This window comes from Marmota monax, unplaced genomic scaffold (assembly GCF_021218885.2).
Source record: "Marmota monax isolate L192 unplaced genomic scaffold, Marmota_monax_Labrador192_F-V1.1 WCK01_AAM20220418_F8-fsc00064, whole genome shotgun sequence".
Classification (NCBI taxonomy): domain Eukaryota; kingdom Metazoa; phylum Chordata; class Mammalia; order Rodentia; family Sciuridae; genus Marmota; species Marmota monax.
This window is the reverse complement of record NW_026694542.1, coordinates 6,324,034-6,434,479: the sequence shown is the minus strand read 5'-3', so window position 1 is coordinate 6,434,479 and position 110,446 is coordinate 6,324,034. Positions and strand designations below refer to the sequence as shown.

General features: G+C 37.2%; 3 protein-coding genes across 27 annotated transcripts; 2 read left to right on the top strand and 1 right to left on the bottom strand.

Moving 5' to 3' along the window:
- Positions 1-1,347: 1,347 nt before the first annotated feature.
- On the top strand, positions 1,348-6,445 carry Nme2 (NME/NM23 nucleoside diphosphate kinase 2). Its single transcript, XM_046420449.2, has 5 exons — positions 1,348-1,502; positions 1,831-1,960; positions 3,475-3,576; positions 4,354-4,466; positions 6,192-6,445. The coding sequence occupies exons 2-5, from the start codon at positions 1,835-1,837 to the stop codon at positions 6,307-6,309; spliced, it is 459 nt and encodes a 152-aa protein (XP_046276405.1). The 5' UTR covers positions 1,348-1,502; positions 1,831-1,834; the 3' UTR covers positions 6,310-6,445.
- A 1,748-nt stretch (positions 6,446-8,193) lies between these two features.
- On the bottom strand, positions 8,194-72,850 carry Mbtd1 (mbt domain containing 1). Of its 25 annotated transcripts, none has more exons than XM_058571501.1 (21): positions 72,259-72,493; positions 71,585-71,646; positions 67,074-67,169; positions 63,872-66,925; positions 62,920-63,209; positions 49,996-50,197; positions 46,487-46,626; positions 45,021-45,135; positions 43,475-43,557; positions 33,538-33,655; positions 30,293-30,427; positions 29,967-30,055; positions 29,534-29,768; positions 28,812-28,867; positions 28,402-28,506; positions 24,794-24,941; positions 23,885-23,967; positions 23,039-23,273; positions 22,492-22,569; positions 17,446-17,637; positions 8,194-11,412 (listed from the first exon to the last, which is right to left on the bottom strand). In XM_058571501.1, exons 5-21 carry the CDS (start codon positions 62,920-62,922, stop codon positions 11,294-11,296), a joined length of 2,136 nt encoding a protein of 711 aa, XP_058427484.1. In that variant the 5' UTR covers positions 62,923-63,209; positions 63,872-66,925; positions 67,074-67,169; positions 71,585-71,646; positions 72,259-72,493; the 3' UTR covers positions 8,194-11,293. The 25 variants fall into 25 exon arrangements, 24 of the variants coding, with proteins under 24 accessions (XP_058427484.1, XP_058427485.1, XP_058427482.1 ...); XM_058571502.1 differs by having other exon boundaries at positions 63,872-63,970; XM_058571499.1 differs by lacking the exon at positions 72,259-72,493 and adding an exon at positions 72,544-72,850 and having other exon boundaries at positions 62,920-66,925.
- Positions 72,851-72,897: 47 nt separating this feature from the next.
- Utp18 (UTP18 small subunit processome component) lies at positions 72,898-109,079 on the top strand. The gene is made up of 14 exons (XM_046420677.2): positions 72,898-73,342; positions 74,861-74,973; positions 79,653-79,751; positions 84,490-84,557; positions 88,176-88,264; positions 90,129-90,254; positions 90,355-90,529; positions 93,375-93,475; positions 93,731-93,821; positions 94,893-95,016; positions 103,014-103,188; positions 106,729-106,868; positions 108,104-108,142; positions 108,925-109,079. Exons 1-13 carry the CDS (start codon positions 73,001-73,003, stop codon positions 108,126-108,128), a joined length of 1,668 nt encoding a protein of 555 aa, XP_046276633.1. The 5' UTR covers positions 72,898-73,000; the 3' UTR covers positions 108,129-108,142; positions 108,925-109,079.
- The last annotated feature ends 1,367 nt before the right edge of the window (positions 109,080-110,446 follow it).

Below are 110,446 nucleotides of genomic sequence, written 5' to 3'. Positions count from 1 at the left end.
CTGGTAAGGTGTAATTACACGCTTGGATTGTCACCCATTTGGTCAGTCACAGGTAATAAGTGCTGTGCTAGTGAGGTCAGCTTAGAGTACTGGGTGGGGGGCATAGAGAGTCACATCATCTCAGGGCAGGGAGTGCTGGTATACAGATGTCAGTGTAAGGGACACTGAGGGTAGGGCTTGCTGACTCCCCTAGAGAAGCAGGGGACCATCAAAAAGGGATGCTTTCTCCTGATTAAATGGGCAGGGTAGTTCCCACAAGGAACTCCAAGGGTGAAAACCATCCCTAGATGAGCCTGTTGGGATTCCAGAAGAAGCACTAACTGCCAGGGTGAACAGCCCAAAGCTTATTAGGGAAACTTCAGAGTGCTGCAGCTCCTCCTTGAGACAGACATGGAGAGGAAAGGGGTGTCCTCAGCAAGGGGCCACAGTATGGAGCTTACATGTGGGTTTAGGGAATTTTGGCTCAGGCTCCTAGCCAGCTTGTGTTTTGGACAACAATCTATATGTCTTAATCAGTGCCTGAGAAGGTTCCAGGCCCCAACTTGGGCTCAAGCCAACCTGAGACAAACCTGCAGCTGGCTGGGTCACCAGAGTTGTACAGAAATTCTGTGATTTTTGTGGTTAGGACCCAGCAAAGAAGGGTGGGTGGTACCTGCAGGGAGCTAATGGTTTGCCTGATAGACAGGAATGGGGGCTGTTTACAAGTCAACAGGCCTGATTTCTGTGAGAATCTAGACTTGCTATGGTGTGTCTCCGGTTGAACTTAACCGTGTGGTTAAGTAGTGCTGTGTGGGAACAGGGTAGCTAATTAAGGTTGGAAGGGTAGTGGGGAGACAGGCAAGACCAGGGACATATAGCGAAAGGCATGCAATATCTTCTCAAGGAGTTGAACGCCTTCCTGAGGTAGGGTACAGAATCTAGAGCAGATGACACCCAGAGGAGGGTGCTGAAAGAGGCTCCGTGCGAGCGGCTTGAGGCTTGAGGCGAGGTCGTGGATGAACAGGCTGAGGGCTTAACCAGGGCTTAAGCAAAGGGGTGGGGAAAGGAAGGCTGACTTTCAGAGGTGTTAAGGATAAGGACTTGGGGGCGCCTGAGGGCAGGGGAATCCAGCTGGACCCGGGGCACTCTGGCGGAGGGTGAAAGCAGATGGAATAGACTGGGGAAAGAACTCCAGGCCAGCAGTAGGTTCTCGCCAAGTAGAAGTGAAGCAGGAGGCACAAGGGCAGTCTTAATTGGGGAGGCCCGGAAGTTAGGGGACAAATCACCTCCCGCCTAGAAACCCCGGTAGTCGCTCGCAAGGCGAGGGCGTCCACTTGCAGGGCGGGGACAAGGCGGCCTGCCGCGTTCGGCGGGCCGGGCATCCCCGGGTTGGGCAGCGGGCCCTCCGGGGTGTGGCCGTCCGGCGCCCCGCCCCCGCTCCTCCTCCTCTGCTGTCTCCCGGGTCCGGTGGTCGCTCAGATTTCGGTTTTGCAGCACAGCCACCGCCGGTCCACAGTTTCCGGGTAAGACTGGGTGCACTCTCCGCCGCCACCCCGTACCGCTTCGCCGCGGATCCGAGCTCCGGTCTCCACGCGCCCGCGGCCCCTCGCAGCACCGCGATGGTCGGATCCGGGTCCCCAGCACCTTCCCTCCGCGGGCCTTGAGACACTGCATACGGGCGGCGGCGCCTGCAGGGGCAGGGCGGAAGCGCCCGGGAAGCCACGTGTCCCTGAACCGGGGGAGGAGGGTGGCCGGACGGGTGTCCACGTGGCCTCCCCTACTCGGGCCGCGGCCCCGGCGGGGCTGTGTCCTGGCAGACGCCGGGCCCTGACTGCGCCTCGGGTTCCGCAGGACCATGGCAAACCTCGAACGCACGTTCATCGCCATCAAGCCGGATGGCGTGCAGCGCGGCCTGGTGGGCGAGATCATCAAGCGCTTCGAGCAGAAGGGGTTCCGGCTGGTGGCCATGAAGTTCCTTCGGGTAACGCTCCCTTAGCTCCCTGCCCACTCAGCGCCCGGGCTCGGGTGTTCGTCCCCCTGGCAGCGGTTAGTCTGCGTCTCCTTTCCGGGATGGAGTCCCCTTGGCTGACTACGCTCGCGGGAAAATCCCCTTGCCCTCTGCCCCTACCCAGGGCTGCGGTGGTCCTCTGGCCCTTTCATGATGCTGGGGAGGACAGACGCCCTTGGGAAGGTTAAGCGGAGGTAACGTGACTCCTGCCCAGGGCTGGCTTCCTTCCCTCGACGCGTCCAGCCTGTGTCGAATCGCGGCTCTGCCCGACGGTCACCGGGGGGCGGCAGCGAGAGGAGGAAGTCTGAACTCCCTTCCCGGCCCTCGCGGGTCTACGTACGCACAGAATGGAGGATTGAAGTCCAGTGCTTTGCCTGACATTTGAGGATGGCGGGTTTTGGGTGCAGTGTCCATCCTGGAAATACATAGGGTTGTGACCGTATTTGCCACATCAGATTTGCACAGATCCGAACCCTGATAGTGATGGGTTAAATAAGTACTGAAAACCAAGTTCATCAGAGAAGAGAATGTTCTGTTATCATCTGAAATGTTTAAAAGGGTTTGCTGGGCGCCGTGTCCCAGCTGTTCCGGAGGCGAGGCAGGAGGATCGCGAGTTCAAAGCCAGCCTCAGCAGTTTAGCTAGGCGCTAAGCAACTCAGTGAGACACTGTCTTTAATAAAATACAAAACAGGGCTGGGGATGTGGCTCAGTGGTCGAGTGCCCCTGAGTTCCATCCCTGGTACCCCATCCCCGGACCAAAAAAAAAAAAGGGCCTCCTCGGTAGGCAACAGGATTTTAATTTGATCTCCATGTGACTTATCCTTCAGTTGCAGCCAACATTTAACTTCCTAAGTCTGGATCCTCAGATCACATCTGGTTAAGTAGTATAAAATCCATAACATCACTGACATTACAAGGATGTTTTTATGATCAGAAGTCTTTCTGCTAAAATGGCATCAGGTGCATGGTTTGGATAGGATTCTTTTTTTCTTTTTCCTTTTTCTTTTCCCTCCCCAGTACTGGGGATTGAAGCTGGGACATTCTACTACTGAGCTACACCCCCAACCCCCTTTAAAAGCTGTTTTTTGCTTTTCTCCTTTTAAATTTTTTTAATCTTTTGTGGTACCAGGGATTGGATCCAGGGCCTCATGCATGTTAGGCAAATATTTTACCATGGAGCTACATTCCCAGTCTTTAAAATATTTTAAGACTGTATTTTGGTAAGTTACTCAGGAGGGATTTGCAATAGTTTTTTTTTTTTTTTTAATACATACCTTGTGAAAAAAGGGACTTTTCCCCCTCCTTTCCTTTATGGAATTCAAGGCCTTGCACATTTAGGCAGTTGCTCTACCACTGAGCTACATCTTTAGCCCCACAAAGGACTCTTGGAGAACATACCACATTGATGAGGGACTCAGAGAATGGGGTGGAGCCATACTTGAGCCTTTCTAGCTTGTTTCCTAACTGGATCCTCTTCTGAATATCAGGCCTCTGAGGACCATCTGAAGCAGCACTACATTGACCTGAAAGATCGACCCTTCTTCCCAGGGCTGGTGAAGTACATGAACTCAGGGCCAGTGGTAGCTATGGTGAGTGCTTGTTGGGGATGAGGGGAGACCAGGGAAATTGCTGTGCCTACTTGCTCTTTTTTTAGATATCCCACCCTAAATTCTTCCTTTTATACATGGGTCCTGCTGGAAATATTAACTAGGAGTTTGGGAGGAGAAGGGAAAGGGAATCAGATTTTAGGAAAAAAGTGATGCTTTATGGTAAATCCCCCTAGGGGTAGCCTCACTGCCAGCAAAAGGAGTGCTAGATTTCTTAGGTTCATCAAGCGTTTGTCACCATAATGTTTCCTAGACTTAAAAAAATACTTTCTAAAAATTTCTCATGAAAAATTTGAACTTATGTAATACATGAAGCAAAAGGTCTCTAATCCTATGCTACAGATGAAGCATTTTCTAGATGGCATTAATGTTCAATTGGGAATGAAGAGAAGTAGAGCGTGTAATAGGCACCAAAATTGAGAAAGAGCCTTTCTGGTTTCCCTAGCATGACCTTTGCCTCCTGCTCTTCCCTGGAATATTTTCCCTTTTATATCAACCTTTGCCATCTCTTGCTGTCTTCTGGGATGTTCACTGATCGTATTGTAGTTATCACTTTACCCCTTCTTCAACTATTTTTTTTCTGTATCTCTTTAAAGTTTAGACTCTATCTGGATCCTATATTTGGAATAAAATTTGTCATATAGGCCCCTGCTCTCTACTAGGGTTACCACTGATTGGTCTCATTGATGTGTGCTGTTAGGTAGGGGTGTTTGTCTGGAATGATCCTAAGTGCAACAATTCCTTTTCCCCCTGGTCAAGGTCTGGGAGGGGCTGAATGTGGTGAAGACAGGCCGGGTGATGCTTGGGGAGACGAATCCAGCAGATTCTAAACCAGGTACCATTCGAGGGGACTTCTGCATTCAAGTTGGCAGGTGAGTCCTGGAACTGTGTTGATAACTTTTACTTAACTCCTGGGATGGTATTGATGACTTTACTCACTTAAATGAAGTATAAAGCAAATGTTTTGGACATATTCTGTTTTTCAAAAAATCTGAACTTTAGCCGGGCGTGGTGGTGCACGCCTATAATCCCAGTGCCTCGGAGGCTGAGGCCAGGAAGATTGTGAGTTCAAAGCCAGCCTCAGCAATGAGGCACTAAGCAACTCTGTGAGACCCTGTCTCTAAATAAAAAATACAAAAATAGGGCTGGGGATTGGCTTGGTGGTTGAGTGCCCAAGTTCAATCCATGGTACCTCCTCCCCCTAAAAAAAGAAAAATGAATTTTAAATTAGGTGGTGATTTTTATTGGATAAAAACTTTCATGAATAGCTACTTCCCCATGTCACTTGAAATTTTAACCAAGACACTGCACAGGGGAGTTGCATATGGTAATTCCTTACATGGTTCTAGCCTCACCAAGTTCTGCATTCTGGGCATCCCATCCATGGGCATATCCCTTAACTCTGGTTCCCTTACCAATACAAAGTTTATACAAAAACCAAAGAGTTTTGAGATTCAAATGGAATGAAGGGATTGTTATTATTATTAAGAAGTATGCATTTCGTGATTGGGCTTTACAAATCAGTGATCCAAAAAAGTACAACAGCAATGGCCCTTGATAATAATTACATGTAGCTGGGCGTAGTGTTGCATGCCTGTAATTCCTGGGATTCCGGGAGGCTGAGGCAGGAGGATCACAAGTTCAAGGCCAGCCTTAAAAACTTAGGTCCTAAGCAACTTTCTGAGACCCTGTTTCAAGATAATAAAAAGGGTAAGGGCCAAGTACAGTGGTGCTTGCTTGTAATCCCAGCAATTCAGGAGGCTGAGGCAGGAGGATTACAAGTTTAAGGCCAGCCTCAGCAATTTAATAAGACTCTGTCACCTACCCCCCCCTCCAAAAAAAAAAAAAGCACATCTAGTTAAGGTTTGTTGTTGTGGTGTATGTTTGATTTTTTTTTTTTTTCTATATGCTTCAAAATTTGAGGAGGAATTGGAATAATTTTGTAGCATCAGCAAAAAAAAAAAAAAAGAAAAAGATTTTTTCATTTTTTCAGTGATGGGTATCAGATTCATGGCTTCATGCATGCTAGGCAGGCACTCTACCACTGTCTATATCCCCAGTCCTAGAAGTACTTTTCAAGGGGATGGGAATTTAGAAGCATAATATAGTTGAAACAATGAATCTTTTAAATTAAGCACCTTTACAGTCACTTTGTTGAGATGGGGTATTGGTGTTACCCAGGCTAGTCTTAAGACTCCTGGGCTTAAGCAGTCCTCTTGCCTCAGCTCCCAGAGTAGCACTTCCATAGTTTTTTTATACCAGAGTTTGAACCCAGGGGTGCTTAATCATTGAGCCACATCCTCAGCTCTTTGATAGGGTCTTACCAAGTTGCCTAGGGCCTTGCTAAGTTGTTGAGGCTGGCCTCCAACTTGAAATCCTCCTGCCTAACATCCTGAGTCTCTGAGATTACAGGCATGTGCTACCATGCCTGACCATCTTCATAGTTTTGTAGTTGGTTTCAGAAATATTTTGGGGTGTGTAACTTGCTGCTTCAAGTAGCAATTTGGCTGAAAAGTTCTGCAGTGGCTGTCATTGTACCCATTAAGTAGACTTTTGCACTTTAAAACATGGTAACTAGTAATTGTTTTCTTTTTTAGGAACATCATTCATGGCAGTGATTCTGTAAAAAGTGCTGAAAAAGAGATCAGCCTATGGTTTAAGCCTGAAGAACTGGTTGACTACAAGTCTTGTGCTCATGACTGGGTCTATGAATAGAAGTGGTCAAAGAAGGGGTCCCCTTCAGCAGTCTGAGGAGTCCCTGGACACAGCTGTTCATTCCACTGACTTGGAAGGGGTAGGGTAGATCATTCTTTTCTAAAGTGTATTTACCAATAAAGCCTTTGGAATTGGGTGCAGTGGACTGTGCTTATTTGATACTAAGCTGAAAGAAATGGCTTTGTTCTCCGGTTACTGTGGCAGTAGCCATTTATTACGGAAGAAATATCTAATCCTTCTCAGAACCTGGGAATACTCAACATATTCTAGGGCTGCAGAGGAAAAGTGTAGCATTGGTTGTTCAAGGAAACTAATAAAGAAATGAACATCCCTGATAGCATTAACAATAGAGAAATGTTTCTGTAAGAATTATTTGTGGAAATGATAAAACACGCAGACTAGTCAAGTGGTCTAGATTTACATGTTTGTTGTCTACAAATTAGGCAAGTTACTTCCGAAGTCTAAAGATTTTTAAAAAGGAATACCTATTACCAGTGCAATGCTGGATTAAATGAAATAGTGTATACAAATACAGTTAACTTCCATGTGTCTGGCCCATACCTGGTATACCTGCAACTCTATCAACTTCCTTTTTATTCTGGATGAAATACTTAAGATTGCTTCTTTCCTGGGCTAGAAGCAGGAATCCTACTTTTCAGATTAATTTGGCTGGATAGGCAGTTATAAAATGCATTTGTAGCACTCTCTTGATTTTTAAAGAGGTGGATTTATAGTTTTAAGAAAATGATAAAAATGAAATCACTTCTATGTAGGATTCTACACTGTGTTTTATGAAAATTACTACACTAAATAAAATGAATGACATTGTGAGGGAAGCAATACATTTTGGGGCTGAAGGTATCCCTGAGGTGGAGTGCTTGCTGGGGATTTAATCCCCAGCACCACACACAAAAAAAAGTTTGGTTTCTGCACATTCTTGGTACACAACTCCTAAGACCCTTGGATTTTCTTTTGCAATAAGGATCTTTTTGTATGCTGAGATGACTGTGGGGAGGGGTTAGTTTCCTGACCTCAAGGTGGGGATATACTGGTTCTTAGAACCAATTTGTGCCTATAGGGGTTGGAACTGTCATCCCACAACCTCTAGGAAGGGCAGGGGGGGACTAAAGGTTGAGTTGATAACCAATGGACCATGATGTAATCAACTATGCCTATATAATGAAACTCCCATAGCAAGCCAAAAGTACAGGTTTTGGGGAGTTTCCACATTCCTGAGTTGCCTGGAGGGTGGTGTGCCCATAGAAGACACATTCACCTTCCACATGAGTTGCCTTGTGCATCTTAACTGTATTCTTTATTAAAAAAAGGGTGATTAAGAAAAGTGCTTCCCTGAGTTCTGTGAGGCAGTTATGGAACTCTTGATTTATAAGCCAGCTGGTTAGAAGCACAAGTCACAACTCTAAAATGGGGGCGGGGAGCAGTCTTGTAGGATCTGACTCTCCAAGTAGACTGTCAGAGTTGATTTGAAATTTGAATTAGAAAGGATACTCAGCTCATGTCTTATGGAGAACTACTTAGTGTGGGCAAAGAAATGTATACCATCTGCTGTCAGAAGTGTTGACATGGGGCTTGGGGTGTGGCTTACTGGTACAGCACCTGCATAGTCTAGCATGTGCGAAACTCTTCAGTAAAAGCAACACACATAACACACCCCTCCTGTTAAGCATGGTAGTAACCCTGAAACAGTTTGGGTCCTGGGTCTAGCTATGGGTCCATGCTGGCCTCTGTTTCTCCTTGCCAGCTGGTAGGAAATTCCTCCTCCAGAAAGGAACAGGGGCCTCTTTAAGAGCTGCTTATAGAAGGCATTCAATATTTTGAATAAAGCATCCCCCTCAAACCACAACACAGTAAAGAGTGCTCAAATACAGCTTAACTTTAACATTTTATTTTGTGTAAAAAAGGGCAAATTTAGTGAATTATTTTAATCTTGTACACAAAGTTATAATTTTAATGCTTTTCACATCCATGCTGAAAATTTGCAATTTGGTAAAAATGAAAGGAACATAAATTTCTCTGAAGGAATTTTTCACGCCATTATATACACTTCATGAGAAAGTTTCAAACACTTTCTCAATGATCACAAGTTACCAGAAAATAAAAGATTAAATTTGTACAGATATTGATCTATATATCAAATACATACAGAAATGATGTAAAAACCTTATGCAGTTTACTTTGATCTCTGTCCTCAAAAGATTTGCCTAGGAACAGAGAGATGCTTTTCTTTTGTATAAATGACTGTGGCTTTATTTAAAATATGAAAATCAAAGGAAGAAACCCAGTTTAATCACAGTATTTTTAAAATCCCTTCCCAATATTAAAGGATCATTACCAAATATATAGCACCATAATACAAATATTGATGGGAGAGGGTATTCACATCACACAAAATTAATAATAATAAAAACAAACAAACACTGAAAACCCGTGTTAGTATCCGTAGAATAAGAAGTTGATAACAGCTTTAGCTTTCCTCATACACAGCAAGGAAAAGGTTAAAGAGTTTAAACTACCAAAAGTCCCCAAGTAATCCTAACAGGAAAACAAAAACAAAAACAAACCCAAGGTCAGCAGTACACTGTGAACCGTAAGAGAATGGGTCTACTGAGTTGTACAATCAAGAGTTATGGCTGAGACATATATCTCCTCTGCATTGACTTATTTTCTGTTCTCAGCAGCAGGAGTTAGAGTATGAGTAATGAGGAGGGCTTCAGGTTGTGTTTAGACCGTAGGAAGTCCTTACCAACCCTTAACTGTTGGTCACTGGATCAAGACAAAAAACACTTCATGAGTATGTAGGAAATCCTAAAACACTCAGAGCCTGGTTTTTGCTACAGAACTGGAAGCTTATAAAACCTGGCTACAGATGAGCATTCACAGAACAAATTACCAGGACTGGTTGGCTCCAAATCACACCCCTCTTGGTTTATTCAGTTCCCCAGAGGATCCCTACACCCAAGGTACACCACAGGCTTCTTGAGCCTACATCATGGAGCCACAGTCCTGTATTTAATCCACTGAGCCTGAGAATAAAGACTGCTGTACCCTTTGCCTTGGAACTCTTCTAGGCTTTAAGTTTACGGGAAGATTCTTCAAAGTTCAAGATTTGGGAAGTGTGAGGATGTCACATTTATGGTAGGTCCCTCTCAGCAATGTTGTTTAAGATATCCAGTAATTTACAGCTGAATTCACATATATTTGACACGAGAATCAACTTGCGTTGATGTGATCTGCATTTATGCCCCCAAAGAGTCAGTATTAAGAAATGGTGACATGCGATTCCATACATTCTTACATTATAAAGTAACACATTTTACTTCCAGTAGCTACTACAAAATCTTATGATATTAACCCCTCTTGCATAGAATGAGGTAAACCTGTGCGTATTACCAATGCTATTATTCCCAAAAGTAGAGCAATATTTTAGAAAATAAATTGCTGGTTTTAAACGTTCTATGCATTTTAAAATTCAAACAAAAATCTTACCTAAAATGGTCTCCTGGGACTTTCTAACATTTTTTAAAGCATTTCATAGGCTGAAGGACTGTAGAGGTTAATCATTTTGATTAATTTCTAATTAGCCCTGCCTATATTCCAGAGGAGATGGTCAGTATTATCACTCTGAAGAGGCCAGGCTAAGACCCAGAAGCACTTCTACAACAGATGCAATGAATTCCTGAGAGTTTAGTTTATGAACCTCACTGGTAAACGCTAGAGCTCTCTCATTCAGTCACAACTCGGTAGAAGGTAAGAAAACAGCAAACCTTTCACCAATTTACCCTTGTACCCTAATTTTAAAGGAAGCCATGTGAATTTTAAAATAGGGAATGTTCAAAATGGTCCAAATCACTTACTGTTATTACTGTTAAAATAAATTCTGACTACAAATAAAGATAATTCATACTAGATATAGGAATTGCATGAAAATTAAAATTCTCTTTCAAATTAGTTTTCTAACAAATCCAAGCTAGTTAAATGTGGAGCTGGAATGATTTTGAAATCTAAACCTATTTCGGCTTTGAACAACTTTTGATTGTTTTGGTAATATAGAACATCTGTTTTGGGGTGTGGTCATGCCAAGTTGCTATCTCACAGATGGAGGGAAATGGCAGAGAACTAATCAGAATCCCTTTTTGTGAGGTTTATTTTAGCAAGGAAAAGAAAATAAACTTAGGATAATATTGCATTTTCCCTAACCCCACAATATGTATTCCCTAACCCCGCAATATCGAGATCCTGTATATCTTGTCAACCATTCCAGTTTAAACACTTTAGTGTTAGGATAATTTGAATCATTTTTTACTTAAAAGAACACATAAATGTATCCAGAGTTCTTCCAGTTTCATATAGAACTCCAAATAAATTTTCACAGAATGAAAAACATTTCTGTACAAACATTAAAATGGGCTGCAATAAAATGCCATCAAGCAGAATTAATTACCCCTTCCGTGATCTACATGGTGATGAGCCCTCCATGAGGGGTTCAGTTGCATATTTCTGCAGCAAAGGAAGCTGGAGATGTGACTGGCTTAACTTCTAAAATCCAAAAATCTCCCAACAGGTACCAAAAAGGTTCATTTGTAATGACAGTTCATTTGCATTTACAACTATATCCTTCTTAAATCATTTCCTTCAATCCTGCTACCTAAACTTTAATCTTACCAAAAAAGTTAAGATTTTCAGTTCTTGTTAACAATGCACATAAATCCAAACTTGGAAAATATTACAAAATTCTTTCAAAAGCTTCAAATACAACACAAAAATTGTCCATCTTTTTATAAATTGAAAAATTTCCCCCCCCACCCAGCTAAAATAGTTTCCCTACCCACCTGAAAAATCTGGAACTGAAATTTTCTGTGTTTAGCAAAATGTCCCAGTAGAATAGCCCGCTGTACAGCTGGATTGATTATAAATCAGTTCTGTGTAAAATTTTTCCCCTCCCACCCTCAGTTTCTGAGCCACCTCATGGCTCTTGTTTGATGTAGAAGTTGGCAGAGCCATTGCTTTCCTGATCAGATGCTCCTTGGAGGAAGTTGTAATCCTCTCCATCTAGCAACTCCTCCTTCAGCTGCAACGTAGTCACTGCATATGAGAGAGAGAGAGAGAGAGAGAGAGAGAGAGAAGGAAAAATAGAGAAATGTACAGGATGTTATCAAGCTTCTGGAATATCCAGATTGCCTTTACTCTTCATGTTCCTTCAGCTTTATAGTTAATAAGACTTCTTCATCAATAAATCTAAGAAGTAAACACCAGAGGGCTGGGGATGTAGCTCAGTGGTAGAGGGCTTGCCTAGCATGGGTTTTGATTCCTGGCACTGGAAAAAATACAACATAACACAACAAAGCACAACAACCCTGAAAGTTTAAACATTTGATTAAAAAAATTATTATTTTAAAGTGCTGGGTACTAACCCAGGGCTTTGTATGTGCTAGGAAAGTGCTCTACCACTGAGATATACCTCTGGTCTGAATTTTAATTTTCACTGTATACTGGCAATTTAGGAATGTTCTAGAAAGGAATAATACTGCATAGTGGACACCTTTGATGGAATGCTCAAGGTAATAGTGCTCAGTAATCTAAAATAATTGTTTTTATGATAAAGTATTCACTTTTATGTCAATGTCTACAGAAACAATGGCATATTCCTTGCATACTTCTAAGGTAAAATACACAATGACTTTAATATGATCCTACTGCCCCTAAGGAGCACCTTTGATTTATTTTGTAGTGCTAGAAATTAAGTTCAGGGACTTTTGCACAGAAGGGAAGTGCTTTATACTATTGAGCTACACTCCTAGCCTAGGAGTACCTTATTAAAAAGACCCCCCTAAAGTAAAAACAGCATGAATCTCATAATAAACATGCAAATATTATGAATAATATGAAACAATATTTGTCATATAAATTACATTTATATAAATTTTAAAAATAAATCTTGTATTAAACTCCTGAATTTAAAGTAAAGGCATAGAAAACTTGGGTAATTCTTTTAGTTTAATGTCTACTGGGCTAGAGGCATAGCTCAAGGGTAGAGCACTTGCCTCACATACACAAAGGCCCTGAGTTCCAATCCCAATGCCACACACAAAAAAACTACTGACACTCGTAATGTGAAAATCACTGATGCAAAACTACTAACTTGTCCAATGGGATCATTTAATAGTAGTACTCATTGCCTGGCCAAGTTCTTATCTGATGACTCGATTTTTAATGAAAACAAATTCACAGTACAGGCAATACTCTATTTATGGATAGGTCGTTTGACAGGTCTTAATTTCTGGGGACTGTTTTCAGTTTCCAATATTTTATGACAGGAAAGAGGAATTTCATCTTTGCTGGTCCAAAGTTGATCTTAGGCCAAAATTTTAGGTCAGGTTTAACTCTTGAGACTTTCCTAACTCCTTTAATAAACTACTCTTAACTTGTTACTACCCCTCAACCTAACTACCCAGCACCATTAGACTGCCCACAGAACTCCCTTTCAAAAAGTTACTTTACTTTTCTAATGCAAATGATCCTAGCTAGATGTCAGACTAGTTTCATGAACTACCCAACCTCTCAGAGATGTGTTTAGTTTTCCTAAAAAGTTATTGTCCAGGAGCTGGGGATGTAGCTCAGTGGCAGAGCACTTGCCTAGCATGTAAAAAGTCCTGGGTTCAATTCACCGCGATACGTCTAACCCAAATTGAGCTGGTAAAGTTTCAAAAAAACACAAAATAAAGCGTTGTTTTTTTTTTTTTTTGGGCGGGCCCGGGGGGGGGCAGTATTGAGCATTGAACCCAGGGGCATTCTACCACAGAGCTACACCCCCAACTCTTTTTATTCTTTTTTTTTTTTTTTAATATTTTATTTACATTTTAGTTTTCAGCAGACACAACATCTTTGTATGTGGTGCTGAGGATCGAACCCAGGCCGCACCCATGCCAGAAGAGCACGCTACCGCTTGAGCCACATCCCCAGCCCCTCTTTTTATTCTTTCTGTGGAAACAGGGTCTTGTTAAGTTGCCTAGGCTGGACTTGAACTTGCAATCCTCCTGCTTCTGCGCCTTGAATCACTGGGATTACGAATGTGTACCACCATGCCCAGTGAAGTTACAAATAATTTGAAATACAGGTGAGGTGGTCTCTTAAATAATACAATCACTGGAATCTAGTCCCATGGTGAGTAATGCTAACCTTGCTCAACTTCTTCAGGGTACACAGATCTACTAAATTGGCAGCCACAAACTATCCCTATCCCCTTCCCCCTCTCACCTGAGCCTGGGGTCAAGCTAGACAAGTGTTCTATAAACACTTTAAAATCTGAGGATTTTGAAACCAGAGATTTCACATAAAGAATTGGCAACATTTAACATCCTTAAAGAGCTATATGACCAGTGCGGAGTGATGGGCTGCCACACCCTGTATCTGGGCAGCCTGAGAACCCCATCTATCACTAGGTTCCCAGGCTCATGCTGTTCACTTTACTCACTGAAGTAACTTTGAACCTCTGCAGGTGAGGTTATCTAGCTCCAAATCAAAGGAAAGACTTTTTTTTGGTTTGTGTCTATTAGGTATCTTTTCATTAACAATCTGGAATGAGAGGATGCAAATACAGTAGTCCCCCTTTATCTTTGGTTTCACTTTTTCCAGTTTCAATTTTCTGTGCTTAACTATAGTTTGAAAATACTGAATGGGAAATTCCTGTAATAAATAATTCTTGGGCTGGGGATGTGGCTCAAGCGGTAGCGTGCTCGCCTGGCATGCGTGAGGTCCGGGTTCGATCCTCAGCACCACATACAAAGAAAGATGTTGTGTCCGCCGAAAACTAAAAAATAAATATTAAAAAATTCTCTCTCTCTCTCTTTATAAAAAATAAATAAATAAATAAATAAATAAATAATTCTAAGTTCTACATTGTACCTTATTCTGAGTAGAGTGATGAAACCTTGTGCTGGTTGGGATGTGAATCTTCCCATCATCAGGTCTATCTGTGCCCTATATACTACCTGCCTGTTAGTCACTTAGGAGCTTTCCTATCTCCTTTAATAAAGCTATCTTCGTTACTGGATGGACTGTCATAGTATTGTAGTACATGTGTTCAAGTAACTGCTTACTTAACTCAAACAAGAGCAACAATGCTGGCAATTTTATTGTGGCACTTTGTTATGGTTTTTCTATTTTATTAGTAGTATTGTTGTTAATTTCTTATGTGCCTAATTTATACATTAAGCTTTATCACAGATATGTATATTAAGAAGAAACATAACATATATGTATAGAGTTTGGTACTACATGTGGTTTTAGGCATCCACTGGGGCGGGGGTGGTCTTAGAAAATACTCCACTTGAATAAAGGGGACTACTGAATATGGAATGTAAACTGAGAACTGCTCATACTGAAAATAAAAATGTAAATTTAAGAGAAGAATTAGGACTCAAGAGCATTAAGAGGGAGTAAGCATTTACATTTTTCATGTGACAGTAATGCTGTCACTAATGTCACTATGTAGAACAGTATTAAAATGTCTACAACTTTTTTTGTGTGTGTGTGTGGTGCTAAGGATGGAAACCAGGACCTTGGGCAGGTGCATATTAGGCATATCCTCTAACAGTGAGCTATACTTCCAACCGCCATATCCTGATTTTACTTACACAGAAGATTATTTAAAAAAATTAATGACCTCTGACATCTTATTTACTAATTTACAGGATAATCTTCTGAGCAACGACAACTTATTTTCTCATCTTACTTTAGTACCTGTGTTGGTACTGGTGGTTAAAAATTCAATAGGCCAAAGACAGAAAAGCGAATACACTGTGTATAATAACAGCAAAATTAACACCAATCGGACTATGGAAGGGTAAGCAAACAAAACTGTGCAGTTCTTTCCTTTCTTTAAAAAAAAAAACAAAACTACTTTTAATAAAATGCTATTATAGAGAACTGTATTAAATGTATAATACCTATCCTTCATCTCACATGCACTAAAGTGTTAGGGACATTTTAACAATACCACAAAGATAAACACATAGATAACAAAACCCAAGTTCATTAAAGGTGCAGTACCCACAATAAAAGGTTGATTAAAACGATATCTTGTTGTAGGATGATCAGATGGCTAAATGAATGGGAACTACCGTGCCTTAAGATCAAACATGTTCCATTCAAACAGATGTTTTATTTTTTTAATGTTAAGAAAGGTAAGCTGAGATTCTAAAGCACACCTGAAGCTACGTGCATTTGCTGCTAATAACAAATTTCTGGATTAGGCTTCTAGTCATGTTAAAATATGAAAATGATGTACTTAAAAAATCACTCAAGATACAGGTGAAACATTCACTCAGATGTGGAATGTTTTAATGAAAAGTTTCACGTAATCAAAAACAAAGCCTGTCTGGTATGCTCACACTAATCATTTTTCCTTCAGGCCTTATTCTCAATGAATGATGGATGAAATAGATCCTGTGGCCAGATGTCATCTTCTATACAAATGCTTTTTCTTAGCTCTCTTTTTAAAAGGAAGTCACTTTGTTGACACTAATCACTAACATTTCAGGAAATAAACCAAAAATGACATTTTCCCACTTACAAAGCCCATAAATAATAAATTCTCTCAACAGCTAACTAAATTGCAGTTTTCAGATAGTGAAGGTAACAAAGCTGTCCCTACAGTTTCACCAGAGTAAAATCACACCATGTCCCACAAGATGCACCCCCAAGTCAGAAGACACAACAGACACTAATGGAAGAAGGAAGTCACATAAGAAGCCACGTGCTGCTTTCTGTTTGGCAAGCCTACTCTAAATTCTTGGGTTTTGCCAATCTAAAAAATCAAATTCTGTTTTACATGAGTTGGGACCTCTCAACAAAATGACACATGCCTCTAAAATTAGTTTTGTCTCAAGAAAATACACCCCAAATCCCATAAAAATTCAAACATATTCAGAACTCAAAATGTCTACACTTAATTAGGTAAAAGAAGACTATTTCATAATTAGCAAGTATAAAATGAAAAAGTTAAACAAACAAGAAAAAAAACTATGACAGACTATGAAGGTTTTTCCATTAAAGAGCAAGTAACTTTGTAATTCTAATCTGTTTTTCATATAAAAGTATTGTAATTTTCTCTGGACATTGGGGTATCAGGGTGATCATCAGAAAAATACTCTAGGAAAGGGGAAAATCGACCTAACAGACCATGAGAGATGCAAAAGATAAACAAACAATATATTCTAAAATGGAAAAAAAAAAAAAAAAGGCTGATACCTTCAGGGGCAAAAATGTTAGTAAATAGAAGAAAGAGGAAAACAGGTAGGCACTAAGTCTTATCTAGGTTTCCAACACATAAAAGACATTTTAAAGAATACCGAGAACTTTGGCTTTGAAGCGGTATCATCTGGATTCATGCCTAAAGTTCATCATACGAAAGTGAAGCTCTCTGGCATCCTCTGAAACCACCTTTGTTCTTAGCAATTACAAATGACCAAAATAACCCCTTCTGCAGTCTACTAACTTATTACTCTGGCCTCACCAACTAAACTCAAGACAAATGCCACTTTCTTAATAAATCACTCATTATACATACATAAACATGAAATTATGGCAATAAATCTCAAATCCAATACCAAAATTACATAGATATCATATTTCCAAGTTTATGTTATCCAGTAATGTTTATGGTAAATGTTACTACCAAAAAGCACACTTACTCTAGAAGTCAAAACACAACCTTTCTATGAATGAGACCCTATGGAATGCACAAACAAAGCCTCACATTTGGATCTGATTGTTCCTTCATGACACATTTCTCCCCTAGGTCAAGTCACAAAGAAATCTGCCATTTTAATGAAACCATAAAGTATTACAATTGCCTCATAGCTCCATAAAGCTGAAATAACTTTACCATAATTTGAAGCTTACCAAGTATTTTATAACAACAACGAAAAAAACCTTTCCTGATGATTCATCTTTGTGATGTGACTACCAAGGATCAGTGAGAATGAATATTTTAGGTAAAAGAAAAAGAAAACTTTAATGAGGCAGCATCTGACACGTCAGACCATGCTTTGTCTCCCGCCACCCAGCCCAGCACTTTACCCTCTGCAGTACCTGTAGTGCTGAGTGACTCGTTACCTGTTTTGAGGCTGGGCCTGAACTCTCGGCTAGTGCTGGGAGGTGGGAAGGCCTCTGGGGCTGTCTGTGCTGGCAGGGCTCGGTATGGAGGAGGAGTCAACTCTTCGTCACCAGAGAAGCTCCTCCGCACCCCGCCTGTCATGGGCAGGCTCGACAAACTGACAGGCTTCTTCCCAACTGGCATCTTCCTCTCTAAACATCAAGTCAGACTGAAGTAAGCTTTGACTTACGTGCGTGGTACGAAAAGTGCAATGCATAACTAGGAAGGCTGGGTTGCACAGGACACTGCAAAGAGAACCTACTATGCTAGGGTTGTATTTCCTGCAACAATGGAGTGTCTGAGTTTGTGTGAGTGTTGGGAGTGGTGGTGGGAGATACCGTTTCTGCTCTGAGTGCTCTCTGACTGCCTCCTAACTCTCCAGTATATTTAAAAAATTACAAAGCAAAATGAACTATAGAGACCATTTAGTGTGGAGAACAGCTGGCTCATTTCTTTCAAGAAAATCTCAGCTTGAGGTAGGGTAAAAAAAACAATGGAAAAGAGTCTTTTTTTCCCCTTTCTCTGGCCATGCTGGGGACTGGGAGGACCTCAAAAACACTAGGCAGGTACTTTACACCAAGCTACACTCCCAGACTGAGAGAAGATTTTAAAAGCGATACTTTCAGGGTAGTATTTCACTGGCCAAATAAGCTCAAATGTTGGTTTTCAGGGAGAAAGCAAAGTAAAGTAGTTTTAACTGCATTATCCAGGAGGCAGGATTTTACTGATATAAAATGTGCTCCCCTAACAATAAATTCTTTTTTTTTTTTTTTTTTTTAATACTAGGGGTTAAGCCCAAGAGTGCTTTACTACTGAGCTTCAATCCCCAGTCCTTTTTGTTTTGTATTTTGAAATAGGGTCTTGCTAGTTGCTGAGGCTGGCCTTAACTTGGAAACCTCTTGTCTCAGCCTCTGAAGTTGCTGAGACTACTGGCATGTGCCAACATGCCTGGATAACAAGACATTCTTTTAGAAAACATTTCTAATTCTTATTTTGAAAAGCACTTCTAAAATTTAAAAGCTCATTGCCTGAAAGTTCTTAAGCTGCTTTCTTTTGAAACAAAATTTATCGCACCCTTTGGCTATAGTTTCATTAGCCTTGTAGTACTTACAATAGTGCTTTTACTAATCAAAAATATACTCTCAACTTTGCTAATACCAAATCACCAAGTATAATGCATTACTGAGGTTGACAGCTGAAGGATACTTACACAGCTTTGTGACTCTAAGTTATTTCTGTTCTTGTCCAAAGTCTACAATGACCCAGGTAAGAGCAATCAGAATTATGCTTCCCAAAATCAGAACTAAAAGATAAATCTAAGACAACATTCCTATGTAAAATGATATGGAAGCTAAAGTTCCAGTAAGTACACATTCAACTCTCAACCGCCAAACCAAAATCATGTACAACAACTACTTAGACTTTTTTCTAATAAATTATATAACTTATAGAGGTAAAATGGCAAGGAACAATCTCCAAATCCTACTACTCCCAGTAGCCCTGAAAATAGTGAAATTTAGTAGAAATTAGTGTTGCTTTTCCTGCTCCAGAATTACTACACCTTGAGAAAGAGGCTTTTGAGATTGAACAGTCTATAGATCCTCTTTGCAGAACTTATTTTCAAAAGAGCTAGTTAACAACTACACCTTTACAGCATGAATTCAGCTCATTATCCCCACAAGCTAGAATGATGAAGCCAATCAACCATGTCTCTGTAAAATGTAAACAGTACCAAAGAACATCCTAATAAAAGATTTTAAGTACCAAAAAGACCAAAGAGTTATAAGATGAAACAACAAAGCCAGAACATAATAACCAACCAGCAAACACAAGGTTTTATAGCCCACATAAAAGCCCATGTACTACTGACATAAAAGCCTGTTTTGCAAAGAATGACTTAGGTTTCTAAGCCCCAAGTTTGTTCTTATTTAGGTAAATGGTGTTGTGGGAAAATTTTCTAATAAATCGTTCTGTGTGTGTATAAAAAAGCAGCAGATAAAAACTGCTCCTTCTTAATACTACACTCTTTATCTTCAATTCCAACATTCAGAAATTTTATAATATTTTGACAACAAAACCATACTCATTTTGTGACCCACTTATAATTTTTACTTGATCCATTTAATGTAAATATTTATTTTTTGGTTCAGAAAATGTTCCAGAGTGTGCAATGGGTATTACAAAATTTATGCCACACACACCGTATTTCTAAAATCCAAAAAATTCTGAATGCCAAACCACATCAGTCCTAAGGATTTCTAATGAGGGTGCATGTGTGTTTGTGTTTTCTTTCTCTCTTTTTTTTTTTTTTTTGTGGTGCTGGGGATCCACCGCAGGGCATTACATTTGCTAGGCAAGAGCTCTATCTCTGAGCTACATCCCCAGCTCAGGTTTGTACTTCTTTTCCTTTCTATATCCAAAGAACAATTTAAAGGCATCAAAATGATGTCATAATATTGAGAGCTATAAAAAGTCACAGTTTATGAATATATTCCATCTATATAGCTAAATTCAATATTCCAGCTAATCCAGAAATCTAGTAAGGATAAATATCACCAGTACTGATATTATTACCTCATTAATTACATTCTTTCTTCTATGCCCCTAGCTCATTAATTTAAATAATCTAAATCCCACAGCCAGAACCAAACCCTGAAAGAATCATATTGAGGGAAGCGTTTGAAATGTGTACACAATAAGTCATAAATTAATAAATAGTATTCTTCATAAATCTTGGAGTAATAAAATTCATCTTCTTCATTTTTTTTTTTTTTTTTTGCAATATGGGAATGAACCCAGGGCCTTATGCACCTAGGCTAGCTCTACCAGTGAGTTATAGCCCAAGCCCTCTGCCTTTTTAAAATTCTTTTAAAAAATTTTATTCTGAAATAGGGTGTCACTAAGTTGCCCAGGTTGGCGCTGGGTTGCTGAGAATACAGGTATGCGCCATCATATGTAGCATAAAACCATTTTTAATTTGATATCTGGGAAAGAAAATACTGAAATCTCACAATTTTCTGACGTGTTTTCCAACAGAAAGTTATAAGACCTGTTAAACTGTCCTGTAAATTCCTCTTACAGAAAGCTAAGGGATTATATCTGCTAAAGTTAATCCACAGTTAAAAAAATTCTCATTGAATTCTTCCTAATTATATCCAGATGAATAGGAACTCCTTCTGATCTGCCTGGTTTGACAATATTCTCTGAAGTGCTTTTAGGGGAATATCAGACTTTCTAGGCAGCTGTTGGTAAAATAATTCTGAGTTTGTGGGTCCTGTAAAGGGGCAAGAGACAATCTTCTCTATGTGTAGGGTGAGACCGACTAGGGTTTTGTGTTGGGAAAAAAACATTTTTTTTTTTTTTTTTTTGGGAGATACTGGAGATTGAACCCAGGCATGCTCTACATCCCCAGCCCTTTTATTTTTTTGGTACTGGGGATTGAATTCAGGGGCAATCAACCACTGAGCCATATCCCCAGTCCTCTTTTATATTTTGTTTACAGACAGGGTTTCACTGAGTTGCTTGGGACCTCACCGTTGTTGAGGATAGCTTTGAACTTGCGATCCTCCTGTCTTAGCCTCTCAAGCCACTGGGATTACAGGTGTGCGCCACTGTGCCTCACTGGTTTAAATTTTTTTTTTTTTTTAAGTTGTAGATTGGGCACAGTACCTTTGTTTTATTTTTATTTGGTGCCAGGGATCAAACCTAGTGCCTCAAGCACTCTACTAACTGAGCTTCAACTTCAGCCCTTATTAAATTTTTTGAGACAGGGTCTTGCAAAGTTGCCAAGTTTGGCCTTGAATTTGTGATCTTCCTGCTTTAGTCTCCTTAGCTTCTAGGATTACAGGTGTCATTATTCCCAGCCTGAAATTTATTTTTCAAAGCACCATTACAGTGGCCAGTAGAAGTTTTTAAGTTCCTCCCTTAAAAATTATAAACAAATAAGTAATCAGAAAGATAAGAATAAAAATATATTTGAGTCTTTATGGTGCTATCAGCACTTATTTCAACATATGGCAAGTCAGTTGGAGACATTTTTTTTTAAGCCTTTTAAGTTTTAATCCTCCAGAACTTTTTGCTTAAAAAAATCTTTCATTAAGATACATAACCTTATCTTAGAATAAAATATTCTATGACATGCTTCATGAAGTTATAAAACCTATGGCTTTCTATGCTGGTGGTGAGGGTAATATATTTTTGGTACTAGTGATTAACCCAAAAGTGCTCTACCACTGAGCTACATCACCAGCCCTTTTCTAATTTTTAAATTTTTAGACAGGGTTTCAGTAAGTTCCCAGGATGACCTCAAACTTGCAATCCTCCTGCCTCAGCCTCCTGAGTAGCTGGGATTACAGGCCAAAAAAATATTTAAATTTAAAAGAATCGAATATCAGCATATTTTTATATTTCTGTGGCTATTAATGTCAATGATCATTCACTGTAAGGCAAAATATAGCACAAAAAGCACACTGAGAAAAACTGGTTTGGTAGCCATCAGCCTGGATTGATTGTTCTAAAAAGACAGCTATACTTTGTAAGAAGAACTTTTTTTCTGGAACCAGGGATCAAACCTAGGGTTTTGCAGATGCGAAGCAAGAGCTTTGCCACTGAGCTACATCCCAGCCCAGAAGGATGGGTTTATTAAGCTCTGAGTCTACTGTAAGCATCAAGTACCTGCTTTTTATTTATTTATTTTTTTAGCTTTTAAAATGAAAAGTTAAAAAAAATAAAAAAGTATTGACTTTTGGTAGGTTTTTAAATGATTTCAAGAAACATTTGTAGGTTTCTTTCTTTACCATGTAAATACTATGGCAGTAATTTCTCCTCTCAATTAAGTGTTTTTCATGATTGAAAAGGTTTGCCTTTTATGGTATACTGCACCTTTAAGCATAATACATAATGCAGATCATCAGTTCTCACAAGGATAGAATTTTCTGTGCAAGAATACTGTGACCCCAATTGGTTAACAATGAGAAAATGTATGTAAACACCACATGGTGACCCACTTTTCTTATGTCCTTTGTATTGCTGGGACTTAGCCTTTTTCTTCTGTTTTGATGAAGCTGATTGGCTTTCTCTTGATGCTGAAAAATAAAAAGGAAAATTGGTACCAGATAATTGCTTACCAATTTAGATAAACTGTCTTCATGAAGACCATTATGCTTATAAAAATACATGATGCTCTGAAATAAGGGTATACTTTTTCCTACAAAAGCAGGAGCCTCAATACCAAACAGATTCCACTATTTACTCAATAGTACTTATTATACACCAATACATTTTTTTTGCCTGTAATTTTAAACTTGTCAAAACTGCAAGACCAGTTTAATCTGGTGACTACTGTGTTTCTATAGTCACTATGTAGTTCATACTGCCATGGTACACATGGTCTGATTCTGTGATAGTGTTGTTGAGTCTTAATATCTTACCTGGCAACCAATCAGACATAGGTATATTCTTGTCCTGTGAGCTCACAAGATGATTTATGTGAGACAGTCCTCTGGAGAATTGCTGATTTTTACAAAAGGACACCTTTTCTGTATACCAACTTACACTGTGATGCTGGAGGCTGTAGTTGATATCCAGTTAACTGACACCACCCTACAGGATAGAGGTCAGGAGACTCACAGTCTACCCACTGATCATACTCTTCTTCCCATCCATCAAAATGTATCCTCAAGAGACGATGAATAATTCGAGTTACTGTGGCTACACATATTAAACGTGGCTCCATGAGATCTACTGCTTCTAATTTCATTCCTACACGAAATCCATGATTTGGAACATCCTGACACAGAGAAGCAAAATATTAACACTGTTTTATAGAAAGACACAAAAGTCTACTATGATTTAGAAAGCAAAAAAGAGAAGACATATAGCCAAACAACATAATTTAAAACAAAAATTCCCATTCTTTAATTATGCAAACATATTATGAAATTAAAGCATTCAAGAACTAGGTATGATATGTTCTCATTTGTATTTCATTCAGATTAAAAACTTTAGAAACAATCTTTTCTCTTAAGAAAATATTTGTATTACTTTATCATAAAATATTCATTCATTCATTCATTTTTGGGTTGGTCAGTCTGTCTGTCTATCCATTCATCCATCCATCTATCTATTGCTACCACAGATTGAACTCAGGGGCACTTGACCAATGAGCCACATCCCCAGCCCTATTTTGTATTTTATTTAGAGGCAGGGTCTCACTGAGTTGCTTAGTGCCTTGCTGTTGCTGAGGTTGGCTTTGAACTCATGATCTTACTGTCTCAGCCTTCTGAGCCACAGAGCATGGCCTAAATGCTTGTATTTATATTAGTCTTCATTAAGGTTATTCTAACACAGGCAAAGAAACATATGTGAGGTCATCATTATTATGCTTTCATTTAAACTTACCTTATTAAATAGTTTTACTGGTGCTGCAATGGAGCCAGTTTCCCTGAGGTAGTCAAACCATTTAAAAGGAAGTTTTGTGTAACCTAAAAGAAACAACTAGTTTTAAGTAGAAGTTCATTTAAAATTAGCATAAATATTATAATGCAGATAAAATAATTCAGCACATGCAATTTCAGATTTAGGCAATGTGAGAAGCTCCTAACTTGTGCTCTTATACTACAGAGTGCAATGGTTCCTTCATGTTACACCATCCTTCCTTTCCAGACACACAGGTGTGTCTGCCTACCCTAATGCAAAAGTGACTCTTCTCTGTTCTGTCTCAGACTTTTGAGGGTGTTTTTGGTTACACTGAAGACTGAACCTGGGGTTCAGCATGCTAGGCAAAAACTGTACAATTAAGCTATAGTCTATCCTCAGACTTTAGCTTTTTCAACCCCAGGCTTTTTTTAAAAAAAAAAAAACCTTTGTTTATTTATTTATTTTACCCAGTGCCTCACACATGCACTCTACCACTGAGCCACAACCCCAGCCCAGTCAATCCCAGGCTTTTGAACAGTCTAGCACTTAAAACTCTGGAGCGGTATTTTTCTCTTTTGAAAGAAAACTTGTTGAGCCAGCAGTAGTATTGTAAACCTTTGTTTTCACTTTCCCCCCATCGTAGTGAAAATCTCAAGGTCCAGATGTTGAAATTAATAGTGTGATTTATTAAAGCTAGCTAGAATATAATGCTTTTAAAGCATCTCAGAACTCTCGTGTGTGTGTGTTTGTGTGCGTTTATTTATTTATACACATACACACATACTGTATATATACCCACATACCAAGAAAATCTAGGGCTGTGTTAAATGTAAGCAGGTACCATGTAAGAAGAAATCAGGATTAAACTCCAGTTAACACTATATCAAGTACCTCTGGGTGGAGTAAGTTCAATCATGTTAATTTCACAGAAACCGACAGGGAAAATAGAAGGAGAGGTTGCATGGTAACAGAACCAATCAGATCCATCTGCTGCTTCTGAGCCATCGATCCCAATCATCAGGAATCCATCAGCCAGCACCTTTTAAATTAAGAGAATCCCAAGTACTTAAAATTAGACATCACTATTTTAAAAAATATAACCTTAAATTAAATGACATTCTAAAAGGAAAATCTACTGTATAAAGGTCTCTGAAGTAAAAAAAAATGCTTCTTTATTGAATTATATTAAATAATATGTTATAATGAAAAACCTATGTAAGCTGTAGGGTGCACTAGAAACAAAAGCACAACGATATAGAAGTGATATCAGAGGTCTGGGAAACAGTATCTTTACCAACCACAAGAGTTGCTGCTCTTTACAATTTAATCAGGTAGGACTGTCAGCCACTCTAGGTAGTATTGCCTTTACTTCTTTCCTGCTGATTTATCACACAAAGGAGTTTCTCCAAACCTTCTTCAGCTTTAAGTTCTAACTTGACCTCTTTCATCATGCTTCTCCACAACTCCAAGGGTGGCCCATGAAGGGGCTCTTCTTTATGCCTCATATTAACAAGAAGTCCAGTCTCCTCCCATTTTTTAACAAGACAAACTTTTTCTTTCTTTCTTTTTTTTTTTTAGAGAGGGAGAGAGAGAATTTTTTTTTTTTTAATATTTATTTTTTAGTTTTCGGCGGACACAACATCTTTGTATGTGGTGCTGAGGATCAAACCCGGGCCGCACGCATGCCAGGCAAGCGCGCTACCACTTGAGCCACATCCCCAGCCCGAAAACTTTTTCATCTTGCCCTGTTACCACTAGGACCTTGGTCCCAAAACATCATTTCTTATACTCTAATGTTTCCCAATTTCTATTACATTTAAAAAATATTTTATCTCTAGCAATAATTATAGGTTCAAACTTACAGAAAAGGCACAACAGCATAGACCATGAACTCAGAGGCCTAATTTGAGGTACAAGTCATGCAATTCCTTGCTGAATCATTTCTGTTGTTATTGGTTATTTACTCAATCCAGTGACCTTTTCCCCCAGCATGTATGCTCTTCCAATTGCAGCTTCATGGAAGTACCTGATAACTACTCTTAACTTCTTGAAACATTTTCTCATAGATTTTCATCACAATACGGTCTACTGGTCAATATTTCCATCTCTATAGCCCCTTTTTCATTTCTTTTGGTAGTTGCCCTTTCACTTCTAGCCCTTAAAATTAAGTTTCTGACTGAGGCTGTTTTCTTTGTTTTGAAAACTTAATATATACCCTGAATGATTTAATGGTCAGTTTCTTTCTATTCCAATGATTCATAGAGGTATTTGAGTTTGCCTCCCTTCCAGAGTCTTAGTCCTGCATTTTACCTGTATTCTAAAACTAAGGCATCAAGCCAACAGCTCCTTCTTTATTCCTTCAGAGGTAACTGGTCATCAGGTCCCACAATACCAACTCAAACATTTAGTCCTCCTTCTTCTTTTTTTTTTTTTGTATTGGGGATTGAATACAGGGGTGCTTAACCACTGAGGCACATCCCTAGCCCTTTTTATATTTTATTTATAGTCTCACTAAGTTGCTTAAGGCCTAAGTTCCTCAGACTGGCTGTGAGCTTGCAATTTTCCTGCCTCAGACTCCTGCTGGGATTACAGGTGTGCGCCACCATGCCTGGCTCGGTCTCTTCTTTATCCTTGCCCTTAACGGCTCTCTTCATCCACTATGAACATTTCCGCTGTTAAACAGAATGACCTGTGTTCAATCCAGAAAGCTTTACTAACTTTTTGTATCTACTAAGATGCCCAGATGGCCTGGCCAACCATTAAAGGCTACACTATTTTTAGTCTCTGTCCCCAGGTTCCTTTCTTCTAGATATTTCTATTAAAATTGGACACATACAACAATAACTTTCTCTTCAAGTTAATGGTTTCGCCTTCTGTCTCTGAAGAAAAGTATCCCACTCATCAGGATTCTCTTCTCCATCTTTCTAACCATAGCTGGCTAGATCAGGGGCTAGTAATGTATCACACAGGCAGTCAAGCCAATAGCTGGGTTCAGCCCTTCAGATTCTTTCAGTCATTAGAATTAACAGACACAGAGACTGTTGTCAAATCATGGTGGGAAGGAACTGAAAGGCTATTATATAAAATAGAGCTAGGGACTGCCAGTGCACATGGAGTGAGCAGGGAAACAGTAGAAACAGAGTGAAAGAAAAGTGGCATCAACTCAGAGTGGAGGAGAGATGGGACAGAAAGGCCCTGGAAGGAGGGGAGAATAATACTGGATCTGTGCTTTCCCAGTTCTCATACACTGTCCTTGTGTCTGTGTTTCTCTACTGTGACCTTAGAGTAACTTTCTCAGAGCTAACTTGAGTGGGTTTCTGTACCTCATCAACAAAAACCTTGACCTAAATATCCAATGCAACTTCCCTGATATTGCTGCATGTGAACACTTGCCATTTCCTACACATGGCCTATACTTTTACCTTAGGCTATTTTGTATTAAGCTTATTTTTGTACATCTTATTTTTGTTCCATATGACTGTAAACTTTCCAAGAGTTCAAATCACATCTAGCACGGAAGTATTAATTATTCTCCAAATGAAGCTTGATATTCTCTTCCCTGGTCATTTCACTTCCCTGGAATAGAGCATGATACAATGGCACTGCTTCCCAAACTTGCCGATTGTGAGACCACTTACAGAACTTCTTTTTTAAACAAATATAGATTTCGAGGCAATATTTCTTGCTATTCTGATTACACAGGTTTGCAGGAGATCATGGGAATCTGATCTCCCTTATCTGGCAGTTTTACCACTAGTCAGGTAGAACCAGTTTTAGAAGATGGGGCATCGAGCCAGTCTTGTGCAGCTTTGTGATGGTAATAAGAGGCACATGGGATATGGCAGACATCATAAGTGTTTGCCCAACTGTATTAAGATGTAAATCACAATTTACTACATTTTTACATAAGCAGATTCTGCATTAGTGTTTCTTAGAGCTGTATATGAGAATCACATGGGGTCTTTAAAAAATGACAACACAGAGGTCCCAATACAGACTAATTAATTTGGAATGGAGGGAAGGGGTTTGGCCAATTTATTTTTTTTTAAAGTTCTCCAGGAAATCTTGATGCTTACTGAAAATTGAGAACCCTTCTAGATATTTTCATAAGAACAGTCACATATGAAATGGAAAAGAGAAAAAAAGAAAAAGTATATCAAGAGGAAGAAAAATCATAAAAAGAAACACAGGAAAATTGAAGATAAATTTGCCCTTGTTATAATACTGTTTTGGATTAACTTTGACCAGGAAGTAACTTTGAAATACTCTTTCTCTAACTCAGGATATGCTTCTGCAAATAAAAACAGCAGACTCAAAATGACTATCATAATAAGCCACAAAGATCTGACAATAGAATTCAAATTCACTTTGGAATTCCTAATAAACCTTTCCAGTGAAGATCCAGACATGCACAATTTATGAAAATGCCAGGGTTTCCTTCTACTAGCATAAGCCCAGTTCCTTTATAATTGTATTTGTTTCAAAACCTATTCTCTTACCTTTCTAATGGTTGCGACACATATTGTAGAAAGATTTAATGGGTCTATAGCTTCCAATTTCATTCCTTCCTTGAACCATTCCCCACTCTGGTCTACTTCTTTTACCTAAAGAATTATATGAAAGCACATGCAATGTTATAGATGTTACTACCGATTTGAAAAGGTTTACCAGATTCTTTCTCCTTCCTACCTAATATTACAACTTAAATTTCCATTAGGGAATACAGAGTTCAGGCAAAAACAATTTAAGAATAAGTATAATAAAGATTTGTGATACTTATGGATTATAAAATCTTAATCCATTTAAATGAACATATGTAACTGTGATTTCCATAATTTTAGGAAAAAAACCCCACAACCCTCTTTTCAAATCTAATTTACAAATGAGGGTTCTTATAAAAACTTCTTACCTTAGCAAATAAATGTGGTGGTGTATCAAAATGTCCATCCTGTTTCTTTGTAATATCTACAAGGAAAAGTTACATACTAATCTGTCAGCATTTGTGAGAAGACCAAAAATCATGTTTCTTTGAAGGCTTCAAACTCACAAGGTATGTAATACTCTAAAACATGGCAGAAAGACATGCCTTCTACATTTATGGTGAATAATATTAAGTCTTTTCTCTCTTTAGGATATATGTCCATATGTTATTAAATACATTTCAGCTGATTAGAATGTTGGTAATCCCATAATTTGGGAATTACAACTTTAGAAACATGTTTTAATGTGTCTAGTATCACCAAGCCTAGGCACATTTAATCTTGACATTTTAATTAAAATTGAATGGGAAGGGAAAGACTATATGTCTATCAAATGGGCATGGCTAAGAGTGCATAATTAATATTATTATTTATGTTATCTTTTTATAGTGTTGGGGATTGCCCCAGAGCCTCACCCCAAGGCCTAATGCATGAAAAGTGCATTATTTTTTTAATTGAGAGTGAGAGGAAGGCATATAAAGGAATTAGTTAGGAGACTAATTTGAACCTTCACTAACTGAGGTAGAATAAGCAGCCCAAACAACTAGAATGGTATTTTTTAATCTATGCTATTCTTCAGAGAAAAATAACCAAGTAGCATAATTCAGCCTCAATGACACTCTCAATAAGAGTACTTGTTTCCGGTACTCACCTGATCTTTTGAAACGATGGCCTATGCTTCGAGACCAACCAATGTGATGGATTAAGGGGCTGTGCATATGGCACCAGAAGTCATCTGTTCTATCTTCACTCTCTTCATACACTAGTCTCAATCTTCCACCAATTACACTTTCCACTACCGCCACTCGTGTCCGACACAAATGCCTCTTGTCAACCACTTCTACTCTCATGCAAGGCTTAAAAGGATACTGCATACTCTCAGAAACCTTAAAATAACAGACAGAACTGTTCAGAATTCATGAAGAAGGTATATAAGTAATTTTAATAAGTAATATAAAAAATATTGAATATACTCGATATTTGACCCAGGTCACCCAGTTCATGAAATTAAAACAACTCTTCAAAAAATCTCAAAGTTATTCTCTCTTAAGAGCTCTTCAGTCTTTTTAAGATCCTGTTCTTACCTTTTGTGAGAAATCAGGAGGAAGTGTTTTGGCACCAGTAAGTCTTTTCACTAGAAAGGCTTTCCAGTTTGTATACTTATGTTGAATAGCTGAAACAAAACAAATAACCAGTTATACTTCAGCAGGAAGTACAACTGCTTCCTAAATTATTTGTTAAAAAAAGTAACATATTTCTCTGTCAGAGTATTAAGGTTCTCAAAGTAACAAAAATAGAGAAAACATGTTTTGTTAGTACAAAAGTTACTTTCATTGAAAAGTATTATCTTAATGTCTATATTACTTTAAGATTACTATGTGTGAGACAGCACCAAGGTAGATGTACTTACTTCTTGGAGGAACAAGAGGTTTTCCACTGGCTGCACACCAACCAACTGGATGGATATCAGAACCGCATATATTGCACCAGAAGTCCAGACCAGAGTCATTTTCAAATCCTTCATATCTTAAAAGGGCATTATAACCTGAGACCAAGAAATCAATCACTATATGAGGCAAATAAATAAGAAAACCTTGAAGTAAATGGCTGTCAAGCTTTAGTGTGCATCTGCAACAGAACCACATGCAAGATCTGTTAAGAGACAGAGGCTGGGTGGTTTGAGAATTTACATTTCTAATAAGTCCCTGCGTGATGTTGTTGCTACTTTGAGACCATTTGTTCAATGTGATTAATTCAGCTGTTTTTAGAGCATAGCTTCCTGCCTGGAATGCATTTCAATTTACTGATAATTTCTCAAAATTTAGGAAAAAATGTTGTGAGAATAAAAGAGAAAGTTTTGATAAATTAGTAAAACCTTGTCGAGTCACAGAAATCTAGCTGAAGTATATTTTAAAAAAATCACTTTATTAGCTGATCAGGTGGCCAACTGCTCTAAGATAATTCTCAATGTGGCTACTTCAAGAATCTTAAAATTCTGTCTTATTGGGAAATAAAATTTTAAAATGCTAGGTACAAAATTCAGTAAACATAAAAGTATGTAAAATCACTTAAAAATTATGTCCTAGGCAAATGATAAGCTTTATTTTCTGGAAAAAAATGTATATCGTGTTTATAATTTAGCAAACTTTAAGTTAACAGGTTAAGGCTTAATTTGAGGCCTCTACTGAAATAATGGTCAATGTATTTGTATTTCAGGATAGAAGCCAACTTCAGCTTGCATTTTCTTTTTATTTATTTATTTATTTATTTATTTATTTATTTATTTATTTAAGTTCTCGGCAGACACAACATCTTTGTTTGTATGTGGTGCTGAGGATCGAACCCGGGCCGCATGCATGCCAGGCGAGCGTGCTACCGCTTGAGCCACATCCCCAGCCCCAGCTTGCATTTTCTTATACTAATATATATGATAAAAATTTAAAGCATTATATTTTTAGTTCTAAAACTCACAGAACAATTCATGAACTTGCTAAATATTACTGAATTCTATGATTAATACAAGGCTTAATTCTACAAGATCAAAATGATTTAAAAGGAGACATGAAGCAATTAGATAAAACAGAAATGTAAAGTGAAAGATGGAAGCTAGAAATAATTCTTAGATATTAAATGCATTGTTTTTTTTTTTTTTTGGTACTAGGGATTAAACCCAGGGATGCTTAACCACTGAGCCATATCCCCACTTCTTTTTAATATTTAATATTTATAGACACAGGGTCTCAGTAAGTTGCTAGGGTCTTGCTAAGTTGCTGAGGCTGGCCTTGAATTCGCAATCCTCTTACCTTAGCCTCCCAAGCAACTGGGATTGCATGCATGTGTCACTGCACCTGTATAAATGCACTCATCTATTTAAAATGCAATGGACTTAAACATCTGGGACATAAACAATATGTTATTTTAAATTTTAATGCTTATAATATAAGCACTTAGAGGATGCTTATATAGTTATGTAAATACTTCAAGAAAAGGTAGGGATTGAACTGGGTGGTGATACAGCAAAGTACAGAGCTTTGGACAGTCACTTGCAATGGTGATCCAGGGCATATGACAAAAAACAATGATGCATTAAGGAGAGAGACTAGATTCATCAGAACAGATGGTTTATGATGGGAGCTATAAGTTTGATGAGTGGTGTATGATAAAACTCATCAATATTTGTAAATGGTGGGTGACCATTTCCATCCTTTAAGGATGAGGAAGCTATTAAAGATTCTCAAGCAGAAAAGTAGAATTAAAATTATATTTAGGGGCCCTGGGATGCAGCTCAGTAGTAGAGTGCTTGCCCAGCATGTGAAAGGCCCTGAGTTCAACCCCTACTACTGTAAAAAAAAATTTGTTTCTGGATACTATTACGCCTGCCTGAAATCCAGGTGGCTCAGGAAACTGAGGCAGGAGGGTTGCAAGTTGAAAGCCAGCCTCAGCAAAAGTGAGGCGCTGAGCAACTCAGTGAAACCCTGTCTCTAAATAAAATACAAAAAGGGGCTGGAGATGTGGCTCAGTGGTCAAGTCCCCTGAGTTCAATCCCCGGTACCCACCCCACACCCCGAATTTTTTTTTTGTTTTTTGTTTAAGGTAAATTAAAGTCTTACAGCAATATAATGTGGGGTAGTATGCAGAGTGTTCTGAGAAGAATGACTAGAAATGAGATTCAAAGAGGAGGATTACCCCCTCTCACAGTAAGTAAGGATAATTCTCCTTATCTGAGTGGTTGCCCTTCTCTAAAGTACTATAGTACACTACTTACTTTACCACAGTACCACTGATTGAGTACCTTGTTGCACAATGCCTGTATTTAACATTTGGCAGATATGAGCTTACTGAAAAAACAAACCTTATATTTTCACACATCAATTGTCCATACTGTCTAATGTACCAAGATCCCTAATATGAGCCATAAGGTACCAAGGGCCAGGCACAGTAGAGGCCATAGGATTGAAAAGTAAGGAAGAAGTGAAGTTGTACAACATTATCAATAGTGTTTACTTTTATCATTATGTACTGTATAACTTTTTTTTTTTTTTTTAGTTATCTCAACTTTTGTTAATTTTCAAAGTATTTCCCTACATAAGGGTTGGCAAACTATATTTTGGCCCATTTTCTGATGAACCCAGGGAACTCAACCTCTGAGCTATATCCCCACAGTCCTTTTTATTTTGAGACAGAGTCTCCCTAAGTTGTCTTGAACTTGTAATCTTTCTGCCTCAGCCTCTCAGTAACTGTGATTACAGGCATATGCCAACATGCCTGGATGATTTTTTTTTTTTTTTTAAATGGCCTGGTATCTAAGAGTAATTTCATAATTTTAAATGGTTGAAAAGAAAAGTAAAAGGAAAAGCAATATTTTAGTAAGATGTGATAATTCTATGAAATTCAAATTTCAGTGCCTATAATAACCAGAACACAGTCCATCTGTTCACGTACTGCTATGGGTGCTTGAATGTTATAATGGTAAAGAGGATTATATGGCCTACAAAACAGAAAATATTATTTGGCTTTTTATAGAAAAAAACTTGTCAATTCCTATTCTATGTCATATCATTTACCTGGCAATATTTGCAAAATTTATAAAAATACTTTAAAAAAAATTATGAGTGTCATTGGCATTTTCTAGTAAATGATCATGCATGCTTTCACCTGCTAATTTTATAATTCCAGCAATCCAGAAGACTTTGGTAGGTAGGCTGCAGTCTGTATTGGGAACTTCTACTCTCACATTTTCTGAGATATCACCCCAGCAGGTCCCCATAGGTGCCTGTCATATAAAAATTATTAAATTATCATCTTATTAACATAAGGCCTAAAACATATTATTCAAAAGAAAAGAAATTAAGCATTACCATCAATAATAGAAATATTAAACTAAAAATGTCTTTTTAATTCATTCAATTCCCTCTAAAAGGTAACTGTCATTCCCCCTTAACTGAAATTCTAATCAGAAGAGGTCAGGGTCAAGATTAAACTCAAGATAAAGACAGAATCTCTATATATTAGACAGATTCATGTTGACTTCAAAATTCAACAGTTTTAACACAAGACTTAAACAACAATTTTCCTAAAAGCTGAATACAACCTTGGTAGACTTCATGAGATAAAGATGATTTGAAAAACTTATTTTTAATGAATACACTTATCCTAATCCTTAATTTTAAAAGATATAGTCAAAGAGCAGAAATAAAAATAATTCAAATCAGCAATGAGGTTTCCAACAACATGAATAGGAGAAACAAAATTTAGCTGTCTGTATTTTCAACTTAAGTTTAAGTCATAGAACATAAATACATTCTTTTAAGACAGACAAGAGGGAAAAAGCATTGGAAAGTTATTTAAAAAGGTGGATGGAGTTGGAAGAGTTTTGGGAGATGAGTACTATTGAAAATCATTAATTATTTCAAACCTTGTCATGAAGGAATTACTATAAAGAGAAAACTTCCAATGTTAAAAATGATAATCACTAGCCTTCACGCCAAATGGTTAAGATGGGCACACAAAATGGACTGTGCATCACAAAGAGATTTTCCAAAATATAACACATTCCCATATTACCATTTCTATTACATTTTAATCCTTAAACCATAATGCAATTCATAATTATTTGGAGTTTATGCAATGGTAAATTAAATCAAGTAAGTAAACTTACACAAATATATATAAATGCAGATAATTCTGAATTGTTTCTGAGGCCCTAGATAATCAAGTCTTCATTAAATATAATTTAGAACTTTGGACATAAGTAAAAGGATTAGGTGAGGTTATAAAAGATAACATGAATAAACACGGAAAAAACAAAGTAACCTCAAAGTTCAAAGATAAAGAAACTAAGACATCCAAGAGTTTCAAGAACTAGCCAATTTGTACACTGGGAAAATGTCTTCCATAGAAGGTCCCTCATACTTTGGTGGTGGATGCTAACCCAACAAGAGGTTAGCCTAAAACAATATTTAACTCCTATCCTCTCAATTGTTTTATGAAATTTCTAAAGGACAGGAAGAGAATGTCAAATAACACTGAAGTAGGACAAGCCTAGAAACCAAAGACAGAATCAACTAATGGCTACCTCTTTGAGTTGCAAGCAATGAACATACCTCAGTAACTTGGAGACATACCCAATCTTGGCTATTTCTGATTCTGGGAGGGAAAACATACCTATCTCCCCATGTTGTGCCAAAAATATATTCATTATGACTACTACTTTCCTTTTTAAATTTAAAGATTGGGCCCTTAAGGTTCTGCCACCTCCCCCTACATCATTCTAGACTGTAGGGCTATCCCTATTGCCAGCAGTTATGATCAGAAAAGGAAAGGATGGAAGGAAGACAGGTAACAAAGACTAAGCTAATGTATATTAATACAAAGACCATGCAATTATTTCTATAAGGATGACTAATTAGAGCAGACAGATGCAGTAAAATGCAAGCATAAAATTGTATTCAATTGAACTAGATAGAGTATCTATTCCTCTTTGCTTGACTGCCAAATCTGTGAATTTGGTATATTTTCCATTGAGAAGAAAGAGGTATAGTTATACTGACAAGCTGGAGTTTTTAGGTGGGCATGTGGTGATAAATGAATTTGGTATAAAGGACTCCCTTTGGAGCTAGATATGATAATCTGTCATACTGACTTTTTTTTTTTTAAGTTTTAGCATTTGTTTCGAGAAAATAATTTTTAGTCACATTTTATTGAAGAAACCAAGTGTCAATAATGCTCATTTAAAAAACAAAAGATAACGTTCACTTTAGTGGGAGATCTTATTTTTTGGTTCCTACAGTCTGGATTGGTATAGGAGAAAGTAGCAGAAAGTGACATTTGTTCTTGCCTGTAATGTTGTGGTTCTGCTAGGCCCTCTTAAACCAATCCATATGGTTTACTCTAAGAAAAAAATGAAGAAACAAAAACATCAACAAGAAAGAGCACCACAGTCATAGTATAGTATGTGCTCAATGTGTTGAATAATGTGATTTCACAGATATATCTGCCCTTTTGTTTAAAATGAATATTCTCAAGTATGGAAGACTAAATGACCCAGGGCTTAACAGCCATCTTCATCCAAGTCATCTGTCTTCTCTTGCTGGCAGGAGGGATACCTCTGAAAGTCTGGATTGGCATAGCATGAACTAGCAGAACCATCATTTACAGGTAACAACAAATTTACCTTCCAGACTCAGGACGCGAGGTCCACCTCAGGCTCCTCCCAAACAAGGAAGATCTGCTCCACCACTTCCTGCTCCAGGGCCACTCGTGAGAGCTATCTGGGAGCGACTCTCCTTCCCTGCAAGGTAAGCTGTCATCAGGTCCTGTAGGACATGGCCAAATCCAAATGCTGAGGGATCCCCAATACAAATGTATGATAACCTCTGTCTGTTTGTAAGAAAATAATGGGGCTGGAAGTCTTACTTTCAGAACGTTAAGAACATTCTCAGATAGTCCAGATGGCCAGTATTCAGATTCTCAAAGGGCACACATGATGCTTAGGACAGAAATACAGATTTCCCTCCACAGAGCTGCCAACCTATAATGTTATTTTGATAACCACAATCTTTAATACATTAGCAGATACATAAGTGGGTAGAGGTTAGATCTGAAGTTGTTACACATAAGTAACCAAGAAAGACTCTATCCCCATGGTATGGCAAATGTACAAAAAGCCACCATTTACATACCTTAAGACTAACAAGCATAAAATTACTAAAGTCCATCTAGCAGAGAAGGATGATATATTATTTGGCCCCAAAAGAGGAGCAAACATTAAAGAAAGAAATAAGAATTCTACATACTACTTACTGAATTGGCAAGAAGTAGAAATAAGAAAAAAAATGATTGTTCCCACCTTCTCCAGAGAGTCCACTCACCTTTAGATACCATATCTATTTTTTGAAGTGGTGGTGGCAGAGAAATGGGGAGTTCAAGGAGACTACAAAAGGAAAATAAAACGCCTGGGGTAGAAGACGAAGGATGAGAAAATGCTATGCATGTATAAAGATATAGGAAGTGAAGATCACGAATTTGAAAGGCTTTAAACAGTCCATAATTAAAGAACAACAACAAACTATGTTAAAGCTAAATTGGTTAAGTACTAGGAGACTCCAAATGAGAATTAAAAACCACTTTAGGGAATAGACAACAATTAAAACAATACAAGCTTTACTTAGGCTTTTCTTTTTTGCCAATTTTTTTTTTTTTAATTAAGCTTTAAAATATAAGGCAGGCAATTTTCATTTTATGAGGGTTCATTAATTTCTGAGAATCTGTTTCATAATATGTAACTCAGATGGAACCTGAGTAGTGCCAGAAACTAATTTACTTCTATTAGAAAGTCTGCAGTCTAGAATGAGCACTGGAGATTCTTCTTTAGTTATAATGGAGATCAAGTCCTATTATTTTCAGTAAGAATTTTGTGATGTAGATCAAGGATAGGGTGGAAAATACTCCACAAAAAAACAAAAGATAACTTAACTTGAAAAAGATTACTCATATAAACATATAGCTGAGAAAAAGATCCTGCGTTTTAATACAAACTATTGCTACTATACATATATACAAACAAAAGGATGTTCATTTTTCTGTCCTTAAAATTTAAAAATTTAGATATGTATTACCAAGAAATACAGATAACTTTATTCCTTCAAAAAATGCTATTGTGCCAGGCGTAGTGGTGCATGCCTGTAATCCCAGCGGCTTGGGAGGCTAAGGTAGGAGGATCGTGAATTGAAAGCAAGTGAGGCACCTAGCAATAGGGCTGAGGATGTGGCTCAGAGGTCGAGTGCCCCTAAGTTCAATCCCCCCAATACTATTAGAAAGAAAAAATAGCTAACATTCTGGTTGGGTACAAAAAGAGAATTAGAATATGTCATGTAAGTAATACCAAGTATATCTGAGGAGGCAGAAAGAAAAGTATGAGAAAAGCTTTAAAAAGTTGTAGCATACATGTATACTGTTGATTGAACCCAGGGCCTTGCACAAGTTGGGCAAGCACTCTACCAATGAGCTATACCCTTAGCCTTTTATTTTGAAACACAGTGTTAAGTTGCCCAGCTGGCCTCTAACTTGATCCTCCTGCCTATGTCTCCTAAATAACTGGGATAACAGGAATGTGTCACAATGTTCACCTTACAAAGGACTTCTTTTTGGTATAAAACTATAACTATTTTCAAGGGAGAAATGTTTTAGCAATGACAGTATCAACAAGCCATGAGAGTACGTAGTTTGGGTACCAAATAGAAGGTACCTTAAGTCTGTAAATATATAACTGAAGAAATATGATTTCAGCTTTTGTATAGTTTCATGTACATTTGGTATTAGCACATCCTGGCCTGTGTTGTAATACCTAGGAAAGAAATCTTTTACTTGATTTTACAAGGTAAACAATGAGAAGAAATGCTATAGCTTTTATTTTTTAAATTTTTTTTGGGGGGGCAGATTTGAGTTCTTTTTTTTTTTTAAATTTTTATTTCATACATTTGATTCAAGTGGGTTATGAACTCCCATTTTTACCCTGTATATAGATTGCAGAATCACATCGGTTACACATCCATGTTTTTACATACTGCCATACTATTGTCTGTTGTATTCTGCTGCCTTTCCTATCCTCTACTATCCCCCTCCCCTCCCTTCCCCTCCCATCTTCTCTCTCTACCTCATCTACTGTAATTCATCTCTCCCCCTTGTTTTTTTTTCTCTTTCCCCTCACATATAATTTTGTATAACAATGAGGGTCTCCTTCCATTTCCATGCAATTTCCCTTCTCTCTCCTTTTCCCTCCCACCTCTCATCCCTGTTTAATGTTAATCTTCTACTCATGCTCTTCCTCCTTGTTCTGTTCTTAGTTGTTCTCCTTGTATCAAAGAAGACATTTGGCATTTGTTTTTTAGGGATTGGCTAGCTTCACTTAGCATAATCTGCTCTAATGCCATCCATTTCCCTGCAAATTCCATTATTTTGTCATTTTTTAGTGCAGAGTAATACTCCATTGTGTATAAATGCCACATTTTTTAATCCATTCATCTATTGAAGGGCATCTAGGTTGGTTCCACAGTCTAGCTATTGTGAATTGTGCTGCTATGAACATCGATGTAGCAGTATCTCTATAGTGTGCTCTTTTAAGGTCTTTAGGGAATAGTAGCTTTTAAAAAGTTAAAAAAAATTAAGTGATTTAAAGCAAAGTGTTCTGAATAAACATAAATCAACTAACTGATACCGGAGTTATCCAAATAACTTTGGATATCCAAATATCCAAAACAGTATCCAAATCTATAATAATTTTCCACAATTTATAGATATGGATACTGCTTTTGGGGACTTAACAAAAACCAACAACAACAAACAAGAAACCCCAGAGTTTAAATTATGAAAAGCTGGTCAAAGTCCAAAGTTGAAAATTACTATTCCGCTACTTAAAAAAGTAATAAGAATTTCTTCATTGAAAAAAGATGGAAGTTGGGGACAGTGGTGCATGCCTGCAATTGCAGTGACTTGGAAAGCTGAGTCAGGAGGATTGCATGTCAAGGTCAGACTCAGCAACTTAGCAAGGCCCTGTCTCAAACAAAACAAAACAACAAAAAAGCAAAAATTAAAATGGATTAGGTGAATCAGACGATTTTAAAGATGTCTCTCAATTTGTGATCACAAAATTTAGGATTATTTTAAAGTGGCTTAGTGGTTTCTAACCTCAGGGACTGCCAAGGAAGGGGTGGACCAAGGGGCTTTGGCAGTATTAGTCCTGCCAAACCAATCAGTGCAGTTTCCTTTTACCCTGGCTGTGTTCTGAGGTTTGAGTCAGATTTATTAGGTTCTGTGCTTTAAGAGTTAATGTTCTGATAGTTAAATATCTGAAAAACTACCACTTTGTTAAAATGATATATCAGAAATATGGAAACATAATATACAGATTTTGATGAAGTAGATATATTGAAAAATAATGGGTATCCAATTCCATTATAGATTATTTTAAAAGTCACTATTGTACTTTCATCAAGAGGCTATAGTTTTAGACATAGTTTGCCAAAACTTTGTTCCCAGAAGTTTAAGAGATATGTGATGGAAAGAATTCTATTCTTGAAGTACTAATTACAATAATATCTAAGTACAGAAAGAGAGGAAATATTTATGTGAGATCCTTATTCCAGAAGAGTCTGGGTTAAGTTAAAGAAGCCAGACACTTAAATGCCAATTCCTGTCTCTCCCCAACACACACACTTTTTTTTTTTTTTAAATTGTTGCATTATAGTTGTACACACTGATAGGATCTGTTGTTACATATTTGTACATGCATTCAATATACAATATAACAATATAATTTGACCAATATCACTCTCCAGCACTTCCCAATTCCTGTTTCAATTAGAACAGCTCTGTCTTCCACATTACACATTGGGTGCTTTTTTAAAAGTAAGTTTGAAAAGAATCCCCTAGGAGCAGGGAAAGACTCCTAACCTATACTAATATAGGTGAGATGGCAGACAGAGTCCACAAGAAGACGCCCTACTGATGAACCTACGTCAGTTAGAGCAAGTATCAAGAAGACTCTGATGGTACAAGGCAGGGTCTTCAGCTCCTGATAATAAGTTTCCTAAAGTCAAAGCCACCAACTCCCCTTAGAGACAAAACGATCTTGGGGGAGGACCATGAAAACTTAATTCTAAAAGACAAAAAAATTGAGTTTAACATGAGCTCTAACCTCTTAAAACAAATGGCTTCAAATGAAGATCCTTATTAAGATAATAAAGAAAACTCATACTACTAAGATATACTGAGGAATTATCAATATAAAGTTTTTCCTAACTGATAAAGGTAAGATTAAAGTTTACCCTCGATTACCATCTTCAATCCCACTCCCTTTACTCCTCTCAGCAGGAAACCACAATTCTCAGATTAGTATTTATCCTTGCAAAACTTTTTCAATGGACTCTATTTTCTAACCTGTAAAAATAGAATAGTAGTATATATCTGACAGGAAAAGAACAGAGGTGAGTTGTAAGGCAGATGATGCTTTTTTCTTTTTAGTTCATCAATGTCTTGGGCAGGGGGAGCTAAGACCTATTATAAACCATAGTTTTACATTAAATTCAACTGAAGAAGAAGATATCCGCCTATTTCCAGGGTTGTAATTACGTGCTCTATGATAAAACATTTTAATCTTAAAAAAAGCAAAGCAGAAAACAAAATTAATCAATTTCAAATAGAAGTTTTCTCACAAGAACTTTATATTTTTGGTGGTACTGGGGAATGAACCTAGGGTCTCATGCATGCTAGGCAGTGTTCTACCACTGAGCTACACTCCCAGCCCTTGTGAAATTATACTTTCAGAGAGGGTCTTGCTAAGCTGCTTAGACTGGCTTTGAACTTTGTGATCATCCTGCCTCAGCTTCCCAAGTAAATGGGATTAAAAGTATGTACCACCTAACCAGGCTCAGAAAAAAACCTTTAATATAGTATAACTGTTCAAAGATATGTACAGGAACTAAAGTGTGCTTTTGGGACGTTGAAATGCTATTTTTAAAAAATTCTGACTACTTATATAAAACCGGCTGACCTAGTTAATGCTATTAAAACATAAAAAGCAGATCTGAAGAGATGGAAGGCCTTTTAGAAGGAGAAAACAGACAAATGTTGCAGGAATCTGGGATGAACAGTTAATTCTGAGCTTCTCAGGACTAGAAAGCAATATTCCAAGACAAGAGAATTATGGATTTGCTACTTAGTTTTCTAAAGCTGTTGGTGCCTTGCATGTAATATACTTTACAATTGTGACACTATCATCAACATTACAGCAAAATAAATCACTTACTTGATGAGATATGTATATAAGAATCCACTTCAGGGGCTAGGACTATAGCTCAGTGGCAGAGCGCTTGCCTAGCATGTAGGAGGCACTGGGTTCAATCCTCAGCACCACATAAAAAGAAACATAAAATAAAGGCCTGCTGCCCATAGACAACTACCAAAAAATTAAAAAAAAAAAGGAAAAGAAAAAAGAAAGAAAGAAAGAAAAAAAAAGAATCCACTTCAGGTTGTTTTTAGAAAGGCAGCATGTCACTAATGGTTTAACATTTATACTTTCAACAATAGTAACAACCCCCAACCCTGGGGTAAATTAATGAACTGGGCTTTAATTTGTATTTCTACCTTTGAATTAATATGCTAAATTGTGATCAAAATTCTTTACTGGCCATGAAACAGTGGAAAATTCATTTGGATTATGATAACAGGAAACCAAACTCACTTTTGTTCACATGATGTTATTTAAAATTGGGCTATTTTTAAAATAAAGTCCTAAATCCACAAAATTTCATTATTTTGTAAATTCCCTTTCCTTTTTATACGTGTACAGAGAATCTTTGAATATTAATTAAACTTCTAGACAAGTTAAAATATTGGAGAGAATTCATCACAGATAAATCAAAAGTAAAAAAAGCTTGTCATTAGACATTTTTGACACTAATTTTGAAGTACTTCAGATGCTCTGAAAAGAACACCTTTAAAAAAAAAATAGTTTCAGTTGTAGATGGATGCAATACCTTTATTTTGTTTATTTAGGGTTTTTTTTAGTTTTTTTTTTTTCATGTGGTGCTAGGGATTGAACCCAGGGCCTCACATATGCTAGGTAAGTGCTCTACCACTGAGCCCCCAGCTCCAGCCCCTGAAAAGAACAACTTAAAAATTTTTTTTTTGTGTGTGTGTGTGTGGGTGCTGGGGATTGAACCCTGTGCATGTGATGCAAGCACTCTACCAACTGAGCTGTATCCCCAGCCCTTAAAGAGTTTTTGATGGTACATATCATTTATTTCAGCTCACAATGCCACATTACTAATATTGATTTTACATTTGGAAAACACTGGAAAAAAATATCCTTGAATTATTTAGTCAAATCACAAAGATGCAGGTAACATACATGATGGATGTTAGGTTGAGCCATGACATTATCAATATGCAACTATTTTTGATATACAAAGCCTGGTAAAATATATACATATATATGTTTCACTCAATAAGAAAATTGGATGAGACTAGTACTTTTCCCTATTTAAAAAGCATTTAAATTGCAAGTTTTTTTTGGCAGTGCTGAGGACTGAATCCAGGGCCTTGTACATGCTTGGTTGCACCCTACCACTGAGCCACACCTCTGGAGTGTGAATCCAGAGGCTCACATATTTTAGGAAAGCATTCTACCACTAGCTACACTCCCATCCCTCATACTGCAATTTCATTTCTTTTCTTTCTTTTTTTAAAAATTTCTTTCTTCTTGTAGATGGACACAATATCTTTATTTATTTATTTTTATGTGGTGCTGAGGATTGAACCCAGGGCCTCACACATGCTAGGCAAACACTCTACCACTGAGCTACAGCCCCTGCCCATACTGCAATTTCTTTATACAAGACTTTATTTATAAAAGTTACAGAAGTTATTTTTTAGCTGCTAGTAAGTATAATAGTTAATAAAAGAGAAGCATTTTAATTTTAAGGTATAAAACAAGCATCTTTTAAGGATAAGGCTTAGACACTACTGTAAGAAAGAATAAGCATTTAAAGAAAGAATAAGCATTTCAAAATAAGGTGAGAAATGTCATACTCACATGCTTAAAACAGGTAACTGGTGCTGCTATAAAGCTATTGCTATTGATGTAGTTACCCCAGCTGAAACCTTCCATGGAGACTGCTGAAATAAAATAAATGTAGATATATTATAATTCTCAAACCTTTTTTTAATAAAAAGCTGATACTGTTAAGGTGCAAATGAAAATAAAAAAAAAACTTTTTTTAGTTGTAAATGGACACAATACCTTTGTTTACTTATTTTTATGTGGTGCAAGGCAAGGGCTCTACCTCTGAGCTACAACCCCAGCTTGAAAATAAAATTTATTTATTGCCACTAAAGAAAGTTATTCTTTTTTCTGTTAAAGATTGAAGAATTTTGCTAAATTATGTGAGCTTTTAACTTGTACCATACAGGTCAAGTATCCCTTATCTGAAATACTTGGGATCAGAAGCATTTCAGATTTCAGTTTTCTGGATTTTGAAATATTTGCATAGATGTTACTGGTGCTCAAAATGTTTCGAATTTTATTTTGAATTTCAGATTTTCTGATCAGCTTCATATTCTGATCAGTTCATTTTCAAATGAACTATAGCTTCTTTTTTTTCTACATGCACTCTCCTATATTCATATGTGAATACATAACCAATGTAACTCCACATCATGTACAACCATAAAAATAGGGAGGTATACTTCATGTATGTATAATATGTCAAAATACATTCTACTGTCATGTACAACTGAAAACAACAAGATCAGAAAGTTTTCTATATGCAACACCTGCTCTGTGGAAAGTGAAGTACAAGCTTTCCAATTAGGAAAACAAGAACAGTTGAGAGAAAGTGTTCAGGTTAACAAACGCTGCTAGGGTTGCTTTTGTGTTTTCTTTTCTTTTCTTTTTTTTTTTTTTTGTGGTGGCAGGGATTGAACCCAGGGCTTTGTGCATGCAAGGCAAGCACTCTACCAACTGAGCTATATCCCCAGCTCTGCTTTTGGGTTTTTATGTGTGTTTCAGTATAATATTTACCCCGTATCTGCCACCTAATGCCTTTATTAGTTTTGTTGTTGTTGTTTGTTTGTTTGCTTCTTGAACCAAGTTCTCATTGCATTGATCTCTGTTTAGCTGCGATTTCGAGTGCTCATCACCACACTTGGCTTTAGCCAGGTTTTAAATTGTCTTGCATCTTATCTCCTTGCCTTTGTACCACCCTTAACAATCTTCTATTAGAAACAGTCCCTATTTACCTTCCTCTCCCTAATCCCTTTGAAGTCTGTATGTTTTATTTCTTTGCCCATTATTCTCCACGATGCTCCTTATAACCCACAGTAGAGACAATCAGATCATAAAAGATAAATAATTAATTAAATATAAAACTGAGATTGCCATAAGCACTAAGAACTTTTCTATGGAACAACTCCTTTTAGAATAATTTACTCAAATTAAATTCACCATCAGGAAGTCAAGAGTCATAATGTGCTAGCAGGGAAGAGAAACAGCTTAAATGGAATCCAAAATTAAAATATCATTACTAAAAGCTAGATGAATCTATATTAAATATTTCCCCTATTACATTCACCAATATTACCTGCTTTCGTCTTTGCTTGATTTTGCAAGGTAGCTTGATACTGAGCATAAGCAGCTAGTTTAGCAACTAAAGGTTGTTTCTGAAGAACTTTTGCTTTTTTTGTTGGAGGCTTACCCTGAAACAAGAAGAGTTAAGTAAATAGGATTCTTTTTCATCACCCCACCACCAAAATTTAACATGATTGCGTTCTATTCATTTTGCTTAAGTAAACATTGAGGGTTTAGAAAATTATTAAAGCAGAGGAAAGATACAAGGAATTTTAACATGAGGAATTTTTTCTGGAGTTCTGCTACAATGTAAATATCTAACATGGGTAGCAGACCTGGCATAGACTAAAACAGCAATATGCAAATTAATATGTTAATAAAAAATTATATCCCATAAAATGTTAAAGTATAGGCTGTGGATACTTGATTTCTTCTTACAGTAGAAAGAACCAGTGGTTATTCACTCATGCAGGCTGCCAAGCATTGCTATTTATATGGTAAGAGAAGATAATTTAATGTTCAAAGAGCAAGTGACTGAGGTTTATACCTTTAGTGCTAACGCAAAAGATCAATGACAAAATGATCATGGCCAAATTCACAGTGTGACAAACTGCCATCCATTTGGGTACAGACCACTGTTCAGGATCTTTAGGTACTGTCTATCTGAAATATAGAAATACATCTAAGTGATGTATTTCCTTAATTTGGGGGACTTAAATAACCCTTTCAGTGCTATGTAATGATCACAATAAGTAAAACAAACAAACAAAAATGTGACCATCCAATGAAAGATATTAAAAAATCATTTACAAAATGCTATATATGATACAATAGTAATAACTAAGTCAAATAGTCAAGATTCCCTCCGTTCAAAGAATAATTATCCTCCTTCCGTTCTATAAATGTTTTCAAAAACAAGCAAATGCTTGATCAAGGTAGCAATTGCATCATAATGCAAAGTACAATGCTGTGCTTGGCTAGCATGTGTGAGGCCCTAGGTTTGATGCCCAGCACCATACACACACACACACACACATATACACAAGCATTAAAAAAAAAAAAAAGGATGAAGGAAAATTAAAACCAGAGAGTAAAAATTGTACCCAGAAAGTAAATTGTTTCCCCTAACCTGTTAAAAGATTCTACTTTGGTATTAACTCAAAAGGAAACAAGAAGGGGAAAGAAAATGGCTCCATTTTTTATATGTACAAAGGTATTTCTTTTCACTTAGTGAAAAGGGTAAGTACTGTCAATTCACTTACACAAGCAATTTATAATTTGTTTTGGATAGCATGCCTTGTCCATTTAAAATAGATAATGTTATAAAACTATGGAGTTCACAAATTTCCTAAAATATGTGGGACACAAAATAACTGGCCACTTGGATAGAGGTAGAATGCAATGAAACACAATCAAATGACAGATAAATGGTGAAAGTCATAGAAATAACAGATATAAAGAATAAGAAGGTTTCTGTACCGTTACCTGAAGTCTGGCCAAAATGCTTGCCTTCTTGGAGTTTGACGAATAACTTCTTGAACAGGAAACACTGCAGAAACGTTTTGTTTTAGAGTAAAAGGCATCTCGCACACCAACCATCCCACACATCTCGCAGGTGGCTAATTAACAAAATGAAGATATTGGTTTTGATTTAATCGTACAATAAAAAATCAAATCTTATCTAACATTTTAATAATTACTCAACTATCTATTTTCATTTAAAAAAATTATCTTGAAAATTTCTTATATTTATACAAATTACAGAGACAAACAAAAAAAAAAAATGAGAAAAAAAAGTAGGGCTAGCCTTGGCAACTTAGTGAGATTCTATCTCAAAATATAAAAAGGCTGCATATGTGGCTCAGTGGTAGAGGACTAGGTATTTCACATATAACACATATTCCAAGTTTTTGAAAGAATATAAACAAAATATAAAAGAGGCACAAGACAACTGAGAATTACCATGAATTGCAGCTTAAGTTTTTAAAATAATACAAAGGTAACACTTGGAAAAATCCTAATGGCAAGTTGAGGATTATTTTCAAGTTATGTTCAGGGGACATGAAGGAAGTGATATTCAAGTTTTGAGATAGCTGCTCTATTATTAACCAGTAATGGTGGTAAATATTGTGACTTTTAAGAGCCGTTTCATTAACAGATAATAAATACGCTGAAAAGTAGAATTTAATCAACAAGTTCATAAGAACTGAAGTTTTAAACAGCTAAATAGGAAATAACATAGCAAATAACTGGGTTAATGTTTCCACCACCCAAACATGAAGGAACTTATAAGGTACTGATTATTTTGTAAACGGGAAATCTGTAAGTTACTCTACAAAGCTACTGAAATCATGAAAAAAAGATTAAGTGCCAGAAGATTAGAGATGAATATAGGGCGTCAAATGGTAGAAAAATCTAAATGATTTCTAATCATAAAAATTTTAGAATAGATTGTTATAAAGGCTCATGACCACCTAGATTAAAAAAAAAAAAAAAGTTATGATCCCCCAAGGACAACGAATCCTTGCCAAGAATGATATGTGTCAAACTAGAACTCCCTTGATTAGGACCCAAGCTTCATCATGACAGGAATCTTATTCTGTGCTGTTCATTTCTGCCTCCAGTAATTAAAGCAGATGCTAGCATATATGAAGTATTAATAATAACCTTTTCTTCTGCAATACGGTTACCAGACTGGCATGCTATAACCAAAGCATGGCAAGACTAGGTATCAATAGGCATTAATATATTTGATAAAATCTCTCACACAGCTCTGTCAACCATGATTGAGAAATAGCAGTTGGAGTAGAAAACACCTAGGCTTGCCTTTTTTTTTTTTAAATGTGGTGCTGGGGATTTAAGCCTGAGCCTTGCCTATGCTAGGTAAGTGCTCTACTGCTAAGCTACAATCCCAGCTCTCCCTAGGTAGGTTTCAACTGGTAGGATGACCACATCTAGTGAGTCTTGATAAAAGATGGGAATTTTTTGTCATGGTCTGGCAAGACCCTGTATCAGACCCTGAGATGTACAACTTTTTAATCAAAAGGCCAGAACAGGATTAACAGGGTAGAGTTATCAAATCTGGAAGATTGGATAACACAGTATTCAACATTAGATAACAATTTAATTCTGCTAAGACTTAAAAGTTATTAAGAAAAAGATTTCAAAGAGATTCAAAGTCCTATTCCTTTGGGTTAAGGTAATTAAAGCACAAGATCAACGCAAACTGATTTATGTGGTAAAGAATACAAACCAAACCAAAACCCAGTTATTTGTAATTCAGTATTATATTCATAAAAGGCAAAACAATGTTGGTTGTTTACATGGAAACAGTGCGCTGAAAATGGCAGTAAAAGGGGGATGGGGTTATAGTTCAGCGTCAGAGCGCTTGCCTCACACATGTGAGGCAGTGGTTCAATCCTCAGCACCACATAAAAATAAAGATATTGTGATCTTATTAAAAAAAAAAAAAAAGGCAGTAAAGGCTGAATTATCTTCTGCTCTAATCATAAAGGGGGACCAAACATTTGCTTGAGGTGTTTTCCAGGATGGGAGACTTTCAATAGTTAAAAACAGGACAGTCCCAGGCAAATCAGGAGGAGTAGCCACCCTTTTGCCACACAATCTGAAAATTCCCAGAGGAAAGTGACCCATATATTGAATTAAATCACTGTGATGCTACAAGAAATGGCTGAAACAACTGTGGCTACTTGATGTGTTCAGAGACAACCTAGATTAGAATTATTCTTTTTTTTTTTTTAATATTTATTTTTTAGTTTTTGGCAGACACAACATCTTTGTTTGTATGTGGTGCTGAGGATCGAACCCGGGCCGCACGCATGCCAGGCGAGCGCGCTACCGCTTGAGCCACATCCCCAGCCCCTAGATTAGAATTATTCTGTGTACTTTTTTTTAAAAATTTCATCATCTGGAGGATGGGAAAGGCAGCGGAGCACAACACACACTAGTATGGCAATATGTAAATCAATGGATGTGTAACTGATGTGATTCTGCAATCTGTGTATGGGGCGAAGGTGGGAGTTCATAACCCACTTGAATCAAAGTGTGGAATATGATATGTCAAGAAATTTGTAATGTTTTGAACAACCCACAATAAAAAATTAAAAATATAAAAAAAAATAAAATAAAATTTCATCATCTTCATAATACCAATCCTGAGCACACTACTATTTACTAATTTATTTATTTATTTTGGTGGCACTGTTGATTACATGCTCCTATTATATACCCAGTCCCTTGTGTAATTTATTTATTTTTTGGTACTGGGGATTGAACCCAGGACACTTTACCACTGAGTTACATCCTTGGCTCTTGTTACTTTGTGAAAGGGTCGCACCAAGTTGCTTAGCAACTTTCTACGGTGCCCAGGATGGTCTTGAATTTGTGATCCTTCTGCCTCAGCCTCAGAGTATCTGGGATTACAGGCGTGTACCACCATACTTGCCTTTTATGTAGCTTTATAAGCAACTTTAAAACCAAAAGACAAAAGTTAGAGCAGAATATTTTTAGTACAATATGAAGACTATTCTAGTAATTAGAGCTATTAAGAGAATGAAATTGCTTTCTGAGTCAGAGAGTACCTTATAATTGGAAATGTCAAAACAGAAGACTTAGGAGGAATTGTGAGAAAAAAGCTCTACCATGAACATCTCTTTCAAATCTGTACCTCTACGATCCTTCATATTTTCAGTTATGTAAGGATTTATTATCTACTGAATTTATGTCCACATTAAGTTTCTCAATAACCTTTTGCTTTTTATTTCATTCTACTTGCTTTCCACTAGGAGGAGGTAGGCAAAAACAGAGCTTGAACATATACTCAGTGTCCTATCTGGAACTATGATTCAGGTTCTGCCTCTTCATATAGTGCTTCAAAATTCTAAGGAAGGGAAATGATGGAAAAAATCAAATGAAAACACACCCTTGAACACAAAGTTGTACAACAGGTGAAAGCTATAAATACTCACCCATGCCAGATTTACCATCTGGGTATGTGTACACTTGTCCATTGTTTTTGATAATTGGAAGATTGGAAGGTAAAGGAGCAACTTCTTCTTCACTCTCCTCGGAGCTGGAGCTGCTACTTGTGTCCTCACTGCAGCTATCATAACCGTCGAACATCCCGAATGAGTCTCTTCTTTTTCTTTTGGATTGTGAAGAATGTTCTGTCTTAAAGTACAAGAAACCAGTAACACATGATAGAGTACTCAAACATATCCTCTGAAAGACCTCAGCACACATTTTGGTAAATGATATTTGATGAAATCTGGCACTGAAAAACGATAATTTTATTTTATAATGAAAAGCTTAATATTTGTGTCAAAAAGGAGTCCTCCACTTATGAGACATAAATCTATCATTATTACATTACTAATAATATTAATAATTACAATGATGAACAGTGAATGTGAATCAGAAGACTATCATGTAACTCAAGTTTTATCTTAAACTAGGCATGTTACTTTTCTATATAAAGATTGGATGATTTCTTAAAAAAAAAAAAAAAAACTGTAGTGAACCACATAAATAGATTTCTTAATTTGCCTTTCATCTCTAAAATTGTAAATTTCTTTACCAATTTACAGCATCCAGAAAATAGATATTTAAAAAAAATCACTGCTAATAATTATAAAAGGACTAATGGAAAATTTTAAATTTCAGAGATAATTTTAAGGTATTAACTATTTCAAACATTATTGAAGATAACATTTCTACCTATATAAAACTCTATTTAATTTTTTAAAACATAAAACAATAGCAAAAGCCCAACCCAATGATCTCAAACTAAACATTATTTTTTCTTCAAATAGCACAAAGACACTTTATCATCTTCAATGAACGCAGCCATGTCTTTCCCAAAAGATGTTCCCTCACTCAAGCCATGAAAAAGAAAAACCCAAATACTGCTATTCCAACACCCTGATACAAATTCCACAACTTCAAGTCTGGTAAGAAGAAAGTCAAAATAAAATAGAAAACAACGAAGAGGAAAAAAAGGATGCAGAGAGCTATTAATTCGACAGGGAAAACTACTAACTGAAGAATCTTTAGGAATTGGCATCTAATTTTATTCTTTTGCTTCAGTTAATGTGTGTTTGTGTGTATCTCATCTTAAACTTTCTTTACAATTTCTTTTCTGGGTAGTCTAACTTCCTTCTGGTATTCCATGGCCAATAACAAAGCTAAAATCTATTGTTCACATGTATTGGGATGGGAAGCTGATTCATTCATATTAGGTGTTAACCATGAAAGCACAAACACAGTGGAAATATTATATCCCCAAAGAATACTGACATTTAAGAACTACCTCTGGGAAGGCTCTTTACATGTCCCCATAATGTTCCACAACCACCAACCCATAGTACTCTTCTTTTAGACTGAATTTTAAACAGAAAAATATTTAAAATTACTCTTTTCCTAATTTTTCTTAGCATGATCATCCATGTTATTCAGCAGATTTGGTTCTGAACAACTTGTAGGTATTTTTATGAATTAAATGCATTATCAAAAAAAATCAGTTTTGCTACCATTAGAGTTTAAAAGAATAAATCAGGCTGTAAAGGATGGGAAAATCCTCATTTAGATGTAGTGTGGTACAAAGAACACAGAATTCTGACACACCTGCTATTTATTGCGTGAGAACTTGAGCAAGTTGTGAGTTTTTTCTCATATTCTCTAAAGATTCATCAACTATTTATCAAACGTGTGTCTCACAGTAACTGAAGGTTAAGAGAATGGTGTACAGAGAAGATCCAGGGTTCTTATAAAGGTTGTAGTATTTGCGGGATATACTAAACAAGCAAGAAGGGGGGTCATAGGGACTGTCAGCTGAGATTCAGTGGCAACAAACAGTCTCAGTGAGGTAAGACTCCAAGAACAACAAAACAAAACAGCAACCTTTTGAATATATGCTGCTCCATATACTAGGCAAATAAAAGATCTTTCAGTCTGGCATACTAAAAAGGCTAACATCGGTTGAGGCTGGGGCTCGGGTTCAGTGGCAGAGCACTTGCCTTGCACATCTAAGGCACTGGGTTTGGTCCTCAGCACCACTCAAAAATAAACACATAAAATAAAGGCATGCTGTTCATTCAAAACCACACACACACACACAAAAGACCAATATGGCTAATGCCTAATGAACAGTGTAGGAGATGAGATCAAAGGTGGGATGTACTGCCCAGGTCATGTGATCATTGTAGGCCAGTTTAGGTAAGCAATATTTTTCTTTGGGCAATGGGAAGACATTATGAACTATTTGCTACAGTGTCTGGTATGCACACTTCATATACATGTGTTAGACTCTTCTAATAAATTCATACAAGCCCACCTCCATGAGGAGGTGACCTTTTACACTCCCAAGTGGCCTTTTAAACTCACTAGTTTTCATAGAAGCTTGTCTACTATACAGCCAAATCAGCAGCTACTGCATGTTTATTGCAATGTCAATCCAGAATATCTTCTAATTCTTGAGTTGAAATTTTAGGAGATCAATGATTACAAACATTTTGAGCTTCAATAATTATAGGCTGTGGGCTGGGGATGTGGCTCAAGCGGTAGCGCGCTTGCCTGGCATGCGTGCGGCCCGGGTTCGATCCTCAGCACCACATACAAACAAAGATGTTGTGTCTGCCGATAACTAAAAAAATAAATATTAAAATTCTCTCTCTCTCTCTTTAAAAAAAAAATAATTATAGGCTGTTATCATTTTTTAAAAGTACCACAGTTGAAGGTGAGATGTGATGTTGCATCCTGTAATCCCAGCAGCTTGGGAGGCCGAGGCAGGAGGATACTGAGTTTATAACCAGCGCCAGCAACTTAGTTGAGGCCTTAAGCAATTTAGCAAGACCATGTCTCAAAATAAAAAATAAAAAGGGTTGGGATGTGGCTCAGTGGTTAAGTGCTCCCAGGTTCAATCCTGTACATCCCCCTCTCCAAAATACTACAGTCAAATATATTTAGAAAATTTTCCTTACTTCAAAGTCTTCTGGAGTCTTGAATGCTTATGAACATTATGATTATCAAAGAGGGATAGGTAGTATGTAGTCTTTTCCAAATTATCTTGAAGGACTAATATTCTAGTTCTCTGACCTTTTCAGCACACATGGAGAAGATCATCTATATAATGCATGGGGATATACCCAGACTGAAACTTTTGGTTGCCCTAAGTATTGTAGGGAGGAGTATCTTCTTGTTTTGCATTACTGGGGATTGAGCCCTGGGCCTTGTGCAGGCTGGGCAAGTGCTCTACCACCGAGCTACATCCTCTAACCCAGGGATGAACATCTTGAAATACTCACAATCCATGCCAAACTCTTTGGGAAGCTGTTTTCTATTTAGGGAGTGCTGTTCTCTAAATGTTTTTCTTACATTAAGATAGACATATAATGGGGCTGGGGACGTGGCTCAAGCGGTAGCGCGCACGCCTGGCATGCGTGCAGCCCGGGTTCGATCCTCGGCACCACATACAAACAAAGATGTTGTGTCCGCCGAACACTAAAATAAATAAATAAATAAAAAAAAAAAAAAAAAAAAAAAGATAGACATATAAACTATAATTGGTTTTCCCTGTGCAAAACTTATCATTATTTACTATGGAGGAACTTAAATGTCTAAAACCCCTGACGGAGGTTACAACTTCAGTGAAAGAGTAGGTGGGGAAAAAACAAGACTACATGGAAAGAGGACTTACAAAAGAGTCTTTTCTGTGCATGCTCTTGATGGAAAGCTTCTCTGGGATTTTGTAATCACAGGTCTGCCCTCATGAGTAAGTCCAAAGTTGTAATTTACTCTCCCCACTATGGTGAAGAAATCCTCAGGGGAAGAAATTAAAGTGGGTGCAGGCTACTACTGTGCTTTGACATCAAGCAGAAGAATCCTAAATCATATCAGGTAACAGTGACCTACAGTTCAGACCTTTCAGCATTCCCACCATACATGAATGCACAAATATAAACACAATAATCCACCATGAGGAAGCATCAGCAAAAATAGATTAAGAATAACAAATACTTCAAGCATTTAAACTGCCAGAAATGGAATAAAAATAATCATACATATTCTGTTTAAGAAATAAAAATAATTGAAAAATGAGCAAAGTAATTTAAAAAATTCAATAGATTAGGCATAGCTAAATAGAGAAATGAAGGATAAATGTTAAGAAAACAATAAAACACAGGAAAATGGAAAATAAGAGGTTAGAATATAAATATCTAATAAATGTCTAATAATAATTCCTTATGCTCTTAAAATTTTTTAATTTGTTTTAATCAATACATGTATAACACAAAATTGTACATATTAATCAGGTACTATATGGTATTTCAATACATGTACACACTGCTATCAGATTAAACATACCTCCTCGAACATTGATCATTTCTTTAAGGCAAAAACATTCAAAATCCTTTTTTCTAGGCGAATGTGTGGCACATACCTGTAATCCCAGCCACCCAGGAGGAAGATCACAAGTTCAAGGTTAGCTTTGGCAATTTAGCCAGATCTTCTTTCAAAACAAAAAAACATAAAGGGCTGGGATACAGCTTGGGGATAGAGTCCTCCTGGGGTTTATTCCTAGTACTTAAAAACAAAAAACAAACAAACAAAAAACAACTTTCCTGGGTTTTTGAAATACACAGAACATAATCACTAGATACAGTTTACATTTGACTGTACTGTAATACCACTGATTAACCCTCCCCACTTTAAGAGTAAGAATTCTTACAGCACAGAGAAAGATAATGTTGAATGAGATACTGGCTGAGAATTCTGCAGAAATTAGAACAGGAATTCATGGATAGATCTATAAAGCATATTAAACATAACAAAAAGATACCTATAACAAAACCAAGCATAGCAAAACTAAACACCACCAGAGAGAAGACTTAAAAATCAACCAGTCAGAGGTAGGGATATATACCTCAGTTGGTAGAGTGCTTGCCTTTCATGCACAAAGCCCTGGGTTCAATCCGTAGCACGGGGGAGGGGGGGTGGAAACTTGGTAGTCAACTAGCACAACTCAGGCACACCCAGTCTAATCAGCTACTTTCTACTAAGCACTCAGAGTGATCAACCAGGTAAGGACCACTGATCATTTAACAAAGGCCTCTCTAAGAGTGTGAATTAAGGACCAAAACAAATCAATAGAAAACAGAAGTAATGTATGGACCAAAAGAAAACTTAAAAAAAATGTAAGTCTTCTGAGATATAAGAGTAAGATATTATCAAAGAACAAAATAGATCTTGGAATTTAAAAATAGAAGAGGCAAAACAATAAATCCAACAGGTGAATGATAAAGTTAAAAAAAATGCACGTATATACACGATAAGAAGCTAGACAATAAGAGAGCTAGAGAGAATTTTCCAATATCATGAACAAAAGAAGTGACATCACTATTTAAAAGGATAATAATATTACTAATAACCTTATGCCAATAAATTCAACTTGTGTGAATGAACAAAATTAAAACAAAAATTATTTTAGTTGTTGATAGTCCTTTATTTTATTTATTTTTATGAGGTGCTGAGGATCGAACCCAGTGTCTCACATATGCTAGGCAAGTGCTCTACCCCTGAGCCACAACCCCAGCCCTGAACAAATTTTTTTCAAGACACAAATCCCACTGTTGTTCATAAAGAAACAGAACAATCCTGTACTGGTTAAAGAAACTAAATTTGTAGTTAAAAATCTTCTCACAAAGAACACTCCAGGCCCAAATGGCTTTAGTAGGGAATTCTACTTAAGAAATACTGATTCTACTCCAACTCTTCCAGAACCGAAGGTAATGGAATAGTTTCTAACCCATTCAATTAGGCCAGAATTGCTTTGATCCCCCAAATAGAACTGAACAAGATTCCATATTAATACAGGAAGCAAACAGTCTTACACAAATTGTAGCAAATTGAGGCTAATGATACATAAAAATAATATGCTTTGACCAAGTAGGTTTATTCTAGTGATGCAAAACTAGTTCGACATTTGAAAATCAGTAAACTTAGCATACTGACACAATAAAGAAAAAAGCTATGGTTATCCCTAAAAGATACAGAAAAAGTGTCTGAGAAAATTCAACACTGATATCTATTAAGAATCCTCAGCAAACCAGGAACAGAAAACTTTCTCACCTGATAAAGACAATAGAAAAATCCTAAAGCTAGCATCACATGTAAGGGTGGAAAGCTGGATACTTTTCCTCTAACTGGAACAAGACTTAGAATATTCAAAGAAACACTAAATTCAATGAATGAAAGAATATTCAAAGAAACACTAAACTCAATGAATGAAACAATCCAATTAAAAGAAAAAAAGATCTAAATAGACAATTCAAGTTAAGACATATAGATGACAACTAAGGACAGGAAAAGATAGGTAACATTTTTGTTCAATAGGAAAATATGAATTAAACCCTCAAGATACTATTACACATAAATGCCATGGCTTGAAAAGAATTATGGCAAACAGAACTGTTACACACTGCAGATGGGAATGTACAAGCAATTTGAAAAACAGTTTCTTAAAAAGTTAAACCTATACTACTTGCCACCCATTCTACTCCTAGGTACTTAAGATAAATGAAAGCATACGCCTATTTAAACACATATATGCAATGGACTAAATAGCCCAAATTGGAAGCAATCTAAGTATCTACCAAGTAAATAAACAAATTGTTGTACATCATTACAATAATTCCATTTTGCTTACTCAGCAATACAAAAAATGAATTGCAATATAGATAAAACCTCAAAATAATTAAGCTTTGTGAAAGACAGAAAAGGAGTACATAATAAATGATTGCTTTTATATAAAATTCCAGAAAATGTGAACTAGTGTGTAGTGATAGAAAGTAGATCAGTAATTACTAGGAGACAGGGTGAGGACCGGGGATGAAAAGGAGTTATAAAGGAGGAGAAGAAAAATTTGGGAGGTGATGGGTATCCTCATTATCTAGATTGTGGTGGGAGTTCATGAGCATATACCTATGTCAAACTTATCAAATTAGGCTGGAGAAGTAGTTTAGTGGTAGAGCACTTGCCTAATACACACAAGGATCTGGATTGGATCCCAGCACAGTAAAACAAAACAAAACTAATCCCCTCAAAAAACTTATGCAACTATACATTTTACTCTAATAAATCTGTTAAAAATGCCGCATTTCAAAGAAACAGTTCTAATATTTGTGCTTTTTTGGCAAGTTCCCAGAAGATGCATTTTACTGTACATCAAAGTAACCAAGATAGAGGAAGATGGCTGATATAGGAACTAAATGAACCAACACAGGACAGAGGTAAAGGGAAGCAGACTGCATTAGAGGAGGAGGATGATGACAACTCTGGAAAAACATCAGTTTTTATGTTTGTTGGAGCATGTCAAAAAATGGTGATACTCCCAACACGACCAAATGAAAATACGAGCCAGGTGCAGTGGTGCACGCTTAGCAGCTCAGGAGAGTGGGGCAGCAGGATCTCAGGTTCAAAGCCAGACTCAGCAACTTAGCAAGGCTCTCGGAAACTTAGTGAGGGCCCTGTCTTAAAAAATATGAAGGGCTGGGGATGTTAAGTACTCCTGGGTTCAATCCCTAGTACAAAAAAAAAAAAAAAAAAAAGCCAACAATTACTAGAAAAAATTATTATACTAAAGGTACTAGTGACTGGGTGAACAGCAGTAATAGGTAGTAGTATACTAGCTACATACTATGTAAACACAGCAATTAAAAAAAAAAAACTTGTACTATATGGCAATGAAACAAGACTCCTTATTTTCCAGTGACATTAACAAAAAGCAAGTATTTTGATCTATTGAGTACTAGCTGGGTTATATATTTTTATTTTTCATAAAATTAATTTATTGAATATATTATATCATGTCTTTTTTACTTTAAGAAGGTAATAATAAAACTTTTACTATAAAATAGTTAGCTTTTTAGTATCATTTATTTGTAATTTAACAGCAGTTCCAATAATACAAACTTGATATCATTAACCTGATTGATCAATTATTAGCATTCTGACCCATTTATTTCTCTCTATATACAACTTCCCCCCAACCCCCAGCTATTTGTGAAAAGCTTACATGCTTCAAAGTCCACTTACCTCTAAATCAGGGCTGGAAGCATAGCTCAGGGTTTCTCAACCTTATACTGGCATTTTGGGCCAGAGAACTTACATGGTGCATTGTATTTAGTATGTTTAGTACCATTTCTGGCAGTAATATTCCCCCATTCACCCTGTGACAACCCTAAAAGCCTCCAGGAGCTACCACGTCTTGTAGGAGGTAAAACCACCCTGGTTGGGAAATACTGCCCTACATTGCAATGTGCCTTTCCTAATAATGATATCCTCTTATATGGTATCAGCATAGCAATAATGATCAAGAAATTACAAAATTAACCCAATACTTTAATCTAATCTACCACTCACATTCTGTTGATGACTCAATGTGTGGATTTTTCCCCCCTCTAGTCCAAGATCAAACATTCCATTTGTCATGACAATCTTAAGTTTGAATCTAGAAGGATAATTTTGTCTTTCTTAACACTTAACATATTTTTAAGAACATAGTTCCCTCCCTTAAAGGAGCTATTTTTCAGAAGTTAGAAAAACTGAAAATACAGCAGGTTTAAACATCCACTTCTACTATTATTAAATCTTAGTATTGTGCATTTGTTGCAAATAATCAACATTGACACGTTATCCTTAAACACTCTACACTTACTTCAGATTTCTTTCATCTTCACCTAATGTTCTTTCGATTCCAAGATTCTGTATTACATATAGTTGCCATAAGTCTTCAGGCATAAATTGTCCTAAAGTTATTGTGGATTTAAAAAAAAATTCTTTTTGGATATCTTGAGAGTTCTGAGGAGTACTGCTTAGGTAATTTGTTTAACACCTCTCCACTGAGATTTGTTCTCATGATCAGGCTGAAGTTGTGTTGGAAGGTAAGTTACTCACATCAGTGCCATTTATGTTACATAAATACTATCAACATGACTTATTAGTGTTGATGTTTGATCATCTGGTTGAGGCACTGTCAAATTTCTCCATGTAAAGTGATTTTTGTGTGGGGAGGGGGTAATTGGGAATTGAACACAGGGGTGCTTAACCACTGAGCCACATCCTCAGCCCTTTTTGAGACAGGGCCTACATTGCTGAGGCTGGCTTTGAACTTGTGATCCACAATCCTCATCCTCCCGAACTACTAGGATTACAGGCATGTGCCACTATGCCCTGCAATAAAGTGTTTCTTAACTTTTCCCATATTGAACTCTTGGGAAGGAAGTGCTGTGGTACAGCCCCCACTTCAGGAGTGGGTGTTATGACCTCCCTACTTGAAAGATTATCTTACATAAACTGGAATTCTGCAGATTTCACTTATCTCAAAAGTAAAAATTTCTTTATTTTGGGTTTACTTGAGATTTTCTCATTAATTGATGTTGCATATCAACCAGCTGTTTACATAACTAGTGCTGTTTTTCTCAGGGTATCAACTCCAGAAGCAGGATGGCTATCTGTCCTTACTGGTGATGTTAATTTTAATGACCTGCTCTAGGTTTGGTCTGGTTTCAAGACTATTTAGCTTATTTAACAGAAAATAAGAGGAAAATGTTATCTATGGGGAAACACTTAAACATACAAATATTCTAATCATCAAAATATTACTTTGGATTTAACACCCAATGATCATTGTGCAAGTAGTCCTTAACTGTGATTATTTTCCACCCCCAGCATTTCATGTTCATCATTTGGCATCTTCTCTAAGGGACCTTATCACTTACTATTTACTATGGATATCAACTCAGAGATTACTACTTTCCAATGGCTTATTATTTATTATTGTTCTTAATTACTCAATGGTTCAAACTGTCACAGACTGGGTGAGTGGGAGCTCTTTCAAGATGAGGTTATTTAGACACATTTGGAGTAACTCCTTACTTCCCGGCATAACAAGGTATTTCAGACTTATCATAAACTCAACTCTCTCTGAGCTGGAATCAAATACTTCTCCAAACAGCCTTAGTTTCTTTTATTAGATTATTATTGTATTAGACATAAACATGTAGGTGTCCAATTTGTTCATTGCCATTGGGATTTCTCTGCTTCAGGGCCCTTTCAGTTGAGAGAATTAAGAATATGCACACACTTGTATGTGACAAATGCATGTACAAGTATTTTAGAATATTGGGAACTTCTACCTATAACCACAATTTCAATCTCCCCCACAGGTTTTTTCCTTTTTAAAACCTATTCACACTCCCTATTTGTCTCTTCTACAGTGAAAACTCTTGTTCCTCAACAAACTCAATGTACTCATTTGCTCAATCCTTTTATATACTTAAATAGCAAAAGAAGAACTATATTACATACAAAATTAAAAGTTCATAATTTCTTTGCAGCCCTTTCTCCCCAGATCAAGGGGCTGGGTGCCAACTTAAGAGTTATTTGAATTATTTCTCCTTCCATAGTGGTTATGTTAGTATTTTCTAATTGTTTGGCTTGCTTTTAGTTTTTAAACTCCTTCATTGAATTATATTTCATTTTCTACCTGGAAGATCAGTTTCCTTCTGTGTAATCAACTTTATTGCTTTCTGGTTTATGCTTTTTGTAGGTATACTCTTTCCAAAGGTAAATGGATACATACATGCTTTTTAATTTTCCTTTCTTACACGAAAGATCAAATACTATAATCTCCTCTTAGAATAAAAATAACTCCATTTCAGTGCAAAAGCATCTAGTTTTCAAGTTTTTGCAATTACAAATATGCTACAATAAAGTTATGCATATGTATTTTTATATTAGTGAAGTACTCCTCCAGGATTTATTCTCAGAAGTAGGATACATGTATGTGTGTATACCTATGTTAGACACTGACAAATTTCTCCAAAGAAAAGTTACTAGTTATACTTGCACCAGCAAATTGAGAGTGCTTGCTTCTCAAAACCTAATGGAAAATACTCTTTGTCTTTTAATATATGCCAAAACGACAGGTGAAAAATGGCACATTAATGCAGTTTTTTCTTTTTAAAATTCCTATTTGGAAATAACATCATGCTTTCAGAAACACTGAACCCTTGCACCCACAGACTCACCAGTTGTTAACGTTGGACCCAACTGGTTGGCTCTCTCTAGTTTTCTAAATCATTTAAACTCTATGCATTTCCTAGGATTAAAAACTTTCTCTCATAACTAACTATAGCACAGTTATCAGTTTGAGAAAATACAACATTAATTTGAATTAATGTTAAACATAATTCTCTAATTTACCATCCTTATTACAAACTGAATCCACAACATTATCTGCATTTCTTCCTTCCAGTCCAGGATCACATTGTATTTATCTTTTTAAATTGAAAGGTTAATTTTGAAGAATGCAGAGTTGCCCCCTTTTAATCTTGGGGGGTTCATCTGACCTTCCCTCACTAGATTCGTGTTATGTATTCCCACAATACTGCATAAACAATGTTGTATCCGTCTCAGGATGTTGAACTGAGGCATAAGATGCCCAAGGTCTCATGCAGTTTTTCCCACTGTATATTCACCTAATTTCTCCTTGCAGTTAATAAGCAGGCCTGGGTCATGATTAAAATATGCATATATTGCTTCTCATTAAAATCCCACTCCCACCCTTAATTTACTATGTAATGATAATCCTTGCCAAACCAAACTCTATCATGATGGCTGCTAAAATGACTTCCCAACTGCAGCGCTACACCAGTCAGTCATCAAGAAATCTTACTCTCACTTCATCTGCTTACCTATTAATTACCAGTATGAATTAATTCCTATTTTCCCCCAACAATTCATCATTGTCCTTATCTGGGGGCTCATATCATCCCAGGTTTGGCTGCTAGGATCTCCCCAAACTGGTTCTTTTTCACAAGCTCCTGACAATTTTTGAGTACTTCCTTTCTGGCACAAAAACATGTTTCACGCTCAATTTTCTTTTTACCTATGCTGTTCCAACCCTGAAATTCATTTTTCCAAGAAACTCTCGTTTTTAGTGGGGAGTTGATATTAAAGACCAACTCTTTAAACTCAGTGCTCAGTCTTGCATAGTTTGTCTTTTTTTGTATCTTCTTTTGCACACGTGGGATTTGTCTGTTCTGATCTTTTTGTGCTTTTTCCTTAAGGTTTTTAGTCATGATTTATTTCAGTTGTTTGTACTCAGAAATTCACTCTTCTCTGTATTTATGGCAAATTATGATTCTGCACATGAAGTTTTTTTGGCTAAAATTATTTTTTTTAATGTATTAAAATTTACCAGTATTTTTTTCTTTTTTGATGCTAAGAATCAAACGCAGGACCTATGCATTTGAAGCATGCACTCTACCATTGAGCTATATCCCTAGGGCAACCAGTATAGTCTTTCATTGCATCTTAATTATGAATCAATTAGAAAAGAATTTCTTAAATCATGATATAGAAAAATTTACCCACATTTCCTTCTGGCATTTATACAGTTTTATATTTAGATTCTGACCCATTTGGAGTTTATTCTTGTGTATGGTGTGAAAAATGGGCCTAATATCCACCCCCTCACCACCAAATAGCTAGGTAGTTGCTAAAATATCTTTTATTAGAATGTCCACCTTTACCTCTGGTTTGAAATACCACTTTAAGTATTAGGTATCCCTATGTAGTTTTGTCCACTTCTGGATCTTATACTATAGCCACATGTCAATTAATTTCAGGAACATGTTTCAAGAAATCTAACACTGAATGATTCTGCTGTTGGTTAAACATAAAATGCACTTACACAAACCCAGAAACTATGCCTACTACACATTAGGCTATATTATATAGCCTATGCTGTTAGAGTGCTCTGACAAATAATTATTTCCCCCAATCAGCCTAGTTTCCACAAGTTCTTCAGCTGTTTTCACATCAGCACTCACCATTCACTTTCACATAATGCAATGAACTAATGATTTCTGAATCATTTCAGCCACTCAAAGCTAGTAGTAAATTCAACACTGTGGTCAGGTCCAGCCTTTTCTTTCATCATCACCAACTTTTTGCCTTGGCCATGACCATCATGGTACTGAGAGGAATATGCTTCTGTGTTTGGTCTTCAATCCAGGTCATTAGAAGTACCTGCACATCAGACATAGACCCTTCTTGAATTGTAGTCTTATTGCCTTCAATGAAGCAGATCCTTCTTTGTTCTTGTTCTTCAAGCTCATGGCTATGGAGGAATGGGACATGCCTGACTGGCGAGCAATAACCATCACTGATTTTCCACCTTTGTAGTGCTTAATCACTTGTTTCATTTTCAAGTCAGTCCCTCCATGTGGCCTCACAGTGGCAATATGAGCAATGGATTTTGTATGCTTAGGGGCCACGATGAGCAAAACAACATGTGACTAAATCAAGTAGAAGAGAAAATGGCATGATGGAAAGATGCAGTGAACATGAGATTTATGAGGCTACTGTTGATATAACATGGAATACTGTTTAACAGCGAACTTAAAAAAATAACATGTACACTTTGAAATAATGATAAAAAGCATAGTAAACACATAAACCAGTCACAGGCATTTATTATTAAGCATTATGTAGTGTACATAACTGTGTGTGATATACTTTTAAAGCACTAGAATACAGTAGGTTTGTTTACACCAGCATCAACACAAACACGTAGTACATTGTGCTACCACATTATAGTGGCTACTATAATGTCATAAGCAACAGGAAAATTTCAGCACCGTTATAATCTTATGGTACCACTATTGTACATGTGGTTCCTTGTTGACTAAAAGATTAGGTGGTGCAGGGCTTTTTTGTTTGTCTAGTCACGTGCCATTTCCTAGCTTTTATAATTACAGGCTTTCCAGGATATTTTTATACCTGCTGGAGCTAGATCCACTTCAAAGAGCTCTTTTAATGTTTCCATATTCTTGCATGTTTCTTTTTCCAGATGAACTTCTTGTATTAACTAGTTCAACTCTATACCAAAAAATTTATATTGGGATTTAATCAAATTTATCAATTAACTTAGAAAGATGTGACAACTAGATGATATTGAGATGTCTTAAACAAGAACAATGGATGCTTTTCCCTTTGTTCAAATTTATCTTGTGTTTTCTTTTTGGTACTGGGGATTGAACCCAGGGTTGCTTAACCACTGAGCCAACAACCCCAGATCCCGCCTTTTTAAAATCTGAGATAGGGCCCATACTGAGTTGCTGAGGTTGGTCTGGAACTTGTGGTCCTCCTGTTTCAGCCTCTTCAGCTGCTAGGATTATAGGCGTGTGTCACCGTGCCTGGCTTAACTTGTCTTTTAGGAATGCTTTATAGTTTGGTTCACATAGTGTTTTATTTAAAAAAAAAAAAAATTTTTTTTTTTTAGTTGTAGATGGACATAATAACTTTATTTTTTATGTGGTGCTGAGGATCGAACTTAGTGCCTCACACATGCTAAACAAGTGCTCTACAACCCCAGACCCCAAGCTTCACATAGCTTTTAAAACAATTCTCGTTAAAGCACATCCTTAAGAATTTTAAGTATTTTGTTGTTCCTATTATAAGTGTGATTTTCTTTTTGTGGTACCACCTTTTCTATTTTCCTTCCTTTTTTGCAGTTTTGGGGATTGAACCCAGGGTCACTCTACCACTGAGCTAGTTTTTTGTCATTTTATTTTTTTGAGACAGGGTCTCACTATGTTGCCAAGGCTGGCCTCGAGCTTGAGATCCTCCGGCCTCAAATTACTGATTAGCTTGGATTATAGGTGTGCACCACCATGCCTGGTTGTTGTATTGTCTTAACTGGTTATTTCTGCACTACATGGACATTTATTATTTAAGATTCTCAAATTGTCTTGAGATAGTTTGGCCATTGATTTTCTATGGCTTTTCATAAAAACAATCATGTCACCAACAAAGAAACTTTATTTTTTCTTTTTCCAGTATTATGCCTGACTTGTTTTCTCCATCCTGCATGTATGGACTCAGAGTTCTAGTCTAAATAGTGTAGAAAAGAGTCACCCTTACTTTGTTACTGTGTTTCTTATTAAAATGCTGGCTTTAGGACTGAGGTGCTTATTTGTGAAAATAAAGTCATGTTAAATAAAGAAGTATTTATCCACTCCTGTTTTCTCAAAACTTTCGGTTAGGTGTTAAAATTTTGCCTCAGGCCTTTTCAAGATCTATAATCTTTCTGTTCAGAACTATTAATATAGTAAATTATGTAGGTTCCCAAACACTAAATTATCTTTGTATTTCTAGTATAAGCTTCACCAAGATGTTTTTACACAATTCATTAAGTCACAAGTTTTTAATTCTGTGAACATAACATTCACATATTATTTCAGTTACCCTTAGTGGTATATTTGTTGCTCAATTTAAGTTTTTAAAGGTGTTCCACATCTGGGACACAATGAGTTAATGTGGTGCGAGAGACTGCGTAATAGTTAGAATTTTACAGTGATATTCTTAACTATTATCTGTAGTTTTCATTTCTTTGCATTACCTCCATCAAAGGTTTAGAAATCAGTATTATTTCTAAAAATAATCACAATTTCCTCTTCGATTTTCTGTAGTCATGTAGCACTGGGAAGATGTGATGTCCCAGGCAGAATTCCCCTTGGTCTATCTATTGTTCTTTTTCTCATCTTAAATTAGTTAATGGTTTATCTGTCTTGCAAATTTTCCCCTAAAGGCCCAGAATTGATTCATTAATTGGATGTATAGTTTTTTTTTTTTGGTAAACTCATTAATTTCTTTTATTTGCAGATGGATACAATACCTTTGTTTATTCATTTATTTTTTATGTGGTGCTGAGGATTGAACCTAGTGCCTCACATGTGCTAGACAGGTACTCTATCACTGAGCTTTAACCCCAGCCCCTAACTCATTAATTTCTACTTTTCTTTTTTTTTTTTGTGTGTGTGTGTGTGTGTGTTTTCTTTTGGCTTTTTTTGGTTCTTTTTGCTTCTGAGACAAGCATATTCATTAATATAGGGCTATGAATTTTCTTCTCACTATACAATAAATATATTGTACAGTTTATGTTGCTTAGTATTTTAATCATTGTTTATAAGAAACTGCAGTTTGTTTGCATTTCTCTTTTACTTACCGGTTAAGTTTTTCAAAACTGAGGCATGCTGGGCATGGTGGCACAAGTCTATAATCCCAGCAGTTTGGGAGGCTAAGACAGGAGGATCGCAAGTTCAAAGTCAACACCAGCAAAAGTGAGGTGCTAAGCAACTCAATGAGGCCCTGTCTCTAAATAAAATACAAAATAGGGCTGGGGATGTGGCTCAGTGGTTGAGTGCCCCTGAGTTCAATCCCTGGTAACTTGGCCCCCCCCAAAAAACATGAGGCATATTTTTGAATGCATATCAAGATATAGCACTTCTCTGTCATTCTAGAAATCTCCCTCATGTACTTTTCCAGTTAATTCTCCTCCTCCTCCCAGAATTCTACCAGCTTCTATGAATATCTATAATAATTTATAAATTGGGCACAGTAAGATTAACAATAAGAGAATAATTGAAATATACTGTAATAGAAGTTATATGAATGGAATCTGACAAAATATCTACTTAGTCTATACTCACCTTTCTTGTAATGATATAAGGCCTATATGATGAGATGATCAATATGGCTTCAGGCTCCTACATAAGGTATTTTAACACAAGCCCTCTAATACCTTAATAGTCTGATAACTGAGATGGCTAGTAAATAATGGGTGGATAAAATTGTGGATAACTGGACAAAAGGATGATTCATGTTCCAGGCAGGATTGAGTGAGATGGCATCTGACAAGTATATTTTCTCAAACTTTAAATGTGAACATTGTATGCATGAGCTCACAAACTTCACAACAGATATTCTATGATGACTGGACTTAGAAGTGAGGGTGCTTTTTAAGCTCTCGCTGGCCTCTTCCTTATTCCACACCTGGATGAAAAGCACAGTTTGGCCAGTGATAAATCCAAATTTCTGTTTTGGGATCCAACTTCTGGTTTTATCATTATCATGACTTTGGATGCAACAATTACTTGGGTCTCAGTTTCTCTCTCTTCTAAATAAGGAAAATACCACTTACCACACAGGAAGATGTATGATAAAATAAAATAGTTCACATGGACACTTTCAGTTCTTCAGAAGAAAGTTATGAATCCTTAAGTATGAACCTGAAAAGCTAATTAAAAATAAGATGACCTTGTCAAAATTAAGTATGAAACACATGGTGGCCTAGAGGGTCTTTAAGATCATTATTATCAGGGCTAATGAAAAAAACCTAATAGTTCTCTTGGTGTTTTTTTTTTTGAAAGCTCTGGGTACCAAACCCAGTTTCTTGTGCAGGCTAGGCAAATGCTCTACCACCATGCAACATCCCTAGCATGATTATCTTTTAAAAATATATTTGAAGCTGGTTGCTCAAAAGCTATGTAATCACTGCTGGGCATGGTGGCGCATGTCTTTAACCCCAGCTACTCCGGCTTTTAATAGCAGGAGAAGCACAAGTTGAGGCCAGATTCAACTATTTTAGTGAGATACTATCTCAAAATAACAAGGACTGGGGAGGTAGTTCGGTGGTAGATAGCCCCTGGGTTCAATCTATCCCCAGTACTAAGATACGAAATCACTGAACATTAACCAATAGAACATTACTGAGTTACAGGGCTGGGGTTGTGGCTCAGCAGTAGAGCACTTGCCTCCCTGGGTTTGATCCTAAGCACCATATTAAAAAAAAAAAAAAAAAAAAATTGAATGAATAAAATAAAGATATTGTGCCCAACTACAACTAAAAAATTAAAAAAAAAAATTGAGTTACACACATATATGTAAAGTAAGGGGATATTTCTCTGGTATATAAAATAATCTATAACTAATCAATGAAAGTTTTGAAGCCTACAAGTAAATAAACAGATGATATCAGTCAATATTTATGGAGCTACACACATCGTTATGCTAAGCATCAGAAATCCAAAAAAAATTAAGACTCATTATGCCCACTTTACAACTAAGACTGCAAACTGTGGCTGCAATTGATTTAATAAATGAATGAGCTTTATATACAACCAGTTTTATAAGAATAGAGTATGAATTAGATAATCCAGTGAAAAGGGAGAAGAGGGGATTCTGGTTTATAGAAAACTTCAGAAGGGAAGCAAGGCTGATTCTCACCCCACATTTCAGATGAGGAATAGGAGGAAGCTCAAAGAGATTAGGAAACTTGTCTGAGATCACAGGTCAGAAGGTGGCAGAGCCAGAGCTAGAGCCCAGTTTGCTCTCTTTGTTCAGAGGTCACTTATATTATACTAAATGCTAGGTTATCAACACCACAGTAAGAACTAGAAGGGTGCTCAGAAATCTCTTATGCAGTGTTTCTTTAACTAATCTGATGAAAAACAAAACAAAAATAAAGCTCTCTAAAGCATACATTTAAAACAAATTCTCAGATGTTACTGCAGACCTTACTACTGTAGACCTTACTATATCCAGGGGAGGAGTATGTATTTTTAACAAAAGCCTCCAAGAGGAAGTCTAGCTATATTTGAAAAACACTGTTCTATACCTGCATGTTCAATTTGGCAGACATGTGGCTATTGAAATTGACTGATTAATACAATAAAAAATTGAGTTCTTTGGTTTACTAGCTACATTTTAAGTGCTCAATAGTCATATATGGACAGCAGAAATATAGGATGTTTCCACCACTGCACCAAGTTCTACTGGACAATGCTAACTGATTATACATCAACTTTTCAACTGGGATGAGAAAACTGAGACACAGGACCTTCAACTACTATCATGCAACTAGACAGTGGCAGAATCACAACTCTAACCTACTTTTCCAGGGCCCCCTCACTCCACCACTTCATCCTACCTCACATTTATAGAGTTTGTTCAAATGGAATTATTATTCATGCACCTTTTCTTTTTTTTTTAATAATTATTTTTTTAAGTTTTAGATGGACACAATATCTTTATTTTACATTTATGTGGTGCTGAAGATCGAACCCAGCGCCCCGTGCACGCCAGGCGAGTACTCCACTGCTGAGCCACAACCCCTTTAGGCACCTTTTCTTGACTGAAGCAAAGAAAAAAAATAAATTATAAGTTTATGGGAACTAAATCCTTAAAAAATGTTCATTAAAAAAAAAAAAGATCTTAACTGCATGGCACTACCCACCTGTAATCCCAGCAACTTGGGAGGCTGGGGCAGGAGGATTGCAAGTTCGAGATCAGCCTCTACAATTTAGTGAGGCCTTAAGCAACTTAGTGAGACCCTGTCTCAAAATAAAAAATACAAAGGGGTTGGGGGTGTAGATTAGTAGTTAAGCACCCCTGGGTTCAATCCAGTACCCTCCCCCAACCAAAGAACTAAAGTAACCTGTTATTTTCACATAAAATCAAAAGTTGGGGCTGGGGATGTGGCTCAAGCAGTAGCGCGCTTGCCTGGCATGTGTGAGGCGCTGGGTTCGATCCTCAGCACCACATAAAAATAAAATTTATTGTGTCCACCGAAAACTAAAAAAAAAAAAAAAAATTAAAAAACTCTCTCTTAAAAAAAAAAGTTGTCTGGGATAGTTAATATACTACTATTGTTGGAAGACACAGTTAAGCTTATTGTAAGTACTTAGGAACTTTTTTTCCCTATTCTGTTTTATCTCTCTTGGAATTGAAAATCTAAGACTAATGAGACATATTAACTGTCTTACTCTGAACTCTAAGTGTTAAAGGTTAAATCTTATCTAGTAAAGATTTTAAAAATGAAAAAGTGAGAAACAAGGAGACACCAAAGAATAGTGATTCTTTTAAGTTTAGAAGGTAGTCATTGAGATCACTGAGCATTTTTGGCTCTTAGTAGGTCGTTTAAGGTAGGTTTATTTATTTTTTGTGGTGCTAGGGATTGAACCCAGGGCCTTGTGCATGTGAGGCAAGCACTGAGCTATATCCCTAGCCCCATAGTTTAAGATTTATGAGGTTAATATGTCAATTTCACTCATGAACTATGATTTTACGTTTATTTGACCAATATTATATGCTTTAACATACTTTAAAATAAGTTATTTCATTTTAATTTCCAAAATTAATACTACAAGCAGCACCTGACTATCCAGAAAGGCTTCGATAATAATGTCAACATATAACTAGTCATAAAAAATACAGCAGTGAAACCAGTTGTTCCTGTCTAGTATGTTTAGAGGGCAAATGGTTCCAAAGTTAGTCAACTTATGTCATGACAGCTCACATTTAAAGTAAGCAGGAAAACAACTTGGAACTCCATATTGATTACAACTTTAAAGACACAATTATACTGCTCTATTAATATTTTCATGATCTAGTATTCAATTCCATGTTAAATTTTAGTGACCAGATTTTTAAAAAAATATTACATGTCCAAGTTCACAAAGTTAAAAATTGTATGGTTGAAAAACATGGCTTCACATATGAACAGAAACTTGCTCAAGACAGATTTTGCTATAATTTACAAGTTATTCACAAGCCTTGAGTATGGGTTCTATATAAATATAAAAGCTATTTGTTATTCAGAGGATGTGGTGCAAAAAAAATCTATTTTCTTTCTAAACAGTCTTTGGTATTGAGGTAAACAAAAACCAGCCTAAGCACACTAGAGCAAAGCAAGTCTCTAAGTCATAAGAGAGGAAAGAAAAAAATGTGCTCTAACATTCTAAACAGGGGCCTGGAAGTTTAGGATAAAAATTTATTGGCTGTCTTTGAGACCAGATGCATTACTTCTACATTATGTTTGGACTCCCACTTCACCATATTAGGAAGAAAAAAACACGTGCCCCAAGATTCTTTTGCCAAGAAAACTACTGGAGGCAACAGAGCTCACTAAATGAAGAACATTAAAAGACTGAGCAACAATATATATTTGAAACTGAACTACCGAGTGACAAATACTGGTGCTTTTTAATGTAGGGAGCATTAAAAATATTGCAAACTCCAAGCAAATATTAAAGTGCTGCATAAATTTCAAATCTCATAAAAGACAGAACTGTTAAAAAAAATGATGAAGAGTAGTTCTGATCAGTTCTCTACCAGGCTGAAGTTTCTAAGGGCTTTAGTATTTTCCCCAGGATGCAATTTTAGGCATCCTTAGGGAAAGTGAGGCAATAAGCAAATGTGTTTTGTGATAGAACTACAGAGATGATGAAATTTCTAACTTTAAAAAGTTGCACTAGTGAGAGAAAATGGCCATGAAATCCTGATTTCAATTCTCTAGTTTCCTGTCAGAAGAGTATCAACCATCTTAAGATACGTAAGTCAGTACACTTGAAATTGACCCAGCAAAGTTTTCAGCTGGCCTTCACTTTCTCAAATCCCCCCCTCACTCCACTTCCCTGCTGTTCTTTCCTGGCACACAAAATATAGGCCAATGAGCAGTGGGTGGGTGAGGAGGATGTGAGAGAAAATTTGAGAAGTAAAAAAAAGGAGCAACTTAACCAGGACATGAATGAGACTGAAGGGTCTAATAAGGGTAGGCAAAGGATGAGAATTACTTAAAAACGAAAGGGGCTTTCCTGGGCAGTAGTGAGCACTCAGTGTTTGTAGGGGTTTAGTAGAGGCCAAACTACCTACCACTTTTCAGAGGCTGCAGAGGGGACGGCTGCTTTGGGTGACCTCTAATGTCTCTTCCGACTCTGAAATGTTAGGATTTTTATTTCACAAAAGAGAACGCAGTAGTCTTAGAAGCCCAGCGATCTGGAACCCTTTTAAATAAGCGGCCTTGGTGGCGGCTTCCCAAACACCCCTCCCACCTCTCCTTCCCACACGTGCCCACCCCGCCCCCTTTCAATATTTCCACCTCCACGTGCAAAATACCTCGCGGCACCGGTCCCCAAACGGATAGGTACCTTTTTTTGCAAAGCACCAAAACTATATTTCCCCACACCCACCTCCCCCAAAAAGTGAGGTCTCCATTGCACTCTCCCACCCTGGACGCCTAAAAAAGTAAGTGTCGGATTCAGCCCTTCTCCCTAGTCAGAGTAGGGTGGGGGTGGGGGGCATAAAAAAAACTTTCTTCTCGATTTGTTTCCCCCAGAGTGTGGAGGAAAGAACCCGAACGAATCCGGGACTGAGGTGGTGGGGGAGGGGAACCCCTGAATCGTTTAACGGTCGGTAGGGGGAGGGGGCGTGGGATGAAGAAGCAGGCCTGGGAGCGGGGTCAGGGAGCTGCGGGGTTCCTGGGGTCGGGGAGCTGCAGGCGTTCCCCCCACCTGGTACACAAAGCAGCTGCCGCGCTCGGCTCTCACCAGATCCTTTGTGTTTTCCATCAGGGCCTCATGGGTAGGGGTTGTCCGTGCTCCCCGAGCCCGCGGCGCCCCCTCCCCGAGCTGGGGGCAGGCGCCTCTCCCCGGGACGGCGGCGACTAAAGGGAGCCCCCAGCTGGGCCCAGACTGGTGGCGGCTGCGGCAGCCCCCGGATTTCCCCCCTTTAACTCGGGTGGCCCCAGGATATCAACAACATTAGCATAGCCCTCCCTCCCCAGCGCGCCTGCGCCGTGACCCGCGCCCCGATTGGCCCACTTCCCTACATACCCTCCTCTCTCTCCTCCAGCGTGGGACCCTCTGCAGGCTCCGTACTCTAAGGACCGTACCAAAACGAAGGGAAGTAAAAGTAATTGGGGTTTGAGTGAAGTCCAGTGGTTAAAAGATCTGAAGGAAGAGTAGAAGTTTCATTCAGTCACCCCCGTTTGTACTCTGGCTGTCTTGTGCACCTTTCAATATGTTGCATTTGTTGTGTTAGAAAAAATTTCCACTCCAATCACGCCGCGTCCCCCTACACCCGGAAGATTGGCCCTCCCGGAGGAACTCCCACAAGGGGAGGGGCTGGCGAGGGGAGTGGGAGTGACGTAGTGGTATTGGTCACGTGGCCAGAGGCTGCGCAAGCTCCTTCCGGTCCCCCAGGAACTCCTCGGTGGCAGCCTGCGAGGCGACGGAGCGCGTGCGCAGAACAGCTCCATGTGAGCGGTTGCGTTTCTTCTCAAACCCAACAATGCCGCCCGAACGCAGGAGCCGGATGAGACCCGAACGGAGAGCCCGCGCGAGGCCGGACAGGAAGACCAAAATGAGGTCAGACCAGAAAGCCAGGGCAGGGACGGGCGGGCCACCCCAAAAGGCTGCCCCTTCATCTCGGCGGACACCGCCGGCCCAGCCGATCGCTGCAGCCGTTTCGATCACTGTCGCCGCGGCGGCGGAGGAGAGACGGCTCCGGCAGCAGAATCGCCTGACACTGGAGGAGGACAAACCGGCCGTAGAGCGGTGCCTGGAAGAGCTGGTTTTCGGTGATGTCGAGGACGACGAGGACGCGCTGCTGCGGCGGCTGCGGGGCCCGCGGGTGAGGGAGGCCCCGGCGCGGGCCGAGCGCGCTCAGGCGGGGAGCGCGGCGGGCGGCGAGGTTCTGAAGGCGGAGCCTGGGCGACCTGCGGCGGCGAGCGCTCAGGTGGGAGGGAGGGAGGGAGCCCTGAAGGCTGGCGCCGAGGGGCGCCGCTTTGCGTACCCGGCCTTCCCGCGCTGGACTGCAAGCTTGGGCGGGCACAGACCACGCCTTATTCTGCCCGGGAGGAGCCACTGCGCCTTGTATGCAGCAGGCGCTCTACACGTTTTTGTTTTGCTAACTGTAGTCGTGATCATTTGGGGCGGCTCAGCTCTGCTGTCTGTCTGGCTGGCGGTGGTGGTCTCATCACTTGCCCCGGTTCCTTGCCAGTGATTCAAGGAGTTCCAATTCCATAATGGAATCCGTTGGTGAGCACAAGCCTGGGAATAAGCGTTTTAACAGGCTTTCGGCGCGATCATGTCGCGCATCAACTTTTAAAAATGATCACGTATTCATTTAACAGATATTTGTAGGTCTTTGATACTCTTCCAGGTGATGGCAAACGCTCTGTGGTTGATTGTAATATTTGCATTCTACTTTTTTAAAAATTCTGTAGTCCAAGAGATTCCCAGGCATAGACAAAACTGGCAAAAATCCCTGCCCTCTTGGCGCTTGTGGCATAGAAGATAAGGAAGTGATAAGTAAAACTCAAGTATTTGGTGATAAGTGTTGAAGAGAAAAAAAAAAACTTCGAAAAGGAAAATGTATGAAGGACTGAACTTTTAGATAAGTGAGAAAGGATAAGGATTACTGTTGACTTAGCAAGTATTTACTGATTGCCACCTCCTTTGAGTGCTTAGGAGAGAAGTTGCTGCAGTCTAGAGAACTAGTCTTGGAAGTGTGCTAAATCTGGTGAAGGTTTTACATTCAGGAGAAACAGCCTACCAGAGGTGGGGTTTGTTGGGCTTTGAAGCATATTGAACTGTAGTAATGCAGGTAGAAGTCAATGGGATATTGCTGTCATGGGTTGAGGAAAGCTCAAACAATTTAAAGGGGATTTTTATGGTCTAGATTTAGATTTGATGGTTTGGTATAATGTTTTTTAAAGAGGTGGGATTAAGAATGGGTAAGAGGAAACAAGTAATGTGCCTAAGAATATGAGATAAGACTTAAATGATATTTATTATCTTCAACTCTAATCTGCCTTGGGACTTGTAATTTCTGTATTTTGGGCATTTCTCCTGCTCTTTTCTTCCTCTATTAACTTACCCTTTGTTCTTGCCTGCTATAGTCTTTTTCTTTTTCCGTCAGCATGTTCACTTGCTTTCCTTAACTGTTCCAGCTTGCTTTGCTTGTCTAGCTGGAGGTGTCATTCCCTGATCTTATTTTCTGCTTCTGCCCCCCTGCATTTGTTTTGGTAGCATTCTTTCCAATTGTTTAATCAGAGGGTCATAAAAACAAAGCATTCAAATCACTTAAGGCATGGGTGAGTGTGGGATGAGAAAAACCCAGTGCTTGAAGGTGTTTTGTCTTCTGTAGGTTCACTTGCATGAAGACTCTGATGACTCGGAAGTGGAGAATGAAGCAAAAGATTCTTTCCCCCCTCAGAAGCAGCCGGTGTGGGTAGATGAAGAAGATGATGAGGAGGAAATGTAAGCTGCCCAACTTTTTTTTCAGAATTCGTCTGTAAACTTCAAAAGTAATTCTGTAGGTTTTTAAAATCTTTCTCTTTAAAAATATATGAGTATGTGAAGATTTGATGAACATTTGGAAGAACCAGGTCCTTTTGAGAGAGAACTACGTGTTGGCATTCTCTTCTGTGTCTTTTGTGCAGTATAGATCAACTAAAAAAAACAGTATTTGGAGTTAGAGCTGAGCTTGCTTCCTTAATTGTCCAGTTCCAAATTGAACCATGGACAATTTTGGAACCTGCCTTTTTATTTTTAAGATGAACATAATTATAGTAAGTATTATCAGAGGCTGTTCTGATTAAATAGTGCCTGTAAAATTTTTAGTGCAGTGTCTGAAACCTAGTAAAGGATTAAAAGAAAGCTAGCCCACACAGTATGTACTTTTGTAGATGAAAATGTACTGTCTACTTACTTTGATAATTTATTTGTGCATAAAGTCATATTGGCAAATGTTTCTTCCCATTTTTAAAAAAAAATTATTTTTAAAATTTGTTCTAATTATACATGCCAGTAGAATGCATTTAGACACATTGTACAAAAATGGAGCACAACTTCTCCTTCCTCTGGCTGAATATGGTGCAGAGTTACACCAGTAATGTAATCATACATGTATATAGGGTAATGGTGTCCATCTCATTCCACTGTCCTTCCCATCCTGGTACCCCTCCACTTATTCCCCTCGGCATAATCCAAAGTCCTTCTACCCTCCCCCCAATATGGATCAGTATCCGCTTATCAGAGAAAATATTCAGCCTTTGGTTTTTTGGGGTTTGGCTTACTTCATTTAGCATGATATTCTCCAACTCCATCCACTTACCTGCAAAAGCCATAATTTCATTCATCTTTAAGGCTGAGTAATGTTCTTATTGTGTATACCACATTTTCTTTATCCATTTACCTGTTGAAGGGCATCTAGGTTGGTTCCATAGTTTAGCTATTGTGAATTGAGCTTCTACAAACATTGATGTGGCTGCATCACTGTAGTATGCTGATTTTAGTCCTTTGGGTATACACTGAGGAGTGGGATAACTGCGTCAAATGGTGGTTCCATTCTGAGTTTTCTGAGATATTTTCATACTGTTTTCCATAGTAATTGCACCAATTTGCAATCCCACCAGCAATGAATGAGTGTTTCTTTTTCCCTCCACATTCTTACCAACACTTATTGTTTGTATTCTTGATAATTGTCATTCTGACTAGAGGGAGATGAAATTTTAGAATAGTTTTGATTTGCATTTCTCTAATCGCTAGAGATGGTGAATATTTTTTCATGTTTGTAGATCAATTTTTTTTTCTTTTGTGAAGTGGCTGTTCAGTTCCTTAGCACATTTATTAGTTGGTTTATTTGGGGTTTTTTTGGTGATTATTTGGTGTTTTTTGAGAAATTAGTGCTTTGAGGTGTGTGTGGTAAAGATTTTCTCCCATTCTGTAGGCTCTCTCTTTAAATTATTGATTGTTTCCTTTGCTTTTTAGTTTGAGTCCACCCCTTTATTGATTCTTGATTTTACTTCTCGTGCTTTAGGAGTCTGGTTAAGGAAGTCAGTTCCTAGCCGACATGGTAGAGATTTGGTCCCACTTTTTCTTCTATAAAGCACAGGTTCTAGTGCCTAAGTCTTTGATCCACTTGGAGTTGATTTTTTTTGTGCAGGGTGAGAGATACAGATTTAAAAGAAAAAAATTATTTTTTAGTTGTAGTTGGACACAATTTATTTTTTTTAATTTCACTTATTTATTTTTATGTGGTGCTGAGGATTGAACCCCGGGTCTCACAGGTATGAGGTGAGCGCTGAGCCATAACCCCAGCCCAAGAGATAGATTTAATTTCATTTTGTTACATATGGATTTCTAGTTTTCCCAGCACCATCTGTTAAGTAGGCTTTCTCCAGTGTATGTTTTTTGGTACCTTGTTTAGTATGAGATAACCACATTTATGTGGGTTTGTCTCTGTGTCCTCTATTCTCTACGACGGCCTACTTGTGTATTTTGGTACCAATACCATGCTGTTTTTGTTACAGTTGCTCTATAGTATAGTTCAAGATCTGGTATTGTGATGTCTCCTGCTTCACTCTTCTTGCTAAGGATTGCTTTGGCTATTTTGGATCTCTTGTTTTTCCAAATGAATTTCGTGATTGCTTTTTCTAGTTCTATGAAGAATGCCATTCGAATTTTAATAGGAATTACATTAAATCTGTATAACAGATCTGGTAGAATGGCCATTTTGATAATATTAATTTTGCCTATCCAAGAGCATGGGAGATCTTTCCATCTTTTAAGGCGTTCCTCAATTTCCTTCTGTAGTTTTCATTGTAGAGGTATTTCAGTTCTTTTCTTAGGTTGGTTTCCAAGTATTTTATTTATTTATTTATTTTGAGACTATTATGAATGAAATTAGTTCTCCTAATTTCTCTTTCAGTTGATTCATCATTGATGTATAGAAATGCATTTGATTTATGGGTATTGATTTTATATCTAACTGCTACTTAGCTGAATTCATTTATTCTACAAGTTTTCTGGTGAAGATTTTTGGATTTTCTAAACATAGAATCATGTTGTTGGCAAATAGTGCTAGTTTGAGTCTTGCTTTCCTATTTGTATCCCTTTAATTTCTTTCGTCTGTCTAATTGCTCTGGCTAAAGTTTCAAGGACTATAATGAATAGAAGTGGTGAAAGAGGGCATCCCTGTCTTATTCTAGTTTTTAGGGGGAATGCTTTCAGTTTTTCTTCCCACTTATCACAAAGACCTTTCTCAACTTTTTAAAAATTATTTTTGTTCTTTTTTAGTTACTCATGACAGTAGAATGTATTTTGGCAAATTTTATAATGTTATACATAAGAGTAATTAGGATCCTATTAGGATCCTATTCTTGTGGTTGTACATGATGCAGAGTTACCCTGGTTGTGTATTCACATACAAGGCTAGGAAGGTTATGTCTGATTCATTCTACTGACTTTCCTATTCCCAACCTCTCTCCTTTTTCTTCCTTCCCCTTATCAACATTTTTTAAGTGGCTATGTTGTAGCCTGTTGTGTGAGCCAACTGTAATTTATGTACCTATTGTTGGATGGACAGATTTCCTTACTTTTCCCTTTAATAACAATGCTGAGATAAACATCTTTATAAATAAACTTTATGCGTTTTAAATTAATTTCTTAAGAAATATTCTTTGATGTTGAATTACTTGATCAAAGAGCACAGATATTTTTAAGACTTGATTAATACTGCCAAACTGCATACCAGTTTTCCTTTCCCTTGAAGTCCGTTTTGAAAAGCAGTGATTGTTTTTTGTTTCTTCCCAGCTTTTTCAGTGTGATATTTGTGGTGAGAATTTTTTTTTTTTTTTTAATATTTCAGTTCTAGGTGGACACAGTGTCTTTATTTTACATTTATGTGGTGCTGAGGATCGAACCCAGATCCTTATGCACGCTAGGCGAGCACTCTACCACTGAGCCACAATCCCAGCCCTGTAGTGTTTCTGTTATTAGCCACTGGCATTTCTTTTTTTTTTTTCCCCCATATTTTTTTTTAACTGGTGCATTATAGTGGCACAGGCATTTCCTGTAAGTATTTTGTATTATATGCATCTATTGGAGGTTGTTTTTTAATGATCTTAGTATGTCAAGTTTCTTAAATATTGAGAATTTCAAACTGTTATGTGTCTCATTTATTGTAGGCTTACCCTCAGCTTTCTGTGCACAGAAGTTTTAAATTTTTAGATAAGTGAGATTTGTGAAACTTTTCGTTCATTATTTTTTTTGTTAATATTTTTTAGTTGTAGTTGTACACAGCACCTTTTTAATTTTATTTATTTTATTTTTTTATGTGGTGCTGAGGATCGAACCCAGGGCTCGCACGTGCTAGGCAAGCGCTGTACTGCTGAGCCACAACCCCAGCCCTCATTCATTATTTTTATTGTTGCTTTTTTAAAAAATATTGTTTTAGTTGTAGGCGGACACAATACCTTTGTTTTATGTATTTACATGTAGTGCTGAGGATCAAATCCAATGCCTCATAGGTGCTAGGCAAGTGCTCTACCACTGAGCTAAAACTCCAGCCCCTTACTGTTTGTTTTAATAGTAAAATGTTCTTTATCAGAAAGATAGACGTTTGCCTATATTTTTCCTTGATGGCATTTTTTTTTTTTTTTTTTTTTTTTGTACTGGGAATTGAACCCAGGGGCACTCTACCACTGAGCTACATCCCCATAAATAAAATTTTGAGACAGGGTCTATAAGTTGCTGAGGTTGGTGTCAAGCTTGCTGTCTTCCTGCCTCAGCCTCTGGAATTGCTAGAGTTATAGGCATATGTTACCGTGTGCAGCTCCTTCATAGTATTTTAAGATTTGCTTTTTGTACACTTAACTCTTTGACTTACCTGGGATTTATTTTAGAGAATGGTATATGTATGTAGAGAAGACGTGAAGAGTTTTCTGAAATTCCAGCTCTCCATAGGGTAAGCTAGATGATTTAAAATATTGAAGACGTCAAAGGAGGAAGAATGGAGAAAAATATATGCGAGATGTTCTGCATCTTACAAATCCATCTTACAAATTCCATTTAGTGTTTTCTCAAAATGCTAAAGGCAGCACCAGTTTATAATGACTCTTAAAATTGTTTATAATATGTCATTCTGTGTTTTATAGGGTTGACATGGTGAACAATCGGTTTCGGAAAGATATGATGAAAAATGCAACTGAAAGTAAACTTTCAAAAGATAAACTTCAGAAGAGATTGAAAGAAGAGTAAGTATCCATTTTCATATGATTTATCAAGAAGTATGTAACCAGCATTTTATTTGGGGTTTGTTCCATCTTTGACTATAATAATTTCTTCGATAGTTACATTTCCATTATGAAACAGTAGGAGCATTGCTGTTGGAAGCAGTGATTACTTGTCAGTATTGGGGGATGGGAATGCAACAGATGCAAAGAAAATTTGAAAGAAAACTTGAAATGCTATCATCTAAACATAATCAATAATAATATTGTTAACTTGCTTGTTAATTTTTATATAATAAACCATCTCTTTGCGACAGTATTGTATTTAAACACCTGTTAACCTTGTACACTGATTTTTCAAACAAATTTGCCATATTTATATTATGTATTTGGTGTGTGTTTTCCCAGTCTATTTGAAAATAAGCTGCAGATAAGGCAGCACTTTGCCCCCAGTTTCCTCAGTGTGCATCACGTAAGTTTAAAGAGATTTTTCTTCATAGTCACGATATTATTGCTACACCTAAGGAAATTAATAGTTAATGGACAGCCAGTATTAATTTCTTCAGTTCTCATGAAGCTCATACATTATATTTTGACTTGACATCTCTTAAATCTCTCTTAACCTAAACCAGTACATTCCATCTTTTAGGTTTTTTTTTCCCCATGATACTGTTTTGTTTTTAACGTTGAGGCATGTTTTGTAGAATGTCTCATAGTCTTATTTTCTGACTTTTCATTGAGGGTGAAGTTCACATAAATGTAACTATTTTATTGTTTTAGTTTTAAGAAATGTAACCATTTTAAAGTGCACAATTTAGCGTCACTTAGTATATTCACAATATTGTACAATGATCTCTTCATTGTGGTGTCCAAATGTTTTTCTCATCCTATATCCATTAATCAGTTAACTTCCCATTTTCTCCTCCCCAGTCTGATTATTTTTTTCATTGTGGAGATCTTCCATTATCTGGGTTTCTGAAACATTTTTGCAGGAATCTTGTTAAGGTGATATGTACTATGATATTACTAATATTTCTATTATTTGCATCACCAATAATGCAAAGCATTATCACTGAGGGTTTTGTACCAATAGATAGCTTTGTTTTGAAAGTCTTAACCTCGTCTTTCCAATTAGCAAATAATATGTGAGGTTCTTGGGCATTGAATGAACCCAGAAACTCACCTAAGGGTTTAAAACATTGATAATTATTATTGCCTGAAGTAGTTATTACATTAAGGGTAGCAAAATGGTGTTTTTTTCTGTTTCTATCATTGAAATGCTCATACATAGATGATAACAGAAGCCTTTTGATCACATGGAGTTGGTTTTTATTAAGTTTGCTGAACAGGAGAAAGCACCATTTTGAGAGTCTCAGTGTCTGTGACGGAATTCCGGCAGGATGTTTATGGAATTTGGGCCTGAGGTTATCCATAGGGATAAATTTAGGGTAGAAGTTAATATAAAAATTATGGTCTTGAGTAGGGAATTGTTCAGAATTTTTAAGCCAGACAAGTTATTAGAAGTCTGCATATTGTTAACTGCTTGTGGTCTTATTTTGGAATGTATGGGTCTTTGTGAGTTGGTTTTGGACATTTTGAGCTCTGTTGTGTGTCTTGTTTTGTCCAGTTATCTGTTTGTAAGTATTAGTGTACTTAGTTTGCAAATTATGGTCTTTACTCTGTTTCTCATTCTACTTTAATGGTGGGCCTTCTTTTGATCTTTTGAAAAGAAGTCCCCTCTCCCCTCCCCTCTGGATTTCACTGATTTTCTTTTGGATTCATGGGATTTTATTTATTCGGTGTGTTATAATCAAATATTGTCATAGGTCTTTGCTCTAATTTTCCAGATCTGGCCTATGGAGGAGCCCTTCGTAGTTGGCTCTTGTGTTCATATTTCCTATCCTTTCTGGCTTCAAAGGTATTCTAGGTTTACTTTGTCCTTTTCCTGCCCTGAATCAGCCTGTTTTCCCAGGAACTTTGCTTCCTTTCAGTGGGAAATCATATCTAGAGTATAGTTAATGTTATGAGGATTTTATTGTTTCTAGGCTCTTTAAAAGTTGACTAGAGCTAGGATGTATACATTTTTTAAAATAATGATTTTGATACTTCCAACTCAAGCTTAACAAATTTAAAAAAATTAAAAAGCTTTACATTATTTTATGTTCTTAGAGGTTCTTTGCATTATCATCCCTTTTTTGGGAGGTGGCAGTTTGAAACAGATTTTTAAAATGAATATATTTAAGGGTTGAAAGAATGAGTAAAAGAAGTAAGAACAGAAATAGACCCACTCTTTCCCCTGAAGGCCTCCAAATGGCTGTTTCAGGTCTGACTGCCCCATTTCCCTACCCTTTGCACTGTAGACTGCTGGGGCCAGCTAATCTGGTCCTTTGCATTTGGCACTGTGTTGAATACTTCATGGGGCTCCACTCCTGGGGGCAGTAATTTCTGGCCTAGAGCTTCTTCAGGGCTAGCTATATCACAGTCTGGTGACCTCACACTTGGCACACTGCAGAATCTTTTTTTCACTTATTGCAGGGCTTCATGCATACTGTTTTTTTAAAGTAGGTTTATTGATACATAATCTGCAGTATAACATAGAATTTGTTAAGTATGTTCAGTCATTTAAGCACCATCACAGTTAAGGTAGGGAATCAATATGTATAACATAGCTGTCACACCCAGAGGTGTCAAATACTCCTTTGTAGTCAACCCTCTCTCCTCTACTTATAATGCTATTAGCTCCTGACAAACAGTGATCTGTTTTCTGACCTTATAGATTTGCCTTTTACAGAATGTCCTGTAAATGAGATGATACAGAATGTAGTCTTTTGAATCTGTTGAACTCATCTGGCAAATTGATTATTTCAGATATTGTTTTTTTTAGCTTTAGAGGATAGTTTCAGCTTGAAACCTTTCTATTTTACTTTATATGATAGTATATTGTAGTTCATACTTCCTTTAAATGCTTTGATATATTATTTATATTTTAAAATCTTTGAGTGCTATTCTTGAGTGCTAATCTGTCATGTCTGTTATTTCTATTTCTGTTGTCTGATTTTCTTCTGTTATAGTTCATGTTTTTATTTATTGAATGTGTAGCAAGTTGAATTCTGGGCTTTGTTATTTTTTGCTATTTGTCTTGGCAGGCATTTAATTGGCTTACAAATCACTTTGATTCTTTCAAGATTTGTTTTTAAGCAGGTCTAGGGGGAGGTGCTTACTCTTGGCTGGTTTAGTCCCTCTACTAAGGTATGGTCTTTCTGGGATATCTGCTGAATGCTGAGTGTTGAGTAAGGACTTTCCGTCTAGCTGGTTGCAACTTGAATGTCTGGCCTTTGGTTCTGTGTGACTTAGCCCCTTTGTACTTCTTTGCCTGACCTCATGAAGCTCATCTTATCAGTGTGGAGCTTAGTATTCGGAAGAGTTGTCATTGGACTTTTATGCAGATTTCCCAAGCTCTTTCTCTCGCTCTTTTCAGAGTAGCTTCTTTCAAGTCAGTCCTTTTTCTTGGTTCTGTGCCAGGGTCTTAAATGCCATCAAAGGCCAGACATGGTGGTGTATACCTATAATCCCAGTGGCTCTGGAGGCTGAGGCAGGAGGATCCTGAGTTCAAAGCCAGCCTCAGCAAAAGCGAGGTACTTAGCAACTCAGTGAGACCCTGTCTCTAAATAAAATACAAAACAGGGCTGGGGATTTGACTCACCCCACCTCCCCAAATTTAAATGCCATAAGGGGAAAATTCCTGGTATTGGTAGGGCTCACCTTGTTTATCTTCCTTCTTTCAAGAATCACAGTTCTGTGTTGCCTTTTCTGTATTTTCTGAAAATAGTTTTGCTTTTTTTTTTTTTTTTTTTATGGCTACTTGGCTTAGTTTGGGCTAGTTTGTTTTTCTGCATTAAAAAGTTGCAATGACTTTTTGTCCTCTTTCACTTACTAGTTGTTCAGAATACAGCCAGCATGCTTCTCTCTTTTTTTCAGTGTTCATCCTCATGCTTCTCTTAAAGCTTACTTTATAATAGAGGAAAATGCTCCCATTTTATTTTAATGATATGAGATGAAGTTTTTTATATTCTTACCAATGTGGTCATTTTTTTTCAGACTTGTTCAGTTACATACATTGGTATTATAGCTTCTTTAATTAGTCCTGACATCGAAGATGTTTTGAAATGAACAATAGTCATATGACTAGACATAAATTAACAACAAATAGGTATCTGGGTGTCCTGTATCTGCTAGTTGAGGTGGGGAGAGGTTCCTGCAAGTTTCAAAATAAGCAGTGTGAGAATGTTCCTTGTGAGTAAAGATAACTTCTGTTTTTGATGGTAGTAACTTCTGTGGAAGAAAGTCTGTATGTTCTCTCAGGGGTGCTCTAAACTAGTTTTTAAATGTATCAAGCTCTATGAATATACAGTGATTATCACAATATATATTTTTAAAAACTATTTAATTTTTTTAGTTTTTTTTTTTTTTTAGGTGGACATAATATCTGTGTTTTACATTTATGTGGTGCTGAGAATCGAACCCAGTGCCTCACGCATGCTAGGCGAGCGCACTACCACTTGAGCCACATCCCCAGCCCCACAATATTTTTTTTTAATATTTATTTTTTAGTTGTAGTTGGATACAATATGTTTAATTAATTAATTTATTTTTATGTGGTGCTGAGGATTGAACCCAGGGCCTTGCTCATGCTAGGTGAACGTTCTACTGCTGAGCCAACCCTAGCCCTCACAATATTTTTTTAAAAAGTATTTTTGCTTAGATTTCAGCATGCGATGGGAGGAGTACCTGCCTGGGCAGAGACTAATAAGCGGAAAACATCTTCAGATGGTGAGTGTTGATAGCTTTGTTAGTAAATAAGTCTCTTTGCCTATTCTGTTATATTTGAGCTTTCTTAGGTTCCTTAGAAACTAGTGTTTCAAGTAGAACTTTTTTGAAAAAAAAATATTTGGTTTTAAAGTCTACCATTTCTCTGAGGGAAGCCTTTTTTAATAGTGGAAGATTTAATACAAGTTGAGCATCCCTGACTCGAATTTGAATTGCTCCAAAATCTGAAACTTTTTGAGTACCAACATGATGCCACAAGTGAAAAACTCCACACCATGAAATTTATTCATGAACAAAATTATTTAAAAATATTATATAAAATTACCTTCAGGTTATGTGTATAAGGGGTATAAGAAGCATAAGTGAATTTCATGTTTAGACTTGGGTTCCATTCCCAAAATAGCTCATTATGCATATGCAAATATTCCAAAGTCTAATCCAAAACACTTCTGGTTCCAAGCACTTAAGATTAAAGGATATTCAAGATAGTATGTTCTGCACTGTAAGGAAAATAAAGGGTAGATGAATTTTGTTTCTTTCTCAATAGAGCTATGTTGCATTATGGCATAGGATTAAGGAAAAACAAGTAATATTCTTGTCTTTTATGAAGTACATGTCAGATCAAGCCCAGATGATTGATCATAAAAAATCTGGTTTCCACTCTAGTTTTTAAAGTTGGCTCATATCATTATTGTCTTCTGGTATTTAATGTCCTTTGAGTTTAGATATTATAAATACAGATGGCTTAGCCACAATTTGGTTTCTGTGTTTCAAGTTATAAATTTTAGACTTGTAATTAACCTTTGAAATCCTTGAGGAAGTCTAGAATATATATCCTCCCACATAGTATAGGAGTGCCTTCCTTAGCGTCCTTGTTACCTAACGAGTGCTGTTTGATTGTCACCACCTCTACCCACCTCTTCCCACCCCCATCAGCCCTTGCAGTCTTTAATTCAGGGAGTGAGTATTTTGTATAATTTTGTTGGAAAGTTCAGTCTGAGAGGAAAAATAACATTGTTTCTAATCAGATGCTCTTAGAAGTTGAAGGAAATATTAGTGATATAGTTTGATTTCATCCACTTCAAGAATCTTTTCTATGATATTATCCTCTGCTTAAATATATGAAATAATGTTGTACTTGTTACTAGACTGTTTTTCTTTTGGAACTGTTTATTTATTTATTTATTTATTTGTTTGTTTGTTTTGAGACTCATCTTCCAACAACTGTAGTCCTACCTTTTGAACATATATGGATTATATAAGCTCTCATAATTTTAATCTTATAAAGCTCTTTTATTTGAGAAATGTCTAAGTTTTTTTTTGTTTTGTTTTTAACATGTTAAACATCCCTTGTTCCTTTAGCCATTTTTATGACATGCTTGTAGACTCTAGGTCACTACTCTATCCTCCTGTATGAAATGTGTTTTTATTATGCATTTTAGAATGTTGCATTTATAAATCACCAACCTTTTAGATCTGTGTAATTATAGATATAAGGATGTGCTACCTGTTGAAACAGTAAATCATTCAGCTCCCAGCAGTTTAATCAAATAGAAGGTTTTTCCTGTGTTTTGGGTTTGTTTTTTTTTTTGCACATCAAATTGGGCTTGTGAGAAGGGACCCAAATTGAAGGGTCTGCTGTTTCTGGGTGGGTCTTCCTTTTGAAACTGTCCAAGGTGTTGATATAAGTTGACTCCCCAGAGGAGGTTTATTATTGGCTTTACCTGAAAGGTTTTATGATACTTTTGCCTACATTTTTTGTTTTGCTGTAACTATATCATGAGGTTACATTAACTTTGAGGGATGCCAGGAAGTTTTGTTTGGCTTTGTGCACAGGGGAAAAAGTAAATGGAAAGTCAGTAGTTGCCAGCCTGCTACCATCTGGGATATTCTAGCCTAAACCCACCTTCATTTTTACAGATGAGAGAGCTTCAAAGAGATAAGTGACTTGCCCACAGTATACTTATTAGCAGAATGGTGACAAGAATCCAGCTTCACAATTCTCTCCAATGTATTTTTAAATGCATAGTTGAGTTTTTTAAAAGAGAAGTCCTCCCCTTCAAATAGAACAACAAAAGTAACATCACACAGCTCCAAAATTTGTTAGTACTAAGGATTGTTTTGTTATTATCATTGTTTTAATTTTAAACCCTTCCCCTTCCCTCCAGTTGACAGTTTGCATGTTTGTTAAATGCTTTCTGTATTTTCTTTTTTTCCCCTATACTTTTATAGTATGGATTTTTTTTTGATCCATTTTCCAGATCACTTATTCTCTCTTCAACCAGTTTTGATACACTGTTAAAAACATCCATTCAGGGTTAAATTTTAATAACTTCATGTTTTAATTCTAGAATTTCCATTAGGGTCTTTTTATAAAAATTTTCTAATTGTTTGGTTCAATTCTGAATATTATTTTTCATTATTCTTATATACATATAAGAATATGTCAATTCACTATTCTTTGAAGTTTATGTCTGCCAACTTCATTGTCTAGACTACCTATGGGAATTGTCTGTTTTCCCTTTTCATTTGCAGTCAAGTTATCTTATTCATTTCTTTTTTTTTTTTTTTCTTTTTTTTGTACCGGGGATTGAACCTAGGGATATTTTACCACTCATCTACGTCCCCAGACCTTTTTATTTTTTGAGATAGCGTCTTGCTTAGTTGCTGGGAGTCTCTTCAAGTTAAAGAGAGGTCTAGCTGTAACTTGCAATCCTCCTGCCTTAGCCTTTGGAATTGTTGGGATTATAAGCATGTGCCATTGTGCCCAAGCAAGTTATTTCATCAGTATTGGTTTGGTTACATTTCATTGAGTGCTGGACCTTATATATAAAAATTCATGTGGATTAATTAGGTCTAGGATGATGGTTTCCATATTTGTTCCTGAATAGGTAATTGGGCAGGCCACATGAGCAGTCCCAGAGCATATAGTTTCATTGAGGAATTATGAAGATATAAAGCTGGATTTCAGTTCCTGGAAGATTTTCTTATTTTTCTTATTTCACTCTCAATTCCATGTGTATTCTTTTGGTGGCCCTAATCCAGATCCGCTTGAGAAACAAGAGGGCTTTCTAGTACTTTTGTATTTTTAGCTCCATAAGTGTTTAAAAAGTTTGCCCAGCTTCTTTCTGCTCCATGCTAGAATCATCAGTAATATCTAGGGGAAAAACAGCCCTGTTAGCTCTTTGAAGTTCTGATAGCGAGTTTGTGACATTGATCTTTTAGTAAAATGAAATTTTTTCTAGTTCTTTTTCATGTGTGTCATCTGGCTAGGTCTGCTGTCAACCTTATTGGTAATTTTTGCCATAATTACGAGTTGCTCTTTTTAAATTAAATGCTGGCTTTGTTTAAACTTATTTCACTTCATCTTTAGTTAAATCTCTGTATGTGTGTGTGTTAGTCTTTCATTCCAGTAAAGCTTTGATTTTAACTATATTGCATACTGTGTCATCTTTTCCCTTTTCTTTAAGATGTGTTTTGCTTTTGTCAATTGTGGCTTTTAAAAAGTGATCAAGATTGGGAGGCTGGAGAGAGTTGAAATTGGAAATATAGAAGTTTGGGGTAGGTGATGGGCCATCTTGTTGATTCTCAAGATCAACTTTGTGGGTTTGTTCAACTTAGATGAAAGTGAAGAGGATGAAGATGATTTGTTGCACAGGACTGGGAATTTCATATCCACATCAACTTCTCTTCCAAGAGGAATCTTGAAGGTGAGAGTCTATAAAGTTGGGACCTATCCAGTTATTTACCTCTGAAATTCAGTTTGCCTCCCAGTACAGATGTATGGATTCCTATTATATGTGGGATTAAGTGTACTTACTGTCCTAAGAGATGCTAAATTATGTCTCAAGTAGTTCTAGGAATCCTATTTGACTTTTCCTTTTGTATTTTATTTCCATTGGCAGCAGCTTCCATACTGCTGTCATCTTTCACCTGACCTACTGCAGTGTCTTTGTAGTTGACTGATCTTGCCCCTTCCACTTGACCTCTTTTTAAACCATTCTTCATGTAGTAGCCCGAGGGAGCTTTTAAAAATAAAATATCTGGTTATGTCACTTTTCATTGCTTTTGAAACCTTCTGAATTCCTATCGTAGCCTACGCTGCCCTTTGTGATCCGACTTCTGTTCACATCATCAGCTTCATCTTAGACGTCTTTTCCCTATTTCCCTACTTGTGCCATGCAGGCCTTTTCTGTTTCTTACATATGCTGAGTCTTTTCTTGCCTTTGAACCTTTGCTCTTGCTCTTTCTTTCTGTCCTTCAAGCACTGCTAGTGGCCTGCTCATTCTTAGTTTTCTTCTCAAATGTAACCTCAGAAATGACTATCTAAAGTGGCCTATACTATTTATTTTTTAACTCATCACTGTATCTAGCTGGTTCTTTGTGGTAACCAAGAACCTACCTAGAACAGTGGTTCAGTTAAATTTGTGTCAAATTAATAGACCTTCTTATGACATAAATATTTCCCTATAATATAGCATGTGTATTTAGATGGGGCAAGGGAATTATCATGGTAAATTACTAGGAGACAGAAAGATTCTGCTGCCTCCCACCTTATGAGGTCAGTTCATTCCGCTCCTCATAGGATACATTCAACTGCATTGAAAATGTAGTTCATATAAAAATTTAATTCGGTATTCACAAACAAAACAAATATACATATGCTACTTGCTTTAGTTTTTTTTTGTTGTTGTTTGTTCGTTTGGGGGTGGTGGGGGTAGGTACTGGAGATTGAACACAGGGATGCTCCACCACTGAACTATATCCCCAGCACTTTTTTATTTTCATTTTGAGAACACACGTGTTCTATTCCTGAGCTACATCTCCAACCATTTTTATTTTAATTTTTTATTTTGAGACAGGGTTTCACTAAGTTGCCCAGGCTGGCCTTCAATTGCAATGCACTCCTCCTCCCTGTACCTCCCAAGTTGCTGGGATTACAGGTGTGCACCACCATACCTGATTTGCATTGTTGTTTTTGTTTTGTTTTGTTTTGTTTTGGTGGTAGTACTGGGGATTGAACCCAGGGCCATGTGTATTCGAGGAAGCGCTCTACCAACTGAGGTATATCCCCAACCCAGCTTTGTTTTTAGTTGAATTTTTGATGCAGGGGAAAAAAACCTGTAAAGCCAGAAGCAGTAACTGAAAATAGTCCCAGTGATTCATGAGATTACCATCACTTTAAACTAGCAACCAGGTACCCTGGGAGGAGAACATAAAGCAGTCTGTGCCAACCATAGAGCTGTGGGGACAATTGCATGGTGCCTCTTACACTTGTGCTACCAGAGCAGTAGTTTTAAGTAAAATTTCTCCAGACGTGAAAATCTCCTAACTTAAATGAATGTATCTTGAATGATAGTATGCTAATGCTTTAAAGTTTAAATCTAGACATTTGGTGATTTAATCTCTTAATTTGAAAGATGGTGAAGTGACTTGCTAGTTGGTGCCAGAGCTGTGATCTTTTGGTTACCATTCTAGTTGTTCTGATTTATAAACTATTTTTGTGTTTTTCTCATGCTCTAAATAATATTAACTGATTTGGACTGATAAAATTCCAGCTTTATTTTTCTTTAGATAAAGAACTGCCAACCTGCTAATGCTGAACGGCCTACCACTGCTCGGATCTCATCAGTGCAGTTCCATCCTCACGCACAGGTTGTGATGGTCGCAGGGTTGGATAATGCCGTGTCTCTGTTTCAGGTATGCATTTTAGAATGAAGACTTGTCATGAAAAATGTTTACTACCAGCATATAGAGTCCATAGAAATAGCCAAAATAAATATTTTGTGCTTCCTTCTAGGTTGATGGCAAAACAAATCCTAAAATCCAGAGCATTTATTTGGACAAGTTTCCAATCTTTAAGGCTTGTTTTAGTGCTAATGGAGAAGAAGTTTTAGCCACAAGTATTCACAGCAAGGTTCTTTATGTCTATGATATGATAGCTGGAAAGTTAATTCCTGTGCATCAAGTGAGAGGTAAGATTGTTGTTGAACACGCTGCCTGCCATTCATTCCCTGCCCAAGCTGAGTTGATTTAATGGTATTCACAACTACTTTTTCATTTTTTTTTTCTTTAGTATTAGGAAAATGTCATTGTGCTAATATGTTTGAATTAAACAAGTTAACTAACTTAGTTACTAAGCACTTATGGAAAAATCTTAATTTGCAGATATGTTGTTGTACAGTTAGCAATTGAGGTAGCAGAAAGAGCTTGAAACAGGGAGCAAGAAGACCTGGAATCCACTTCCTTGGACACATTGTTTTTCTTCTCTGATAGGAAATTTTTATACCCTTTAATTCTGCTTATTATAAATTTTGATTAGCGGAATAAAGCACTATTTTGGAGGTAGATCAGTCTTCAGAAGTAACTACATAAAAATAAACATCAGGTGAAGATTTATCTAACTTCTACCTTATCCATTCTTTTCCTGTATTCTCCTACCTATATTGCCACAAAATATAGTGACACGTAATGATTCCTTTGGGAACCAAAACCATTGTAATGAGGTTGGCTGGGTTAGCATAATAAATCTTGGGATATAGCATTGGCATAGGCCATAGCTCACTGGCAGTCTCCCTGTTAAAAAGCATGTGTAGCTGTAAAAGGACAAAAGTAGCTTTCTTTAAGTGTTTTCCTACTAGTGGCTGAAAATGAATTACAGCCAACTTCAGAAACATTTATGATGTTTATTTTCACTGTTGCTACTCTCTCCTATTTTCTCACACCTTTAATGATCCTGTAGGTTCCTGGTTTACCTAACCGTGCCTTAAGCCAAAGTCAGTGAGCATGTGAATCACCTGGTAGTCCTGTTAAGTTGCAGCTGTGATTCTGTAGGTCTGAGGTGTGTCTGATTCTTCATTTCCAGTTGCTCTTTGGTGCTGCTGGTTCATGGACTGTACTTGGAAAAAATTTAAACCCACTCCTCATATTGAAATAGAAAATAATGTGCAGTAGTTATTAGTTTTACATATTACTTCACTAATCAAAGGAATGGATTTTGGACCATCCTTGTCTTGCATCCTCTAGCAGAGTACATTGAGGTTTAGCTAAGTGTTGGTTAGTAACCTTACTCTGGATCTGGTGGATATCTGAAGTGTATGAAGTCTGCTTTTTGGACTTGGCATTTGTCTTTTCTTCCTGATATTTTTCCTTTTTCTCTACCTTCAGTAAACATAGCTTGGTAATAATGATAGTAATGATAAATATATTTCTCTTTGTGGTGGTATATTATTGAGCACTGTTCTCAGCCTTTCATCATTATAAAATCATGCTTTTTTTTTTTTTTTTTTTTTTTGGTGGTGCCATGTCAAACCCACAGCCTCATGCATGCTAGGCAAGCGCTCTACCACTGCTCTAAATCACTAGCTGTATAAAACTGTGAGCTCAAGAAATTAATTAGACATTTATTGGGAAATTGCCAACTAATCAGGATATGAAAGCCTTCTTATATGTATGCAAACTCCTGGTTGTCATAAATAGTAGTTTGAAAAATGAAGAACATAGGATTGATGCAAATGGTACATTCCATTAACCTTGTTAGGGTTCATGACCTGTGGCTAGAAATGGCCTATAGTAAACTTAACCAGCATTTTCCTGTAGGGATACAGTGCTTCACTACATTTTTCTAAATCCTTTTTCTCAATTCAATATTTTAATGTAGCAACTTAAATTTTCTTTGACTGGGCAGTTGTTCCTGTTGTGCAAAGTCTAATATATACAAATGAGTATATAGAGAAAAGCCTCTTCTACTACTTCTCCCTTGGTATACCTTCCATTTCTTGGAGATAATTGGTTGTATTCTTTTTTTTTAATATTTTTTTACTTGTCAATGGGCCTTTATTTTATTTATTGATCCGTGGTGCTGAGAATCGAATCCAGGGCCTCACACATGCTAGGCAGGCACTTGGCCACTGAGCCCCAGCCCCAGCCCTGGTTGTATTTATTCTTTTTTTTTAATACCTTTATTTATTTATTTTTATGTGTTTCTGAGGATCCAACCCAAGGCCTCGCACATGCTACACATGCTAGGGGAGTGAGTGCTCTACCCATGAGCCACAATGTATTCTTTTCATTAGGCAGCTTTTTAGTGAGTAACTTGACTCTAAGCATTCTGATATAGTTACTGAATGTTTCAGGCATGGAAAAAGGGACATGTCCCTTTGTAAATGAATAAACTGACTCTGGATTATATACTTATCTCCTGTGACTTGGTTATATGAATCCCCATCTTGAGAAAGTAACCAGTTCTTGAATACACTGACACATTGATTTTGTTTTTGGACCCACAAAGTTAATGATTATACTCCTGTTCATCATAGAATGCCGTAGGTGGCAAGAAAATAGTTTATATATGTCTTTTGTCTGCCTCTGATGGCAGTGTACTCCCTTCTGGTGTTGAAGTTTGTGACAAAATAGGATTTTATCTGTTTAGTTAATTAAAGATATTGCTACTTTCATTTGGAAAGTTAGTTGATAGGTTTATTGTTTGTGGTCTCTTATATTTAATATTCTTTTTATCTTGGCCTGTATAATTATAATTTCTTTAAATTATTTATGCTTGTTCTGGCCTACAATTAAAATATTGAATGCTAAACAAGACAAAAAAGAAGTTTGCCCAGTACTTCGTAGTGTTCGTAGTGACCTTATTGGGTCCTTATTGGTGATCCATGAGGTTAGATTTATTTAGAATCTAAGCCTGGGGTTCACTTAATTTGCAAAACTTAGACATTTTAAAAGGAAAGAATTTGTTTGTCAGTAGGAGATATCTTTATTGAAAACCATATAAAAATCTCATTAAATCAATTTATCGTCCTTTTTTAGGTTTGAAAGAAAAAAGAGTGAGGAGATTTGAAGTCTCCCCAGATGGCTCCTTCTTGCTCATAAATGGTGTTGCTGGATATTCTCATTTGCTATCAATGAAGGTGAACCATTGTTGTTGCTTGTTTCTTGGATTAGACATTAGTGTAAGAACAGTCTTGAACCTTAACTCAGTGTGTTCTTAAATCTGCATCTGAAGTAGAAGAACTTTGGGAGAAATTGTAGGCAGTTTGGGGAAACCGTAGGATAGGAAAAACAAGTAGGATCTAGAAAATAACGGGCTAGATTGCTTTTGTTCTATACACTATGGTCCTTCCACATACCTTGTAACAGTTGATAATCAGTGTTTATTTTTTTAGACCAAAGAACTAATTGGTAGCATGAAGATTAATGGAGGGGTTTCAGCATCCACATTCTCTTCAGATAGTAAGAAAATATATACCTCTTCTGGTAAGTCATATTGACGATACAAGAGAAGCTTTGGATGTGTTTATGTTTCAAATTATCCCAAAAAATGTTCCTTTTCAATTTTATTGTTTTAGAAAGAAAATCATGTTTAGTTTTGGAAATTAGTTTTTGTTGGCATTTGCCTTTTCTCTAACCTAGTCATAGTGAGGGATTAGCCATTTAGTATGCAGGGCTAATCTGTTTACTTCTGCTTAATCTGCACCCTTATTCCAGCCTGGAAAATTTTGTCAAAGAAATAGTAAAACAGTAAAATTCACTGATTTCTCATTGTGACAAAAAGAATACCTATAATAGGGCAAACTTTGAAACAGTACTTCAGAAAAAGGAGGGATGAAGAGAGAGAGAAGAACCATCTTTGATGTGGATGTAGGGGTCATTATAGAAATGTACATCGACAGAGAAGAGGGTGGTCACCAATATCAAGTGCTATGGGAAAGAGAAATAAAGAATAAGGACTAATTTTGGCCATTAGATGGCTATTTCTATCATGAAAATATTTGTGGTCTCTTATATTTAATATTCTTTTTATCTTGCCTGCATAATTATAATTTCTTTAAATTATTTATGCTTGTTACTCATGTGTATCATTCCTTAATATTTAAGTGGTAGCATAATTAAGTTATAAATTCTTTGTGATCTGGGTCACTTTATTCTTAATTTTTTTCCTCCATCAAAGAAAATTGGTATCTATATCACCTAGCCTTATGTATTAGGTACTCTAATGTCTGTTGATTAATGTTTTTTCCCCCTTCATGTTTTTGTTCCAGTAATTTATCTAAGTAGAATACATAAACTTTTTCTGAAAGCTTAAGAATTTGTGATCATCCACTTTAAACCAAAAGATAACCTGTTTAAATGAATAATGTTTTTTCTATGTATGTGAATGTATAAGAAATATTTTTAGTCTGGATTTCTAGTGGCAGGAGGAGAGGTCATCATGGGTTTTTATTTGTAGTTCTTTACACTATTAAAGAGAGCCTAAGAGTGGTCAGTTCAGTTGCCTTTCAATTTTACTTAAAATTAATCAAACCTTTCTTTGGCTCTTTCATTCAGAGGATGGGGAAGTTTATGTTTGGGATGTGAACTCTAGGAAATGCCTTAACAGATTTGTTGATGAAGGCAGTTTACGTGGATTAAGCATTGCTACATCGAGGAATGGACAATATGTGGCTTGTGGGTGAGTAAAGAGTTTTGTGAAACCTGAATCACATTGTGCTAATGAGAAACTGCTTAGGGATTGAATATACTCAGCGGGGAATTAGGAGTTTTGTTTACATCTACTCACTAGTAGGAAATAAATCATCTCAGGTCAGACTTTTGCTTTGCATTGTCTTCATGTGGGTTTTTTGTTTTTGTTTTTAGTGTGGATAGACAATACCTTTATTTGATTTATTTTATTTTTATGTGATATTGAGGATCGAATCCAGTGCCTCACATGTACTAGACAGGCACTGTACCACTGATCCATAACTTCAGTCCTTTCATGCAGTTTTAATACTTATAATGAAGACTAGTGTTTAAAACTAATATAAACAGTTTATCAGCTTGTTAGCAAAAAAGTGCTACATTACCTTAAATTATTGTATAGTTTTCTATATTTGAAATGCCCATTTGATCACATCACATTTTTCTAATATTATTGCCATTGGTGAGGTAGAAAAAGTCAACTTTGGATTTTAGTGTTAAAGATTTAGCATATTTTCCTTTAGCTATATAGTATAAACCAAAAACATGTTATTTGGAAATTCCATTTGTTAGTATTATAGAAACTTAAAAAATATTACTTAAACACATATCATTGTGTCATTATTAGAAAAAAAGTGGTTATTACCTGGGTTATTATCTTTTGTTTGCTTAATTCTCCTACTTGATTCTAAAGGTTCAGGATGGAAGAGGAAGGCATTGGATACATACCAGTGGTTCTAAACTAACTTACTAAACTACTAATTGACGTCTATGGTTCTGTAATTTTGAGAAGCAGTATTTTTTAAAAAAATCTTTCTTAGATTGAACACAATTGAGCCATCAAGAGGTTTTAGTTAAATCCTGCCTATGTTGGGAAGTCAAGTGGGTCTGAATGTGCAAAAACAGCATACTCTCTATGTTATGTTCACTTCACTCCTTAAAATTGAGGAAACTGCTTGTATATTATCCCTGCCACCATTTGAAAACTGGTAAGCTACCTTGAGGCCTGGGAGGAAATGCAAGTAGAACAAGGCTGTGGAACTTGGAGACCAGGCCAGCATCCTGTGGATGTGTGTAGGTGGTAGGATAGTGATGGTTACTTGGCGTTGAGGTACTCTGGTTGGGTCCTCTTCTTTCCTTTGTTGCTTTTCCTTTGTTACTTAGTCATCCTATGCCAAACCTGTAGCAGGATAAATCTCAACTCTAGAAAAATATTTGCCAAAATAGTGTGCACCATGGCACCAATTCATGATTAGCAGATCTGGGAATAAAGTTTTAAAATGAAGACTAGTGTTTAAAACTAATATAAATAATTTTAAGCAGAACTCCTTTTGCCTCTATGTGGGGCAAGGATAATTGCGCAAAAACGACCTCCTTTTAGGGCTGAGGTTATAGCTCAGTGGTAGAGCGCTTGCCTCACATGTGTGAGGCCCTTTGATCCTCCGCACCACATAAAAATAAGTAAATAAAAATAATAAAGATATTGTGTCCATCTGCAACTAAAAAAAAAAGAAAAAAGAAAAAGAAATGACTTCCTTTTAAATTTGTGAAGTCAGTATAGTTAATCTTTTTCTGGTTCTTGCCCTTTCCTTTTTGTGTCACTTTTTATTAATTTCCCATTGAAGGGTCTGAACAGGAAAGAATCTAATACTAGTAGTTTAAACAAATTTAATTTTAATTGCCTTTCAGCATAATTGGATTCTGATAGGCTTAGCCAAAGACCATTATCAGATACTTATTATTGAACATATAAAGAAGGTCTTTAAGCCTTGTTAGAGAAGTTGTTGATGACATCAGGAAGGTAGGGAGAGTTGCTATTGCAGGAGGAGCCAGGCAGAGGCAGAAGAAGCTGGATCATGTGACTGCCTGCCTTTCTTGCTTTCTTTCCTAGGGCTGGGGTGGAAACCTTCCATTCTGGCCTCTACTGGGGCATTTTACTTCTTTGATCTTAAAGCCCATCTGTTACTGTCATCTCTTCTTATTCCATGTCCTGACTTCATGGATGCTTTCTATTTACAGTTTTGCTCTGGTAAGGAAACTAAGAATATAGTAAATAGGAAACTCTTTAGTTCATGTTGTCCTTTTTTAAATGGCTTTGGTTAATTAAAGATTGCTATATGTTTTTATTCATTATAACAGTAGTGTTGGTACATACTTGGGAAATCATTCTTGTATAGTTCAAGATATAGAACCTTGGGGTAGTAGAGAAACAGGTGACTATGAAAGAGACTGAGGAGGAGAGAAGAATTGATAGGGTTCACTTAAGAATTTGAATGTTTTCAGCTTGTTTGGTTGATATTCTATAGGACAACAGTGGCTGGGGTAGCTCTGGTTGTGGCTTAAACTCTTTTTTTACAAGTCGCTGGAAATAGAACCCAGGGCCTTGTATATGCTATGCAGTGCTTTGCCACTGAATTGCATCTCTAACCTGTGTCTTTTTAAAAAAATTTTTAAAAATTTAAAAAAATTATTTTTTTTAGTTATATGACAGTAGAATGTATTTTGACATATCATATATATATTTATGGTAAATAATTTCCCAATTTTGTGGTTGTACGTGATGTGGAGTTACTTAAACTGGTTGTGTGCTCGTATATGAACATAGGAAAGTTATGTCTGGTTCATCTACTGTCTTTCTCATTCCCATTCCCGCTCCCTTCTCCACTCTCCGCCCTATTCAACCTGATGAACTCCCTATGAGTCAGCATTCACAGATGAGAGAGAACATTTAGCCTTTGGTTTTTTGGGTTTGAAGTCAAGTAGAGTTCAGGCGTCCTGAGGGATTGAACTATTTCTCAGTCTGTTGTACATTCTGCTGGTATGGTACTACAGTATTCTCCTTCCCTACTTTTTCATTTCACTTAGCATGATATTCTCTAACTCCATCAATTTACTTGCAAAAGCCATAATTTTATTCTTCTTTAAGGCCGAGTAATATTCCATTGTGTGTGTATGCCACATTTTCTTTATCTATCTGTTGAAGGGCATCTAGGTTGGTTCCATAGTTTAGCTATTGTGAATTGAGCTTCTATAAACACTAAAGCGGCCACGTCTCTGTAGTATGCTGATTTTAAGTCCTTTGGGTATACACTGAGGAGTGGGATAACTAGGTCAAATGGTGGTTCCATTCCAAGTTTTCTGAGGTATTTTCATACTGCTTTCCATAGTGGTTGCACCAATTTGCAGTCCCACCAGCAATGTGAGTATAACTTGTAACAACATTTATTGTTAACTTGTATTCTTGATAATTGCCATTCTGACTGGAGTGAGATGAAATCTCAGTTTAATTTGTATTTCCCTAATTGCTATTGATGTTAAACATTTTTTTCATATATTTGTTGGCTGATCATATTTCTTCTGTGAAGTATGCAGCTAGCCCTGTGTTCTAAAGTCTTCATTTGAGGAGTGACCTTTGGGCCACCTTCACATGTCTACAAAGGAGAAACACACAGCTATGGACAGGGCTGTGCAAAGTGTTCAGGTGTCTCGAGGGATTGAACTGTTTCTCATTTTGTTGTACATTCTGCTGGTATGGTACTACAGTATTCTCCTTCCCTACTTTTACATACTATTTTCTTTACCAGTATGCTTCATTGATAATTTGGGCTGGATACTTTGTTGTTGGGCCTGTCCTGTGCACTATAGGATGTTTAACAGCATCCCTAGTCTTTCCCTACTAGGTGTCAGTTCTGTACATTCACCCCCCCCCAGTTGTGACAATGACATTGAAGTTCCCCAAGAGAGCAAAATTACCCAATTGATTACCACTGTTGTAGTTGTTTTTTTTTTTTAATAAATAATTTTATCTGTGGCTTCCATGTGCCCTTTCTATGTCCTTTTAGCTTTGACTCCCACCACCATCAGCATGTGGTGGGTCCTAGTCCCACTAGTTCCACTGATACTGGTGTTGATCAGGATCTGTGGTTGTTGTGTCAGGGTGGGGTTCTCCCCCTCAAGGTTTAACATCCAAGAAACAGCTGCGCAAGAGCCAAAAGTTTTATTTATAGGATAGAACCGAGAGACAGAGAGTCCTCTGCAGATCAGAGGAGGGGTTCCAAGTTGCAAGTGGAAATTGGTGCCTGAGGAAGTGGGGGTGTCCTTCCTTTTGTAGATTTTAGATTTCCTTTGTTTGTATGCTCTATCCTCCTCTTACTTGCTTAGAGTGACCCAAAGGTGGGCCAAAAGCTTCAGGATACAGTCAGGTAGGGAGTGGCCCAGGGGGCATTCATTAACTACTCTTTGTAGGGAGGAACAGTTCCCTGGAGGCAGGTGACCTTGGAAACAGGTTGGAGGAGGGAGAAGGACTTTGGAGATATTAGCATTTTATTTCCTTTTCTTTTGAACCAGCCTCCATATTTCTGATCTGACTGATCATTCATTACCTCAATTGACTGTCCTTTTGTTGCTCAGTCCCCCTTACCACCCTAAGAGATGTTGATCTGGCTAATGGTCTTCTTTCCTGTTTGGGAAGAACTTTGTGTACCAGGACACTTGTGGTTGTGATCTGCTAATGGATTGACTGCCTTTGGTTTGGGAGCCCATTTCTAGTGGAGGAAGCTATGGTTTGGGTGGGAGAGTAACAGTCACATTGTTCTTTCAGTTAGGAGTTCAAGGGCGAGATAATAAATATGGCTATTTCTTCCTGTGTTCTTGCTCTTATTTGTTTTCACCTCTCTCCTCCCTTCCCCAGCTTAAGTTTCACCTTTCCACAAAGCTTTTTTGGAACAGCTTCATCTCATATTGCCATATTCGGTTCTGTTGTATCTCTGGCAGTTTTTAATGCAGGTGTACTTTTTTCTAGAATAATTTTTCTGTGATGTTATATATTCCTGTGGCACTACCTACTGCTGGACGTGTGGATATCATTATATTTAGTAGCTTTTACTAGCATATTAGAATGAGTTATATTCTTTTAGCATAAACTCAACTATAGAAATAAGGTGTATATATCAAAATAATTAACTTGTGCTATTTTTGTTCCACAAACTTAAGGGATAGTCAAATAAGAATAGGCAGTATTTAAGACGTCTCTAATGTTCAGAAGGTAGGATTTGATCTGTGGATTATAACTTTTTGTCCTTAATTAAAATGGATTTAAATCTGTTCTTAGCAAGAAAAGAGATTTAGTATAAAAACAAGTACAACAAATAAATATTTTGATTCAAGTCAAAAAAAAGAAGGAAAAAATGAAATTTGTGTTTGTTGGCTCAGGCTGCTGTAACCAAATACCATAGACTTGGGGTGGATTATAAATAACAGAAATTAATTAATTAATTTTTGTGGCGCTGGGGATTGAACCCAGGGCCTTGTGCATGCAAGGCAAGCACTCTAACAACTGAGCTACATCCCCAGCCCTAAACAACAGAAATTTATTTCTCACAGTTCCTGTGGACTGGGAGTCTGAGATTAGGATGATAGCATTGTTGGCTTCTAATGAAGGCTCTCTCTCTCTCTTTTTTTTTTAACATTTTATTTCTTAGTTTTTTTAGGTGGACACAATATCTTTACATTTATGTGGTGCTGAGAATCGAACCCAGTGTATCACGCATGCTAGGCGGGCGCTCTACCACTTGAGCCACATCCCCAGCCCCATGAAGGCTCTCTTTTAAAGTCACAGATGGCTGATTTCTTTCTGTTTTTTTTTATATGGTAGAAAACCAGTGAGGAAGCTCTCTGGCGTCTCTTTATAAGGTCACTCATCCCATCAATGAGGGCTTCACTTTTATGATCTAATTACTTCCTAAAGACCTTGCACCTCCTAATACCATCACATTGGGAGTGTTAGGATTTCAGCATGAATTTTGGGTGTACACAAATAGTCCATAACAATTATATAAATTGAAGATATGTAATGTTTTTCTTGAGTGGACTACATAGTTCTATTTAAGGAGTTAGTAGTGGTGGCCCATGCTTCTAATCTCAGCTACTTGGGATTGCAAATTCAAGTCCCTCCTGGGCAATTTAGGGAGACTGTCTCAAAATAAAAATAAAAGGGATGGGGATGTAGCTAGATGAGTGAGAGCCACTCCCGGGTTCAGTTCCCAGTACTGCAAAAAAAAAAAAAGGCAGAAAGAACAAAAAACTAGTATCAAGTGAGAAAATGTGTGTATAAGTAGTTGGATGACTTTAAAGTACTTAATTCTAACATACTATTTGTGTATTGTCTATAATATCAAGTTATAGAATCTTTCATGTAAACTGAATTTGTTTTTTTTTGTTGTTCCTGGTTAATTATCAGCAGTCAATAGTATTAAGTGCATAAATTAGGCTGTTTCAGTAGTAGGAATGAAAGTATACTTAGTGGATTGTGTTTCACTCTTGTGAGATTGAGGCTTAATTTCTTGCATTACTCAGGTTTATATTGCAACTAAATTAAGTTTGTGCTATGCCAATTGTGTCCCTTAAAATTCATATGTGGAAACTTAAATGAGAATATTAAGAAGTAGAGCCTTTTAAGAGGCAATTAAGGTATGAGGGTAGATCCCTCAAGGATGGGATTAGTGTTACTGTCCAGGAGTGCTGGGTTCGTTGTCTCCGTTCAACAAAGAATTGAAGAACAGGACACAGAGATAGCAGGCAAGAAGTAGGTTTATTGAAAAGAGAGAGACACAAATAGACTTCTCTGAAGAGAAGGGACCCCAGAGCTGGGAGTCCAGTGGGGGAGTTTTGGCTTGTTCTTTTTATGGTCTCTGGAATTTCCTCTTCTCCTTACTCCCTCTGCTGACCATGTGTCCTCACTATTATTGATTGGTGCCTCCTCTGTCCACGCTTCTGTTTTAGTTTTTCTGTTGGATTCCCCACTTAGGAGCACAAGTGAAGAAGTGGCTGATTGAGTCCCCTGCTTGTGTCCATGAGCACTTTCATCAGGCAGGAAGTTGACCTCATCAGAAGACCCTTTCCATTGCTCCTTTGTTCTGGCCCTGCCCCTGACCTCTTCACTGGCCATCTTGCCCTGATTACCTAAGCCCTCTATATCTTCCTCATTAGGACTTTCATTAAAGGGCTTAGGGAGTAGTTTCAGTTCCTTCTGCTGAAGACACATTTCCCCTTGGGAGAATGCAGCAATACGGCTCCATCTTGGAAGTAGCCATCAAGCCTGTCAGCACCTTAATTTTGGACTTCCTAGCTTCCAAAACTATCAGAAATAATTTTCTATTGTATATAAACTACCCAGTGATAAGTGTTTTGTTATAGTAGCAGAAGTAGACTATGACCATTGAATTAAATATCTGTGAGTTACAAGTACTTTATTCTTGATGCCCAGGGCATTTGGAGTTTGATAATTGAGATAAAAGATATTTACCCTAAAGTTCTTGCCTGTGAATGATTCTGTTTATGATATACTAACTTTCGGTCAATAGGATTTACTCTTTTAAAGTTTTGGATATAATTCATTGCTGAATTATATTTATTTAAGTAAACTTGGAGTAAATGATATCTTCTATAACCCTTGACTGTAGATAACTCCCAGAAAGCAAAACTAAGGTTCCTGCTTTTACTGCTGCTCTCTGTTACTATTTTGGAAGTCCTCATAAATGCAATAGAATAATAAAAGTAAGGAATCATAGGGGAAGGTCAGGTATCTTTCACACATTAGAATATTAGGCTATAAGTACTATGAGAATAGTGGTCTTGGTCTCTTTTGTTCACCTTTGCATTCCAAGCTTTCAAGTAGTGCCTGACAAAGAGTTGACATTTGGTAAGTATTTATCACATGAAGGAATAAAGGAGATTCTATGCTTTATTGGATTTTCTAGCTAGACCCACACTGAAAGTTGCCAGAGTTGTTAAGAGCTCAGCAGGACTGAAGTAGAACTAATAGAATGTGTCTAGCTTTTGCCTTGCCATGGTCTCTTCAGCTGCTAGGTTCTATATATAACTTATGAAACATGCAAATATCAGTTTGTAGGTTGAAATCTATATTCACTTAGGTGATAAAATCCTTTTTACATGTTTTAAAATCTGTTTTATTATCTTTTCTTTTTGCAGTTCTAATTGTGGAGTGGTAAACATATATAATCAAGATTCTTGTCTCCAAGAAGCAAACCCAAAGCCAGTGAAAGCTATAATGAACTTGGTTACTGGTGTTACTTCTCTGGTCTTCAGTCCTACCACAGAAATTTTGGCAATAGCTTCAGAAAAAATGAAAGAAGCAGTGAGATTGGTAATACACCTTTTCTCTTCGTTTTTAACATGTAACTTTAAAATCTGAAGTTCAAAACAGGAAATGCTAACAGGATAGGTCAAGTGTTAGATTATTTTAAAAAGTGACTTTGTTTAGTCACTCTTAAGTTGTTGTCTAGAAATTACTAATATTATAGCTTTCAGGTGTGCTTGTTGAAATAATGCACAGGAGCCATAAATTTGTATTATATCAGTTCTTTTGGGAAAGCTTGAGCTCTCCATTCTCCATATTTTGTAAGTGGTGGTCTTCATTTTTCAGAGGTTTCTTTCAGCATATAAATTACATAATACTTAAGGCAAGCACTTCATACCTCTGCAATTTTCTTTCCATTTCATTTCTTTCTTTCTTTTTTTTTTTTTTTTTTTGGCACCAGGGATTGAACCCAGGGGTATATTAACCACTGAGCCACATCCCCAACCCTTTTATTTTTTTATTATTTATTTATCTTTTTAACTTTGAGATAGAATCTTGCTAAGTTGCTTCGCAACTTAAACTTCACTAAGTTGCTAAGGCTGGCCTTTTTGATCCTAAATTGCTGGGATTATAGGCATGTGCCACCATGCCTGACCATTTCTACTTTTTTTTGGCGGCGGTGGGGCAGTGAGGGGTGGTACTGAGGACTGAACTCAGGGGCACTAGGCCACTGAGCCACATCCCTAGCCCTATTTTGTATTTAGAGACAGGGTGTCACTGAGTTGCTACAGTGCCTTGATAAGTTGCTGAGGCTGGCTTTGAACTTGGGATCCTCCTGCCTCAGCCTCCCGAGCTACTGGGATTACGGGCGTACCCCACTGTGCTCAGCCATTTCTACTTTTTAAAGGCCTGTTATTTTAATGGAGTGGAGGCAATTCTCGTGTGTGTGTGTGTGTGTGTGTGTGTGTGTATATGTATATATTATACATATACACACACACTTTTTTTTTTCCTTTTTGGTGTTGGGAATTAAACCTAGGATCTTATATGTTCTAGTCCGATGCTGTACCAATGAACTCTATTCTTAGATTTTGAAAATGAGTTATGTAAAAATAATGGAATTCAAAAAGCTAGGACTATCTTCATATTTGATGATTTACTAGAAGAGCTCACTGGACTTGGTATATGGTCATGTTTATGGCTTTACTGCACAACTTCAGAGCTCAGCTTAAATGTCACCCCCTTCTCTGTGAAGTTTTCTAGTCTTCAAACAGAATCAGTTTTTTCATTTAACAATTATTTGCTCTAGGTGCCAGGTGTAACAGATGGCATAGAACTTTGAATAGCATCATTGCATCATGCTTTTGTTAGTGTACACTGCCAGGTTGTGTTTTATAGACTGCTGTTTTTATCTTGCTTGTTTAACAAAAAGCTTTGTAAACTTTATCAAGTATGAGCTTATATAATAGTATGTCGTTTACAAAGACTTATGAAGAATTCTTCAAAAATTTGTGTCAAATGACAGTCCTTCAGAGGATAAATATACAACAGTTTGTAAAGGGCAGAATTATGATTCTAGATCTTGTATTCTTTCTGGCGCTGCTGTGCAGAGGACTTTATATGACAGAAATGGCAAGGGGGAGGCTCAGCTCCTGCTTATATAGAATAGTGTGACTGTTACGTGTGGTATATATTGAGATTCTCTGCCTAAGATTTTCTTAAAGGGTTTTGCTGGGAAAAGAGTTTGAAAAAATACAGCATTTGCATTTTTTTTCCTTTCTGTTGAATGAATCATTTGATAAATGAGAAGTTTCCAATTCAAGGCAGCTTTAAAATCCCTGCTCCTCAGTCCCCGCTTATGGGAGTGGCGGTGTACTCGTACTTATTAACCTTTTTATCATTTTAATGGTAGTAAATTGTTTTAGAAAACCATGGCATCTATCTCCTGTTGACATAATATATTCTGCAAGATGCATGGTAGTTAGTTCTGCCTAGTTTGCTTCAGTGATCATGACAGCCTTTATGTTTTTTTATTGTGGCAGAATCACAGAAGGAATTCATTAGTAACAGCCAAATCACATTTTTTAAATGGTAGTCAACCATAATATCTAATGGAAAGAAGCCAAGCATTGCAGCTTCAAAATGCCTCAGTGAAACAGTGTTGGTATCATTAAATGCAATTGCTTATAATGATCCAAATAATTTTGTTATCCCAGCATAAAGCAGTGAATATAAATCTAAGCCACTGCATCAGTAGGAGATGCAGAAGTCAAATTGTTATCATATTTATAATCTCTAATTGTAGTAGAAAGTAGTGGACTTTTCTGTCCAATAAATTAAGAATAAATGAGCTTTTCCTTGTTGAATTTTGATCTCTGGACCCTTAACTGCCATGACAGAAGGGGCATTAGAAACCAAAGAAAATTTTAAATTAATGAAGTTGGGTCTTTATGGGTCTCCTTCTTAATTAATAGGTCAGTTATACCTTTTAATACAGGGACCCAAAGAAGATCAGAGCACACTAGAGTTCTAGCCAGGTAGGATTGATCATTGGTCTGAGAGAAGAGCACTAGTGCAGAGAGAGAATTCCACGGGCAACATCATGGGAGAAGACACTGAGTCTATAAATTAGGTGAGACTCATCTCACCTGCCTAGGACTGAGGCCCATTTTCTCTGTAAGTAGACTTGAAAGAAAGGGCCAGTGCTCCTCCTCATGCCTAGTCCCGGCTTTGGCTAAACTTTTGGCTCCCTCTACATCATCAGTTCCACTTGATGAATCTGGTTTTCATGATTCAACTCTCTTTGAGGAGAGATGGCAGATGGCAAGGAGTTTATCATGTTGTTGTAAAAGGAAAATTTTATGATATTGAAAGATGTGGTTTGACTTTACCTAGGCTTCAGTTACATATAATAAGGTGTTTGATAATATTTAAGATGTCTATTTCCTGTGATCAGATTTTAGTCAGTTAGCTAGAGCATTAATAGGCACTACTATTGATGTTTCGCTTGAGTTTATACATTCCTTTATTTGTTCAGCCAACATCTGAATCTTCAGGTACCAGGCTAGATGTCACATGAGTGCTTTCTTCTCTTCCTTAACAATTAATAGACATGAAAAATCAAATTTTGGGGTGGGGATATAGCTCAGTTGGTAGAGTGCTTGCCTCCCAGGCACAAGGCCCTGCGTTCAATCCCTAGCAACACACACACACACACACACACACACACATCTTAATTTTGGACCAGTTTGCTCCATTAAGAGAGAAGTGATGGGAGGGGAAGGGGGGATAGGAAGAGCAGCAGAATAAAATAGACACTAGTATTGCTGTATGTATATATGTGACTGTATGACCAATGTCATTCTGCAACCTGTGCACTCAGAATAATGAGAAATTATACCCCATTTGATTCAGATGTATGATATGTCAAGATCATTATACTGTCATGTGTAACTAATTAAAACAAATTAAAAAAAAAAGAATACTTTTATGTATATGCCAATCAAAACGAACTTTCTGTTCCAGCAAAATGGTAGTGAAAATTAAATTTTAAGAAAGACTAATTTCCAGTTTTTGTAATATAAGGCTTTTTACTACCTCCTGCAGGTTCACCTTCCTTCTTGCACAGTATTTTCTAACTTCCCAGGCACTAAAACAAATATTTCTCATGTTCATACCATGGATTTTTCTCCCAGAGGTGGATACTTTGCTTTGGGGAATGAGAAAGGCAAGGCCCTGATGTATAGGTAGGTATTATGTTTAAAAGTTAGAGATACCTAATAAGCTTCTTTTAAAAATGTGAAGAGATACTATGTATTCCCAGCTCTACAGTTAGGTACAATTTATTGATTGCATAATTAGTGTTTGGCTTGACTCTCATCCTTATTATCTTTGTGCATTTTTCTACCATAAAATGTCACTATCAGAAAAGTTTACCTGAGGAATGAAAGAGAGAGTGAGTGAGTGAGGGTCTGTGTGTATGTGTGTGGTTCATATAAGCATTTTTCCCTCAATAAGCTGTAGAAAAATTAGCCACTTTAATAATCTTGCCACTTTCTTGGTGCCCTATGTTTAGATTAACCTTTGCTGTTTTGACAATGGACCGTTTACCAGATTTAAGTGATCTTTTTAAAAAACACATGTTTACCTGAAGCTGTAAGGAACGACATTAATCACAAAGATATTCCAAAGTTATGTGCTGTGTCCTGGCTTCTTTTCTGAATACAACATTCTTGGCTATAAAACAAGAAGATAGAAAGTCTAATTGCATGATTGCTAGAAGATAATTGGTGATGAGGTAAACTCAAGAGCCTTCAATAGGAATCCTATGACTTAAATCACAATCTCCTTTCCTTATTTCTCGTATTGCTCTTGGGGACTGCATAGAACCCTGTGTTTATGTTTAAATGCTTTAGGGATGGCCTTCAGGGTGAAAAAAAGGAAGAATGTAAATTGGTTTTGAGGGGGTAGTAATGAAAAGAGAATGTAGCAAACAGCGTAGATTAAAGTTTTGTTTACCTTGAGAGGAAATGGAGTTATCCAGAGTTAACTCCTCTGGTCTCATTTTAGATGTTTTGGAGTGCTTCTTAGTACAGATTTTATAAAAAGATGCAGATTGCACTTAAAAATTCTTTCCTTTCTTTAAATGGACCCCAGAAGGCATTCAATTTTTCACCAGAGCATAGCTTTCTAGAATCACATTGTTTTTAGCTGTATTAGTGAGTGAATTTGAATGACAGCACATTTGTTGAGTATGGCCGATCAGGCATTTCGTAGACCTCAGTCTCATGCTTTGGAACAGGTTAATGATTTTACGTAAAGTTTAAGGCAGTAAGATCCTCCAGAATGTTGGCTTGGGGAGTCTGAACGTAGCTGCCATTTTGAGAATGATTACCCATGTTTCTCTGTTCTTCCTATGTGCCATTCCATGAGTTAGTGACTGTACTGTGGGTAATTACAACGTTGTTTTTCTCTTTTTCAGGTTGCACCATTATTCAGACTTCTGAAGAGATTATTTGAAGTAAGAAAATTCTTTTTGATAAATTCTGCAGATTTTAAGGTTACACCATTGCTGTCACTTGGCAGAGGTACCATGTTAGCCAAGCTTTGTTTCTCTGCCTCTTGGTTGCTGCAACTTAGGGGAGTTAGGGTGGCAAGTAGATCAGGAACTATCTAACTGGATTCAGCCTTCCTTGGGAGCTTCTTATCCCCATTGACAACAATCTCTGTCCTTTTGAGGTCAGATCTCCAATATTGCATTTAGAATTGTTATCAAAATCATAATTACTGAACATGTTTAATCCAGGAAAGAAAATAGGCTTAGCAGAGAGATAGGTATCTGCTAGTTATAGATACTTGATATCTACCTATGGCTTGTATGAACTTAAAGCATCTTACCTGTGTATGCTTCTTGGGAGAGTATTAAGTGGCTTACCCTGTTTCACAGAGCTAGTTAATAGTTAGTCATTGTTTTTTTCTGCCCAGTATTTAAAATAGGACATGCTTCCTTACTCATGGCTTGACCTTCTACCTGATACTGTGACCTTTGCAGTTGGCCTGTTTGCAGTCGACTATTTGGTGTCCTGTGATATTTATGAATGTGGAGGAAGACACTTTGGGAGGGCAGTTAGATTTAATTAGGGGAAAAGGATTTTTAAAGATTGAGGAATTTTGAGCAGCACTTTAGTTGGGAGAGGAAAGCAGTTCAGTTATCTCGCCTCTGAAAGTAACAGTGCCAGTACATGTTGCTTATTGACCAGCAACTCTGAATCAGGTGTATAATTTCTTCTGTTCTTTCTTCAGATCCAGTTGAACCACAGAGGAAGCCTGTCCCGATACGTCTTCTCAGAAACTTTCCAGGATGTGTGATAATATATGATAAGGATTTGTGGCGCCAGCTGTGCTTAAGTTAAAAGCAATGTCATAATAAAGAAATGTCAGCTTTTGTTTGAAAATAAGTGTTTGTGGTTCTTACCCACCCCATACCAGGATGCGTTTCTTTTAGACTAAACACGAAAAGTGGGAATCCCCTGTCTATAGACAAAAATAATACAGGTGGATATTCTTGTACTTCCCTGTGGAGCCTGACTGATTTTCAGCAAAAGTTTCTCTGTTCTTCAGAGTATCAGCTACAGTCATTCTGAGGAGTTATGGCAGTCAGTTGGCTTCATTTGAGAGCAGTGAGACCTCATGGGGAGAGTTTTTAATGTCCAGGGCTTCCAGGGAAGTTGGTTATGGAAATGAAAAGTCTTCTGGGCTTCTTAACTTCAAATCGTTTTCATAGTTACTTGGGGGAATGGTTATATAATCACTCCCCTTCTGGAAATGCTCATTATTCAAACATACAAGTGATTTCATAATCCTTTAGTTATAATATACCTTGAGTTAGACTAGTCCCTATATTTCTTAGGAAAAATGGGCTCCATATCATTTATATGAAAAGTATTAAAGGGGCTTGGGGGGGGGATGTTGAGAAGTATCAAATAGAACTCTATAGCTTTCATCCCACTTTCCTATTCAAACATGAAAGAAGTCAGAATGAAGGAAGGAGGGTTGGTGATGTAACAGGTCCGATCTAAATTTATTCAAACAGATGAGGGCAGGATATCTTCAGGGACTTTTGGGCCTTTCCAGGTCTGCTGGAGATGACCTAGAGCAGTCTGTTAAGTGTGGGTTGCATTTACTTGTTCCAGCATCTTTCTAAATGAATGTTTTCTATTAGGATGGACTACTGCTATATAAGTGTAGAGAACATTCCTCTGCCTTCTCCTTTACCAGCAACATTGTCCATAGTAAATAATGCTTAATCAAATTCCTAAAACCAGCTGAGTGGTCCATGCTATTCCCGCCTTGAGCTACTAGAGGGCAGCATTGGATTAGAATGCTAGTAACTGAAGTCAAGGCTTTTGGTAGACTTTTCCTGCCACTTTTGTCTTTAGCTTCAGCTAAATCATTGCTTGTTTCCGAAATGGACAACAAACCTTATATGTGCTTATTTTGCATATGATTTTCAGCTCCCAGGTTTAAGATTTAGGGCTGTTTATCTTTCTAAAGCAAATGATGGAAGCAGAGATGATATTTTAACTACATTTTGTTAAAACCTCTAGATGAGTTTTATCCTCTACCTAAAAGCAGAGAATTCCCAGTTCTAATCTCCCAAATAGAGAGATGTGCCATTTGTTCTATGGAGATGCTACAGAGCTCATGTCTTTTAATATTTGTTTTCCCCTCGGTGAAAGGGATTTGAGCCAGGCTCTCATTGCCTCTTACAACCATGGCCTGGCTAATTCTTCAAAGAGATTAGAGCCACAGCCAGGAGCTCCAT

Bases quoted from the DNA above. Each gene is read 5' to 3' on its own strand.
- Utp18 (XM_046420677.2), top strand. From the start codon at position 73,001: ATGCCGCCCGAACGCAGGAGCCGGATGAGACCCGAACGGAGAGCCCGC. The intron at 73,343-74,860 runs GTGAGGGAGGCC...TGTCTTCTGTAG, and splicing joins GGCGGCTGCGGGGCCCGCGG to GTTCACTTGCATGAAGACTC. The intron at 103,189-106,728 runs GTAATACACCTT...TACCTCCTGCAG, and splicing joins TGAAAGAAGCAGTGAGATTG to GTTCACCTTCCTTCTTGCAC.
- Nme2 (XM_046420449.2), top strand. From the start codon at position 1,835: ATGGCAAACCTCGAACGCACGTTCATCGCCATCAAGCCGGATGGCGTG. The intron at 1,961-3,474 runs GTAACGCTCCCT...TCTGAATATCAG, and splicing joins TGGCCATGAAGTTCCTTCGG to GCCTCTGAGGACCATCTGAA. The intron at 4,467-6,191 runs GTGAGTCCTGGA...TTTCTTTTTTAG, and splicing joins TTCTGCATTCAAGTTGGCAG to GAACATCATTCATGGCAGTG.
- Mbtd1 (XM_046420655.2), bottom strand. From the start codon at position 53,741: ATGCACAGAAAAGACTCTTTT. The intron at 30,056-30,292 runs GTAAGTACATCT...GTTTTGTTTCAG, and splicing joins ACCTCTTGTTCCTCCAAGAA to CTATTCAACATAAGTATACA. The intron at 22,570-23,038 runs GTAAGTTGGTAT...TTTATTTTTCAG, and splicing joins ACAGCCTCCAGCATCACAGT to CATCAAGAGAAAGCCAATCA.